Consider the following 137,803-nt stretch of genomic DNA (forward strand, 5'->3'; position numbering starts at 1 on the left):
CCCTCCCACTGATAGGCACCTTAGTGGATCAACTGCGGAAGGCTAAGATCTTTACAAAGATCGACCTCTGCGCAGGATACAACAATGTCAGGGTAGCCCAGGGACACGAGTGGAAGACTGCCTTCCGAACTCAGTATGGGTCATTCAAGTACCTGGTAATGCCATTTGGGCTCACAAATGCTCCGTCCGCATTTCAATTCTTCATGAACGAGATCTTTCACGATATGGTGGACGTTTGTGTGGTGATTTATCTGGACAACATACTGATTTACTCAGACGATGAGGAGTCCCATGTGGAGCAAGTCAGGAAGGTCCTGGAACGATTATGGGCCAACCATCTCCATGCAAAGCCGGAAAAATGTGCATTCCATGTCAACACCGTTGAGTACTTGGGGGTGATTATATCACCACGGGGGGTATCTATGGACCCAGAAAAGGTGAAAGCGGTGATGGACTGGCCAAGACCTAGAACGGTGAAGGAACTCCAGGCATTCCTGGGATTCGCGAACTTCTATAGGAGGTTCATAGACAACTACTCGGGAATTACCAAGGTGTTCACGAAGCTCCTACGGAAAGATCCATGTGGAACTGGACCACACAGTGTAGCAGTGCTTTTGATCTGCTGAAATCAGCATTCTCGGAGGCTCCAGTCTTAGGACACTACAACCCGGACCTACTGGTGGTCCTCAAATGCGACGCTTCCGACTTGGCGATAGCAGGGATCCTATCACAGTTGGACCCAGAAACAGGGGAGATACACCCTATCGCCTTTCATGCACGCTCCATGATTGCCGCAGAGTTAAACTACGACATATATGATAAAGAGCTCCTAGCCATCATGGACTGCTTCAAACAATGGAGAGCATATTGCAAAGGATCTCGACACCAGATTCAGGTATACTCGGACCACAACAATCTCCAATACTTCTCCACGACGAAGCAATTGACAGCACGACAAGCCCGGTGGGCAGAGCTCCTTTCAGGTTACAATTTTGTCATCAACTATCGGCCAGGGAGCTTTGCAGGGTACTAGGTATTGAATCCTGCCTATCTACTGCATATCATCCCCAAACAGATGGACAGACAGAGCGAGTAAACCAATCTGTGTGTCATAAAGTATGCAGCCCCTATCATTTTCCCTTTCTCACCGTCTCGACGCCTTTACTTGTACGATACATCATCCCATCGCTGTCAACCCCCATCGATTACTGATCTATCGATTACTGATCCACCTGACCCACCTTCTCTTTCTATCGGCTTCCGCCACCTTCCTTGCCCCTGAACTGTACAGTATTACATCGTTGTTTCTTGCAGATCGGATTATGTATATATAGCCAACCCTCCACAGCCTGGTCCCTTATCTTGACCTCTCTGTCATTATCTGGGACCAGGTATGTGTTTACTTACTATTACCTATGACTACGATACTCAATATATCTCTGTCATTATCTGGGACCAGTTTGCCTCCGCTCCGCTTAGTCGCTCCGCCTTGCTGACCTGCTTAGTTGCTCCGCCTCATTGCCTTGCTTAGTCACTCCACTTTCCTGCTCCGCTAGTCACTCCGCCTCTGCCGCTTCGTGACACGCACCTCCATCTCATACAACTCATTGTGGTCGCCAGTAAGGTCTATGGATAAAGGGGCGACAGACCCAAAAGGGGAGGCAGAACTGGAGAAGGGGGAGGAGGAGAAGGAGAGGTAGGAGACTCCTGCTCAGGCAGGAACAGTGGAACTTGAAGAGAGGAAGGAGGCCCACTTTCTCCCAGTGGTTGCTCCACAACCATGTCCGACAACTCGACACCTGGATCCACTGACATGGGGGCTGGCTCGTCCGGGCCCAACAGCGGAGTATCAGTGATGTGGTGGATATACTCCAGCATCAACTGCTCCCATGTGATAGTCAGCTTGTTAAGACTAGGAATGGCGGGGACAACATCGTCCCACCTTCCAGCGCCATCACGATGAGGAAAGGCGGTGGATAGTGCCAACATCCAACGATGGAGGGGCGGCTCCAACAATCCCTTGGGAGGGGCTGCAAAACTGGCGTGCTGAGCCGCGGTCAGGAAAGGACCATCGTTGTCAAATCAGGAGTGCTCCAACACCACGACCTTCATCCTCATCCACCGCGTTGTTAAAAAACCACTGAATGCTGCTGATGGACCGCATATAGAGATCCCCATGAATACCTTGGGCTGTTTGCATGTAGTCCAAAGCGAGCCAGAAGTTATGGGCAACAATGTTGGGGTCGTCAGAGTCCAAACCACGTCGAAGAAAGGCAACAACTGCCTCGATAATGGCACCAATATAATGACTGTGATGATGGAGGACCATGGCAGGATCAGAACGATAGAGACAATGAGCAAAGGTGGCAATATGTCGAGTGTCCTTGTTGGCCCTTTTGAGATCTCCCTCCAGTTGCGAAAGGGAGGTAAAACCACCTCATAGAAACCCTCGTCCGGGTACTCCTTGATCATCTGTTCTATGAAGGTGGCACGATCACGAGTACGATGGACCTCCTCCCGTAACTCCTCCAAATGATGATGCTGACGGGTCGCCAAAGCATTGGTCTCGTCTACCAGACCCTGTTGCTACATTAGAGCTGTCTCCAACTCGGAACTCTTGCGGGAGGCAGTGGAAAGCTTCCCCATGGCGACGTCGTGATCCCTTTTCACAACACGAAGCTCCTCCTCCAATGCTTGGAAACACTGAAAAACAGTCTACCAGGAGGAAGTCAAATCAAAAAGGAAGTGAATACCAGTTAGGCATGACTTACCTGACCAGGAAGCCCCGATAAAGCCCTGTCCAGTGCACTGAACTGGTCCAAAACATTACGATACTTGACTTCGTGCTGAAGGACCTCGTGGCTGGAGGTCCGAAGTTGTTCGACCTCCCGCTGACAAAAGCATCAAGGGCGTGGGAAGTGTCCCGAAGAGCAGTGGTTAGGGAAGAATTCTCCTGCTGAGAATCAGCAAGCTGGGACTCTAGTGACTGGACCCAAGCAAGCAGACTCTGATTCTCAGCGCGATAGGGAGGGGCGGTGAGGGTGCGGGGTACCAATAACGAACGCGAAGTGGGCAGCATGTTGGAAGGAAGGGGGTCTGAGCCAGTACCATTTATAGGCGACGTAACCGGGAGAGGGGAAACAAACCGCTGAACCTCACTGGACTGGGCCTCGGCAGCAGCTGCCAACTGAACCAAACCACTGGAACCCTGCACAGGTTCATCCCTGACACATACCTCCATGGAGGAGGGAAGGGCGCGAAGGGGAGCAGGAGTGGAAGTGGAAGCTGCTGTTGACCGACCTGGAGGAACCACCAGTCGAACACAACGGGGAGACTCCTGAGCTGCCTCCTCCACAGGGGACCTACGACAGGAACACTTTTTGGAACTGTCCAACTGAACCCTTTTGCTGGAAGGACCAGCCACTGTTAAAGTCATGACTGAAAACAAAGTGACCAGACTGGGGATTGAACCCAGGACCTTCTGGTTATATTCCAGATGCTCTAACCAACTGAGCTATCCGACCTTGGTTCAACTAATGAGGCTTATGCATATAGTGACACTGACAGTCCAATCAACACTTTTAGGTCTTACACTGTCTTCTGCCTTGGATGATATGGATATGTATAATCAGCATTTGCCCCTCATCAGGGTGTCAGGATTGGAATTAGTCATCAATCCTAACAGCCACAGGCAAAGGGGAATGGTCGCGCTTACGTCTAGCCGCAACGACTGCCTCACCCTGTTGCAAAGCGAGGAACTTCCACAGCTCTTGCTGGTCAGCATCAGCAGTATCCTGCTCATCAAGCATGTCCAATTCTAGAAGGGTGGAGGTCGAAGAGGTGTGAGCATAAAGGGCAGCATCGTATTGACGCCAGGTGCTCAAAGGAATACCCCACGTTGATTGATGTGCAGGAGGTCCATGGAGCTCCAAAAACCTATGGTTGTATGCAATATCTTGACTGCAGCGACGAGCGAAATACTGATACCAAAGGATCTTCCCCTTTCACAGAGCAACTGGTACATCGAGGGGAGTTCGGCAGAACCTTACATTTACCCGGAAATTTTACACAGTTTGAGCAAGGGGAAGCTACCTCTGCCAAAAGAGGCCACAAAGGGTCGTCCTGACAATAACCCGATAGCGGCTTGCCAGTATTAAAGACCATCTCGAACAACTGGAGTTGTGGACGAGACAGTGACTCCAGGATGAAGGCTAGTTGATCCGTTTCGACCTCCCCATTGTATTCAGGATCCAGGGAAGGTACCTCCCCCAAAGCGGTAAGGGTAGGTAACAGAGGATAAGTGGTGCGAGAAATAGGACGAGCAGGTGTAGAGGACATTGCAGTTAGAACAGTTTTGACTCGTAAAACTGAGGTGGTGGAAGAGAGGGAAAAGCAAGTATCTGACGGACTTCGACAAGAAAATTTTCAGGTACCACGTGAATGTCAGGTGACTTCCCAGAAAACGCGCCTACCCATTGCGAGGGCACAAAGGGGTTAAAGGGGGGGTAATGTCATGCCCTGGCGACCACCAGGACAGTCCCAGTACTAGCCACATGCTCTCACACCTCCGCACTTCTGATTCACCTCGGCACCTCCCCAAGACAGTACCATCATTCCCCCACTTCCACTAAACCTTCCTTGACACGCGTAACTCCTAAACCTTCCCCAACACGTGTAAGAAGCCCTCCTACCACCAACCCCATTAAGTACTAATCTCGATTACCTGCCTCATGGCCCCTGATGTCCCCTTGTTCACTTCCTGTACCTATTTCAGTAGCTCCGCCACGCCCCCAAGCCCCAGCTTGGTATATTTTGAACACACACCCTTTTGCATAGGTCCAGTCCCTGTCCGTTTGTACCTGCTAACCATACGGATTTCTCTTTACTCTCTGTTTCTTTATCTCAGTTTCTCTCTACTCTCGTCTGTTGTCTCTACTCTCATCTATACGATCCAATACACGCTTTTACTTCAAGTCTAAGCAATCCGAGTGAGTCTCCAAGCTCCCTCGAACAATCCTAAAGCTCCCCAATGCCTAAACGTCTTGGTAATGTCAAAGCTACCCCTTATGTCAAACTACATACTGCTTCTCCGTTACCACCTCCAACACTCGAGGACATCCACCTCTAAGCCCCAGTTCCCGGGACCTCCCCTCCCAGGCATATATCTTCTCAAGAGCTTACACACCCGGGACCCACTTCCACTACGACCTATTCGATATTACGCTGACATTCTAGCGAGTACAACTCCTACTATGCAACACTACTAGGTTCCGTACTTCTACCTCCCCTCCCTACACTTTAGGGACCTTCCTGGACCTTATAGGAACCCCTTCAAGGGTCACATCTCTCTATTCAAGCCACTACTAGGTCATTCCTGTCCTCGGTCGCGGTTCCTGTAGCTCCCTTCGAGCTCCAGCCTGCTCCTAGCATGCTACAACATAAATTCCTTATACCAAAACCTACCCTAAGACCTATTTTGACCCAGGTCTTACACAGACAAACCAACCCGAATCGAGGTAGATGCTTCAGGCTTTGCTACTGGCGGTGCCCTCATGCAGAAGCAACATGATGGCCAATGGCATCCTGTTGCCTTTAGATCAGCCTCAATGCAACCAGCAGAACAAAACTACGAGATCTACGACCGGGAAATGCTAGCCATCATAGAAGCGTTGAAGGACCAGAGGGACTACCCCAGCCATTTGACATTATGACTGATCACTCTAACCTTGAATTTTGGTGCACAGCTCAAGACCTTACCCACCGCCAAGCTCGCTGGGCTCTATACCCTTTATGGTTTGACTTCCATATGATCCACCACCCTGGTAGAATAAACACTCAGGCTGATGCTCTTTCCTGTATGGCAGCCCACCAAGTACTAGACAATGAGGATAATCGGCAGAAGACATTCCTTAAGCCCAACCATTTTACCAAAATTGCAGTCTTTATCCTATGGAACCTGTGAGGCCCCGGCACAGAAGGCCTGCTCTGGTCTTACCCAGACTGGGCCTCAGCGAACGCAGTAGCCACCTAGGCTGTACGAGGAGGTATGGTATAGTGCCGATACTGGTGAAGGGAGCCTAACCAGGGGTAGTTGTGGAGCTTGGGTAGACCTAATAGAGGGTCCTGGAGGTGTAGAACGTAACACGTAACCACCGCTTCGATGTGGAGGGGAGGTGTAGCCGATACAAGTGGGAAGCTGTGGGGAGCTTAGGGAGCAATGAAGTGGAATTGGGAACCTAATGGGAGGTTCCAAAGGATGAAGGACGAATTGTAGAGCCTCGACGTAGATGGTGAGTCGAAGGAGAGGCATAGACAATATGAGGATTGACAGAAAGAGGCCAGAGATGGGAAACAGAGAGGAGAAATAGAGTTGAGGTGAGACAGAGATAAAGGAAACAGATAATGAGGAAATATATGACAGTTGAGACGTGTCAGGCCCTGTTAGCAAGTACTAGTAGACTGTACTAAAGGGACCAAGCCAGGTGGGAAGAGTTTCCAGGTAAGATTTGACAATAACACACTGGGAGCTCCGAGGGGAGTCCCCAGCCTATATACTGTACATGAGGCTGTCAGGTACATATGTCATGTGGCTACTGGAGTGACAGGTAATATGTATCATGATGATCGTAAGGATGGTGCAAAGAATATCGGATACATGTATAAGTGATGAACCAGAGCTCTGGAAAGGAAAGGGAAAGGTACGGAGAAGCAAGGCATGACAGAACCCTTTAGAGGATCACATCTGGAAAGCCTTACAGCGGGAAGCACAGGTACTGGAAGGTCTCAAAACAGCCAAAGAGCACAGACTACAGTGCTTGGCCAATGGAATCACCAAATGGGCATGCAGCCCAAACTACTGGATTAACATGTGGCATCCTAGGCCCACTTTTTATACAACCTGAACTAAAATACATTGAATCTGCTTTGAATCCATCTGACCCAATTTTGTGCAGAATACTGGGACTGGAGGAGAAGAAATTACCTCTTTTATTTCAGCCCCCAGATGAGCTCAATAATATTATCACTTATGTTTAGCCCTTTCAATAGAATACCAATGCCAGCCAGACCCAGTGTGGGAACTGTTGCACTGTGTGCCTCAAGTTCCCAAACTGCATCCTTCTCATCTCTCATTGACCCTTTTGTTATGACCAAGACCATAACCACATTGTCAATTCAACATATGTATTCCATGCCCTCATTACTCCCATGATTACCAATTTCAAGTATAAAACACACCCCTAATAAATTATCTGTTCATAACCCCTTTTTGACCCATTCAAAATGAGCCCACCCCACTGCCCCAATGACTAGAGCACAAACTCACCACCTGGAAGCCAAAGAAAGGATGTGAAATTACTCCAAACCCACTATGACCAAATGTACAAGCCACAGATCATATTTATGCCTGGAACACCCCATACTCAATCCAGAAGAGACTAGACAAATCAACTTCCTTGCCAGCACAAGTCATTGAATTAGGTGACAAAATTATGGCAAAAGGCACCGTAAAGCCAATGAAGGAAGTTTGTGCTGCAGGCTTACTCCACTACAACCAATTCAGAGGTTTAATGGGCATCAGTGAGAATAATCGCATGCCAGCTTCAGATAGACTTATTATTATTGGGTTTATTGGACACTATGCAGGAAAAGTCTCAGGCAAATCCATCTCAAACTGGTTATCTGGTTTGAGACTATGGCATGAGATGATGGGAGCTCCTTGGCCAGCAGACTCGCGCAGAATCCGACAAGTTCAATGTGGAGTTAACATTGAAGGATCAATCCACAAACCACCTCCGTGGCACCCCATTACCATCAGAAAGCCTTGTTCAAAGCACTCGATTTTTCCACCCACTTTCACTGTGCTGTCTGGGCTCTTGCTTGCACCACATTCCTTGCATGTTGACAGCTGGGAGAACTAACCATCCCATCACAGAACACTTTTGATCCAAAATTCCATGTTACCTGAAATGCCAGCAATATCACTTTCAATTTCAAACCAACTTCAATCCACTTCCACATTCCATGTACAAAGACTACAAAAGAAAAAGGTGCCTCTGTAGTTGTCACCAGCCCCCTGGATGACAACATGGAGTTCATGTGCCCATACAAAACCCTCCAAAGACACCAAGTAAAGAATACAGATATACCAGGGGATTTCTCACTATTTGGCTATATTGATGAGAAGGGAAAACCACAACACATGGTGAAGAAAGTATTGTAAGACCTGGGTCAGATCGGGTCTTGTAGGTGTAGTAAGTATTGGTAGTTTATGTTGTAGTGTGCTAGGAGCAAGCTGGAGCTTGAAGGGAGCTATGGGAACTGCAACCAAGGACTGGAATGACCTAATAGAAGTACGAGGACATTAAGTATGACCCTTGAGGAGGTTCCTGAGAGGTTCAGGGAGGTCCCTAGGATAATAACTGGCATGAGAAGTTGAACTGAGACTAGGAACACATTATGACAAATGAGGGCTGGTGTGCTGTAAGATCTCGGGACGTTGATATGACCCATTTTTATTTGAGTCTATAATGCAGTAATCATGCATTTTCAACTGTAAAGTACTATCAGTAATGCTGAGACTGAACAGTACATTGTATTCAGAGAAAACACACAGAACTACACAGTGATTGCATCTGAATGACACTTAAGTGGGTCTTCATAGCATAATACAGTTGTATTTCCAAGTAATAAAGCTCTAATACTAAAACCCACACTTGTGTTTGACTTGGACTGTGACAATATCTGCAGGATTAAAGTGTTCCGAGCTTCATCTTTGTATGACATTGCAATAGAGCTGAATGATTAGATTGAAAGATAACAATACTCCGGACCTCTGGAGTTAATTCCGAGAATATCAGAATTGATTTAGCATATGTCCCTCATCCGGAAAGCCTTTCATCCTTATTGTTCTTTCGCACTACACATTCCCTTTCTGCTTAGGCTCTCTGTTATTGTCTTATCCTTTCCTCTATTGTCTTATTCCTTACCCTGCAGGTACTACACATATAGCTCCTAGTAGTTAGTCTGGCAATCCACACCGATACGCCAATCTGTAGATATAAATACTGCCTGTACGCTACCATGGTTCCTGTCATAAAGTACGCAGCCCCTATCATTTTCCTTTTCTCACCGTCTTGACGCCTTTACTTGTATGATACATCATCCCATCACTGTCAAACCCCCACCGATTACTGATTCACCTGACCCATCTTCTCTTTCTACCGGCCTCCGCCACCTTCCTTGCCCTGAACTGTACAGTATTACATTGTTGTTTCTCGCAGACCAGATTATGTATATATAGCCAACCCTCCACAGCCTGGTCCCTTATCTTGACCTCTCTTTCATTATCTGGAACCAGGTATGTGCTTACTTACTACTACCGATGACTACGATACTCAATATATCTCTGTCATTATCTGGGACCAGTTTGCCTCCGCTCTGCTTAGTCGCTCCGCCTCATTGACCTGCTTAGTCGCTCTGCCTCACCGCCTTGCTTAGTTACTCCGCTCTCCTGCTTTGCTAAGTTACTCCGCCTCTGCCGCTTCATGACATTAGGTCAAGATCCATTACTGCACTGACAGCCTACCGATAAGGTTGTTCTTGCAGGATCCGCATACATCACGTCTTCTACACCCGTAGATCTTTCTGATCATACCGCTACAACCAATTGCTCTGCTCTCCAACACACACTCGACCCCAGAGATCAGCATCACGTCCACCATATTGGTGATAGCTGGTACGACTGTGACTCTCAGCCTTGCCCCCACGCGCTCTCCAATTCAGTTCAGAACCCGATTACTGTAGAAGATACCACCTTCTTGCCAATTCCTCATCCCCGATCACCTACTCCTACTATGTCGACTCCGGTCCCGCCTGTCCCAAATACCTCTGCTGAGGATCTCATGGCTCAGCTCATCAGACAAGTAGCCAGCCTTACTACAGCCATGGAAGAACGTTCATCCTCCAAGTCAAGCATGAATAAACCTGAGGTTTTCAAGGGTAAAGATGGCGCTGAAGCTCATTGTTTCATGGCTCAGTTCCAAAATTGGGCATCAGAACAACCTGATCTCGCCAAAAGCCAAGTAAAACTTATCAAGTCTGCCTTGGGCTTCTTCACAGAAAGCGCTGGAGATTGGGCAACCCCCCATCTGCTACATTTCAGTGCAGAAAACCCCCCTTTCGGAGCAAATTGGGATACGTTCCTGAAGGAATTTGGCCAACAGTTTGAACCAATGGACCCAGGTATGGAAGCCCGTAGTGAGATCAAGAATCTCAGGCAAAGTAAAGGGCAGACAGTTGCAGAATTTGCCCAGAAGTTCAAGGATATCGGAGATCGGACTGAAATGTCTGATATTGATTTGCGGGAATGCTTCTTCACTGCCTTACTTCCAGAAATCCAACAACATCTTATCATTATAAACATCGCCCAAGGAATCGCTCCAACTTTGAAAGAGGCAATCAAACGGGCAATATCAGTGGACGTCTACCTGCATGATCCCACCATGACTGGCCGAAACACTGGACACGTCCCCGTACACACTGCTCACACCACTCCTGCTGACCCTCATGCCATGGACATTGACGCTACTCACACCAGCACCGGGAATAGCAGGGAGGCCTTCCTTGCCCGTATGCGCGGACGATGTTTTGGTTGCGGAGCTCAAGGTCATATTAAGCAGAACTGCCCACATAAGGAAACCACCTGCCGATACTGCAGATGTCGAGGTCATTTAGAATCCGTCTGTCAGGAAAAGTTCATGGGACTTGGATGGAACCGTGGCCGACGTCAGCAGATCTCAGCCACGATGGCAGCACCATTCACCTTATTCCCAAACGAATTGGTTCAGATTGCCGCCTCAGTCCCAGCAACTGTACCTGCTACATTAAACCCCACTAATCAAGACTTTTCCGCCCAGATTGGTCAAATAAGGGAATTGCTAGACCGTGCTAATGCCATGTCCCCTTCGTCCTCCGGTTCTCAGCAGGGTTTTTAAAGAGGGTACCCGCTTCGGCCGCACCGAGAGTACCCCGTAATCAGTTTACTATGTTTGCTACCTCTTCGTATGACTCACTCTCATCATGTACAATATCTTCGATCTGGGAATTAAACTCCAGCTCCCCACATTTCCGAATTCATGCGAGACTAAGAAGAAGGAACCATAGTATAACAACTGCAGCCATGGTAGACTGTGGAGCTACCGCCTTGTTTTTAAACCAAGACTTTGCCACCCGAAACCATGTAACATATGCACCCCTCCATAAACCAATTGATGTATTCAATATCGACGGTACACCTAATCAAGCAGGATGGATTACCCACTTCGCACGCCTAGCACTTACCGTAGATAACCAGGAGCGATGGATGGATTTCCTGATTACAAGCTTAGGAGGAGAGGATATTATCCTGGGACTCTCCTGGCTATGGAAGGTAAATCCAGAAATTGACTGGGAGAAAGGACGGCTTTCAGTGAAACCACCTTGGGTAGATATAGAGGAAGTCGAAGATGAGCAGACTTCACATCCTCACCTAGTAGCATCTACCATTAATAGCCTGACCCGGGAATTCTTAATCAAAGGACCCCAGTGCGAACCCACTCACACCGAGATGGGTCTGGAGGAGAACGAAGCCACAACCACAACAGGAGAATCCCCAATACACCGAATCCGAGCCAATCACAAAACACGTCGGGCATGGGTAAAAGCTGGTATTTTGGAGGAGCAGACAGAAGAAGTATGGTGCTCAGCAGGGTTTACCTATTCTCAACAACTAGCAGAAGAGGCTAACCGCGACAAACCCATTAGAACCTTTGAAGAGATGGTCCCTGAGCAGTACCGAGACTTCAAAAAGTCTTCTCCAAATCTGCCTCTGAACGCTTACCTGCTCATCAACCCCGGGATCACGCTATTGACTTGGTACCTGGGGCACCGGCGACCATGCGAACCAAGATCTACCCAATGTCCCTGAACGAGCAGGAGGAACTCGACCGCTTCCTAGAAGAAAACTTACGGAAAGGCTATATTGTCCCCTCAAAATCACCAATCTCATCACCGGTCTTCTTTGTAAAGAAGAAGGATGGGAAACTCCGTTTTGTACAAGACTACCGGAAACTGAATGAGTATACTGTGAAGAACCGATACCCTCTCCCATTAGTTGCTGACATCATTAGCCGACTTCAGGGAGCAAGATACTTCACAAAGTTTGACGTTCGCTGGGGCCACAATAACATACGAATTAAGAAGGGGCATGAATGGAAAGGCGCATTCGCAACAACCCGAGGCTTGTTTGAGCCTAAGGTTATGTTCTTTGGTCTGACGAATTCCCCTGCCACATTCCAAGCACTTATGAACGCTATATTTGCTGATCTCATTGCAGCTGGCAAGGTGGCAGTCTACCTACATGATATCCTTATCTTCAGTAACGATCTCGAGGAACACCGACAAATGGTATGGGAAGTATTAACTCGGTTAGAAAAGCACGACCTCTACCTACGACCCGAAAAATGCGAATTTGAACAACAACAGATTGAATACCTCGGACTCATCATCTCAGAAGGGGAGGTGAGGATGGATCTGGTAAAAGTAGCGGCTGTTCATGACTGGCCAGTCCCTACTAACCTTCAGGAACTACAAGGGTTCTTGGGATTTGCAAACTTCTACCAACGCTTTATCCGGAACTTTGCCAGAATAGCACAACCTCTGAATGATTTGACCAAGAAAGATACCAGCTTTACCTGGACCGACACTCAACAGAAAGCATTTGACACCCTTCGAGAAGCCTTCATCTCCGCACCAATCCTTGCTCTATGGACACCAGACAGGCCTACTCGAATCGAGGTAGATGCATCAGGCTTTGCCACAGGAGGCGCCCTAATGCAGAAGCAAGACAATGGCCAGTGGCATCCGGTAGCCTTCAGATCAGCATCTATGCAGCCAGCAGAACAAAACTATGAAATCTATGATCGAGAGATGCTTGCCATCATTGAAGCACTGAAGGATTGGAGGAACTTTCTAGAAGGACTCCCCCAACCATTCAACATCATTACGGACCATTCGAATTCTGGTGCACTGCACAAGACCTCACCCGCCGACAAGCCCGATGGGCCCTCTACTTATCACGGTTTGACTTTCATATGATCCACCGTCCTGGCAGAGTAAACACCCAAGCTGATGCTCTTTCCCGCATGGCAGTTCATCATGTATCGGACAGCAATGATAACCGACAACAGACAGTCCTTAAACCTGGCCACTTCGTAAAAATTGCAGCTTCAATCTTATGGAACATCTTAGAGTATTGTATCCAGAAAGCCTCAGAACGGGAAGCACAAGTACTGGAAGGCCTGGAAACAGTCAAGAAGCACAGATTACAATGCCTGGCCAATGGGATAGCTGAATGGGAAGAGGACAATGGGTTGGTCTACTACCGAGGTCAAGTATACGTACCAGCAGACGACGACCTATGCACTGAGGTACTCCGTCAATGCCATGACCATCCATACCATCCGGTCTATGGGAAGAGGTAGGGGTTGACCTGATAACACAACTACCTAACTCCCAAGGCTACGATGCTGTCTTGGTCTGCACAGACCTGTATGGAAAACAAATCCATGCTATTCCTTGCACCAGCTCCATCACAGCCGAAGGCATTGCTGATATTTACTATCAAGAGATCTTCCGCCTCCATGGTCTTCCTCTTCACTTTAAATCCGACCACGGACTGCAGTTTGCAACTAAACTCATGCGATCCCTTCTCGCTAGGCTAGGAATTAAATCAGATCTAACCTCCGGATACCGTCCTCAGTCCAATGGCCAAACCGAACGAGCAAATCAGGAAGTAGAGAAATACATCCGCCTCTACGTGGGACGGCAACAAGATGACTGGGTAGAGCACCTTGCCATGGCGGAGTTTGTGATTAACTCATGGACCCATTCTGCTCTAGGCATGTCCCCATTCGAGCTAACCTACAGCTATCTTCCCCTGTTCATTATCCCAGTTGGCCAATGCAGCGGTATTCCAGCTGTGGATGACCATATATGGATCCTCCGAGAAGCGCGATAAGATGCCGGGGCTGCTTTACACCTAAGAAAGAAACAACAGAAGGAGGGATACAAACGCGGGAAGTGGAAAGCTCATCAATTTAAAGTTGGAGACCTAGTCTGGCTCAGTGCAGAGGACATTAACCTTCAGTTTTCCAGTGAAAAGTTAGGAGATCAGCAGCTTGGCCCTTATCGCATTCTGGAGAAAATTGGCCCTTTAGACTACCGCCTTAACCTCCCCCTATCCCTAGATCGCCTTCACCCCATCTTCCATGTCGATAAGCTATATCCCTGGAAAAGTAACCCCATTAATGGCGAAATACCAACACCACCAGAGCTGGTATACTTAGAGGATGAAGATGAACTGGAATACAAAGTAGAGGAGATCTTAGACAGTCGGGTTTGATGGAAGAAGTTGGAATATTTGGTTAAGTGGAAAGGTTACGACGCAGGGCACAACTCTTGGGAACCCGCAGCCAACCTCAGTCAGGCACCAAAAATTGTTCAGGCCTTTCATAAAAAACACCCAACAGCAGCAAAACCTTGACCATCGAGGGCAATGGTTATAAGGAGGGGGGTAATGTCATAAAGTACGCAGCCGCTATCATTTTCCTTTTCTCACCATCTCGATGCCTTTACTTGTACAATACATCATCCCATCACTGTCAAACCCCCATCGATTACTGATCCATCGATTACTGATCCACCTGACCTATCTTCTCCTTCTACTGGCTTCCGCCACCTTCCTTGCCCCTGAACTGTACAGTATTACATCGTTGTTTCTCGCAGACCAGATTATGTATATATAGCCAACCCTCCACAGCCTGGTCCCTTATCTTGACCTCTTTGTCATTATCTGGGACCAGGTATGTGCTTACTTACTACTACCTATGACTACGATACTCAATATATCTCTGTCATTATCTGGGACCAGTTTGCCTCCACTCTGCTTAGTTGCTCCGCCTCATTGACCTGCTTAGTTGCTCTGCCTCACCGCCTTGCTTAGTCACTCCGCTCTCCTGCTTTGCTAAGTTACTCCACCTCTGCCGCTTCGTGACAGTTCCTCAGTTTAATTATCAACTTAGATCTCCTTTCTAACTTAGCTCCTCTCTAAGTCTTCAGGCTCATCGCCTCGAAGTACTCTCTACTCTAACCTTAGGACTTATAAGTTCTTTGGTTCGCTCCTCGTCGTTGGCGTTACCGCCGTTCCAACTTGGCTGCTCCTGGCTCCTCTCTTCTATACTCTCGATCTCCGGGGACTAGCAGCGTAACAGCCATTAGACCTTCCGCACTCAGACACCTTGTGGCCTCTGTGTAAGACCTGGGTCAGAATAGGTCTCAGGGTAGATTTTGGTATAAGGAGTTTATGTGGTAGCATGCTAGGAGCAGGCTGGAGCTCGAAGGGAGCTATGGAAACCGCGACAGAGGACAGGAATGACCTAGTAGTGGCTGGGATAGAGAGATGTGACCCTTGAAGGGGTTCCTGTAAGGTCCAGGGAGGTCCCTAAGGCGTAGGCAGGGGAGGTAGAGGTACGGAACCTAGTAGCGTTGCGTAGAAGGAGTTGTACTCGCTAGAACGTCAACGTAAGATTGAATAGGTCGTAGAGGGAATGGGTCTTGAGTGTATAAGCTCCTGAGAAGATATACGCCTGGGAGGGGAGGTCCCGGGAACTGGAGCTTAGAGGTGGATGTCCTCGAGTGTTGGGGGTGGTAACGGAGAAGCGGCACATAGTTCGATGTAGGGAGTAGCTTCGACGTTACCTAGATCGAGGTCCCAGAGCTTGTGGAGCAGTTGGGGAGCTCGAGGAGGTTTTGGGGAGGTTAGCTCACCAAGGCATTAGGCGTTGGGGAGCTTTAGTATTGTTTGAGGGAGCTCGGAGACTCACTCGGATTGCTTAGATGTGAAGTAAAAGTGTATATTGGATCGTATAGATGATCGTAGAGACAATAGACAAGAGTAGAGAGAAACTGAGATAGAGAAACAGAGAGTAAAGAGAAATCCGTATAGTTAGCAGGTACAAAGGGACAGGGACTGGACCTATGCAAAAGGGTGTGTGTTCAAAATATACCAAGCTGGGGCTTCGGGACATTGCGGCGCTACTTAAATAGGTACGGGAAGTGAACAAGAGAACATCTGGGGACATGAGCAAGAAGGTAATCGAGATTAGTACTAAAAGGGTTTGGCGGTTAGGAGGGTCTTGTATGCGTGTCGGGGTGAAGGATGTTTGGGTATCAGGAGAATGGTGACATTTGGAGAGGTGCCTGGTGGTGCTTGGGAAGGTGCAGAGGTGGTGCAGGAGGTGGATAGGGTGTATGACAACATGTAGCGGGTACTGGGACTGGTCTTGTTGTAGCCAGGGCATGACACTCTGGCACGGTTACACAGTGTACATGATCTTAACAGTGTGTGATCAAAATACACCAAGCTGGGGCTTTAAATGCTACAGAGCTGTTTAAATAGGTACAGGGAAGTTAACAAGGAAACATTGGGGGATCTGGTGAGCATAAGGTAGGTGGTTGAGATAGTGGTGCTGTACGTTGTTTTGGGAGGTCCCAAGCCCTCAATGCATGGGTCAGTGTCATGGGATCTGCTTGTGAACCTCGAGATTATGGAAATAACAAGAGGGAGGTATGAGGGGAGGTGTGAGGGGGTTCCTAAGGAAGAAAGGGAGGTTCTGAGAAGGTATGACGAGATGAGAAATTGGTCAGAGCATGATAAGTATTCCTCTGTTTTGACATTTGGAATCACGCCAAGCTCAAAATTGTCTTCGGTGACAGCTTCAGAATCGGAGGTGCAGTATGGCTCCTTCTAGCAGGGGTCCCACCAGAAATTGTAGCAGCTACTGGGGAATGGACCCTTGCTACTCTACTGGAGAAGACTGGAGAGCATAATTCCACAGCACATAACAAAAGCCTATGAAAAGTCACAGTGGAATACACTTCATGATAAAGTTGACTCATTCCGCAAAGTAAATAAGATATCAAATAGTTCATTGAAGCATGTATAGCAGGTACTGATACAGAAATAGAATTTTGATACACTACAAGCCTCTACTCTATTTGGGTGATTCAGCCCCTCCATAAATGTCTAGATCCAAGAAGGAACTATGGCTCTGTCTGGGATGTTCAGGCCTCTCCATCTATGGGTGGGAGTGCATGGCCAAGCCCCAGCCAAACCTCAACTTAGAATTCCTAGAACAGGTGACTTACTTCATTATCAGGAGTAAGTCCGACTTAGTACAGTCTCGTAGCTTCTTATCTTATTGTGTAATGAGCTTACAAAGAAGCTCATATTAGGATAAGATAAGGCCAGCAAATGAGGAACATCTAGCATGCATTAAGTGCTTAAGCTTTTCTGCTTCCATCTCTCATTGCCTCATATATAATAAGCTATACAGTGCTTTGTAAAAAGGTTTGCTTGTATGGATTTTTTACCAAGTGTTTATTGCTGTTTATGTCAAGTCCATGCCTCAGTGCCCCATTCCGCCGCTTGGTATTCTGAGATCTACCATTTATTGTAATCTCATATTTATTGTTCTTTCTCGCTACACATTCCCTTTCTGCTTAGACTCTTTCTTATTGTTTTATCCTTTCCTTTATTGTCTTATTCCCTATCCTGCAGGTACTACATGTATAGCTCCTAGTAGTTAGTCTGGCACTCTGCACTGATGCGCCAATCTGTAGATATAAATACTGCCTGTACGATACTGTAGTTCCTCAGTTTAATTATCAACTTAGATTATCCTCTTAACTTCCTCGACTTGAGACTTCCTCTGTGCTCCTGTCACTCTCTAGTCTTCAGGCTCGTCACCTCAAAGTACTTCTTACTCTGACCTTAGGACTTATAAGTTCTTCGGTTCACTCCTCGTTGTTGGCAATACCGCCACTCCGACTTGGCTGCTTCTGGCTCTCTTCTTCCCTACTCTCGAGCTCCAGGGACTAGCGGCGTAACAGCAGTGTTGTTCATAACTTCACTACTGTCCCATTCGACCTTCCACCCTTAGATACCTTGTGGCCTCTGGCACAGTTACACGGTGTACATGATCTTAACAGTTTATTTGTTCAATACATTTTTGGGCTGAGGCTCGATAGGGCTCTCTTCAAGGACTGCCGGGGCTGTTGGGCTTCGAAGAGCTATTGATTTTGGAGACCTACCATACCACATCACTTCTGTGATTTTGGGGCAAAATATATTGGACAAATAAATAAACACAAATAGATGGGAAAAAGTCGAGCAAGCTAGGTTCATTCCAAGCCCCTTCATCATGGTCCTGCAAACCGGGCACATGAAAACTGTTTGCACATGCATTTGTTTGGCTGAATTTACATGCCTTTCTGACGAAGGGGCTTGTGCCTAGGTGCTCCGATTTAGGGGAGTCAGCTATCTTCTGTGCTACTCCCTCCTCTACCTTTGAACTTATTGAATCTACTCTATATATACTAATACATATATTTATCCACTTTGAATTCTCTTGACTGCTCTCAAACTCAAGAAATGTGTCAAATTCAATGCTTCAAGGCAAAGGGAAAATCATCAATAGGAAGACTATTTGAGTAGATAGGTGCATGTCTTCTGCTGCCATGCTAACCTGATTGTTGCTAATTAGTTATTTAATAGCCTTGCAGGTCTTCTAGCTGCAATCTATGCGTGTCGACCCCCAACTCTGCCTGACTAGCATGTCTTTTCAGCCACAAACTCCTCTGCTTTCACAAAATCACAGCCCTGGCACCCCCAGATGTCGCAAAATCACACATTCATCTAGTAGAAGTACCCAGGGACTCAAAACCCGCCTTCCTCAGTGTATTTCTACCCCTGAATGTGTCCAGTCTTTGCGGTGACCCAATGTCATGCGTGGCGTGACAAAATCAAGAATTCAAAGTCGTTGCTTCTGACAGTGTATGTACTATTGCACACCTGGGAAATAATCATTCTAAGTATACTAGCAACTTATAAGGATGCTAATACATACTATACCCAGCCATGAAGGTCACTGGGGCATTATTCAATAGTCTTTTTAGACTTTTCTTTTGGTTTACAGTTTTTGAAAGTGACACAACTTGCACAGTGGATAAATGAGCAAAAATCTTGTTTTTTAATTTCTTGAACCTAGCAGTCAAATAGGTATGCTTCTGAACTGAAGTTTTACCTCTTACAGCAGGTGATTTCATTGAAAACTGAAAGAGATATCACCTTCGATTGACTCCCCAATTCTGAAACACTTTGTCCCAAGCCCCTTCTAAGGTAGAGCTCAAGCAAGTTCCGCACACGTCACCTGACTGGCGTGACATTACCTTCGAAAATTAATAGCAGCTGTTCATTGACATATACAGAAAATTGGGTCGCAAGGAAGGTTTTGCTAGTTGGATCCAAAACTTTCTACGCAAACCGATTTCGAGAAGGTGGATTTCTGAGACTGCTATTAATTTTTTCGTGGATCAAAATAGCAGTGGGTCACAGTCACCTGACATGTGTGGATCTTGCTTGAGCTCTACCTTAGCGAAAGCCGGCCCGCCAGCAACTCATTGTGAGAGTTATTTGCAGGGCTTGGAACGAACCTAGAGCAAGCAAAGAATTACGCAAAGCACTATATGATATTTGGCATTACTTGTACTTGGTAAGATACTCCCAGTTCAGTTTCGACGCACATCATGTGCTTTTCAGTGACTTTCAGAGTGACAATCCTTGAGCACTTTTTATCTCAACACCCAGCCCCAATACAGTCTATTGAGAACACAGGCCCTGTTGAGTACCCTCATAGGTAGACCTACCCAGAAAATCTAAGTCTTATATCCATAATTGAAAAAGCCTATAGCTTTATGGTGTGTGAAATCACAAAATTCACTATTTTTGATGAATCTCAACATTCTTGAAAAAACTCAAAAGTCAAGAACAACAGCACTTGAGGACTTTGTATTGTATCTTGTAGTAAGAGATGTGCATAGATGCCTGTAGAGCAAAATACTCATCATTTCAGCACAGTTTTGTGGCTTGTCCATGGTATGCATCTTGTTTCTTGTTGAAGTTATTCCACTCTCAGAATGGATGGATCACCCAGGTTATTCATAATAAAACATTGCTCATTCAATCATGATTTACAGCTGGGGATGATGAGAAAAGTGCAGTCAATGTACAAAAATATGAACCGAGGACCATTAAGGACTTGGCGCTTAGTTTAGACACTCTTGCCAGAATGCTATCTCATCTCTGAATTCTTCACTATCAAATCTCAGAAAATCTGATATTGTCTTTAAGCAGTAGGTTAACAGTGCCTGTGTTTTAATTTTTGCATAACTCAAATGAAAACTACTCGAAAGACCAATTCGTTGCACCTTGAGATTTTTGGCGGGGTCACAGCTGTGACCAGCACGTGATATGCGTCGAAACTGACATGGGACGCAAAAGCCATGGCAGTTCAAATGAACTGCCATTAAGGGATCACAGTTGGCATCCGGTCGTGACCGGTTATGTTGCAAGCGCAGCGGTCCGTTCGATCATGAACCTTGATAAATAACAGAAAACAACAATGTAAATTCCAAGCTGAATATATAAGCTATGTCCCAAAATTCTGCAAGTCATTTGTTTACTCCAACAATCCTCTTTATGTATGCAGTATAAGAAGACCATCATAAGGTTGAGGTTAGAATTGTTTTACAACTAAGCCACAAAACCAGTTTATACAGGCTGGTAGACATATCCCACATACATGAACATTATCTCACACTACATGCTTCAAATAATAGAGTTGATTATAAGATGAACCTATCAAATTTAATTCATGATTTTTTCTGTTAGCTGAAATATTTGTAGAAGTTGTTTGTAAGGCATAATTTATCTGTTCAGGTATGCATATTTTTCTGTTACTCAGAGGTGGTTTGCTGACAATGTGCAAATGTTACATAAGCTGAGCAACTGTATAAACAGTTTTACACTTATCAACTATTTCTGCAATATTTTGAAAGGTCTCAAAGCAATGGCAAAATGTACATTATCTGTAAGTAGAGGCTGCATCTGCAAAACATGGATGTTCGCCAGAGCAAGGATACTGGCTGGAGAGCGCTGTCCAGCACTGAAACTTTGAAAGCACTCCCAGCAGTATTGATCAACTGCTGGGAGTGCTTTCCCAGCTGGACAGCGCTGTCAGCTGCTCTCCAGCTATTAGCCGAAAATCCAGGTTTTACAGATGTGGTAAGCAACAATCTCATGCAATAAATGCACTTCTTGATGGACTATTTGAATACTTGCTCAGCTGGACAGCACTATCATTGACTCTAAAGTTATTATAGAGTCCTGGATTGGCAAAATTTCTAATCATTTGCAAAACATTTCTTTTTTTTCTGCATCTCCTTTTTTTAGTTTTGTTTGAAGCTAAAAACACCATTAATTTACTTAACTTACTAAGGCTGCTACAGTTAGACATCAATAAATAATGAAATTGCTGCACAACAAAATGTAATCATAGTATGTGACTCAATATATTCCATACAATGAATGAGTTTGGTGCAGCTGGAGTGTGCAGGTGAGTTTTTGTTCTTTTAGCACTCATGGATTCAATTCCTTATCTCATTATAATTAACAGTCCTTATTACTGATCCAAATGAAGCATGAACTGTTGTTATTACAACTGCATAATTATTAAGAGCACTTCTTATAACAAGTCATTTATATACTATCTATTACTTGTTATCAACAGTCTTCTTTGTACAATATCATTGACTGGGGCCCAACAATGCTCTCTAGCAGCCAAAGTAAGGAGAGTAAAAATATTAGGTGCTTCAAGCTGCACTAGCCAACAATACAGGTCTTGGAGATGAAAAGTTGAAGTTCTTTGAAATGAAGAGATAATATTTATGATTTGTAAGAATATTACTTTACTAAATCACATAGGGAATGTGTACTTACATGCAATATTGAGAAAGAGTCAACAAAAATAAAAATATGGTGAAACACCACATGTCATGCCGAAGTCATGGCTGACGCTGATCCCTGCCAGTCCGTGACAGTCACTGGTCACAACTAGATGCCACAGTGGATGCCTTAATGGCAGTTCAAATGAACTGCCATGGCTTTTGCGTCCCGTGTGAACTGGGAGTATCTAGGAGTATCTTACATAGTTTTCCCCGCTCTTGGCTCCGAAATGGTGGCCTGCGGCGGTTAAATCAACACTCACGCACTCTCTCTCAATCATTTTCAGTCAGTCAGTTCATTCACCCACAGATCATATCCTCCCACTGGAACTATTGCGGAGCTATCTGGAACTATTTCTCGTCATCAGGCTTATCCTTTAACTTTAATATTTAGTCACTTTGTATTGAACAGACGATTGATGCACTCTTTGGAATCATCATCTATCGTCCCTTCTAGAGTCGGACTCGGAGTCAGCAATATTCATTCGGTACCACTGTATTCGTCAACAGGCGCTGAAGGTGGTTTATAAGTCGTTGACTTTCTTCCAGTTCATCTCATTGCTCAAAATTGACCATGTCTCTTGCTCAGCCTCCTCTCTCCAAAAATGCCGACACTCGTAGCTCCAGGAAAAACGGAAATTCATTACGTAGAGGAAAGGCATGCATTAACTGTCGGTGTGTTCGTTCTTGGTTCGTGTATAAGATGTATCTTCTGACTCTTTCTCGATCATTCAGACACTTGAAGATCGTCAGTGAGAGAGCCAGTCCAAATTTCCAAAGCTCTCAGTTTGATAATACGCTGTCCAGAAATGTGATGGTATCAAGCCAAGTTGTGGTCCGTGCAGTGAAAGTGCCAAAGACGCCAATTGTCAATATACAGATCTACCATCTAGAGCGAGTCGCCTTCAAAGCGATATTGAAGAGCTTTTAGCGCGGATAGAAGTATTGGAGACTTCAAATGGCTCCTCTAGGAAGAACGTGCCAACTCAGAGCTCTTCTGCGACTTCCCCTTCTTTATCATTGTCACTCAGTCTCGACTCCCCTCAATCCCCTCATTCTAGTACGCCCGCTCTTTGATCTCTTCTTTTTCGGATTCTGAGCAAGTGATCTCTCATAGGCAACCTGACACAATCTGTCTTCTCATTGGATGTTGACTACTCCTCGTCAGATTCTGCACGTCGACCCTTCATTGTTCGTTGCATATTACCTCTGATTACGTATCATTTAGGAACCCCCGGTCCATGAGCGTGCAAATTTGTAATAATCATTTTCACTGCAAGACTGTCATTCTATCAAACTGATAATGGCTATTGCAGGATCGACAATTTCATCAGTCGATGTGCCACACTCGCATTCTTCCTCAATCTTGAAACGTTCCGCAGTTCAGCCCTCCTTCCGCTTCCGCTAGGTGATCCTCAAAGGCCGTCGCCTGCTTTGTTGGCTTGCGTTTATTTATGGGGTCTTCGTATCTCCTCGTCGCCTTGGAAATCGGCCAAAGGGACCGCATTTCTGCGACGAGCTCGTCGATTCATAGCTCTAGAAGGAGTTGGAGCCCAGAACCGAACACAGGTCATGCACCTTATCCAAGCCAAAATCCTTTTAATTATTTATCTAGTGCATGGGGGCCAGTTCCTCGAGGCAGAGTTCCATGGTAACGGCGCGATTTCTCTGGTGCTTTCGTATGGCCTTCATAAAATTATTCCTACGTCGGATGGAGTGTATGATGATCCTGAGGGACGATTACCACCCTGTACAGGCCCCGTGGATCAAGCAGAACGCATTAACGCGTTTTGGTCGGTGTTCTATATACAGCGCTTGCTTGCTGTCATAGTTGGTTCTCCTAGCAATTCCTTTGGATCTCTGGATTCCTATCTGGAAATTCGGACTCCATTGCCAATGAATACTCAGAACTACGGTCCTGTGAGTTCTAAATCTTCATTTCTGGTACGTTCTCATTGCTCATCTTCATATTTAGGAAGACACTGCAAGAACCTTGTATGATTTTTTGCATGACACTGCCCCACAACGACCCGAGACATCCTCTCTTGGGATATACAGCAAATCAGCTATATTATTGCATCGTGCTGTCTACTTACACAAACAAATAGACACTGGTTCGTCCCTCATTCGTGGGTTTACGCTTGAATTCCTAATGAGCCATATACCAGGGGATCGTCACAAGATTTCTGAAGAGTGTTCGCGGCTTGAGCAAATTGTACTCAATTTCTATTCCTCGCTTCCCGAGATCTCGTGCATCAAAGAGCTGGAAGCACGGTCATCCCCATTCCCTCCATTCATTTGTTCAGAGAAGCTTTCCCTCATGTACGCGGCGGTCGGTTGTGCTTGCGTGAACATCCAGTCAATATTCTCATCCTTTGATGTAGTACACGAGGCGAGGAAACGCCTTGTAGATGCGTCGAGAAATGTGTACGCGTCGTTGGAGCTTACTTACCCAGGTAGTCACCCTCTTGCCGGCACGCTCAGTCGTTTAACCTGCGAAGCGATCGTACGGGAATTGAATTCAATCAAGGCGGAGTCTAGAGGCGCTTCAAGTTGGACTGGCGATGTACCAGATATAGCCCGCAGTGTCGAGGAAGAGAGCCAGCTTGTGTCGACAATCATAGATGGCATGGGAACAATGTCGATACTCGTAACCTGCTGTCCGCTAGTCGGTGTGTACTAAGTCCCTTGAGAATTTCCGAGCAGAATTGAGGTTAATCTACCCTTTTAGGATACGAACTTCGGAAGGTTAAATATCTATATTCGCAGGTGGGAAAGTCGATGCAGCCAGGATGCAGCAGAACCCAACAATCTTCTCATAATGATGAGGAATCTTTCTTCATAAGTACGGACCCATATGCGCCGCAGAATTGAATATTGTGTAGTGACCCATGATTCATGAGGGAACGTGCACAAGGATCTTGTCGACATGGAGTGGTGGCTGGTGGAGGAGATTTCAGTGTCCATTGACTGCCAGAAATACAGCTGGTTTCGAAATTAGATGTACCATTTACGCGGTACGGTTTTCTGCGAGACTGCGATCTCTTCATCAGTGCTATAAAAGGCAGTGGCCAAAGCGTTATATATTCAACGTCGCCTGAGCAGTTCTTCATCAATATGGTAATACTCGAGTATAAATGTGTTGATGATACAATGCAAGTCCTTGTGTTACGAAAGTCCAATTGTTCGCTTATAGCAAAAGTAGTCCGAACATTACGAATCCTTTCTCTAAGCAGTAGAATTACTCTTGAATCGAAGTCGGGAACATGAATAGACCCTGGGGATCCAGTTGGTCTTTGAGGGACTGAAGCTTAGGGTAGTTTTCGTTGAAATAAAGAGTTTCCCCTGCATAAAGCATTACCAATTAGCAGGGCGTGATAGAACTGGTGAATTCGAATCATACAATTTTCCAGCTGATCGTCGATATAGTTTGTGTACGCCCCATAACTCCAAGTAGAGGGCATATTTGAAGTGATGCTCGTCGCCATGTTATCCAAAAAGGAGAATCCTTCTTCGGGATAAGGCGGCAAAGAATTTGATGAAGATGCGTAAAGTTGGAAAGTGAACAGTGTATCACGACCCGAAAACGCGGTAGCATTATTGGGGATCGAGCGAATTTTCGAGTTGGGACCACCGTAAAGCTCAATTTCGACAAACCAATTCTGCAACAACAATTATCGAAGGTAAATCTTTGAAAAGCTATGACTGTGACTCACCGTGTTCGAATGGAATCCTTGGGTTGCAAGATATTGCATGAATGCTGTGCAAGATTCCAAGTTCATAGGATCGTTCTCTGGAGTCATGATAGACTTCGCATAGAAAGTATCGGTGGAGTCAGCTGCTTGGGAAGTATTTAAACTCGTGCCAGATAATTGGGAGACTGTGTCAATATAGGAACCGTCTCCAATTAAGCTAGATTGAGTGGGCGTAGGCATCGTATCTAGCCATGGCTGGATAGTCGGGATAGCAGAGCCCTCTTCGCCATACCAAGCGCCAGTAAAACCAAATGTGACTTGGCCCTCCTCAGACCCTCTTGAAATGACAAGTTCTCCGGCGAAAGGGGAAGCTGGACCAGAAAGAGAGAAGTTCTGGAACGAATACATGGACTGTCCTGCTGTTTCGTAATCCATGTTCGACCAGGTGTATTCCATAACGATGGCATAAGATGGTGTAGCATATGTGTTGATTTCTATGGATGTAGTAATTGCAAAGGAAGGGGCAGCACCTTTCAGGGCCTGAATGGGAGTCAACGACTAACGATGCCTAACAAAATACAAGTACTTACCCAGAGGAGATCCGGATACGAGTCTTCTGTCGCTCTCACTATGGTGCCATTGGCTAGGACAGCATTTATGGCAAATATAGTATCGAGAGCAAGACCCCACTGCCTGGAAGTGAATCCGTAGCCGCCGAATGCTGCAAGAAATTTATTGACTCCGACGTCTGCATAGTCAAGAAACGGAATGAGGATTACCTGAATGGCCGCCTATCCCAACATAAGAACATGTTCCATGGGGCATTGCGCGTCCGGCAGCATTCAATGCCAGAGCCACGTCGCCTAGTCTATTTCCTGTTCCAATAACGGCTGTATTCGAAGAATGATCAATGGTAATATTCTTCATGCCACTCATATCGATAACGAGAGATCCATTCTTGCCGCCTAACCCGTTGGCCACATAACTGTGCTATTGGAATTGTGGTATTAAGACGACAAGCATAGTGGTTTAAGATATAATGCTCACCCCACCACCACGAGCCACTACCTGGAGATTGTTGTCAATCCCTGCCTGTATAATGGAAGATACATCCTCGGGTGTCGTTGGATAGGCCACAGCAGATGGCTCGAACACGAACCGGAGGTTATCTGGTGGATATGCCGTCAAATAAGTTAATCGTCTGACTACGAACCGGGAGACACTTACAGGCAGCACTGGCAGCTGCATAGTTGCTGTCTCCCGGGAAGACAGCACGAACTCCGGTACCGGTCAAGTCATTATTGAGATCTGCGAACACAGACCGCAAGCCAAAAACCGCAATCCAGAGGACGGTAGTACGACTGGGAAGATTGAACATGTCTTCTTGAGTGTGAGCAACTCGCTTCGAGGGACCAACCTTTTATACCTATGACACCATTCTGAAACGCTTTTGAGCCTATGCGGTGAAAGCCGGTGTATAGTTGCGGAGCCCGCTTCAGTTCGGGTTATAGGGAACTGTTCAATGAAGCCACTTGCGTCTCACATTGAGTATGAATCAGGGTTGAAAATTGGAGCGCACTCCCCCCACATCTCTCAGCATCTCTCCTAAAACTATGAGCTCTGCTTTCGGAATTGGTCTACATATGCGTCGGGACAGCCTGGAATCCTTCTCGAGTCACAATCTAGCCTTTGCGAGGAAACAACGAACCGAGCCGGGCTCATTTGACCGACTACTTTCAAGAGGGGTTACAATGTTTAGTCGAAGTCATCGGTGATTGGTAGTCGGGAATATTTGTAGATGAAAAGCTCCGTACACAGAGCGGAACACAGCGCAAGGCAGTAGCGTTCCAACTTCCGAGACTATCGCCTACTATCGCTTGGCATTCTTAACGAACGTACATAAAACAACGTCACTATTGTTGGATAAATAAATTGGGTGGTATTTATTATGTACATCTGAAATATGACTATGATACATATATGCAATACATCACTTATACTTACAATTCGAAACGTATACGAAAACGGTGCGGTTAATTCGTGAGGGTAGGTCGAGCACCAGAAATACAGGAGTGAAAAGCGCGAGGTCGAATAGTCACAGGTTGTATTCGGATATATGCCGCAATATCATCAAGGACGCCAATATTTCTTTACCAAAAAAAACTCAGATGGTTTGGAATTATGTATAGGTAGAAATATGACTTACCCGAGGCCAAATGTCCGAATGATTCATCGACTGTTAAGGAGCATCCCGAAGATCCTTCGTACTGAGGTTCTCCTGGGGTCTTCAGACTATAATACGCCGTGAGATATCCACTCGTATTCGTGCACTGTGAGTACAACGTCGAATGAATACTTGGAGTGGACACTGAGCAAAGATTAACAGACGGTCCACTCTTGATTTGCCTGCGATCGCCAACTCCAGAAGTACTCTTGCGAATCGGAAGCAAGGAATTTGTACGTTCTGGAGGGTCATGAAAAACTATGCTGGAAGGGATAGGACAAGCGGGCGTACCTTCCTTTACACGGCACTTTCGCGAGGTACTTCTTCATTGATACGCATAATTTCGATGAAAATGACACAGTTCCTAGAGAGTTCCCTGGTCCAAAATCCAAAGCCATAAGAGGTTGCGGATGAGAGACATGAGCGCTAGTGTTATAGATCATATAGGCGGTATGCGATGAATTTCTTTCGGTAGAGCGTCGGTAAGTGAGTCGTAAGCGATCATGGATGTCCACAAAATCCGATCCGGTTAGTCTTCCAGTCTTGTCTTCGAGGAAGTACGGAAGTCCGTAGGTGGTCATCGTGAATCGAGTGGACTACAGAGGGAAAGGGAAGGAATGAAGTTGAAGCACAATTGAGCAGTTTTGAAAGCTCAACTGACTTATGAGAAGAGATGAAGATCAACAGCAGTGGGCCTAACCTTATCAAGCTCTTCATCCCGAGTCAACTGGTGGCTTGTAAGTAAGAAGCCGCAGCAAAATAAGCTGGACAGGAGGGCGACATTTATCGATAGGCGAAACAGAGCTTTCGGATCTGTGTTCCAGCCTCGAGGAGCCTTGAGGCATTTGTATTTGAAGAGATTGTTGCAGATGTAATTGCGAGCATAATGCGTGTAGTGGATGCTAGATGCGAGTCATGGCTATGACCGAAGGTGACGCTCTCTTCTTGCGAAATGGGGAAAGAAAGTCCCAGCAATTCGTCGGGAACTGCCGTTACGGAGTCGGATGGATGGCGGACTGTGTGATATGAGAGCTTCGGTTCAAGCCACGCTTTAAAGTCGTGCTTTTTTTAAAGATCATTTGCATGAAGGAAATACAAAATAGACAATAGTCGATCAAGCTGAAATAGGCATTGTCAGATTTAAGAGGTAGAGAGCACCTGAACAATCTACTTGCCCAGAAGATCTACGCATCTTCTTCGGGTAGCTACGAGCCAGGTTGGAAGTTCATGAGAAGCTTTGACATACTTATTATGAGATCATGTAGGCACGTGGCGATCGCCCACGCGTCTTTTCTTTTCACACGCCTCATAGGGAATCATGCGCCTGTGCCCTCCAGTTCACGAATTTCTGCGGACTGTATACACTTACCCATATCTTCTGGTTTACAGCCTACATCCTGCCTTTACTACCACCAACTTCCGCGTCCTCCCGACTAGGAAGAGTGCACGTTGAACGCTGACTCGTAATAATCTTCTACATAAAAATATCGCAGTGGCGTAGAGTGGCGTCGATAGCGCGATAAGAGGTAGCTTCTCAAAGGTACAGTGAATACACGGTATCATTCGAATATTATCTTAGTGAAATTTGAATATGATAGACCGTGTGCCGCTTTATATTCTCGAATCCTCAACCTTCTTCCACCTTGCTTTAATTCCCCTTCAATCACCAAGTTTCGTGACTAATCCGGAACATGTGAAGTTGCGTACGGAAATCTTGGGTATGTTCTTTCATCGGTGAGGCGAAGGAGAGATGATAGCTTGATGATTATTGTTCGGACTCGTACGCATCTACGCAGCAACTCACAGTCCTTTTTCACAGGTATCTAACCAGTAATTGCCGACGCTGCTTGCTTTCTCTCTTCCTTCGTTGTATGAATGCGAGCCATGATGTGGCATATCAGATGGTCTTGGCTCCACATTGAATCGTTCAGTGTGCTTTCGTTATTAGCACGGAAGATTAGTACTTATCTCCTCATTTATTTGACTTAGGGAGAAACCATGGATCATATAAAAGTGTGTGTTATCCGGTATCTCTAGCCTGTTGGAAGTCACTTCGTCATCAATGGTTGATCGTGCTGAAAACCCCACCATGGACACCGACGTCCTTACTAAGGTTCTTGGGAAAGGTAGCGAGGCATTAGAATATTTAGGCAGCGAAAATAAAGCGTTGGATGACAATGAAAGCGATAGTAAGGAGGATATCGAGGAATACGGTGTGTTTAAAGATGTCTTTTACGGTGATATAGTTTTGACCGACTGTTTTTGCTCCTCAGATGAAAACAATGACCCTGCTGCTGCCATGATCCCGCAGATAGTTCGGGAGCTCGTCGACTTCGAAGACGATCCTACGATGCCAGTGATTACATGGAGGTATGAAACTATCGTAAAATATCGCGTATCCAGGTCCATTCACACCCTTGCTATGACATAACTCCAGATTTTTCTTTCTGTCTGGGACTTTGACTGCTCTTGGAGCGTGAGTGAATGAATCAATCATCATTTCCCCGTTGAACCTAACGTCGAGCTAATGTTAGATGGCTCACACAAATGGGCTTCTTCAGAGTACGCTTTTTCGCCTCTTTTTCAGCCAGTGCTAACGAGACTTTCATACTAGACGACCTATGTTCCGTATTCTAGTAAGTCTATACATAATTATGTCATTCTCAAACCCAGATTCTTCGTACAGTTTACTTCGTTCAAATTGCCGCCCTTTATTTTGGCCGTATGCTCGCGTCCACACTTCCCCAGAAGCAAATTGGTCTCGGCCAGTTTTCTTTCGAACTCAATCCAGGACCGTTCTCGATCAAGGAGCATGTTGCTATCGTTCTATCGTGCGTCTGGTCTGTCTCTAGAAAATAATGACCTTACTTATTTCGCGACTATAGTGCCAACACTGGAGCTATGAACAACCTCGGAGATTACGTGCTTGCTCCATTGCAGATATTCTATGATAAACGCAAGTCTCTGTAATTTTATAGTGTTAGGATTTCTCAAATTGACAACTTGCTCTCCTGTAGCAATGAACGGATGGGTAAGCTTATATTGCAATGTCCTAATCACTATCTCACATGCTAAAATCCCTGTTATAGCTCGCCATTTTATTTATGGTGCGTGCTGTATTGAGTCTTTGGTTCAATCGTCGATTTGACATTCTTGACCCTCAGCTGTCGTGTGTCTTCGTCGGCTTCTCGTTCGCCTCATTCGCACGAGTGTTTTTGGTGGAGAACCCTACCACTCCGTACGTTCGATTATGTCGGGCTTGGAATTTAGATGCTCACATTTACTCGGCCTTACTAAGGTTTCCTCTAGGTATTATATCTGACATCTGTCTTTACTGAAACTCGGCCACCACTTATCGTGAATAAATCTAGCGCTTCAACAAGTCGCGGTATTCAATGCGATGCGCCAATCGATAGAAGAAGATGCAGTCGGTGCTCAAAAACAAATGCGAGTCTTCTGGTGGTTCATCCTCGGTTTCTTTCTTTGGCAATTTCTCCCAGAGGTGAATAGAACATCTGATTTCGACGCGCAGCTAACACTGTGATTTTAGTACGCATTTCCTTTCGTATCATCTCTCGCGTTCCTTTGCTGGTTCTCCGAAAACCCCAAAGCGCAATTCCTGGGTGAGACCTCAGTATGTCATTCTTGAATGTTAGTTTAAGACGAGATGTAGGTTCAGGATTAGGCGGTGCAGGATTCCTGACGGTTACTCTCGATTGGTCTAATATTGGATCCCAATGCGTTTACTACCCTTACTGGGCGCAAGTGAACATTTTTGCATCCTCTGTCATAGCTGCTTGGATCCTTATTCCAGTCGCGTTCTTCACCAACGCCTGGGACTCTGCAATCTATCCGATCCAGTCCCAGGCACTGTATTTGAGGAACGGATCCGTTGTAGGTGTTTATACTTCGTACGCTGTGCGCTATGATTGATATCAAATCTAGTATCCTACAGCCGACCTTATAACCGCTAGCTACGGTCTCAACGAGACTTTATTCGAAGAAATCGGCCCCCCGTTGATGTCAGCACAACTGCGCTGGAACTGTAGGTCACTCACTCGCGAAATACTTCATTTGTATTAACGCAGATTCAGACTTCGCCGCCTATGTCGCATATTTAGGGTCCTTTGTATCCTGCGCTCTTTTCCAAGGCCCCAATCTTTGGAGGACTTTCAAGACCTATCGCCAAGCGAAGCCCACTTCCAACGATAGATTGACAGAAATCATCCGGCGGTATCCGGCGGTTCCGATATGGTGGAACTTTGTTCTTTTCATGTATGATGTCTCTTCAAGATCTTTTGACTATGGACGTTGACCATAGGATGAAGTGTACCTGTCATTATCTTGATCATCCTGGCCGCGAAGGGTGTTTGTAAGCTTTTCAGGCCTTCGCTCAGTAGCGACCAGTATTAACATCATATACAGTGTACATGCCGATCTACATGCTTTTCATTGGTCTTGCCATTGGCGCCGTTATAGTACTACCAATGGGTCCGGACTTCCATAATTATCCCGTCGTGACTCGCCGTCTAACGCTTCTACTGTTAGCTTTTATATATTCTGTCAGTGGCTATCAGATGCAAGTGGGCTACTTCAACGAGCTCTTTTACGGGTACGCGATAAATGCTGGTGGTTCGAGACATCCTGTGGGGGCTTTGAGTTACCGTGTAATCAGCGGACAATGTACGAATTGCAAACGCTACTAGCACTGCGCTATGGGACTGACTACCAATGGTTATAGGCTGGTACGAAGCACAAAGTATGCTCGCTGACATGAAACTGTGAGTGATCATCGATTTCGCAATAAATGCGTCGAACCTACCTTCTGTGCTTAGTGGTCACTATGTGGGTTTTAAGCTCATTGGACCTTGCTTCGAAACTGAAGGTCTACAACTCACAATAGTTCCATATTCCTCCTCGTAAAGTTTTATTGGCCCAGATATGGGGCATTTGCGTCGGCGTTCCGGTCAAGTAAGTGTATTGGTTCGCATTTCGAATTGTTCCCGATACATCTCTTCAGTTATGCTACTAGTGAGTCTCTCAACATATGAATGAAGTAGATGGCTCTTGATCACGTTGTCCAAGTCCTTTGGGTCTGCCAGACCAAGGGCGATATTCTCAAGGGTCTGGTTACTGATCCCAATCGACAATGGACAGTGCGTGTTGTCCCCTCTGCTATGGGACAAGTGCTTAAGAGACCCTCCAGGGTCAAACCGTCATCTCGCTAAATAATCAGAGTATTTCTTTTGCGCTTGTCGGGCCGAAGCGTCTTTTTGCCGACGCCATTTACACACCCATGGTAAACCAAGCTTAACATGCTTTCTTCCCAACTCACCACATTAACTACTCCAGCTTTATGGATTCTTGGTGGGCGCTGTCGCTCCATGTATCCTCTATCTTCTTCACCGTAAATGGCCTCGGGCTCGTTTTGATTTATGGAGCATACCAGTGTTCTTTGACAACTTTGAAAATTAGTATGTGATATTGAAGTTCCTTTTGAAGTGCATACTGACTCTCATCGGGAGCTACGGTAATATAAGTGTATATTTTTTCACTCTTTTCATGCTTGGCACGCTCAATCATCTCTGGGTCAAACGATGTAAGTGCATGCAGTGTGAAGTATTATACTGATTATCACTAATTATGCCCCCAGACTATTACGCATTCTGGAAGAAATACGCTTATTTGTGCAGCGCCGCTGCCGATACGGGCTACAACTTCAATCTACTCATAATTTTCGTCGCTTTCAGTGCTGCGAAGACAATTCCAATGGCAAATTGGGTGAGTCAGGTCTGTCCCCGCCCCATTCCAGGGCTACAAATTCATATTTGTGATCTAGTGGGGTAATAATGCTCAATCAGTTGAACGATGTCGGTCGGACCTCCTGTAGCTTTGTCCTCCAACTTTTACCCTTATTTTACAGGCTTCCACGTTCCGACGCAAGGCTAACGAGCCCGATCTGTATCTTTAGGAAGTGATTACATTTTTTTCGCCGGGTTGGAAGAATCTTTCGAATATTGAATCATGTTCCACTGGGGCTCAAGAATTATATGGATACAGAGTGGCTGTGCTTATACGAATCTATATATTATGTAAAGAAAAGTTTTTTACACGGGTTCTGTCCAAGAGTTGAACATGGCAGCCCAGAATATCATTGTTTGGACAACAGTAGATCAATAAGATACTCAGATTGACTGTATGTAGTGTGTACGAACTGAGCGGCGTGACGTGAAAACAACGATGAAACGAAAAGGCACAGATACAAAAAACATAGTGAAAATAACAGGTCTCAGACAACGCCAAGTAAGAGATTACTTCGACAGATAAAAAGGAAATCGAGAATGGAGACGGCAGTGGTGGGTCTCCTTGATCAACCATAGCGAGCCAGGCTGATCGTGTCAGGCTAACGTGGAAAGTCATATAAAGAACACGTTGTACATATCACTTAGCATAACACATAGAGAGAGAAGCAATACCAAGGACAAAAGCACATTAGATCAGCGCTACGCATGAAAGAATACCTTTTTGCAGCCTGAAAGGTCGTTCGAATCAGTCGCTAACTCCTGGGCCTAGAGACCTGATGGGTATCGAAAACTCACAGAATGTATACTAGGGCAACAGTTCACTCAACACCAATCTCAGACATGGTGATATCCGGAAGTAGGGAGACATCGCCGACAGCATCAGCGTTGGGCCCGATATGTGTATCAATTGACGCAGTTGACGCAGCTGGGACAAGTACGTCTAGAGGAAAATGATATCAGCAATGAAAAGGGCGACCAATAGAATCAATCCTTGAGAGTTTTTTAAAGGGGTGTCGTTACGAGTCAAGCCAACTCGCAAAAGATTGGAAAAACGAACTACCTCTTAGCACCGACTCCCATGTGTGCCTCGATTCAAGAAAGAAAGGAGACGAAATATAAGGAGTCCATGACGGTGGATACCCTTACCTCCATTGACATGACCATTACCATTCACCTTCGGCGAGGCTCCGTCATCGACTTCCATTGTACCTGTCGCAATGCTAGTATTGATCGCGTCCGCTATCCCGTTCATATTTTCGTCTATCCCATTGTTGGCAGCAGGGGATTGCGAACCTCCCGGTGAGTTTTTGGAACCAATTCCATTTGCTGCAGAATTTTTCGATCCAAAACCGGAATCCTTCCCGAGGGGTTTAGACGAGTCTTTACCGTCTACCCTACTGGCGTTAATGATATGTTGCCAACGCTCTACGAGGACTTTGGCACGGTCCCGAAATTTATATTGGGAGTCCAAAGGGACTTTATCATCGGAAAGCGCGGTGATGTGGCGCATTACTTTTCCGATTTTGGAGAACTGCGAATAGAATAATAATGTCATCAGGGCGAAAAATAAGAAAGAATCGATGGTAATTTTGGTACTTGGGATAGACTTACGGAGAGATATGCGATGTTGATTTTGTCGTATGTTTCGATCTGCGTGAATAAGTCGTTCATATCCGGCATATCATCTGCTTTGGGAGCTTGAACTTTGGAGCTCAAGAAGACTTTTTGTAGCTTATGTCGCCATTCGCGCACTTTTGTAGCTTCAGGATCCTTGGAAAGTTCGGCTGAACAACAGTTAGCAAAAGAGACGCAATAGAATGAGATGAAGTTGTGAATGGAAGACATAGATAACTGACCGTCATCCGGATTCTCTTCTTTTCCTGAGGTGGTCGTCTTGGTCCTCTTCAAAGGTGGTGGCGATGCGGTAGGAGCACTCTTGCTCGCCGCTTGAGCTTCTTGAGCACCTTCCTCGTCTTCTGATTCGATGGCAGCTTTCGACTTACGTCCCTTCCCTGCACCCTTCTTTGTCGTCGTCCCTGGCTCTGAGTTGCGTTTACGTTTCTTCGTTGCTGTTGAAGCAGATGCATTAGGGGCCTTCCTCTTCTTGCTCCCCGCAGGTCGTTCGCCGTCATCGACCAACTCATCTTCTTCGTCGATGTCACCCCTCGCTTCTTCCTCCTCTGCTTTAGCGGCAGCTTTTTCTGCAAGATCTTGTGCCCACTCTGTGGGGTCACGAGCAATCTTGTAACCCTGCAAAAGGTCTCCTGAACGTTTGCCCTCGGTGTGGTCGGCGATGTATGATTCTACTTCGTTGGGTTTAAGTTTGGATATATCTTTTGGATTTAGCCAGGAGCTACAGGCCAAGCAATAAGTGGAGTTCAGAGGATCCTTGTAAAATATTCGTACAAGTCTCCAGTAGGGAAAAATTGAACACAGTAAACTACACCCTTTTTGGAAGGCGGTCGTTCTTTGACGACGTCGCTGGGTATAGACGCGGGCTCCACGACCTAGAATGAGGAGCCGAGGAGTAAGCACGCGAAAAATTGATCGTGTTCGACTTACTCGTCCAGGCCAAGGTGGATATCCTCGTACTTTACCCAACACGATATCCCCGACTTCATACGAAGCAACTTCAGTTTTGGAACCCTTCGATCCTTTTCTGCTCATCGTATTAGACCTAAAAACACCGTGAAAGTTGACCGGGATGTGTTTTCAACCGTTCGGTTTATCGTCGTGGTCAAAGAGCAGATGCAAAAAGGTTGTTTGTCCGAAATACATACAATTCATATCACGCGAGAAATAATGGCGTCACTTCTCACGTGCTACGTCTCGACCTCGGATTTTTCGGACTTGACATATAACTTTCTGCACTCTCACCACCGCCAATCTTTGGGCCTTTTGCACTACTACAATAAGTTGATAAGAATCTATGGGAGACCTTTGGGAGACCTTCATTCAACTCTTTCATAGTTTTTTTGCCGTTACAGTTCTGTCTACTTCGAAGGTCAAGCCCAGGGACTATCAACAATTTTGCGTGAATCCGACTGGCTTGTAACTATTTGGAACTCATTTCTGCGAACGAGTCATTCACAGTCGACTTCTGAGTAAGCTACTAGTCTTTTGCAGCACCACGCTACTCGCAGGGGATGCGCATGCTCAACAACGTACTATAATTTACTATGCTATTAATTCACAGAGCCTACAACAAAGCAGTCATGGAACATACCGAAAATCAATATTCGTTGCTTTTGCATGATGAAAAGCTGATTGGTCAACCTTTCTTTACCTGCAAAGCTTGATACAGGCATGGTAGTAGCCCTGATAACATGCTAAGCGCTTCAGGCGCGGAGCAGGAGAGGAAATTTGTTGAACGCCCATCTTGTTCAACAGTTATGAACTCTATATCTTTATTGAACTGATCATGACTCCTAGACTCTACAGCTGTTTCGTATCCTCAAAACCTTCAGGATCCGACATAGCCGCTCGCCGATCTGGCCACTGCCTCGGTGTAATATTTGAGAGACCAGGTTACAATAAATCAAGACGCCTCTTTGGATATGCCCGTGAATTTCGATGCACATAATGAATCGTCCTTGCGTTTTTGCTACATCAATTACAATCCATCCGCTAGTTCCCATCCGCATGTGCTGCACCGCCTTGATCTTTCTGACACGCTCAACCTGCCAAGAACTCTGCATCGGTTTACTTCCATACCTCTGCACTGCACAGAAGCATAATGGTGTCGTATCTATCTATCTTCGCATATCTTTTCGTCTCAATCTGGAATTAGAACCAGTGTCCTTGATGTTTCTCCAACAAGAAAAGCTTCATGTGCGTGTACCGTTAGGTGGATCACTTGCCACACTTGCTTACATCTTTTCCTCATCTTTTCCTCATTGGTAATAACGCCACCATTGTATTGGAAACGAAAGCGCTCATAGGTGATATAAGAATTTGATATGCTTCTGTGTATTTCGATAGAGTCATCCCTGAATCTCCTCTTTCTCTCTTATCTCAACAATTCCTTTGGAATATGGTAAGTATCTCTATCGTAGCACCGGGCGCGGTGTTGCTCGTGGCCACTTTCACCTCATAGCCTGCTCAAGCAGATAACCCCCAGGATTCGGGTGAACGTTCTTTATTCTCGTCGCCTGTGCCATTGCCCGCGTGTAACACGCCAGAACTACGGGACGACAACATCATTAGAAGCCACGATTCCGACGAAGTGTATAACAAGCTGGAAGCTCAGATTATTACCATCGGGACGGTATCTCCTGGATTCCAGAATGGTGTCGACTTGCTACGTGACCACGTCGATAGTAGCTGTCCTCCTTATCCTTTTCATCACACATATATGGGTTCTTCCCATTTTGTTCTGCCAAGGTTGGGAACAGACATGGGTGCAGGCGCATGCGACACAGATACACTTGGAAACATGGATCTCAGAGGATCTCTCCCGTTTACCCCTTTTACGCCTTCATGGACCCCAGATCCATACGGAGGATATCCCCTCCAATTTGTGAACCCTTTCACACACACTCCCCCAGTTCCTTCTAACCCCTGTTCCCCTATTGGGTACTCGTACCCACTAGCTCCTCTCCCCACTTCAGCCCCCGTCTATGACATGTATCCTCCGCCTCAGGAGTTTGGCCCAATTGATGTATCTGAGCCTCTTTACCCATACCACTTAGGTACAACTGGGGCTGCAGTTGACTACAAGACTTACGGAGCACAGACGGTTCAGCATGATCCAGGATTCGCGCACAACTATGACTACTCTGACCAGGACCTTGCACCGGACCTTCACGCTCAAACAATGGACTCTGACCTTTCTTCAGGGATGAGCCTTGATTTTATCAAATGTGAGACGTTATTGAAGCAAACTCGGAGGAGTTGGTTGGAAGATCTCCTCGGGGCTGTTCTTGGCGTAAGTGTTTTTCGCCAAAGTGGATTCCTACCCCACTGACAAAACTCAATCGATCTCTAGTACGGCTTATTCTCCCTCGGAGTCATGATGCTCTTTCTTGGACTGTTGTATCTGTATGACGCAGATTTGCAATACAAGACGTTGCTGGTGAAGGAAACTTTTCATGCTGAACTGGGGTGATTTTTCTAGACAATGTTCGTTTTTGAAATAGCAAGCTGATTCCAAACCCTCAGTTGCGATTACACTTTGAGTTCGAGAAACTCCAAGGAAACAATGTCGTTCTGTCATCACAATAACACATCTGTTCCAGACCTACACGTATACAGAACGACTGCTCAGCCTTACCTGCAGATCCTCACCGCGCTCGTAGGCTACACCGTGCTCATCTTGGGTGTCAGTTCCTGGCGCACTTTCGAAAAGATTGTACGATGTGTGAATGCGGGATATACTTTCTTGCTACGGTGCTTACAGATCCGAAAGAAGAAGGAGGCTTCAAGGGTTAGGCCTTATTATTCTCCCACAAGTTCAAGTTGCGGGTGCACCAATTGCTCCTTGAGCACTGTGTTCAGATACAAACCATCACAATGTCAATGTCGCCACACCTGTGGGGATTGTTATGAAGCTCTCATCAAATCGTTCGAACTATTGGTGCGAATCGATCGTTGGAGCGACACTCTCTTGTGTCCCAGTGGTTTCCTCCGCGAAACGCTAAAACCATCTTCTTTTAAGAAATGGGTATACAAGGTGCTGTGGATGATCTTTGCACTCCACATCCCATTCGTTCTCCTCCTATCCATCTACCGACTTGTTCTCTTGCAGGGCCCTTCGCCTGGCTCGTATCTTAACTATGTCATTAGCGTGTTTGTTGCCCTGGCGTGCTTCATTTCCATCACGAGGTTTACTCGCCGTCTCGTTGTGCCCTCGGTAGAATCGGTAGTGAACCACTACATAGAAGGCACTGGAATCCAGTCTACCGATACTCGTGTCACTGTGCCGTGGGTCTGTGCGAAGATGTGGAAGACAATGGGTGCCGACTGGGAGGATATGGTTGAAACCTGGGAGGATTGTGTCGGGCGGGAACAGAAATGTCAAGAGACCAGGGAGAGAATGATACGAAAAATGGGAAGCGAAAGGTGGTTCGATGTAGATCAGAAGAATTCCTTGAGGTTGGTATAAGAACAAGTAGATACTTCATGATCAGTTCATGATTGGACTTGCTAAAATGTGTAGGATCGAACGCTGTACATTATCCTTGCCATGCATTATGAAGTCTTACCGTTCACACTATGTACATGATAAGCCTTGATAAGCTTTATGTAAGTGACTGCTCGCACGCTACATTTCCCGTCTTTAAACGGCCATCTAAAAGCTAAGGAAGGTCTTGTAAGCGACAATCCCACTCTGTCTAAATTTCGATAAGCCAATGATGACGTATGTAGCCCTTAGGATGGATGGTCTGATTTCCACTGCCTTTGAAACATTATCACAGTTCCGACTACGTTCGGTGTTTATGAAGGCTGTTTTATCCGGGCTTCGCATTACTTCCTTTGCTGGAATAACTGTCAAAACAAGCTCTGACTTCAATGCAATGTGTTCTTCCATCGTTCCTCAACTCGAATCTTCGATACCAAATACCACTGTATACTTCTCCGATCTCCTTTTCGCGGGAACTACTGTACAACTTTCCGACAACCATCCCAGCTGCGAGCGTCCATCGCAACTGGTATTTGAAGATACATGCCGCATTGCTATGTATGTATCTACTTCAAACAGGTCCGGCATCAACATGGAGATCTGGCTTCCTCGAAACTGGACTGGAAGATTTTTGAGTACAGGTAATGGCGGACTATCCGGGTGTGAGTTCAAATGTTTCTACTCATCTTTCGAGTCCCCGAAAAATTGCTTACAGATGAGCAGGCATTCAGTATGAGGATATGGCCTATGCTTCGGCACTCGGAATCGCCACTGTTGGGGCTAACAATGGTCACAACGGTACTAGCGGAAAAGCCTTCCTCCGAAATCCTGATGTCGTTGAGGATTATGCATCCCGCTCGTAAGTACTAGGGTGTTCTCTTCCTTGTCGTTTCGTTCGACGTTGATCTCTTGTAATAATGTCTTCAGGGTACATACTGGCGTTGTCATTGGGAAAGCGATTTCCAAGCAATTCTATGGAAAATCACATACGAAATCATACTATCTTGGTTGTTCTACTGGTGGTCGACAAGGTCTCAAGTCGGTACAAGACTTTCCAGAGGACTTCGATGGAGTTATCGCTGGTGCCCCGGCAAATGCCTTCTCTGGTCTCTTGTCCTGGAGCGGTCGTCACTACGGAATCACTGGTCCTCCAGGATCTGAATCGTTCATAACAGAGGAGCAGTGGAAGAATCTCGTTCACCCCGATATCATGCAACAATGCGATACTATCGATGGTGTCGCTGACGGTGTTATTGAGGATCCCAACTTGTGTGACTATAAACCGGAAAGACTAATCTGCTCGTCTAATGTAAGAGACAAGTCGAAGTGTCTTTCCGGGGGACAGGCAAGGGCAATTCGGAAGATATTCAGTCCATTATACAGCCCCGAGGGAGAGCTTTGGTTTCCGAGACAACAACCAGGAAGTGAGGACGCATCGATCATAGCCGCAATGTACAGCGGGAAGCCTTTCCCTTTCACCGTTGTGCGTATCAAACGTTCTAAGCCATCTCACAGGGGTTCCCGTTCTCATTATGCACGTAGGATTGGTTCCGTTATAGTCTTTACAATGATCCAGAATTCGACGTTACCAAGTTGAATATGACCGACTGGGCTTACTCGGAAGCGGTCAATCCATTCAACATCAATACTTGGGAAGGAGATTTATCGCGATTCAAATCGAGGAACGGGAAGCTCATCACTTGGCATGGTCAGGCCGATGGACTAATTTCTCCTGCAAATTCTGAACGATATTACAATCACGTTTCGCATACTATGAACCTTCCCCCCTCCGAAATTGATGACTTTTATCGCTTCTTTCGCATCAGTGGAACCGGCCATTGTCGGGGAGGCGACGGTGCTTGGGTTATCGGGCAAACTCTGAGGAGTCTCAAAAGAGTACAGCTGGATATGGAGTTTCTGAACCCTGATGGGAACGTGTTAACGGCGATGATTCGGTGGGTAGAAGAGGGCAAATCGCCAGATACCCTTCTGGGCACAAAATATCTCAACGATTCAATTTCCATGGGCGTCCAGAGCAGTCGAAGACATTGTAGATATCCTTTCCGCACTCAATACGACGGTACTGGGGATAGCTCCCAACCAACAAGTTGGTTATGTAAATGAAAAGGAAAAGATGTGGATTCATGGAATAAAAGAGCTTTACAGCAAGTATGGCATTCTGTGTACATCTAGTGGATTAAATGGTGGGAGAAGTTCCAACAAAGCTGCTAGGCGCTTTAACGCTTGGAGTAAAAGTCAAAAAGGTCGGCATACATACAGTACAACTAGCATTAAGGACAGGAACCTTGGCAGGCAAAGATGCTATATCAACATGGACGAAGGACACAAGGATCGACGCCCTAACATTCTGATTTCTACTGACGATGCTTGATACAATGCGGAAGCAATAACCCCTGGAGTCGTAGTTAGTATCATCGATGGAAGAGCATAGAAAAGTTCCAAATGGAGCCCTCCTCGTGTCGTCTCACAATCACCATACCACGGTAAGGACCGAACCTGGCTTGGATATACCCTCGACCTACATTTAGCACAAGACGTCTTATACATCGCTAGATCGCCCTACTCGCATACTCGTATCTCAGTGACTCCGGGGAGCGTTTATCGTCGAACAAAGTCCGCCTGGGTGATGAGAGATATCATGAATCGATGTAAATTCGTATGAAAGAGAGATAAGACGTGGAAGAAGAACTTAGAAATTTTCGACTTATATGATTCGTTGATTATTGCCGTGTATGTTTCAACACCTTATCTACAACTTGTACGCATAAGCTCTCTATTTATTCACGACCGTCAGCAACCTGTGAAACTCCCTACATAAAGTGAACCCGTAGAACCCAAGCACACGTTTGCTCAGGAAGTGCAAGTGGCCTCGTTGTCGGGGCAATGAGGAATTTCGGTCTCCCTGGGAGCACCTGGAGGGAGATTGACATGAGCGTCATCAAAGGCAAGCAAGGGCACTCACGATCAGTGGTGAGATTTGGGAAGGGCTCAGGGCAAGCTTGTTGCACATCAGCCTTCGTCTTTGTCGCTGGGAACCTGGAGTACACGACTGATTAGCAACCAACGTACATATCGGTATCCAATGATTTCGACTTACGTCGCGGGTTTGTTCAAAGCAGGAACAGGCTTCGGGACGACGGCGGAGCAGTCAATCAGGTCGTTCGCGTTGTGTCCAATAACAGCCATCTTTGCCATGGCAGCTTTGAACCTCGATGCCATCAAAGCTTCCTGGTCTATTGGGAAACAGGCAAGAGAGGAAGAGACATTAAAGCAATGGACTGTGAGCTCGTCGAATACTCCAAACGTACTGATCATTGATTGCCAGAAACAGGCAGTTCGGGAGTCACGAGCCAGCTCGAAGTCCGATTGGAGTCGGAGTTCTCCAACGTTGTCGCCAACAGTGAGGGGAAGAGGGGAGGAAACTTCACCAGTGTTGTCTAAGTACGCCAAGTTTGATCAATTTCAAGGTTTTATTGGATAGTCAACGAGCAGGTGCATACTGGTAGTTCCAGGGAATCCGACACCAGTCAAGAGGGTTTCGAGGAAGAACTGTGAGTCAAAGGTGAAAGGAGTCTAACGACATATATTAGCTAAATGTTTCGGTAATAGATTCGGAAAATGTGACTTACCGAGTCGAAAGGTGCAGCGTCCAAAGTGGGATCGACGTGATCAGCTCGGGCCACTGAGGAGACATTGAACTTGTAAGAAGCCCTGGAGAGATTATTAATCTGTATTGAATCATACCTGTGTGCTTTAGAGCGGATTGTTATGTCAGATGGTTCAAATGACCTCGAATAAAGTCTGAATAACCCACTGATACAAGCAGAGAAACAATGTCCTCAGCATTCATGTTTGCCTATTGCATGCCAAAGATAAGCCACGGTAAAATTTGCAGGAAAGTTATAGAAACGGACAGCATCCTGGAAACGTGCCAAAATTTCATCGACAGTATTTTGCGGTTCAGGGATCAGACCGTCAACAGCAGGAGCGGTAGCATTGGGTCGTCCGGCGCGGAACTCCAATTGAGGTGCACCCTTGATAAGTAGTTAAAACACGGATCATCGGCATGGCACTCAATCTCAGGCTTGAAATCAAGTGAAACGTACAGGACAAAGGCCGACAGCGACAGCGGCACCGAACTGGATCATATCTCCCGCAGTAATAGTCGGGAATTTTCCTGAAGCCAAGAATGGAGCGAGGTCGTTCACGCTGTCGGAGATTCCGAGGTTGGCGGCGAAGTTGGGCTCGACGTCCGGGAAGATCAACATAGAACCGTCAGCGCCTCCTCCACTATTTTCTTTGGAATTAGAGCATGTATTATGGTCAAATTGTATGAAGCCACTTACGCCGACGGACCGAGGGATTGAGAGATAGCAATAGCATCATCTGTGGACGTATATTCAGAACAAGGCGCAAGCAGAACAAATGGAGTGGTAGAAACATACGGAAGCTCAAACGAAGCACTTCATGGGCTAAAACCGATTGTAACGTTAGCCCTGCATCGCAGGTTGTGGCGAGCTTCAAACCAACTCACCCGTTTCACCACACTGGTTCTCGAATAGTGTCTCGGTAAGATCTTGGGCAAGCTTTGAATCATTCATCAGCACGGTTCTGATTAGTTATATATCTGAACCTATCCTTACCGGAATAAAATCACAACAAATACTGTTGGGAACGACAGTGCCGTCTGAGCAGCGCGCATTCTGGGCGGCGGGAGCAGCATTGACGGTGGACAATGCGAGGGCTACGAAAGGAAGGATCATAGTTGAAAATGCCATTGTGGATGTATCAGAGGTCGACGGTTAAAAAAAGCAGATCTGAGAGAAATGTGAAGAGGAAGCTAATGTGCTTGGAAAATTTCTGCTCGCTCTCTGCTCAGCATTTATACGCCTTTTGCAAATCAAACTGAGTAGATGGGAGAATGAGTCGGAAAGACTATGGATCCATCGAAAACGAGAATACCGAAGGCCAAGACACCCGGGACAATTACATGAGAGTATGCGTTCAAATCCGCCACTCATGCAGCTTGAGCCCTGTTCCACACCAACCGTTATTCCAAAAAGCTACCGGATAACCGGGATTAAAAGTTGAGCCCCATCCAGGGAGTGATTCCAACGAATAAGGCACGTATCTTGAGGGAAAAGTTGGTAGCCGTCTATCCAGTATGTTGGGGTAGGGTATCAAAGAGGACGATGAACACAGCACAGAAAACAAGACTGGCTGTAATAAGAATTCCGAGTTCCGGTGGCGCTTTTCGATGAGAATTCTGCTCATGTCCTCTGACGAATTTTGCGAGTGATTTATATTTTTGACAACAGATACTCCCAGTGAGCAGGTGAAAAGTCCAGCGATACCACGCCTAACGAAACGTTGGCCCGTAACTTCCTAAGAGGAGAACATTACATGAAGATGAGGTCAAATTTTGGAAAGATTCACCAGTCATAAAGATGAACGTTTGAACAGTAATACGAGGATCGCTATTGGATGCATGTCGGTACCGATTTCAAAAGTAAAACGATGATGCCAGACCACCTTTCTGATATTTGACATCCGGATCGTTCAAATATACTTCCACAGAAGCGCAGGAATTGGGAAAATTATTATCGGCTAGCCAAGGAACCGGGCGAAGACTTCAGCGGAGAACCATAAATGACCGGGCAAAACTTACCACGCCAGTTTTCAGGAGTGAGTGAGAGCGAGTGAAGCTTGGCAACGTTGTACAAAATTTGCAAGAAAACACTCGTTGATGCCGAAATTCAGGAAGGCCTCGAAGAAATTTGTTACCGCTAGCAAGGAAAGTTGCAGAAGTGTAAGTGTAGCAGGGGAAATAGCGAGGTGAAAGATAATGACAACACAGAATAATCATCCACCCAGTGACATTCAAGTCAAACAAAGATAATTTCATCCTCCACAAATAAAATTTCTTCCGATCCATTCCACACTTCTTTGTCTTCGTATCTGTGGAGCGTTCGCCCGCGAGTTCACACCGTTCATGCTCAGAGATAGAGCCATCCATTTTGCTGTAAGGTTCGGTCGTTAACAGTCAAAATTTGATCATGTTTCTGTTTTGAAATGGGACACTGGGTTCCCGGAGGACGAATAGTATATTGAATTGAAGATGTGGAATGTACGCATGAAGTCAAGGAGAAGGAGGCAGGATTTTCCCACGCAACTCCCTGGAATCATCTTCCGAAACGGTCATATCATTGTGTTTTCATATACAGTTATACGCATAAGCTATCTAATTATCGACGGCTCTGCTCTCGCAAGTACCCTCATCCTCATGTAAAGCCGAGGCAAAAAATTATCTAGGAAGTGCAAGTGGCCTCGTTGTCGGGACAGTGAGGAATCTCGGTTTCTCGGGGAGCACCTGAAGAGCAGATCTTACTGTCAAGGTCTGAATCACTAGTCAGGGAAAGAACACTTACGGTCAGTGGTGAGATTTGGGAAGGGCTCAGGGCAAGCTTGTTGAACGTCTGCCTTGGTCTTTGTCGCCGGGAAACTAAGTATATAAAACCGTTGGAATCTAACACGGATTGGTCTCCAATTATTTGGACTCACGTAGCAGGCTTGTTCAAAGCAGGAACAGGCTTCGGGACTACGGCAGAGCAGTCAACCAAATCATTCGCGTTGTGTCCAATGACTGCCATTTTTGCCATAGCAGCTTTGAACCTCGCTGCCATCAAAGCTTCCTGGTCTGCGGAGAATAAATGAATACCTCGGAATGTTGATTTTGAACTGCAGATTTTTCCAAACATACTGATCATGGATTGCCAGAAGCAGGCGGTTCGGGGGTCACGAGCGAGCTCAAAGTCGGATTGGAGTCGAAGTTCTCCAACGTTTTCGCCAACAGTGAGTGGAAGAGGGGAGGAAACTTCACCAGTATTGTCTAAGTACGCCAAGTTTGATCAATTCGAAGGTTTCATCAAATAGTTAATGAGCAAATACGCACTGGTAGTTCCGGGGAATCCGACACCGGTCAAGAGGGTTTCGAGGAAAAACTGCGAGTCGAAAGTGAAGGGAGTCTGAAAAGTGGACATAAATTCGAAAGCATCGGGGAAAATATCAAAAATTTGACTTGCTGAGTCAAAAGGGGCAGCATCCAGAGTGGGATCGACGTGGTCAGCGCGGGCCACTTGAGAACAAGTTATCGTGTAGTAAGACGACCATGCAAAATTCATAAAATCAAATCATACCTGTGTGCTAAGGATGGTATCATATTAGATACGAGCTTCACAGCGAGAGTCGTATGCCTCACCGATACAAGGAGAGAAACGATGTCCTCAGCGTTCAAGTTTGCCTGTTGCCAAGTAGCAATGAGCAAAGAGGAAAATTACGAGCGAAGGGGCAAAAGACGGACAGCATCCTGGAAACGCGCCAAGATTTCATCGACAGTGTTCTGCGGTTCAGGAATCAAACCGTCAACAGCAGGGGCAGTAGCATTCGGTCGTCCAGCACGGAACTCCAACTGAGGTGCACCCTTGAAAAGTAAAATGATTAGGTTGATGATTAGAATAGGATTTTGATAATCAGAACACGAGGACAGCGTACAGGACACAGGCCAACAGCAACGGTGGCACCAAACTGGATCATATCCCCCGCAGTGATAGTCGGGAATTTTCCTGAAGCTAAGAATGGAGCGAGGTCGTTCACGCTGTCGGAGATGCCGAGGTTGGCGGCGAAGTTGGGCTCGACATCAGGGAAGATCAACATGGAGCCGTCAGCGCCTCCTCCGCTATTTTATGGCAGAAATAAGTACATACATATATGTAACAAATGAACTGTAGAGGCCAACTTACGCGGAAGGACCAAGTGATTGAGAGATGGCGATTGCATCATCTATGGGCGCATGGTCAAGAAAATGGACGGGCAGAACGGTAGTCTGAGTATCGTACGGAAGCTCAGACGAAGCACCTCATGCGCTAAAATCAATGAGTGTGAGCACTTCATTACAGGCTGCGAGCTCCAACGTCACTGACCAGTTTCACCACACTGGTTCTCGAATAGGGTCTCGGTAAGATCTTGGGCAAGCTTGATTGATCATCAGCAAAATCTCAAATATTCCACTCCAACTACAAGCTTACTGGGATGAAATCGCAGCAAATACTGTCGGGCACGACTGTCCCATCGGAGCAACGGATGTTTTTGGAGGGAGCAGCGCTTACGGTGGTGGAGAGCGCGAGGGCGATGAATTGGAGAAGGGTGCTAGTTGAGAATGCCATGGTAGATGTACCTAGAGGTCAATGATTCGAGAACGAAGAAGTGAACTTGGGGCTAATCAGGAGAATGAGCCTTGAGCCTGTTGCCTTTCTGTTGGTCTACCTACTATTTATATGGTTGTAATCCTCCTTTGCGAACTTGAGTGGACAGTGTGAGAGGTATAGAGGAGGGAATCTTGTGGCCCGTAGATGCTTGGACAAGCCGGGTAGTTTTCGCAACCAAATAAGCGTGCCGCTTTAGAACGAAGAAGAGCGGCAAGGAAGATTGACACCGAGGCGGTTCCGCTGGGTAACTGCTCTCTTCAAATTCAAGGTCCAACGTATAGCGATATGCACGTCCAGCCATTTTTACATGAACACACTCAACCAGACAACCGGGAGAGAACGTTACTGTTGCCATATGCTCAAGAGTAGCAGTGGATATCCATGCGTATATATGCTTATTGGGGGGGGGAGAATCGAAAGGTACAGGCTTGTGAACCCATTGGCAGGATGCCAATGTTGGAAATAATTTTGTGCCGGATGTTGAATTAATATTGAAGCGCATCAATGAAACGAAAGACAGAACCAACCAGGACGTACTGTGAGAAGTGCTGATCCCCAGGCATTAGCTGGTAGCCAGACTCAGTGAGAATTTGTACTTGACGAGGAATGGTGAATGGTTTATGCGAGTTATTTCTGATTTTTGACAGTAGCATGCGTGCATTGTAATCGATAAGGCTTTCAACGCTGTTCCAAAGAGCAATTGAGATCCCTTGAGATACAGACCCCCTGGCAGCGGCGTACACGGCTCTGATCCAACATACGGATGGTCCATGGAGAAACTTTACAATACTGTATCCGAAATGCACCGAATGAGGCCTTTAAGTTATGAACCACAGGCGTCCCACAAAGAACACCAAAGAACCCTACGAAAAATCTGAGGTTGAACCGTCATTGCGGAGAGTTTCTGATTTTTATATTGTCCTAAAACCTAGATTGTGAACCGTAAACTAGAGTACAGCAGGAGAGTGCCGCCAGTAATCCTGAATGATCACGCCATACCGAGGCCATGGTAAGAGCATTCATCAGTACGTGGTGGGAGGGACGAAGATGAAGAGGATTTTGAAAAGTCATGTCGGCTCCGGAGCAAGGTAGATTTGACTTCCGGATCAATGAAGTAACTTTTACACAACGTACCAGAAATGTGAACATCAGGATCGGTCAACTGTTGTACCGGACGAGAGTCAATAAGGGCATCAGGTATCGAGTTCAAAATTTACCGGAATAGGAAAAATCCATTCGACGGATGGGTGAACGGCGAGAACTTGAGTTCAGAGTGGCAGGTGTAGTCCTCGAGCTTGACATGTTTCCACTGTGAATTGATTTCTCTGAAGTTGTCCTCGAGGCTCGAGCTGGCATTCCAGATTTAAAAAGCAGATCCAATCCGTCGCTACGTCGGACTGAAGGACGATACAAAATTACAGGGTATGACAGGACTATGGGAGTATTACTATTCAAAGAAAGAATAAGGAACAAAGTGATATAATGAAGTTATCGAGTCGAGGAAGATGCTGATTCCGGGAAATGTAGTGTATACTAAGAAAATAACCAGAGCCAGAAAAACTAATCAAGTCACTGAAGGGCCAGTACCGGAATTGAGAGGAATTCTGTGAACAAGAGGAATAAAGTGATGGTTAAAATGTACAGGTTGACAAAAGTGCGAACGACGAGAACAGTGAATATGTATGAACCATAAGGATATGAAACTAAGACAGGAAAGAGTATGTTTCGCTTATCCACGGCAGATCCAAGGCGACAGGAAAAGTGGAGCACACATCCTATAGCAACCCACACTCCCTCAAATGGAGCTGGAGTAGAATGTCTTGAATAGCGGAAAGAACGACTAGAAGAATGCAGGAAAAAGATAGTCAGCGAACTGAAAACATTTAACAAAAGTCGAACGATGAAAGGAGTGCAAGACGCGACGAACAACGTCGACAGCGAGTAGATCCGGGGCATGTAATCCCTCCGTCGATAGGTGATCCAGTCAGCGAGTCCAGCAAGTCGCGATGTTGAGGAAAAGCAGAGAGAAATTTGAGACTCACATTTGATTTGCTGCGTATCGGTGGCACAGGTGTAATGTGCGTATATTTGTTTCGTGGCGGCACTCTGATTCAAGCTCACAAACCTGTGAAGCAAGTATTCGCAGGCGGCGTCGTAATTATCTCCGCCCGTGTAATCCGGGAAGTAGTCACCTACGGGAGAAAAAAAAGATTAGTACGAGGGGAAGAAAATGGAAATATTGAATGGGCAAAGCGAACAATTAACTTTAAGCTGTGAAAGAAGCAAGAGTCAAAGTTTACGACAACTGACTTCATACTGAGTGAAATGGCAGAGATGAAGGTGAGGAGGGCACTCGTATACGAGAGTACGAGATCGGCTCGGCTCGACGCGCTGTTACTCGGAATGCACGAGCACAGTGTATATTCAAGATGGCTAGAAAGGGACAATCAAATAAACCAATGCACACCCACCTAATGGTGACCTTGGCAACTTTTCAGCGAACAAATCAATCTTGTTAAGGAAAAGGATCTATAAGAGTGATACGTCAGCAAAACTGTTTGACGCAGGCCAGCTAACAGGGAAGGTAGGGGTCAAAAAGTAAAAGAATGCAAGGCAAGAGAGGGCGGTTGAAAGGGACAACATGCATACTGCGCAAATCGCCGAAGACGGAGGGATTAGAATTGCGGAATGTTAAGTGAAGGGAACAGGAAAGGAAGCGGAAAATGGGCACTCACGATTGAAGTCTTGACAAACCATCTCGAGTTACATATCGAGTCGAAGAGGGTAAGGGCTTCTTGCATACGATTCTATGGGAACGTTGATAAGAATATGTAGCAACATACGGAAAAGACAAAGAACGGGAACGGAAGGAAGGAAACACTAGGACGAATTCCTACCCCTCTCTACACGGGCAAAAGCAGGAGGAAGAAAAGAATAGGGGAATGGCTTACCACGCTCTCATCCTCATATAACATTTGATCATACTCGCTCAACGAAACTAGGAAGACTAAAGCGGTAACGTTTTCAAAGCAATGTATCCACTTTTTACGTTCAGAACGTTGGCCGCCGACGTCAAACAGTTTGTACGTCAATTCGCCGACCTGGAAAAAGCAGTAGCATTAATTGCGAGTAGAGCTATAGCTGAAGTGGAGGATGAATGTGCTTGCCTTGAACGTTGTTTCCGTGATACCCGTCGTCTTCACTCGCGAGCGGAGGATATCCTGATCACTAGGCATGTATCCCTAAATACCCCAGAATACGAATCAATGCTTTAAATAGACCCGATAGCACGAGAACAAACCAGTCCACTCATTCTATCGATGCTGTTAAAGTAATACACCGCCGAATCATTCAGCTGAAATTCTCTACTCCTTCTCACCGCCTCCTTGACCGCTGGATCATTCCAGATACCTTTAATCGAGTCAGCTACATCCCGAGGCATAACGTCGACTTCCAGCTGCAGCGGAAGGGCAAGGATAGTAGCTCTCCGGGCATCATTAGATGGATTAAGCGACAGGTCGAGGGAGGGCAAAGCATCGAGAATCGCACGCATGGATTGGACAGTGTTGGAGAAAATGATTTCTTTATAGGATTCACGTTCATTGTCGTTGTAGCCACCATGATGTATAAGCTTCATTTGTTTCAGAACTGTGGACTAGAAGGAAACGTTAGCTACGACCAGGCGAAGCGTGGAAACAAAGTGGTAAACGGCAGGTGCTAAGGGACCGGGGACAGGTAACGCTAACGAGTCGTACTCGACCACAGACATGGAGAAGCCACAAGTCGATTGAGGGTGGAAACAGACAAAAAAAATGAAACAAAGGTCGCGTACTTTTCCAGATTCACCGGCCCCAAGCAACAACATCTTGATCTCATTCTTTGCCATCATTCGGTCCCGCTTGAGTTGATTTTCAATCTCGTCATTGCCTAATAGATTGACGAAGATTGGAACCGCATTTGGTCGAAATTGTCAGGGGTAAGGTCGCAAGGTCGTTGTCGTTCGATACGGTGAAGATCGTGAGGGCGTCGTAATAATAGGGCAGAGGAAGAAGATGAGAGGCGCTATTCGTCAGTAGTGAGCGAAAATGTTTGAAGGATGCCACTCACGGGCCTTAGCCTCTTCATCAACACCAGCTGATTGTACGCAGCCCATTATTTCTGCCCGTTAATGGTTGATTCTTCCGCGAGACGAACTTGTTTTGTTTGTTGGCCAACAGCCAAGGAAGTATTGCAGTAGGAAAGTAGTAGAAGGAAACGAATGTCGAGTGTTGGGCTTCTGAAATTTCGTTGCAGCGACAAGCGCAATGTCAAAAGGAAGAGAGAGAGAGAAAGAAGTCGGGTAAAGCGACGGGGGAGAATGAAAGGTCAAAAGTCTAGAAGGCGAAATGCCTGGACTGAGTGGGATAAGAGGATAAAAAACAAAGAACGGAAATGTATTGGATAGGAAGTTTGGGTTTATTTGTTCTGTCTTCCATCAGGTAACCGGTCCGTTGTCAGCTCCACTTTCGGTCTTTCAGGCCACGGATTGGGATGGCGTCTGCTGCTAATTCCAGTACAAATTCCAAAGGTCGACCAATGGCACGAAGAATACTAGTGCTCATAACAGCAAGATCTGCTCGACTAGCTCTGTTGAAGAACGCGAACGAATCAAAGAGTTTTGGTTTGGTCTAGGGGAAGAGGAACGACGAAACCTGGTCAAGAATGAGAAGGATACGGTATTGAGGAAGATGAAGGAACAACAAAAGTATTCTTGCAGTTGTGCTGTTTGTGGCAGGAAACGGTTGAGTCTTTTTTCTTTCTTTTTTCTGGTTTTACAAAGAAAGAGAGAAACTGATTATTGATTATTAGTAACGCCATCGAAGGAGAACTAGAAGCGCTATGCGATGCATACTATGAAGAATTACAGAGCAATACGCTAACTATCTATCAACCACGATATGTTTCTTCTGGTGGTACAATTCCTCCCCCGCCCGGACCAGGGCCTTTCCCTTGTTCCGTCGAGCTCGATATAAACGGGGCAGTTGTCGGGCATCCCGGATATCCACAACACGTAGCTCCTCATAATCATCGACCCAATAATGCCAACGCCAAAGTCGTCAGAGGTGGAAAAGGACAACTTCAAGCGCAGCGTACCAAGTTTCCTGTTAACGGTCGAGGGAATCCACCACCCGAATCTGAATTTGATGACGCGGACGATGGTCCAAACGTCGACCCAGACGCCGATCTCGGTGACGACGAGTATGAGGAAGAGGATGATGACGGTGAGGATTATGAGGAAGAGGACGAAGAGGACGAGGAAGAAGATCCTAATCCTGATCCTGACGATGAAGAACTCGGTCCAAATCCAAATTCACCTGTGCATCCTGGGGTGAATGATGTTGGAATTGGTCGTGGCCGCGGAACTCCCATACGGCCTGGAACGACGTCACAATTAGGTGTAAGGGGTGGTGCAGGGGGCGGGAGGGGGAGAGGTTGTGGTGCTGAGTCACCATTGAATGGAACTGAGAATAGGAAAAACTAAGGAAGAAACCGTCTATTCAATCTGGGCAAAAGTCTTACTGTTACAGATGTGTATCGATTGCCTGTCTTTCATTTATTCTACCCCCAAATCCTGCGTTTTCGTTTCTGATCAATAGCGTCGTCATTGTAGATGTTCTTTCCCACTTGCTCTGTATCTCGGCGGTTCTCCTGCTGTCGTTCCTGCTTCCTTTCCCCGTTCTTTCCCTGCATATTCATCACTCCGTTGTCGTCATGCCCATCTTCCACCGCCATCATCCACCTCCATTCGATTTGCTCAATTCGCTCATGTCACACAAACTCTCTTCACAGGTCCTGGCAACATCCTCACCGTCGCCGACGATCTTCTGAAAAACAATGGCCAAAAATTCCTTGAGATGATGGAACAGCTGGCTGAACGAAGGATGCAGCGTGAGGAGGAAGCCGTAGGTGACCTCGACTCGGAAGATGAGGAAGACAAGGATAAGGAGGATGGCAGTGAGGATGAGGAGGTTCTAGAATCGGAGGATGATGATGAGGATCTGGATAGAAGAAGGCAACGGAGGATGAAGGTAGCGATGATGAAGATGATGAGAAGGATGAGGAAGATGGACAACGAAGAAGGGGAGGTAAGTGCAGTTCCTTCTGTCGGTGGTGTCATTTACCATCGTTCCATTCACTCGCTCCTCTTGCAGGCTTTGAGGAAGCGATGTTAGAGTTTTGCGCTCCCGCGATGCCACCTATGTTATTACATCCATTTCTTCACTGATTGATTTCCAAATTTCCCTTTTTCGCTCACAGGTTATGACGGAAGAGCAGAAAATGGAGGAAGGCAAACAAATGTTCAGTATCTTCGCCCCATGTATGTTCGAGCAGAGGGTTTTCACACCCTATCGTGAAAAGGTCTCATCGTCCTCTTCCTTTCTAAAATTCCATCCTGATATTCTATGGCTCATTTAACAGGTCGCCCAAGATGCGGGAGCTCGAGGACGAAGACAAGATCGCTCAAGAAACGTGAGGTTAAGAAGCAGAATGTGAACCAGGAGACAAAAGATAAGAAAAAGTGTGTTCCCGTTCGCTACATATTTTTTCTTCAATGCTCATTATCCTCAATTCCACAGGCAACAGGAGCTCGCAAAAGAATCTGAAAAGGCTCGTCGGGACGCCGAGAAACCCGCCTCCACCAACGCCGCCAAAGCCCAACAAACTGCTCCCGAGGAGGAACAGCGTAAGAAGCGCGAAGAACGTGTGGAGCGTGAAGCCCTTCGCAAAGCTCAGGAATTCGAAAAGGCAAAGAAAGAGGAGGAGAAGCGGAAGACAAAGGAGGAGGAGAGGAAGAAACGGATCGAGGTAGAGAAGGAACAAGAGAAGGAACTGGGGAGAAAGTGGTTTAGACGTAGCTAGAAAGGTCGCGGTCCAAGTACGTGTTTTGGTTTTTTCGTTGGGTTGATATCAAAATTTTTGCTATCGAAGGGCTATCTATCTGTGGCGTCGTCAGAACCACGTGGGATAATTGACGTAAAACTTGAAGGGGAACTCTTTCTTAATCTTACAAGCTTTAGAACCCGTGCCTTCGCCACGGTGGCTCGCTTTGCTCGCACCGTGTGCTACAGCAGGGTTCACAGCTTGTTGGGGGCAAGCCCCCAAACCCCCCTTAGTCGGCGCCTTGCGCCTCCATACTTTCAGATTTATCATGCAGTATTCTGAGCTATTTTCATTGTAAACATACTTTTCCTATCTAGAAGAACTTCCAGGTACACCATATTTGTAGTAAGGCAATGTATATCTTCTAAAATGGAAAGTTAGAGACTTGCTATTAATTAAAGTACAAAACTTACCTTTACCAGATAGAACTTTCACTATAGCCTTTATTGTACTCCACATCTGTAAAACCTGTATATTTGCCAGTGCAAAAGGTGCTGGATGGAGAGAACTCTCCAACACCCAAAGCACTGGGAGTGAAAATTTTGACTGGTTCTAGATTATTTGGCTGCTGGGAAGCTCTTTCAGTTGCTCTCAGACAATGAGCCAAAAATACAGGTTTTGCAGATAAAAGAGAGAGCTAGAATTATCTATAGGCTCTAAGACTTCAGTCCACTGATCTGCAAAACCTGTATTTTGGGTTCATTATCTGAGAACAACTAAAAGAGCTTCCCAGCCAAGAGCAAGTTGAAAATCTTGCTCTTGGTGTGCTTTGCATGCTAGAGGCCAGTACCCTTTATCAGTAAACCTGTTTTCTTGGCTCATTCTCAGAGAGCAGATGAGAGAGTGCTCTCCAGCCAGTACCATCACTCTGGCAAACATATAGGATTTGAACATGCAATATGTTTTACAGATTGTCCCTGTGATTTATTTATTATCGTTGTAAATATAAACCATTCTGGAATCTGGTGCCTTTTCAAAACTTGATGGACTGAGTATGGTATTGATTTTCCAGATTTATCACAACCCAATATTTTTGCTTCCAGAACTCTGATAGTATATTATTTCTTTAGAATGATTCAGGTTCCATTGCAGATACCTGGAAGATTGGTCAAGATTTCAAAGTATCATAATAGGTGCACCAATCTTGAGCTCAAGACTTGCAAGTGGAAGACCTAATTCATTCATCTGCAAAACCTGTATTTTTGGCTGAATAGCTGAAAGCAGCTCAAAGCACTTCAGAGCACTTCCCAGCAGTGAAAGCACCCAGAGCAGGCTTTGATTTTTGCTCTGGGTGCTTTCATTGCTGGAGAGCGCTCTCCAGCCAGTATCCTTGCTTTTGCGAGTATACAGGTTTTGCAGATGTTGATACTAATTAAATACATAACAGGATAGTGAAATTCATTTTTGTTTTCTGCTTCTTTATTTGCACCAATACTATCAGCTCTAGGTGAATGCATTTCCTGCTAAAGCATCCAAGTCTATTATATTGAGCTAATACAACATTTCTGGGGCAAAGAATAGTGCATTTATCCATGGATCATTGTTTACTGCAGGATGGATCAAGTTGAGACTTGGATAGATGGCAGAAATCAAAGACTATATGACATCTCCACATCACATTCATGGATCAAGTTTCATTTGATGTTTAGGTGTGTTAATTGAACCATAACCAACTTGCAGTAGCCAGTTAGCATTGTCACATCTGTTCCACTGCTGAGCCAATTATTTTCTGTTAAACACACTATGTCATGACACAGCTTTGAATACTGGTTGCACTGACCCACAATCTATCCTCAATAACCTTTGCACAGGCAATCAATATTTGCTGAAACACCACAGTCACACATCTGGCAAATGTGATTGTTTTGATTTCTTATTTTGCATAGTCAGCTCTTGGAAGTAACAGCTTTTCATTGGTGCTTCATCTCAGATAATCAAGGATACCTTCTCAGCAATGTTGCTCAGTCAGAATTCTCCTTCATAAGGCAAAGTTTGAAGTGACTTCTTAAATCTGTAGTGGTTCTTATATCAATATTGTAAAATGAGGCAGCAGCCACAATATGCAGAATACTCAATGCACATGTATAAATGTATAATGTCCAGAGTTCAACTGTTAAAGTGCTTGTAGTATTGACCCTCACATGCACACGCACTTGAAGTCGCACTAAAAAGCGCCGGAGAACACGGCATTGATTCCGGCGGCTCTGCAGCACCATTTCGTGGTAAAAGTTCAGCGTCTAGCTTGCTGACCAATTATTGGTAATCATGTTAAGCGCCCAGTTAGTCTTTTATAATATAGGATTCTACCACGTCCTAGCACATCCTCATCCTCAACGTTCGCGCTATGTCCGAACAACTGCAGACAACTGGGTACACAATCCCTTTTCAGTATCTACTTGAAGTAATTCAATTTTGGATAGGAAATGCAAACACACCAAATTTCTTCCGCTCAACGAGCCTCCATTGAGACGAGGAGTCGTTGACAGAACCTGCTTTCACGTCACACCTGTTTACTATCTGGGATGGTATATTCCTGGAGACGATATTCCCGACTACTATCCGGAAGCTGGAGGTGAAATGCCGACCTTTTGGACGAAAGAGGTCATGATACCTTGGGTCAGAGATTACGATGCCAAGTATCAGAGTAATGAACGGTGCGCTTTGACATTGCCTGAATTCATCTTTGATTCGCTCAGTGTCCTATCCAGTCATTGCTATTTTCGACCAGAATTGGCATATGTGACTGGAACAAAGGAACCACATCTTTTGGTCTTTATATCTAGCAACCGTACCCAGGAGTTCATTGATATGAGTCGGAATGAACACTTCATTCAAGATGCTGCTCGCATTGCTCATGTCAAAGATTTCTTTGGTGAAGTGAGGTGGATTCGCCGGTGAGGCCTAGTGATGACTCGAAGCGGTGAATGCGTTGTCGCGCTTAATGGATAATGCTATCAACTGTATCTCCCATGTCTTCACTACCAATTCTTCCCAATTTTCATGTTTGGTCTTACACATCCCATCTCACAAATTGCAAGGACCAGCCTGCCCCCAATCTGTCGCGGTAACATCCCAAATTTGGTCGTCGTCTGCCAAATTATTAACTAGCGCCAATGGGGTTTTGGCCGGGGGGGGGTCGAAATCTTTGCAACCAGGGGGGCGATCCCTTCGGGAGTTTTTTTCTTTCAAAGTGAGATGCAATGCAGAGTCTAAAAAATTTCACAAACTCACTTTCTTGCCTGTTCTCTTCTTGCTATGAGCTGCCAAATGTCTGCAAATGCCAGGATCTTTACAACCATTGATTGCCTCCTCCTGGGACCTATCCCATTGGATTCAGACACCTTGAAAACCCCCCCCCCCCTATATCTACTTTCTCCCTTGCCTCATTTTAGGGAAAGGAGAAGGGGAAAGGGGGACGGGGAGTAAGGTTAGGAGAAATTCCCACGGGCGATCACTTAGGGTTACACAAAAAATCCCACACTCACATCCATCTTGCACACATTTATGGAATGAACGGTGGGTGACATGCAAAGTTTGTCTCTGACATTCAATCATCACCAGAGCCTCTGTAGACTGTGCAATACATATTCACAGCTTCAGCGCCTCACATATGGCATGGGAAACAGCATAGAGGCTGTCAGCAATGATGAGCATTGCGCCAAAAAGTTAATCAATTCCCACACTCAACTTCAACTTTTACTTTGACTTTCCATTTTTTCTGTATCAACTACAATCTATACAACTTCAACTTGCATAGCCTCAATAGCTCAGTGGTAGAGCGTTTGGTGAATATCGGAATGTGCAGTTATAGTCACTAATAGGCTAGGGTTCGAATCCCTATTGAGGCTTTAGCAGTTGGTTTATTGTTGGTGAAATGTTTTGGCACTCATTGTCATTTTTGACACTCAACATAGTCAAGTAGGTTCACTATTATGCCTCAATAGCTTAATGGTAGAGTATTTGATAAATATTGCCTCTTGAAGTACCTTACTTATAATCAAAAGGCCAGGGTTTGAATCCCAGTCAAACCCCGCAATGGGAATATCCGGTCAAAACGGCTGAAATCCGTGAGAGTATGACCACGTCTGGTGATGACGCAAAGTTCATCTTCTACTGGTCACCACGAACGTAAATTTATTGAATTTGATACCAAAAAGTTTTACAGCAGGTCCACACCGTTCTTGAGGAGCTCAAAAGGTTTTAACATACAATTTATCGCCGTGGCCAGGGTGAATAAGAGGATGGTTGCAAGGATATATGGCTTCCCAGGGTGTAAACTTCTGCCAAAAGATGTGGACGCTGAGACCAAAGAGCAATATGTAAACACCTATAGAATATTATCTCGAATTAATTCTCGGGATCTTCAGTACACGTTAGAATGGCAAGCACCATATTATAGTAAATCAAACTTTTTGATTGAAGTCGATACAAGAGGAAAAAAATGGGTCAGTGTCAATACATGGAATTTGAAGTTCATGTACCGCAATCGGAATAATAATCTTACTACTCAACTTTTGCTGGAAATGTGTAAGGAATCAAAACCTATACATGTTGTTGTGATAGTCAATTACGGGACTTATAATTAAAGCTTGAACTTCTTTGGTGGATGGTGGAACTTTCGAACATTATGATCTATGCTCATACCGCATACACGTCGGACGGCTTGTACAGGCTTAGAGATCTACTGTAAGTGTCTAAAATTGCTTTTCCTAGCAGAATTTTTTGAAATCTGAATGGAAGGTGGACCTTGAGCTTGCATGTCCTCTTGCCATATTCCGATCTCTCCTGTTTGCGTATTCCGAAATATCGCTAGTGTTTATTCCTATTTGTTTGTTCAATATATTTTAGGGCCTAAACGCTAAGCTCTTCCGGGACGGCTGAGGCTGGCTCTTGCGGGACAAAATGCACTGTATGTTTGAACATACAAGCCTACGTCAGATCGATTGGTAAATGATATGAGATAGATAGATAGATAGATTGTTACATGGCTTTACCATACGGTGTGTGTCCTGGAACAGGAGAAGGTAGACTAAGGTAGACTATTGCACATTCCCAGAATGCTAGCTTACAAACACTGGCACGAGCTTGAGCTTACAATATATTGCACTCAGGCTTGTGGCTTGATTACACAGTATTTTCTCTTTTACGAGCCTAATCCGCGCACCAATGGGACAGTACTGGAGAATAATGAACATTGATAACGAGGAATCCACTGGGAGCCTGGGAAAACTAGGGGAATTTTTCTGGTACTCAAGCCGGATTATCAGCCAGGGGTTGGTCAGACTCAATCACCAAGTGCTGAACGAGTGGCATCATGATGAATTTGCTATGCTGTGGGATTTCTTGCAGAATATCTCTGCAGTCCAGGAAGAAATCAGGGGAAAGAGTGATGCTGGAGAAATCGAGGTCCAAGATGACGAGTCTTACATCAACCTCATAACGTCCTATCTGATCATGGAGAAAGTATTCATTGATTTATTCCCCAAAAAGAGCCCGAAAATAGTGTACTAACAGGAGTCCCATTGTCCGTAAATGCAAAGAGGGGTTGTGGAATGATACAGTAGGATACGGTTCATCTATGTACTTCCATGTATGTAGATGATCATCTGTAAAGAATCAATTGGAATAGATACTACGTTCATACCTTTGTCGACGAAAATCAAGTCATGGATATGGAAAGAGGAATAAAGAGAGCGGCGGCACGCTATTTCAACAGGATGTAAAGAAAGGCTCTGGAGAGGTAGAGGAAGGATTGAAGCTCCGTAAGATGATTTGAGGCTTAGCAAAAAGAGGTAAGGACGTTGGTGCATTCGGGTTGATATTACAATTCCCGGCAATTATATACACTGTACACTATCTCCGCCGATATAGTCCATAGGCACTTTGAACAGGCCGGATATGATGTTGAGCTATGGCTTCGAGCTGTTAGGCGGTGAAGGATTGTCGTTCTTGTTGTAATTAGTCTTGACTCTTTAAGAGTCAAGTCTTTGGGCATACTGTACGCCCATTCTCTTTTACCATCTTCTTCCAAATGTGACCAATACGTTTGTACACGTATCCAGGAGCAATATCTTGCTATCAAAGATTACGAACCCGTCGACCTCTCTGGGCATTCTCTCCACACCATTCCCGTCGCCTTGCATCAACATGCTGATCAGATCACCTCGTTATCGCACTCTTGCAATCCTATGCTTGACCTCCCTCTTGATTTCATTCAAGCTACCTCTCACTCTCTCACCGAACTTCGTCTATCGCATATGGTGCTTAAAAAAGTACCACCCAACATCCGGTTTTCTGTCTCCTTCACATGGTTGGATCTGAGTTCCAATAGGAGACCTTGACGATGCATATCTGGAGGGAATACCTGGATTGAAGGTGCTCAAAGTGCAAAACAACTGCATGGAGAAGCTGCCCTGGCATTTCCCTCGATTACGGAGCTTGACAATGCTCTGCTCCTACGATGTAAGCTCGTTTTGCGGTGCATACAAAGTGAAAACCAAAGCTCTATAACACTCACTGTAGCACCACATATTGGAGTAATATAATCACCTTTTGAAATCCGCAAGAAAACTGCCTCTCACCTGAAGCTTCAACCCATATCTCTTTCACTTTGAGTAAGCTAATTCGAAGAGCAGGGGGTCAAGTGTATTACCTACAGTCAAATCAACAGTACCTCATCTTTGTTTGAACGGAGGAACAGGAAAGGTGGAAGATATAACGTATCGCGGTTATGAAGAGAAAATTGCAGATGGTTGAAGGAGTTTTTAGCATGGGAGGTAAGATTCCTCTTTTTTTCCTACACGCGTAACAATAGACTAATTATATGTGCCATTCATCTCATGGAATATTCAGATTTGTAAAAGGATATGCTCTTTTTGAACGAAGATAGAGTTATGGTCAATACTCGATGAAACATGAGGATTGAAAAAAAACCACCTCGTCCTTGCTCTTTCAAATATAACATGGGTCTCCCATTCCTCTCCTAACAGTAATTTGGTGTTCAACTTGGGTGTCAGCTGGGCAACAGTGATGTTGAACCCACACGGGACGACGTGATAAGTATTGTTCGCCCTGTGGATTTGAATTTTGAATCGAGAGGGAGATTCAGAAAACTCAGCAAATTCGAATCCACAGGGAGGTTCAGAAAACTCAGCAAATTCGAATCCACAGGGAGATTCAGAAAACTCAGCTTGGGAAGGTTGGCTTTGAACACTCTGAAATTCTTGTGACTTAAGTATAGGGGTGAAGTTGTTGCTGGGTTGAACAGACGTAAGGAGGATGGGATGGTCGTCGTTGGGTAGACAGACGAGTTCAAAGAGCCAAGGCTGAGGTTGATATTCACGTTTTGATCCCAACCAAGTGGTGTCCAGGTTATCACTGTAGATGTAGTGAGTCTCACTACGAGCGTTGCCTTTACTATCCTTCCGAGGATGAGGTATAAGTTTTAGCCACCTTCCCATGACTACATGACTATAGTTTGATTCCTTCCTGCCACCACCATTTATATTGGGATAGGAGCTTAAAGAGGTGATGGAACTAGTCATAGACGGAGAATATTGTTGGAAATTGTAAGTGGAAGTAGTGCCAGAACTATAATGAGAAATATTCGTAGAGAACGATCGAATCGACGCAACACTACCAGCGTTCAATGCGTCGCCCATGCTCATCGATGCCACTCAAACCTCCGACACCCATATGGACCATTGGTAAGTTGACCTCGTCATCATCTTCGTCAAGCTTGCCCTTACTTGGCCTAGCAAATTCTAATGGTCTTCCACCGCCCACGGTTCCTTTACCTCCAGGCCCCGCATTCCTGCTTCCTAAAGAAGAGTAGTACTCATCCTCGGCTTCATGCTTGCCTTTGTCCAAAAACTGAACATCCCATGATTGAGGAGGAACCCAGGAGCCAGGTGGAGGAGCCTCGTTATCCTGTGGATGCGAGCTAGATGTTAGAGGTTGACCCCTGCCCGACCCCTACCGCCATTTCCGAAACTTGTATATAACCCCTGAACCAAAGAATGCGGTGTAATTTTCCACCGTGATCAAGGAGGTCGAAGTGTCAGCCCAATGCCCATGCAGTCCCGTACTGGTCACAGAAACTAGACGAAGTCAGATCCAAGGCTGGTCGGTCAATCAATTCCTCATATTCTTATTCGTTGGCGAACGGAGAAACGGTATGACGGATGAGTATCGATATGGGAAACAGGGTGATCGAGAGGTGCGTTTAAAGCTCAACTACTTCATTCTCCTAATTAATCTGTCGATTTGCAGCTTTTGAGTGGGGCTCTCTTTTCTCTTTTCTTTTACTGCCCCCCTTCCCAACGTAATCCTCAATTCAACTCATACTGCGCAATACTCATAAGTAGCGAGTGCCAACCAGTCGTTTAGAACAATACCATTTATCTCAAGCAAAACTCGAGTTATCTGTATCGGGGTCACATTGGCGAATGAGGGGTTTCAGTTGAGGCTGAGGCGCTGGCGCGAAAGTGTTTTGATTAAGCTCGACGTGACGCGGCCTGAGGTACACCCAAAGCTTATTTGAATGACCTTTGCCTTTTGACCTTGTCATTTACCTTCTAGATGTGTCTAAATCTTATGAAACTCGTCGCGGGTATGTTTCCATATGGGATTAAGATTTGGTGCGACCTCCTTCCATGTTTGTTTTCAGTTGTGACTAACCACATTGAATGCTCATAGCACCCTCGCTAGACGAGCATGCAGTCCAACTCTTGTGTTCTCAGTTCATTCCCTACGTTCCACACACATGAACTCCCTGCCCAACCCATACCCCATGAGCATCTGTGTCCGACTCTGCACTACACATTTCCATAACTTTGCGGTGCACACATCACAAAGGCGATGATGAGAGGTCAACGGATGGACTCGTCTGGGCTCTGGATGCTGAAGCATCGTAGTTTGGGACAACTGGACATGTCGAAAGGACTGTGATTTGGGAAATATAGGTGAATTATTTCTCTTTGTAGTCAGCCTCGCTTCGTTAACTTTGCTTGCCCTTTTGACAGTGCGTTTCTCATATATCTGCAGTATACTTGATATCGTCGCTTCGAAGGGATATAGCGGTCAAATGACCTTTGTTCATTTTGTGAACCTCTCATTTCGCCGTATCATGCTCGTAATCATAGGAATAAAGAGGAAACGGGTTCATACTTGTCTGACACAATCTGAGAAGGATGAACAGACAACGCAGGAAGATTGGATATGGGCTGGGACGAAAATGTCCGTGGCTCTCTTACAGCCAGATAGACCTACAACATCCTCGAGGTTCAAGGTGAGTTTCAGTATATATGACGTCCATTTTTGTTACTCACCCTTTGTTGGTGTCCAGTCCCCTTCTTTTTGTCCATTGGGACCCACTGGCTCTTCATCGCAGCTTGTTCAACCCGTCGACCACGCTCAATGAACGAAATATCCTCTTGGAATTCACGTACAGTCATGAGCATCTGCTCAAGTCGTCACACCTTCACCTCTTATGAAGCACCCGCATCGCAACACCATAATCTTGCTCACCACGCCTGCAACGATCAATTAGTCACCTTCTCTGAACGCTGATTCCGAATCCAGCACTGGACACGTTTGGAACTGTATATGGTGGATGTTGAGTTCTATGAGCAGAGGACAGAGAGATGGTGATCGTGTTCAATTCTAGTAAGCAACAAATCTACCTCTGGCAATATATTCATTTCGCTTCCCTGTTTACGCAGTTCCACCTATTGACAATCGACGGAGTTCAGTCTCGATACTCCAGACCCGTTCGATGTATTTCATATACCCCACGTTCCTCTCTTCTAGGCCGGCTCCGCTGCATGAATTTTTCACACGTAAGGGAGAAATCCCACTGCGCTCGCCTCAATCATATCACCTTCCCTGAAGTCCGCCACCCTACAGATCTTTTGTTGGAAGAAAGGTGTTACCACGAGAAAGTTCATTGGAGCCGTTTCAATTTCGCTGTTTTGTGTCACGTTCGTATCCTCTAAATTATGTGATTTTTTTAATGAAATTTTCCATTGCAGATTCCCATGCACAATGTGAAGCCTCACTTTCATTCACCTCTTCTCTCTATGTGTACCATGCTTTACGCTCGCCATACGTTGCTTGATACCACCAGATGCGTACAAAGCAGTGGAACGCTGGACGGCGTCTGAGAAACTGCCATATCCAAACCAAATTGTTGCGCGCGAAGTAGCAATGCTTGATATCGATTTGATCTGTTATCCAGTGCCTTTGGTATGCAATCAGGTGTCGCGAGGCCTTGAGCTGGATGAGAGGGGATAGGTTATTTGTTGGATCCAATGGTATTTTCATTGCTTCGTCTTCTCAAGGTACAATAATGAATTTTCTCAACCCCAGCATCCCTTCATCTTTTGCCTGCCATCACCTATCCTCGCCGCAATCCCCTCTATTCCATGCCCTTCAGAACGCTCTACTTTGGATATCTCAACCGTTCGGGAGACGAGGTTTTTGCTGTCTTCTACTACTACTACTACGACAACTGCCATGAGTATCAGTAAATTGCGCAGCTGTTTCCCAACTCACTCATCTTGGTGTTAACCAACTTCTCAATTCTGGACTATCTTCCACTGCCTCCGCATCCTCTCTCTTTTATTTCTTTTACTTCTCTCCAAGTAATTTTGACCAGGCGGTGTGATGATCCAACGTATCTATACCCCTTTTACTGGGATAACAAAGGCAAGCCACAAGGCAGAGTATCACTCCAGATGGCATGAATATTTTTTACCAAGGTGCGTCTCGAAACTTCGAATAATTTCCCTCCTCATCTCATTTTGTGCTTTAAGGTTCTCTAGTTCAAGTACATCATCGAACCACCGCCAAGCTTCCCTGTCTCTGCAGCCGCGAAGATCACGCAAGACATAGTTTCAAGACCTTACCATCATCAACAGACTGAACCTCCGTCCCATCTTAGATGCCTTCAAATGGGCTAATTACTTGCCCGACGTGAAACCCAGCTGCACACCCTCCTCCACCTAACTATATTACACCCGGAAAGGGCATGCCCTTTCCCTTAGCGTTTTGGGCCTTTCATGCCCTTTTTCTCATGGAAAGGCAAACCAGCCGGAAACCCAGTCTTCCTAAATCACTCCAAAACCTCTGTTTATGTCTTAGGGGTTATTAGAGACTTCTAGGGGACAAACTAGGGGGCAAATTATAGGGGACAGCTAGGGTACAGCTAGGGTACAGCTAGGGAGAACTGGGGGACAACTAGGGTATAGCTAGGGAGAACTGGGGGACAGCTAGGGTACAGCTAGGGAGAGCTGGGGTGTAGCTAGAGAGAACTGGAGAGCAGCTGTGGACTACTAACTACAATAATTCCAGTGGATACTTGGTCCGTGAATTGAGCGCCTATTTACTTCTTTTGGAAATTAGGCGCCCATTGCAACTCAGATAAAGAAATTCCCATCAGTGAACGAGGTGAGAATCATACCTTCCATGAAGGTGCCTATTGGTGGCAGTTCCCGTGGGCACGCATTGCAGCTCAAATAGAGTAATTCCCATCAGTGAACAAGGTGAGAAACATACCTTCCACGAAGGTGCCCATTGGTGGCAATTCCCATGAGCAAACAAGGATGTTTATGAAGGTGTTTATCAATACTTGCCTTGAGTGTACTTTGTGCTAATGAAGTCCCAGTGGCTCAGTGGTAGAGCATTTGATAAATATCATAAACTCTGTGCGGAATGTAAATATTGTCAAAAGCACAGGGTTCGAATCCCTGCTGGGACTATACTGATTTTCGTTGAGTACTTTTTAATTCCCATGACTGAACAGGAGTATCATACCGTCGATGAAGGTCATAATTCCCATGAACAGAATGAGTGTCATACCGTCGTCGACGGACGGGATTCATGTACAAATGGCGCATTAGCTCAGAGTTACTGCCTGCCTCCCTTGGCTCCATGATGCCCAACTGTTGTAGTCGTTCAGTTCACATAGAGTCTACATCGACAATTGTTTTCTGACTTCCCGCATCTACTGCTTCCTTCGATGAAACTCTCGGTGGTCGAAAAACAGATATGGAACAAGTTAATAAACAAAAAACGTATGTAATGCAGATATAATGTATGCTGGTGCTCCGAAAAGACTACAAAGTATATGCATATATACTTTGGGATCTGTTCCCCCCCCCTTCCGAACATTCCAGACATCGTTTCTTGCATCTTCGTTCAAGACTTCGGGTGTTTAAGTCAACCAAGTGCCTGTGATTGTCATGTATTGCAACAATTGAACCCCGTCTACGTTGCCACAGAAGTGTTTAAGTACATAGAATTTTCAGGCCAGATAACTCCTGTACTGACTCGCAGGGAGGAGTGAGTGGGACTCTGCATTCGTGAATAAGCGGAGAGGTGTACGGCCTTTGAGATGTCTTGCTCTCTGATGCGTGTAGATGGACAGGTGTTGCACATTCCATGCAAGTGACAAGAGGATAGACTAATTCAACGAGAGTGTTGAACCGAGCCGTAGAATAATGAGCTTGTTGAGGAGGAAGGGAAGAGGTTGAAGGCCATCAACATCTTCATAGACCTCAGGTGCAACACCAGTACGGGCCTCCTTTCCTCAAAGGTTTTCTGCAAGCTCCCCAGACCGACCATGACTGAGTCGTTTAGTTCATATTGAGATAGATTCGGTGCCTGTGACAGCGCGTTTTGCCCAGTTGAAGTGTAACAGGTCAAAGATTCTTCGTGTTCTGGATGGAGTAGTCAAAATGGGAGGGGAAGAGGGTTGAACGGTTGGTCAGCCTATTCAGACATTTCGTGTCCAGGAAGTGGTATTTCTTTGTTGAGCCGTACCTTGCACGCGATTATAGTCTTCTCATAACTGAATAATTACTGTACACTGTTGATATGAATATATCAACCCGAACGACGAGGAGTCAGCATGATGAAGGCCTTTGCTTCGACGGAACGCACGAACAGGAAATCTTTCCATCGCTTCGGCGATGTACTCGGTCCAATGTAGCTGAGGAAGTTAATACCCATTGAAAGGACGAGACAAAAAGAGCCCCGTCTCACGTAGGCAGACCGTCCTCGAAGGATGCAGAGCAAAGAGAATTCTTTCCCACGAGCAAACGCGAGATCATACCGTCGACGAAGGACGTATTATCCAAACGATTTCATGTAGCTCACTGAACCACCCAAGAATGGCACCTATCAAACTTCTGAGCAAACTCGGGTTCAGGGTTCATGAAGATACTAACCGATCTTGGGAACGGCATGTTCCCCAACAATGGTAAGGAATTTTGGGTCTCGAGATAGACGATCCGAAGGACGGGGGCTGAAAATCTTTGAACCCGTTCTCAGCCTCTTCAAAAAATAAACAAACATTGAACGTCGCTCTTCCCAGGTCGATCTCTGAACCAGTTCGGTTGACCGGTCTGATAAAGTACCATTGCGTTGTCAATGTGCAGAAGAATGTCGGGATGAGAGCAGCCACGGAAGAGTTGTTAGTGGCTGCATCGACGTCTTTGAAGTTACGATAAACGCCGTCTATGAAGGAAGATACCACGATGGAAAATCCGTCAATAGAGATGACAGACCGCCCGATATTCCAGTTGAAAGCAAGTCCTTGTTGACGTCTCGCGATAGCCTTGAATATGTTCATGTTTTTTCTAAAGGTGGTGAACAGAACGGATTGAGCATCAATAATGAACCTTTGAACCCGGCAGGTATAGACTCTAGTGAAACAGACGCTGTCAGTAAGATCATCTATAAGTATGGGATCCACTCACTGCATTGAATCCCCATTAAATTCGTCCTGAATCCGTAAAATCTGCTCAGCAGATGTAGCTCTGAAGCGCCACTGAGGCTGAGCATTGAAAAAACGAGTCAAATTAGTGCAGAGCAAAGAGAGAATTCTTTCTCACGAGCAAACGCGAGGATCATGCCGTCGACGAAGGACGTAGGTGATTCATCTGACGATCCGGCGATCCGGGATCACGCGCTGACTTATTAGCGCTGGATGAATCACCGTCGTCCTTCGTCGACGGTATGATCATCACATTTGCTCGTGGGAATCATTTTGTTCCGTCGAAGTCAACGTTCATCATGGTAAGTCCTCGTCGTTTAGGTCAATATTGTACAGTAATTATTCAGTCATGTATTAGTACTAATGAGCATCTGTAGAGATGCTTCCAAGCAGACTAAAGACAGCGATGCATAATGTCAAAAAGTAAACGAGAGCGTCTGGAATTTGAAAAAGTTAGTATTGTACTCCTTCAAACGTTTCGATGTTCCGCGGCTCATTGAATACATAAGGCAACAACTCGAAGACGCCAAGTCTCCCGATTCTTGGACGTATCCGCCCAAGAAGGTAACGATTCAGAAGACGAGGATGAATACGAGGATGAGGAATTCTACAACGAAGACGACAATGAAAACATAATCGAGAAGCGGGAATGGCCAGCGGAGTGGGTTTCCCATTATCAAGAGGGGGTTCATGGTGCCGACACACCTCTTCGAGCCGTCACTCCTTTGAATGATGAACGCGCAAACTACCTCCATACACCTACATTGAGTTCTGTATATGACAGCGTACAGACTCCTCTTCGTTCAGAAACTCCTCTTCGTGCAGAGACCCCTCTTCGTGTAAACACTCCTCCTCTCCATGTAATAACCTCAACTTCACTCGTCGATAACACCACGGCTCCGAAGATCACCACGGAGGAGAGCGCAGAGCCACCTAGCCGGTCGCACACCCCAGAGAGGATGACGGAACAAGGACCTCGGGTGTTTCAAAACATAATTGAAATGATCGAGGCGCGTTGTATCAGTTCAAGTCGAGATTCTCCTCCAACCGACATGCCTGTATTATCATCATCTCCCTCATCAACTTCTCTTGTGAAAATGGATGATGAAACGGAAGCACCCATGATCCATGGTTTTCCCTTGGACACTCTGATTAAATTCCTCAATCAACCCGCTGCCTCATCTCTGTTCTCAAGTTATCCGTTGTTTCTGGTTCGCGTCCAGGTAAGCACTCTGTATTCGCAGGAAAGTTGTATTCACCTTCACAACCGTGTACACAGCGCGGTAAGGAGATATCAATATATAGAAGAATCGCGGCCGACCTCTTGCAAGATATTCCCTCACCAAATCTCTTGTTCCCTCCTACCCGCACCTTAATAGCAGGTGTCTATCGCTCCAGGCTTCCCGGGTGGTTATATCTGCAAGTCCCCAACATGTCATCTGCGAATACCCCTTTGGCAACCTATCTCCACCACGTCGAGGGTTTCTTATACAATCGTAGGCCCAGTAATCCTTCTGCGCAGAAAGATCGTACGATCTGGCGTGATGCGAAACTTCCTGTATTTTGGCAAACAAGTAATTTAGGCATGCCAATTCATCATCTTATTCCGCGCGGCGACTCTTTACTGGAACTGAACCATGTGTCTCTCAAATTCCCCCCCGGTTCATGGGTCGAGATTCGGAATCATCTTTACAAAGGTGACGTGGGGTGCGTCATATCCTCGGATAACGACGATCGTATGAAAGATGCAGGCGAAACGATGCGTCTGGTACTTTTGATACCGCGGCTTCCAACGAACGCCCGCATACTTGACGATTTTTTGAAGGAACAGAAGAAGCTTCAGAAGAGGCTCCGTCGCAGTGGCCGTGGTCGCACCTCCCTTTTTCCGATCAGACCAGAACCCGCGCTTTTTGATATCGAGTTTACACAAACCTTCGCCGCGTCTGTCAAAATCCAAAGGCCTCAGCACGTTGGTTGTTTCGATTGCAATGATCCCCAAAGTTGCTTTCCGTTCCATCGAAGTTTATACTGGTACCTTGAACATTTGTTAGAAGCCCGACTTACGACCGTCGTGTTGGATGAGTCTGACATGAAAAAGGCGCCCCCGTTTATGGACCCAAAATTATTTGACATGTTTGCAGATTCGCGGCACCCTCTATTAAATTCTATCGCTACTTCTGCTATGCCTCCTCCCTCAAATTGGATCTTCGAACAACATGACCGAGTCCGGGTTGCTCATTTCGACGGTAATAAGCTCCCTTTGCATAGTAATTTTATGCGCTTGCAAGACCTTGATGGTGTTCTTGAAGAGGTTTTGGAGTTGGAATGTGTAGTCGCTTTTGGAGAATTCGATCGAGAGCGTATTCCGAAAGTCTTGCTACGCAAGTCTTTCTCAGTCGGTGATTGCGTGCAAACACCCGATCAAGACTTTGTTGGACTTGTCATCGGCGATGGCGAAAAACCCTGGAGCAAGGTGGTTTTTTCTCACAGTCTGAGCTTGTCATTTCACGTCAACGTTCTACGACAAGTGTCTGAAGGCAAAGCTCTACCTATTCATCAGGATACAGGTGCTGAACATGGGCCGAATTTACCTTCTGGATCTGTCAACAACTTCGCGGAGGTTAGCCCGGAGGCACCGTACATATCGAAACATGAACAAAATTCTCTGAACCGTAAACCTCTGTCAATTGAAAAAAATGCAAACACTCCGACCCCTCCCTGGCTGGGATTTCGCTGTATATGCATTAGACATTCTGCACGAAAGGGATTTCATGCTGTCGTGAAAGATGTTGGGAGAGATTTGAGTTTGAAGAGCGGTCTCAAGGTCCTGATAAGTTACGACAACCCGAACTTTCCAGAGGACTGGGTCGATTATGATGACCTACGTTGTCAAGAGTAAGTGCTTTGATGTGTTCAATGATATTTTTCTCACTTTGCTTTTAAACTACAACAGAACTTTCAGATTCCTGGACGATGATTCTATTCAGAAGGAGGAGAAACGCGATTCATATTATCATTTCAAAAGCGGATATCAACCCCGTTACACCAAGTATGAAACGGATGTACTTCAGGAGGCTCGACTTGCCAATGAAAAAGCAGATATGGAGGCACAGTTCAAACATTCGGCTCATGCTGAATTGAGCCGTGCAGTGAGCCACCCAATTCCAACATCTGCTGATAATTGGCTGTTAGATCCACGTTTCAAGCTTTCCCTCGGATTCTTGGAATTTCATGTCATCATTCGTCGAGGGCCTTATGCATCAGATCCCCCAGAAGACATTCCTGTCTACCTTGCGTACAACATTGACAACGAATTGCAAGTCTACCTCAGAACAGGCCGAAAACAATCTGACGTTGTAACGGTGTCAATGACAGACATCTATGAGCCCGGCGCGCCAAAAACTCAAATCATACCTCGCACCATTGCTAGATTGCGTGGGCTATACATGATTGCTGACGGGGAGGAAGAGAGCCCTATTCTCAATGAGAACATAGGAAAGTTAGTTCGTCGAATCACACACGTCGCTGACGATAGTCCGGAGGGGAATGACTTGGTTGTTTGCAAGGTTGTGCGAGTTTATAGGCTTCCTGGGAGAGGAATGAATTACACAGAGGAGCTTACGACGGAACCCCTTCTCACAGTCCCTCGCCGTTATCTGGTAGAGGTAGAGGAGTCAGAATATATGAGACAAAAGGGGAATTCCCTGGTCGCACAAATAAGGCTTAAGGCACAACCTCCAGGACAAGTGATGCAATTAGATTTAGACTTCTCAGGTAGACGAACGAAGAAGAGAAAGCATAAAGACAGGTCCTAGGATCAATTGAATTCCTAATTAGCGCTTGTATTTCTTAGTGGATGTATCTTAGTGATATGATTGAGTGCACTATATTTATTTGAAATGTTCTTTTACTGTTATACGTTCACTTATAATTATCAACTAACTGCATAACTAACTATTCAATTATTACTACCCATAAAAAATTACCATTTGAATTACAGGATTCAGGAGCAAAGAGCGAAGAACGGCTGGGTAAGTATCAGAAACTTTCAATAGTTTCCTGGTTGTTCCATCGCACGGAAACAGCATTCCTTCTGTGTATGGAACATATCAGCAATTTGACCCATGATAGCCATTTCGGATTGAGCTTTCGGTTCGGCCGATGAATTTAGTGGGAAGGAATGGATTCGGAGAGAGGAAGGTAGATTTCCTGGTTCTCCTGCGAGTTCACTGTGTTTCCTACTGTTGATCGAGCTTAGACGATAGTCTACGCAAGACTAATAGCAGGTGAGTTTAGCCTTGCAGGTATGATACACACACCTCGCTAAGGCCATCCCCACCTACAGGTTCACATGGGTCCGCCCTCCTGAGGTCTACAAGTGAGATGGCCGCTTAGCAGTGTCGCAGCGGGCTGCATTTCAAACATTACGCTGCATGTTGTCTTCGCCTACATACTTGACATATATACGCCGTTGAACTTCGCATGATATAAGTACTCACATCGTAGTCTTCTCCCCTCGCTTCCTCTCTTTTTTCTCCCTTCACCGATCCTACTAGGTATGCTCAATATCTGCCTCTCGTATTACTGTACATATCTCTCATCCCTATATTCATCTCCCCATTTCCCTTCACTGATTCTACTAGTTACGGTACACTATCTACGCTGTTTATCGTTGCTACTGCGCAAGCGCTATCTGTCGAATCAAGTAACAAGTTAAACCTATGTCCGATGGTCAACAACAACAGAGGGAGGGACTTTCGTTCCCCCCCGCACTCCCTCCAGCAGGATCAACTACCGAAGAGGCAGCCCGACTTGCTCATGGCACCCTACAAGCCATCACCAATAGAGTCACCGAGAGACGCATCTCACCAGATGCCGGTCGTAGCTCCATGCGAACATACCTGGAAACGGTGTTCCGTACTTTCCAACTCGGGGCAGAATATAGTCTCGGCGACAGCCTCAAGCCCTGGCTCGAAATCATTGATAACCATGAGCAGCGTATTGCCCATGCAGAAAGAGAAGGCCGTCGTCGGGAACCTCGACAAAATGAGGGGGAAGTACGACTACCAGGCATTGAGGCCCTCCTTGCTTGACAGACTCACGGTGCAACCCAGGAAGGGTCCCAGGGAAGAGGTGGTCCAGGTCAGCAACCTCGTTCAGGGAGCGTTACCCCTCTACCACCGCCTAGGGAACCTAGAGGCGAGGGCGACATCAGACAAACAAGACCCGAAGGGTTGCTCAACAGTAGAGCGAGACTTGAAGAGGAAGTCCCTCGAAGAGAGGCTCGAGCCCAGTCAACGAGGAGAAATTATCAATACTCCTCCGATGAAGAGGACGAGAGTGACGACGAAAGACGGGGGGAGAAACCAGCAAAGCGCGCCAAGCAGGACAAGACCCTTTTCAACTGGACTGCTGATGCGTTTATCAAGCAATCCGTTCTCTCCCCGAAACACCGGAAGATCATCCAGGAGATCGAGAACTTCAAACTTGACCTTGATGAAACCATCGAGAGTATTGAGCAAAGTGGTGTCAACCCCATTTTCCCCAAAAGGCTCTGGAAGTCAGTCCTCCGGGACGAGTATATCGAACCTGCCGAAGTACACGCGCTGGTTGCAACCTACCACCACCCAGAGGCACCGCGACCAGCCTCCAACAAGTTCGCAGATGCCCTTGAGTTATCCACCTTGGCCAAACCGGCACCCACGAAAGCCATCATTGACCAGACTACATGGCGCCGAGCGTGGAGAGCTACAGCAGATGCGATCTCTTTCGCATTCACCAACCGGCGTACCGAGCTCATTGCTTACGAAGAGCACATTGGGCGACTCTTCGATGTCGATGACAACCTTACCAGTTTCCACCGGAACATCATTAACTACGATAAAGCCGTGCGTCAGCTCATTGGGTCCCGACGCGATATCCTATTCAACGAGTTTGAACATGCCGAGGTCGCCAGATTCAGAACAATGTACCTCCTCCCTACTGGGACGCATTTCTCAATCTCAACTCTCTCCGCACCTAGACCAGACCAAGGGAGTTCACGCCCTCGCAATAGGACCAAGGAAATTTGCAGGAAGTTCAATCGGGGAAACTGCGATGGCGGCGAACGAAGGCACCTCTGCTCCACGTGTGGAGAGTCAGGGCACGGAGCACAAGATTGCAGAAAAACGGCCAGGAAGTGACCAGGAATTGGTTGAGCCCTCGGCTAGCCTTCCTCCCCTAGCCCACTTCTGGAAAGCTGCGGTGGACTTCTTCCCAAGCTTTGACGACGTATATGAAGGAGTCGAGGAGAGGAGTGAGATAGGGAAGCAAAGGGTGGGGGCAGGTGATGAGGCCGAGGGGAGAAGAAATGCAGTGAGCGAGGGAGACAGCTCTTTTCTCCCCCGGTTCATGAGAGGTTTTGGGTTCAGGGACAATGCTGAGCCACTACACAGTCGTACAGCAAGCTTCACTGAATTTGATGACCCACTCCCGAACCCGCGTTAGCAGAGTTCGAGGGTCTAGCATGGGACACAATCCAGAAAAACCCGCACCTGTTTCGGGTGCAGACTCCCGTCAATGTAGACCGCCTGGAAACGATGTTGCATGCTCACCCTAACCAACCCTTCGTGAAGTCAATACTAATTGGGCTAAAGGAAGGTTTCTGGCCTTGGGCAACAACTCGTCTTCGAGACGAGTTTCCAATAACATGGGACAACTCGTTTCGACTTTGAAAGAGCCCGACAACTGCAACCGAATATATCAATATTACCACTGAAAACCCCCCTAAGACGCTGGGGGAAATGAAAAAATGACCCTTGAACTCTCATCGGCCAGGCAACCTACCCGGAAACCCTGGTCCATAGCAGAGCTAGTGCGAGGCCGTAACGTTGCGCTCGGACTCGCTACCGATGTCTCTTCTCAGCGCTCATACAATTCCCATCTTAACTCCTACATCGCGTGCTGTACCATGCACTCCTTCCCACTTGACCCCACCCCCGACACCCTCTCCTTCTTCATCGTCTACATGTCACACCACATCGAGCCACGTTCAGTTGGAACCTACCTCTCAGGTATTTGTGACAGGCTCGAGATCTACTGAAGAAGCTTCGTAGTAAACCTGTCCGACGGAAATAACAATACCTTCGACTTCGTGACAAACGTTTCCCTTTCCACCCCCATCTGTGGGTCTCCTCAGCAGGCTCCGTCCCCACCAGGTCTTGGTTTATGCACCGGCTCCGCGCCCTCAAACCTGACACCCGCTGGGCTGGCCAGTCAATGCGAGCAGGAGGCGCCACTGCAATGGCAGAAGACGGCGCCCCTCCTCAAGCTATTCAAGCTGCTGGGCGGTGGGCATCTGACACATTCCAGCTTTACATCAGAAAGAACCCGTTTGTACTCAACGCCATGCTTGCCACTCATCGAGCATAACCGAAACCAACATCTACTGAATCATCTATAGCCCTATAGCCCCAGTTTCGGTATTTTCTTGAACTTTTTGACACCTTACTTCGCACCGCTATCACCCTAATATAAAAACGGCCCTCTGGGTCGGTTTTTCCACCGGCTAAACAACTGTCCGCGGGTCGAACCAAAGCAATTGGCAGAAGCTATAAGGTCTTGACGTGTGATCGCTGAGGATCGTCGGATGACTGTAGGTGCGCGAGAAGCACGTTTCAAGTCGAACAGAGTGAGCTTGCGACCAAACGAGGAAAACGGCGTTGTTGTTCGGTCATTCTTGGAATTTGTGGGTGCGATATGTGTATCTTCTGAAATGCCGGGTGGAAGGCGAGGTGGAACGACCGGCTGCTTTTTTGTCTGTGGCTGCCAAACTTCGCTTGCTTGTCTTGTTCACTCGGTAGTTCTCCCGTACTGGCAGTACTACGTTTCGTATGCATCCCATCTGGATTAAGCCCAACAACGGTGCCGTAGATGGACCCTCTCCGCCGTGCGTAGTCCCAATATTGCGGCCAATCTTCCTTGCTGGCGCGACCAGACTTACGAACATCTCTTCGAAATAGGCACGGGACAAGTTTTCATGTTGTTGCACGTCCAGTCAGAAATCAAGAATATCCTCTGTTCCTTCTCGGTGTAAGAAGAGACTGGACACCTGTAAGTTGTTAATCAACAGAAAAAGAACGTTCAAAACGGACTAAAACATAAAACGATCCACTGGCGGTCGGGTTCTTTGCTAAAGGACTTCTGTGAAGGGTTAGAGGCGGTTACTACGATCGCTTGCCCAGTCCTCTTGTTGTCGCTGGTCGTCCTTCGTCCTCCATCGTCGTCTTCGTTTCCAACTCCATTGCTCTCTGAAGAACACCTTAGAACCTCTACAGCTACCGGGTTGTGTTTTCTTCTTCAAGCGCGACTTTGAGATTGCAAGAATCTCAAAACAAGGTAGCAAGGGGTGAAAATATAAGGAGCTTAAATGGATGGAATCATTAGGCAGAAACAAGTTGAAACCTTTGTCGAGCCAAATACTTTTTCTGAAGTTCAATGCGCAGAAAGTCGAGAAGGATTCAAAAAATCTCGCCATATTTCTGACCTGTGGAGATCTCCTACAGCGCGTCCCTCTAAAAGAGACTAAGTCTAAATGTGCCTGTAAAAATTTACACGCTCGTGTTCGAATCGTCTTGAGGCACAGGGAAACAGCGGACAAACAAGACGAAGAGTAAGAGACATCGAAGTCTGCGGCGCATTCATCGAGGTGTTGTTTATTCAACTACGAGAAGTGATCTAACTCAACGTGGCGTATGTACGATAGAACAAATGAAGCATGACGTCGACGGCGGAAGTGTACAAAGCGAAGAGAGAATTTTTTCCCACGAAACGAACCAGAGGTCATACCGTCGACGAAGGACGGTGGTGAATCACCACCGTCCTTCGTCGACGGTATGACCTCTGGTTCGTTTCGTGGGAAAAAATTCTCTCTTCGCTTTGTACTTTCTAGTTGCTTTTCTCTGTCGGCTCCTTCTATGAAACCCCATCCCCCTTTCGTTCTATTCTCGAATATCAATCAACTGTCCGCAACGTCTGCGTTTCACTCTGCGATCCAAGAGGCAGAGACCGACACCAAGAGGAAACCAAAATATCTATCCAACTAACCAATTCATGCCCGTGTAAGTTAGACGGAGATCTCATTCTCTCGTTATATCGTTCGGTATTAATACCCTCCCTTATCGGTCCATATAGTGAGAAGTACCTTGAATATGTTACTGAGAGTGTAATTGGCTCAACTAAGAACGATAACCCAGGTGAGTATTAAGCTGATTCCTTCTTTCACGCGTTGACGTTTCTTTCAGTTTCGACAAAATGGAACTCAAGCCCGAACGGGGCAATTTTACTCACAAGAAAGGTTCGGATCAGCATTAGGTTCAACCTTGACCTGACCCACGTTAAAGTCCTCGTCCCCATGAGATTGCTGAACGAAGTTTATATGCAATCATGCGTGTCCTCCTAGCCGAAAGCGCAGACGACGGACAGTATTCTCTGTCTTCGAAGACGGTGAATGTGAAAATGGGCGAAAACTAACACCTCCAGTGGTGTGAGGTTTGGATGCGGTAATGAAAGTCGTCGCAGAACTGACGAACATCACAAAGGAAAAACCAGGACTTTGTTATGTATAGAAATATAATCGAGTGGATTTCAGTTGCGGTTTCATTCTGTATTGTATTTCAGGCCTGTATTCCGTCATCGTAGCTGTGGAGATGGCTGTTGATTCAAATTTAGTGCTTAGGCGCTATTGCTGCTGCCTTGGGCGTATAAATGTCAAAGACTTGAGCAATCACCTTCATCTTTTGTCGATGGTATGATTCCCAGTGTTGCTTGTGGGAAATATTTTTCTCATTCCAATGTACTAGATCAACTGCGGCGTTGATGTTGCGTGCAACTTCAGGTTATTCATTCACTCTTATAATCGTCATGTCCTTTTGCTAATTGTGATTTTCATTCAAGATATCATGCCTCGTTTATACATCAAGAGTCGTTCTCCCTAAAATCACCATGTGGGCTTCCGTCTACACAGTATACGTGGTGCTGGGCCCTCAGAATCAGGCGGGAACCTCACTGAGGCATCTTGCCTTTTGGGCTGCTGCGTATTCCACATCTTATCAGACGCTGCCTGAGGAATCCACTGAAGGCGAAGAACTTTGCGCCAGAGCTCCTGTCGAGCTGCCGTGATAGTTTTTGCATCCCCCGATGCGCAAATTGTCTTCCATTCCATGTAGTACCTGCACTGCGTGTAGTTTTGTACTTTGGGTTGGGTTTCGTGATCTTTTTCCGGGAAGAGATTACCAAAGGCTGTTTGAAACTCTGATGGTGTGCCTAGTTTCCATCGAACGGCTGTCCATACATCTGACAATTTGAGATTCATGTATAGTTCTTCGCCAGCGTGTTGCCTCTGCGCACTGGTCAACTTCAAATAAGATGCAGACGAAGACCTTTTGGGCGCCGGAGATCTATCCGCCATGTCGAGCAGAAATTGGAACCATATTGATGTCAATTTTGCGTCGAGGTTACCTTCTTCCTCACTTCCGCATTCTTTGTCCGATCCATCATCTGCAGGAGGCGGTGGAAGGGCGTAGCCTCTCGACCCAAGATTGAATTGGGAGTCCGGAAGTCTCTCATCGACTGGGATGAACCTCTTGGTTCTCCTGGTTTTGTTGGTGACGATTCTGCGTTGCGCTTCAACATGCCGCGGCACAACACCTATGGAGTGGTACTTGTATCTAATCTCCTCTTGTGTTGCGTTGAAGAGGTATTGGAAGGAATTCGGCAAGAGAAAGACCTCCGGGTTGTGCCTCATCCTCGGCACAGGAACCTTCAGTGATATGCAGCGAAGGAAGATGACACCGAAGGGATTATATGGTAATTCTGAGAAGTCTTCTTCTTGTGAAAGAAAGAGCACAGTGTTTGGGTCAGGATCCAGGGAATCCGTTAGGGGCAAGACTGTCGTCATAAGATTGCGAGCTGCGGACCCGTCATCAGGCCGAGAATGAAGGCCGTTCAGAAGCCACACGCATGCCGCTGTAAGCTGAAGAGCAGCCGGTTTAATTCGAAGCTGGGGGTCACCTTCTTGTTGTCGCATTAGAACTCGGCTGATAGCCTCGACACGTTGAGCTCGAAATTTCCTAAAGTCCTTCAATAATCACCATTCTGTTCTGATGATCCAACAATTCAATTCACGTACCACCAAGTGGACCTAGGGAATGCTAGCAAATTTCGTCGAACAAGATCAACGTCTATTGTCACTAGGACTCTTGTAGCATGGCGTATCGGTACTCGAACTTCGATACGAGCGTTTGATGAGTTTCTTGTCATCGCATTCGTAAAAAGCTCGAACAACCCCGAAATAAAAGTCGGCGGTTGTGTAGGACCCATCGCTAAATTAGTGGAGATGGCTTTACCGTGATGCCTGCCCTCTGGGTTGTAGGTGATAGCTTTGTCCGTCGTGTATAGCTGAAAGTAAACTGCTTCATATTCGCCTTGTGCTCGGGACCCAGGTTCAATCCTACATCCAGCGACGTCCATGATGTGGCTCACAATGTCCTTCTGGTACTTCGAGCTACCCAAAGAAGTAATTCGGCTTGCATTTGCTTCGGATATCTTCAACACCTCCTTCACCATGTGATAATGCGATGTTGTCGCCCACTGAAGGCAGCTCTGAATGTCGCTACAAAGTTCGAGCCCCACATCAATCCACCATTCCCCCCTCTCAGTTGCGTCCCTCGATAAATTTGCGTGATTCAACAAGATGTCAAGGGCCAGTTGTGCTTCATCTTCGTTCATTTCATGCTGAGTCCCGTGCTTAAAACCGCGCACAGTGTGTGTGAAGAAGAAACTTTCGGCCCAATCGACGTTTGCATCCTCGAGGTTTCTTCGAATACGACCTACTAAGTTGGGCACCTCAAGTTCTGGAATAATTTTCGTCTGATAAGACATATGGCCACTCTGCTTCCGGGCACGAAACAGTTCTCCGTCATAAGTCGGTGGCCAATCTGATATATCTTCGGGTAACAAAGCTGCGATTGCAGGACGGAGGCCAATTTCGTAGAAGGTTGTTTTTTCTTCTTTCGACAATTGTCGAGCCAAGTCTTCCGGACCTCGAGACGCTATGCCGGGAAAGAATATGTGTATTTGGCAGCGGTTTCCCCAGACAGCAAATTGGAAATTCGGAATGCGGTGGATGGGAACTAATTTATGGTTCTGAGAACAAAAGGTGAACTGGGAAATATACTGAAAGCATTCGTACTCACATCTCCAGAAGGCAATCGAATTTTGAGGTGAATACTAGAAGACAAAACCTCTGCAGGATTGGGCGCCGGATAAACCGATATTGCAGCGTTCACCAGAATATTATCCGCAATTCCAATCAGAGAATCGTAGTCTCTAGATGCCCCGACGGAATGGTCGTCATTAAGGGTATTTCTTCTAGCGTCAATAACGGCTTGATGCTCTTCCAGGACATGTTGTCCGGTCAGCAGAAATAGCAAGTATGCATCTCCATCGATGTCTGGACTATCAAGAGCACTTCCTGTACGAACAAAATTTCGCAAGCTGTAGGCCTTTGGCGGCAATGAAGAATACAGGCCATCCATTTGCGGACTGTGTCTCCAACTTGAAGAAGGGAGGGGCAGTAAACTTAATGTAAAAAGTCGCATAAGCCTGTCTAGCTGACCCTTTGATAACATCGTGCCGTCCAGCTCCGATTTACGAGGCTTTCTATGAGTATCCACTATACTGGAGTACCCTTTTTCGGCGAACCGTCCCAGGTCTATCTAGAGCATTTATATTTGTGATTCATTACTTAGCGCCCAATACGTTCCTATAGACTACCTGCTGGATTCCAGAAGATGATGAACTTGCATACATAGCCCCTGGCCTCCAGTAGATTCTCCCATCATCAAACTTCTCTGAGCTTAGTTGGTACACAATGGCCCCATCCCTCCATCGAACACGGTGTAATCCTTTCCGTGATATCCAGAAGAAAATCGTTTCCTGGCTTTCAACATGGACCAACGACGATAGGTCAGTATCCTTTTTCCGCTCGTGGACACGCAATGGATGCCATGAAATACTGAAAACTCGCACCCTTCCATTCGCATTCAGATTGTTGTTAAAACCTCGGGGTCTGCCTTATTGCGTCACACACATGTTTCCCAAACAGTCTACAAGTTTATTTGTCGCTTCATTCTTACTTAGAGCTGACTTCGAAATCCATCTTCCTACCTGGGCGATCGCAAGCGGCGGTGTTCGCACATTTAACCAACGAACGTTTCAACTGTCCCCAAAGTTTCAAATTTTTTTTTCTAACATCCATCATCTACATCCTTGCATCTGCGACAAAGTTAGGCTGTCTCTTCAAAATCGTTCGTTTCTCACCAGTGATCTTCAGATATGCCTAGCCATACCGTAGCTAGTGCCTTAATCAAACTCTTCTTCCAAAACGGCTCTCCGTGGCAATGGTCGACTTGGCAGGACCGTACAGGGATCAAATACGGACTTTTTCCTGAAGAGGACGAACATCTTCCCGAAGGTTGGACGAGAGACACAGCGGATGCGATTTATTCTTATTTCAAAGCTTACGATGCTCTTGACACGGAAGATCGCAAGATCAAATTCGCTCGAAGCACGAAAGGTGCTACTGCACACCCTGGTCGTAAACTGTGGGCAGACTGGGTGACTAAAAGCTGGAGAAAGTGGGACATACACCGTGCCATCACAGAAGGTCTACACAAGTCGTCTGTTCACCCCATCACCGTTCTCCTGAACGAAGGCAGCATAAATGCGACCTGGCCAAATGCAGACTTCTACGTATCCTGCGCCTTGGACAATGTGGGATTCGCTCTTTTTGGCACGGAGGTGTTCCCGACAGAAGCCTTCGTCCTTCCGATCGATTTGAGAAGGCCGGTGACCATATTTATACAGCATTCTTGGGATATCATCCGTCGCCACGTTGTAAGAGATCGCATTCGGCTTCCAAAACTCGAAGAGGCTGCAGTGAACTCTTTTGAAGGTAGGGTGGACTCTTTCTCTTTGTCATAACATTGCGCTTACGACTTCGATGAGCAGCGCTCAATAAGGGTAAACCCACAAAAGCAAAAATAACGCACACCATTCGAACTGTGGCCAAATGGAAGGAGGTCGCTGATGTTTATGGGACCGCAGAGAATACGACAAAGGCCATAGAGCTACTGGACCGCCTAAATGAAATTCTGTCCGCAATGGGAGCTCAAGTGGCACCACGGAAAGAGGGGACGAAGGCTCGTATGTGCTTTCTGTTGACTAAAGCTGTAAACACTCACTGGCTTCCGTGTTAGGGCTCTCCAAAGGCAAAGAAAAATCGTTCAAGGAACTCGCCACAGCAGGGGATCTCAGAGATCTCATGGACGTATATCAACAGTACTTTCAGTCACCAGAAGACGATGATGATCGACGTCCTCTGATCGACCAGACTGTTCAACTATCTTTCAAGTTTCGAGACGTCGAGGGCGGTGACCTAGGCATGGAAATGGAGAGCGACATGAGACCAGAATTGTTGGCTGCAAGTCTTGGTTTCTTACGACAACGTTTACCGCATCAGTTCAACACTCTACGATCCATGAATGGGGTTACTCCGTGGGATAAACCAACGCAATTTGAGACAGAGGCTGATAACCGTCGAAATCTTCACCCACTATCTCTGCATTGGCACCAACTAGCAGGAATTCACTCCATCGTCCGCAGCGTCTTTACCAAAACTGCTGTAGCAGACCATTGTACTGGCGTTCTAGTGGCTGACGAAGTTGGGCTAGGAAAAACTGCCCAATGTCTTAGTTTAATCGCTTTCTTGAACCAGGCTGTCATGATCCAGAAGCACAAACAACCATACGAAATGCCGCCGATCTTAAGTGAGTCCTTTGAATAGCTGTCTATCGGGTTGCGATTCACATTCCACAGAAACATTCAAGTTCCTTAAAGGCCAAGAACAAATCGAACCTTTACCGCATCTCATAATTACTCCCGGTACTCTGCGGTCGCAATGGCGTAATGAGATCCAGACCCTGTTCAGGCCAAGGAGCCTCGATATCTTTTTCTACGATTGCCCAAAAACTGGCAATGCTGCATTTTGGAGCCCGACTGGAGCATTCCATAGTTCAAAGCAAGAGCCCCAGAATAAAATTATTCTTACAACGCACTCGGTAAATCAATATCGTCACATATATTCGTATACTGATGGCCATTTTAGTCGCTACAAAACGACTACTCAAGAATTAGCAGACAAAGTCTAGAAAGAGGTGTACTGACCTCACGGCCTTGGCAGCTCCCCGAACAGACTCATGACGGCTCAGGAACTCTTTTCAACCAAAAGTTCCTAACGGTCACTATAGATGAAGCCCACGAAATGCGAAATGTGGGCATCAAGTACTTCGCAGGAATGCGAGCGCTCCAACTTGGCGCTGTCAAGCTTGTCCTAACCGCGACTCCTCTATTGACCTCTTCGAAGGTACTCTCGTTCACTCTCCTCTCCTTTGTCATTGGCTGTATCTCACGATATACCTTATAGGATTTGTCCAGCTTAGCGCGTCTGATTGGAATTCCCCATTTCATGACCAAGGACTCTGCGGAAGAGGCTAAAGAAGATGCGGCTGCTATACGGAAGGCAAAGAAAGTAGAGGACGACGGATTGACTTTACAGCAGGTTCAAATTCGGGCAGTACGGAGAATACAGGCCCAGTTCTTGGGCCATGTCCTTAGACGAACAATCGACTCCCGAGACTGGTCTGGAAAAAGACTGCTGGACCTTCCCCCATTCAAAACTATAGTGGGAGTCCTCACTCTTAGTGATCGCGAAATGGAAATCCTAGTTCAACGTCAACAAGATGCCCAGGCTAGGTGATTAATAGCTAATATGTGTAAGAACGTTACTCATTAACCAAATCAAGTGCGTCCACAGGAAACGAAGCCGGAAAATTCACAACACGCGTACGTGCACTCAGAGTTTCGATCTAACATCTACTCGCTGATCCTTGAATAGAAATTTTACATGGAATATCGTCTCACTCTCTGCTTCCCGAAAACTGACCCCGGCAGTCCAAATCCTGATTTCGAGTCTATAGACCAGTGGAATAGGATTAAGTCCACGAAAATGGACGTTTGTGCACAGATTTGTCAACACTACCTCCTTGATGATGATGTCCCAGATGTGGAATTTATCGACGGAAAGCCAGTTTTTCCCAAATTGAAACCGTCGGATGGCCCGAAAGGTCGTTCGAAAACCCGGAAAATTCTCATATACTCTGAGTTTCCTTCTATGACCTCGTTGCTTGTCAAAGTGCGCAACTTCATCTGTCATTAAGTTCGTTGTCATTCATTTGTCCTCTTTAGGTCTTGGATATTTATGACGTTCAATGCTTCACCATTGATGGAAATGACTCGTTTGATAAACGGGCCAACGTTGTTGCTGCATTCCAGCAAGATGGTGGGCCTCGAGTGCTTATCTTTTCTAGCGTTGGGACGGTTGGTCTCAACCTGTCCATTGCCGATGTTGTTATATTCTTTGTAAGTTATGTTCTCCCCTCAGAAGAACTGGCTTATATCTACTTATATTGATATGCAGGATCAACCTTGGTCTGCCCAGGATGAACGTCAAATTCGTGGCCGTGCGCACCGACAGCCGCAATCAAAAGTCGTCAGAGTTATCCATCTTCTTGCGAACGATTCATCAGATATAATAATCTATAACATTTCACGAGGAAAGGAGCATCTGTTTGATGCATTCCTCAACAAGCAATTAGGCCAGGGTAGGTTGTATAAATGACGTTGCGAATTACCTTTAACTCGGTGTAATGTTTAGATCTCACTGACTCTCTCAGTGGGAAGTTAATCGTTGAAGATGAGTTAGAAGACTCGGCGATCGATGCAGAAGAAGAAGTAGAGGGTAGCAAAAACAGAAGGCGAGTCAAAGGATCCAAGGCCAAAGCCAAGCATGCTCCTCAAGTCGAGCAAAATGAGCGAAGTAAGACAAGGGGAACGAATGAAGTGAGCAACCCTTTCTTTACAGGAGTAATGCTAAAAGTATTCCTTCCTACAAGGTCCTTGCAACGAATGAAGGCAACTCGGAAGTAGCTGAAGAAAGGGTGACTCGGAATACAAATGATGACAAGAAGGCTGATCGTGATGATGTAGGTAGATAAACTATTTTGTCTAAACAAATGCTGATATATTTCAGACTCCCATCTACTCAGACGGGAATCAGAAGCGGAATCGGGTTGGGACTACTGAACAGGACGAAGAAGTTCGCTCTTCCGGGGCCCAGGTTAACGACACCGATGCCAGCGGGGCTCAAAGTTTCATTGACGAGACGGATAGTGGATGGACAAGTCGCGTTGAAACAGATGACACCGACGGAAATGGTTTCAGAGACGGTGAGCTGAATCAATGCTCAACATCAGCCAATCGTTTGTAGAGGCTAGTCTCATTTATCTTTTAGCCACTTCCGAAGCAGAGAATGCAACAGATCCTGCAGAGGCTGAAGATAGTGAGCACTGTGCTGGACAACTATCATGCTACTAGCTAAAACATTATATAGATCTGGAAGACCAAGACGATACTGAAGATTTCTTTGCCGCCGCAGTTACCACCAACTCTTCGGGGTTCGATTTGCTTGCATCCAATCGAAAAAAATCAACAAAAAGGAACCGAGGTACCGCGGCTGCTTCCAGCTCGGTGGAAGAAAACCTCCCAATCACTGCCGTATCACCTATACCTTCAACGAATTATGCTAACACAACCCCGCTGCATGGAATCGCAGTCCGAAAGGGCTCCATACCTAGCACGCCTCCTTTGAAACGAAAGAAAGCGGAATCTCGCTCTGATCTTGACGGTATAGAGATATCTGAAGTATCCCCCGCCTTGAGCAAACGACACCGCCGGGCGGACACAGAAAGCCCTTCAAGAATCCCGACGAAGGCAAAGCACAGGTTTATAGATTTGAACACGTTGAACCCTTCCACTCACGATTCTCAGTCTCACTCAAGCAGGAGGAGCAAACCAGTCGTCGAGGCCGTACCATTGCCACACCCTAGTAAGGTTGAACTCCGAATTCCGGACTGAAGCGCTGATTTGTCCTATAGAAATATCGAAGTCGAAAAGAAACACTTCCCAAACGTCTATGCCTGCCCCTGCTTCTGCACGGCCGCAGCAGAAGACATTTGAAGTGACTTCGAAGCCCGAAAGGAACAGTTATTTTACTCCTGCCCCTATTCGTCCACAGCAGAATAATACATTTGCTCGTCCTCGTCGAGCTGAAGATGGAAACAACGGCCATGAGAAAGTGAATGTCAATAAAGGTAAACTGAAAATTTCTCTAATCATTGTTTGACATTGAGCACTCTCAAAAGTCACTCGCGGAATTCAGGAAGAGAATAGTCGTGGCTCACAGGGATCTTCGAGTAGTATTGTCATTCATGAATCCGTTGCGGAAGCGTCCTCCAACAAATCTCCGGCACCGTCTCCTGCCCGCACTACTGTTCCACAATCTAGCAGAAGTCACTCTGTCGCATCTTCTTCACGTAGAATTGACACGGATGAATCCAATGCGAAGGCGTCTTCCAGCAGAATTGCGGCCTCATCTTCTGTTCGTACTGCTGTTGCTACGTCTAGCCGAAGCCACTCTTTTGCACCTTCTTCAATCAGAACTCCTATGCATGAATCCGATGCCGAAGTGTCCTCCAACAAAACTCCGCCCTTATCTCCTGCCCGCACTGCTGTTCCAACGTATAGCAGAAGTCACTCTTTCGTACCTTCTTCACGGAGAATTGACACGCGTGAATCCAATGCGAAAGCGTCTTCCAGTAAAATTGCGGCCTCATCTTCAGTTCGCACCGCCGTTGCTACATCTAGCCGAAACAACTCTTTCGCGGCTTTGAACCGCAATATCTTTGCAACTCCCCCGAACAGTCGGGCCACAAGTAAGTTACAATGCGGCCCTCATTGGAAAATGGCTATCGTTGACGTCGCCTTTTCACGCAGAACACCCGCGGATTGAGGATGAATCTGACGAAGATGATCAGAGCCCTCCCAGACACATCACAAAAACTACAAAGTCTTCGACCAGGAAATAACTTGTTACTATCATCTTGTTAGGTGTGGTGTATCTTTGAACTCCAATAACTGTATATAACATGTAGAGCGCATGAAATATAGCGAAAATTCCATAGTTTCTACAGAGGGCGCTTATGTCTTTGTCCTTCCTTGACGGTAAAATCCTTCTCCCTCTTATCCTGCTGGTAAGTATGGTTGCAAGACATGACTGATGTTTATTTTTTCTACTCTAGAGGGGAATCGAGCGACTTTCAGTTCAAAATTTCGTTTGTTTTTTTTTACATTCTTACTTGACGAGATATGTACATAATGGAAGCTCACTGAATCGCTATAAACTTTGCTACCCACAGAACCAAACATGTAAATATGCATCCTTATTAACCTCGTTTTTCAAACCCCTACATTGGGTCTGGGGTGCTATATAAACAGTCCCTGTATGTCGCAAGGCCTTCTTATCCTCTCCCATCCACCATGCCTTTTGCTGAAGTCACTTCTAGCACGGGGAAAACCCGATTCAAATACACAATATCCACACCCAACTTTGAAGAGGCCGAGCAAATCGACGCTAGCCTCCCTACAATCGTATTCTTTCACCCGGCCTTTCTTGCAGAACACATTTTTCAAGGTGAATTCACATATCAACAACATGATGATATATTGACCGTGACGGCGGTAGCACAATTTAGCGACCAGAGATTAAGGCAGTACAATCTTCTTTCTTTCGATTGTAGAGGTCACGGAAAAACCACCGGAGATCCAGCGCCAAATTGGTATGGCCATGTTGAGGCGGCTGAAGATGCAATCCAGTTAATGGCACGTTGACGGTAGTAGTCATTGCTCTGATTAACCCCCTTTACAGAATTCGTTGGACTTGCCTCCTTGTCACCTGGTTGGGGTGTCCTCAGCAACCAACACCGTCCTTGAGATAGCAGTAATGGAACCTGACCGTGTTCTGTCAATGTTCCTCGTCTCGCCGCTTTGTCTCGAAGTGGTGAGATTTGGGTGTTTAATGAATGACTTTCGTCTCTAATGGTCAATCAAAATAGCCAACAGAAGTGGCAGAAGGACACCACGAAATTGAGAACCTTTGGACTTCTGCCTTTCCGAACAATAAAACCATCCTGAAAGAATTGATTTATGACGCTGAGTTCGGGGAGAAACAATTTCTTTTCTCTGAACCTCAACTATCTTCTCTATGCAACGCGTAAGTGCCTTTTGAGGCCCATCCTGTACGTTGATGATCAATATTACATGCAGTATATGGTCCATATCATCAAAGACGGCGGAGAGGAGATGGTGTTACCCTTTCCTTGACCAGTACCGAATTTTGGCCCATGGCCTTAAAGTTCATTGTTCTTCTCAGGATGAGAAATCTTTAGCCCGAATAACATTCCCCATCAAATTGATTCACGGAACAAAAGATGTAGCATTCAGCAAAAGATATCACGAAATATTTCTTCTGCAGCTATTGGACGCTGGGGTCGACGCCTCGTTAGCGATAATCGACGATGCGCCACACTGCATGGTGGCCAGTCATTCTAAAGAGTACGTTTTACTGCTCATTACTAATTTTTACTCCAACATCTGAAATTATCATAGTGTCAACCCCCAGCTGTACGACTTTGTGAGAGATGCGGAATATAACCCTGCTGTAGCACTGGCTTCATGTAGTCTACAGGCAGTGAATCGTGTTTCTCCATGGGACGGACTGTTAAAGGAGGCGGGATGGGAGGAGGAAGATGATACCTGGGATGAAAGTCTTATTATCTATAAGTATGGAAGGTCTCCGCATAACGGATCTCTGCATAATGGGCATCCGTATGACGGAGACGCTATCCTCCAAAGCTTCCTCGATATGACGGACTTATTGTGAGCTTGTTGGCGTCTTTCTGTGCATGGACATTGCGTATACTACTACCAAGGGTTGAGTGTTGAGGTTTGAGACGGCCCAGTATATAAACAGCATACAAATAATTTTGATGAATAAACTACACTTATCTTGTTAAGGACGATGAAGATTTGCATATCTTTGATAGAGTTTGATAGTTTCGTCGGTTTCATTAGTTTCATCGGTTTCATTAGTTTCATCGGTTTCATTAGTTTCATCGGTTTCATTAGTTTCATCGGTTTCATTAGTTTCATCGGTTTCATTAGTTTCGCTCGATTTAGCGCTATTTGAGAGAATTATGCCGTCGGCGGTTTGATTGAGCGCTGCATGAGTCATATCCGTCCTTCGTCGAAGGCGTGGTCCACGCTTTTGCCCGTGTGAACTTTTTACTCCTTCTCCAGAACTATTCGATGAAAAGTTTGTAAGCCTCGAACTGTGTCTTCCAGGACGGAGGTAGTACAGTCGAGACGGCTATTGGCCTCCAAAATGACCACCCGAACAGAGCTTTGATGAAAGTTATGAAAGTACGTTTCGAATACCGTCAAGGAAGGCTGTTATTATTCATACAAATTTTTTGGTGGTACTGGACAGGACGATACCAAATTGGCCTGGTCCTTGTCCGCTGCTGACTGCTCCAAGCTTATACATATTCGATGTGTTTATACGAGTCGACAGGCATGAAGTCAATAAGGAAAAATCTCTGCGGCGATACCGATCCCAGAGGGCAATTGTGCTGCGTTTCTACTCAATCTACAAGGCGTCTTGGAAGGGCTTATCAAAGACATGATCTCATATGTAACACCCGAGGCAACGGTAAGCTGGCCTGCATTCGATTAACGTTGAAGTGTGAAGGCTTCGAGGGACTATATTTCTGGACGCCCCCAATCTTCTATCATATTGAACCATACTTCTCATTCTATCCTGTGGCCAATTCAACCCTGACTGTTCCTTTTTATCTACAGGAAAAGGCGTCTAGACATATGAGTCACAGGAAACACTTTCCCCTCGACCATGTTTAATAGCTTGTCATACTTCCGTGTTGTACCCTAGGGTAATATCACGAATTAATCCGTTCTATGTCGTATTCGCGAAATGAGAATGTCTCGCTGAAAGTTTGCGGTCTGTTTGATAGAATCTACAGTCAAAGTTGTGTTATTTCCTGACCCTCGAGCAGCCGCTGCTCAAAATACCCCTAAGCAGACGCAGTGAGCCCTCCACCAACATTTACCACACCCCGAACATCACTCTTGAAGCCCATGCTCGTTTCAACTTTAAAAGGTTAAGTACTGCCCTCGCTCGTCTCTACTCCAACACCCTGCAACCCCGCGAATCACCCCATCCTGGCCATGGGTCAGACATCTCGATTTCCGCCAAGCCCGCGTCCTCATCCTCACCTACCATTCCTTCTATGTCGGTCTCTTCCTTGCCCCTGGACTCCATTTCGCCTTCATCTGCATCATGTTCGAATCACGTCACAGACTCAAAGTTCTGTCAAGATTCGAGCGTTCCCCAAGATGATGGTAAACCTTTAGCAACGGATGCCAAGGCTGTTGAAGAGATCCCACTGGAGCCAACCCATGGTCAGACAAGCGGCGTGAACTGGGAAGTATACGTTGTCAGAGACGGTCGAAAATTTGATTGGGGTTTGGTTGAAAGCGGCGGAAATGGGAACAATGGACAAACAGCGTGGAGCAATAATGAGGGTTTCCTTTCCTCCCCCCTCACCACCTCTTCGTCGTCGACAGCGCTCTCATTGCTCTAACTCAAAATTTCGAACGGCGGATGCTCGAAACGGGTATAAACGGGGAAATATGCGTGAAGATTCCTACGAGGAGCACCCGGCTCAACTCATCCTGGTTTCTGCTCACAAGGCTGGGTCTGATGAACTCCTCCACTGGATTACCTGTGATCTGGTTCGTCAGCGTCTCAAAGGTGTTTTCATTGATGAAGCCCATAATAAGATTGTTACCGACTCTGACTTTCGATCCTGCTTCAAACGTTCCCCTAATCTCGCCCGTTCCTCTGTTCCTATCACCTTCCTATCCGATTCCTTAATGCCTCGTTACGTGCCAGTCATTCTTGAGGCTGTGGAGATCAACGACGCTGCGGTTGTGGATGAAATCTGTCAGTATAGTGGGAGACGAAACCTCAAGTACGCTGTGGAGCGAACTGTGCAGGAGGGTTACTTTGAGAACATTATGCAGCTTGTCCAGAGAGAAAATGAGAGGACGGGTGAACAGGACTGGGGCATTATATTCTTGTCGACGTTGAAGGAACGAAGGGTCCGGATTTCCTATCTATACGAGAGTTGAACAATACAACTCAGGGCAAGGCGTTGACTACTCTTCCGTCCGCACCGTCATTCACAAAGATTCCCGGGAGCTCATTAAATGGTACCAAGAAGCGGGTCGAGCTGGGCGTGACGGATTACCGGCTCTCTGTCCTCAGCTTCCTTTCCCTTCGGAAGATCCCTTGGATATTGATCACGTCGTTCGACTCGGCGTGGTTCTCTTCGAAGTCTGGTCTGTTTACGAATGGTGTTGGTTGCGTTCGATAGAGAGGCACATTCTTACATCGCTCTGAACGGGGAGTTTTGAATTCATCCGTTGTGTGTCTTCATTCTGTCCGCCTTAGCTCTACCCGCTTACCCTGTAATAGACGCCATATTCTCTTTCCGACGCCGACGTCTCTCGATTCAGCAAGAAACTCGCTGCTGAAATTCCTCATAACCGCGCTAAAGCCATCTCAAATTCAGTAACTGCAAACGTTCCAGTCCTCAATTCGAACTAACAGGTGGTGGAGCAATAAATTAGGGAACTCAATAATATACTGGAATCGGTTGTCCTTAATGGGTGTCCTGACTGTTGGGTGAAAGGCGGGTTTCATGCGGATGTTGCGGTGTGTAACCGTTTCTGGGCCTTTACAAGCATTGTTGTTGCTTCTCTCAAGGGAATACGAACGAGGTCCTCCGCGTCCTGGCCCTTCTGCTACGACTGTTGGGTTCCCTTTCGATGGGCTCGCAACTGTCCGCCTTCCATTCCCGATAAACCTCTTGATCCAGGACGGTATGTTTATAGGGTTCCAGCCAAGACCTCTGGCGAATTTGCACCACTCGTCCTGATAGCCCTTATTTTTACTTACAAAGACTCATTACAGAGGAGCGTATCTTCTTACAGGGAATCGCGCTCAAATTAGGGCTTCGTTAGAGTGAGATTCGGCAATTAGGTGAATGCCTTCGTATGCCAGCCAAGAATCCATCCCAGGTACCCCGTCCGGTTCTGTTCTTAATTACCTTTTACAGATTATTTAGACGAATCGAGTGGATTTAATTATGATATCATCCTTTCTTAAGATCTTAGACTTAGATGTCACTATAAAAGAACGCGTTGGGTTTCAAATCAATTCAATCCCTTCGTTCCCTCGTACCGTCATCTGCACTCTAGTTTTCTCAACCTCGGCGCGTTTTTCTTCTCGAAACCATCATGTTCGTAATGGTGATATGCGAATAGTGAGTGATCCGAGTCTCTGACGCGGTTTGTGCAAGCCGAAGCGCACGTATGCTATGTGCCGTCCTTTTTGTGACCGTTCTCCTAGATGCGAGGCTGCTATATACACCCACACGTCCGGCCACAACGACCACGACGGCGTGCCGGTTGTAGTCATTTATGGTAACTTTTAGGCCCATTTCTTAGATTCTACTACTTACCTTCCTCATAGGAGCTCATTACAGTCTCAAGAGGGCTTGCGAAGGCGCTGTAATGTATCTGTGCCCATTATGTGAGTTTGAAGGTTTGAAGGCCAAGTATGGGCCCACTTTCTACAGGTTCACGGTTCTAAGGTGCGTAGGTCATCTCTTGTATGTTATGGGGCTCTTTTGTTGTATGTAGGTCGTTTAAGTCCTACAGCGGTCACCCCGCCTCCTGCAATCCTCTCACTCGTTTTCGACGCCGAACGTGTTTTCTTGGACCACCCGGCCACCGCCTTGCTTTTCAAAACCCTACATATGAGCATGCGTCGGCCGTGGTAGGTGTTTGTCCATTTGAACAAGTCATGCTCGGGGGTGTTGAGCCAGAGCATCGGCGCCTATGGAACTGGTCCGCCATCTTGCTCTCGAGTATATTAACTTCAACAAGAAAGTTACTCACTTCATAGCTGTCGTCTACGTCTACTTCGAACCAATCGTACTCAAAGAGGTTGCTCCTCCGGGAAAGGGTCTTACCTTGGGTTGTGGGTTTGAATTATAATCCTCGCCTTTTTCTCACATTTCTACACTTCAAGCGGTCTATCATCGCGTAACCGTTCGCACCTGTCCCTCATTAGTAAGTTACCTTGTCTTACATTTGAAAGCATCGTTAACTCGTCGTTAGATTACTTACGATTTCTTCTCGCAGATTGCTACATGGACAATAATTGCTGGTGCAGAATCGCGTTTTTATTTTGCTTAGTGTTAGTGTAGATTCTTTCTAGTGTACCGGTATTATCTACTCTACTGCATCTAATCCTAGAGTACTTATGCGATTAAAATTTGGTTTTCGTGCCGTTTATACGCGTCTAAACTCAAATATTAGCCGGGCGCTAAGATTCACTCAGGCATGTGACTTCGTTTAATGCTTTCAAGTTACTGACGTTAAACTTAAAAGTGTTGCTTACCTTCTTCTCCTTTCAGCTACCTGTTCGTCAAGATTGCCTGGAAATGGGCAAGGGAAGTTTCTCAGGTACGCTTTTGTTATTTGCTACTCACAGGGGGGGTTCTTAGTAGGGAGACTCACCTCCCTAAGCCTCTCCAAAGGCTAGGTGTTCCGCGGAAGTTTCTCGCCAAGAATCCCCACTTTCTTTCGCGTTGGTCTTGTTCCTGGGGAGTACGCTCTCGCCGTCAAGCCCCTCCACAGGCCAGACGCGTGAACGGACTTCACTTGACTTGATAAACGCGTCAAGTTCCTGGGGAGTACGCTCTCGCCGTCAAGCCCCTCCACAGGCCAGGCGCGTGAACGGGCTCCATTTGACTTGACCAATGCGTCGATTTCAGTTATATTTCTTCGTACTACTCAGGTGCTAACGTCCTTTAGAACCTTCTTTAGCTTCTATTACCCAGTACCTCAAATTCGACGGATTCGATCTCAAGAGCGCTTTGAAGGATGACAACACAGCTAGATTAGAGGTGGAAGATTTGGGTCTTAGTTTGGAGGACGAGGATGTTGAATTTGAGGACGAAGAAGATTGCTTATTGCCTTGTGCCGCCTCGTCATCGCCTGTTACGTCTCTCGAAGCCAGCTCCTTCCCTTCTAACGTTCCTTCCGCCTCTCATTGTTGCCTGCCCTCGAAACGTCACTCTTCAAAAAAGGCAAAGAAGGCTGCCGCTGCTCGTAGGAAACGCGCGGCCGCTGCTCAGGAGAGACAGGCAAGCGGAGAGCTCAAGGGGCATGCGATTCGGACTGCGCAGGATGCTAGGCCCATTGAACTCAAGTCGTTCGATACCTCTTCGCTCCCCGCAGCCTCAAACGGCTGGACTGCATATTCTCGAACTAAACTCAGCCCCGGGCTACAGCGACTATGGCGTAACCTCGACGCGTTGACCGAGTCGAACCTTAGACTGTTGGATTGGGATGGAGAGTGCGTAGCGGTCTGAGATTTCAACGTAACGTTATCTCACAGGCTGGAAATTGTTATATAGGTCTCGAGTTGTTCTTCTCGACGCCTCTGATCGGGTCATAGCAGTTCTAGGGGGGGTTCCTCCAGGTTCCGTTGGTGAAGAATGGCGGACTGTGGTGGAGGAGGCTAGTAAGGCTGTGGAAACCTTCCGGGAGAGCAGCTCGTTCACCAAGGCACAACAACACGGGCGTCGAGGAGATTTTGCATTTCGAACTGTTGGATTTGGGTACGGGAATGGGCGCAAACAGCCGTTGAATTATCGTGTCAACGGTGAGGCTAACAAGAGGGCGGTGGAGGATCTTCTTAGAAACCCTGCAATACAGCGGATAGCAGGGTTTCAACAATGTGCGTTTTGGCTTTTCTCATGCAATGATCTAGCTTAATTCCTTATCAGCGGTGTTTAACTCTTATTCACACAAGACTTTTATGGAATACCAGAAGACCAACGAGCAACTCCTTCGGCAACATCCTCATCTCCGGGCGAACTTTCCTAACACAGCCTATGCCGCGTTAACCGTTAATGCTGGCCCCCAATCGTTCTCGCCCCCTCATCAAGACCCTGACAACACCGTTCATGGGTGGTGCGCCGATACTCCCCTTGCAAAGTACAACCCTGACCTTGGGGGTCATCTCGTGCTTTGGGAGCTCCGCCTCGCCATTCGTTTCCCGCCAGGGTCCACTATCCTTTTCCCTTCTGCTCTCATCACCCACTCGACTGTGCCGATCCAACAGGGGGAGACCCGGTTTGCTTTGCTTCAATATTCTTCTGGCGGGCTTTTTCGTTGGGTTGCAAACGGATTTCAATCCGACAAGTCGTTCATGTCTAAGGCTAGCAAGGAAGAGGTTAAGGAACGAGAAGTGAGCCGTCTACGTCGATGGAAGGTATCATTGAGTAGATTTACTAGATGGGGGGACTTGCTCCGAGGAGATTGGAAAGGTATCCGTAGGACAGAGGCAGGGCTGGATGATTTAAGTGATCTTAGCAGTTGTGAAACAGTATCTGTATCTTCAGCTAAACATAGACGTATTTAATGAAAATGATGAGTGGATTTTTATACTTGGGAAGTCTTAAGTTTGTTATTTTATGGATTTCTTGAGATTGGGGAACAGTAATTCATCACAGTGTCATTAGAAGTTACTGTTATGTGCGAATCATGTTGCATGGTAAAGGGTTGTCTAATAAAGTTTCATTCTCATTCAGCAAGACTGGAAGACGAGCTTTCCATTGGAGATACAAGTAACATGCAGGCTAGGGGGACTAATTTAGCTCAGAGAACCTTATCTTTTCATTGTCTTATTGTGCCAAAAACACTGCCATCTTGGGTAAAGCACTATACGGAAATCCTGTTTTGATAAATGTAACAAAGGTGGTCTGGTAAGAGAAATCTTTCCATCTCTGGCCCTTTAATCGGGGTGTGGGGATGATGAGGATGTATAATCACTTTACTGATGTTAAAATATTTCACAATGTTGTGCATTATATACTGAGGATTACCTAAAGACTGTTCTTCAATAAGTGTGAACTGTTGAGTATCAACAGTCTCCAAGTCTGGTTTAACTCAGAACTTGTGACTTATTATTGCGTTAAGTCTTAAGCTATATTACTTAACAACCAGTAAGCCAAAGAGCTTGGCTAGTTATTGAATTTCAACGGGTTTGGTTGGTGGGCCTTGGGTGTTGGATAAGATACAACAAAGATCTAGCAAGGGGGTGTTGTTTGGGGGGATAATGTGATCTGTCTTGGTGCCAATAGGGGTGTATGGAGGGGGAACCCCACTGTCTTTGCAATAAGCAAGCATTTCGTATTCATTTCAGGACCCAGGCCTGGATCTTAGCCAAAAGAATGAGGACTACAGGTAACAAAGAGGTGTTGTTCATGAATATCCTGCATGGAATAAATGTTCAGAACCTCCTGAATGTACTAAGTTTGCCTGGAACATACTGAATCAATAGGTGCTGTCTCAATTAGGTGTAATTATTGGATTTGAAATGTGGACAAGTGTTGTTGGCATGTTATGAGGATTAATTAATCAATCCAGTAACCCCGAATTCATTAAAACAATGCAAGTGGTGTATAAAAGTGTCACCCAAATGCCAGCCATTTGAAGACGGGTATTAACCAAGAGATGGTGGCCCCCCATTGGACAACCCCCATGGATACGGACCGCAATGAAGCGCAGAGGAAAGAGCAGCAGTTCCAACCGGAATCGCAGAGGAGCAGAAACCAAGGGGAGGCTTGGAATAAGACAGGAACCCCGAATTATTTTAATAATTTCAAAATTTTAAATTTAAAATCTAACTATCTATTTCCCAGATCCAGGCCTGAGTCCCTGCCAAAAAACCATCCAATGAGCACCAGAAGCAACAAATCTGCCCCCAAAATTCCCTGGATTGGATATAATTTCAAAAATCCCTGGATTCAGGAATTTTGCCCTGAATCTGTCCAATTAGCAGACATCCCTCTTAATTGAGTGCCTCAATTAACAGGCAATTCTCTTAATTGGGCGCCCAATTAACAGACATTCCTCTTAATTGAGTGCCTCAATTAGCAGGCAATCCTCTTAATTGAGTGCTTCAATTAACAGGCAATCCTCTTAATTGAGTGCCTAACTATCTATTTCCCAGATCCAGGCCTGAGTCCCTGCCAAAAAACCATCCAATGAGCACCAGAAGCAACAAATCTGCCCCCAAAATTCCCTGGATTGGATATAATTTCAAAAATCCCTGGATTCAGGAATTTTGCCCTGAATTTGTCCAATTAACAGACAATCCTCTTAATTGAGTGCCTCAATTAGCAGACAATCCTCTTAATTGAGTGCCTCAATTAGCAGACAATCCTCTTAATTGGGCGCCCAATTAGCAGACATCCCTCTTAATTGAGTGCCTCAATTAGCAGACAATCCTCTTAATTGGGCGCCCAATTAGCAGACATCCCTCTTAATTGAGTGCTTCAATTAACAGGCAATCCTCTTAATTGGGCGCCCAATTAACAGGCAATCCTCTTAATTGGGCGCCCAATTAACAGACATTACTTGATAGATTGCTCAATCTGTAAGGGGATTAGGATTGGGGATCAAGTGAGCTGTCAGATTGTGTCAAGAGATTGGTGATGATTGTTGTGCATTCTCCATTTCTGCTTCATCAATCTGGTATTGCTGGGACAAGACTGGTGTTACTGGCTGTGTCTGTGAGTTGACTCTGGGAAGGCATTGGGTTATGCAAAAGGACATGTATAGTTAGGGTGGTCCCCAAAAGTTACCTGAATTGCTGATTCCAGGATGCTCATTATTTTTGGGCAATGAATGTTCCTGCACAAGGAAATGTCTCTTGGAATTGAGGAGCTTCCTATTCAGGTCTAGTTTCCCAGACAACACTCTTGGCTGCCCCTTCTGGTTCACAGTGAACTAAGTACAAGGTTCCTTGGTTAGGGGGGTTCCTTGGTTATCCAAAACCAGTCTGCAATAAAATTAATAGTTCTTTCCAGATTGGATCTGGAAAGTTCCTCTAACAGTGTTAGAGTGTCTCATTCTACTAGCAAGGTCCAGTGCTGGGTTTTTTCAGAATTTTGCTTTGCTTTGGATTCCTCGCTCCTCACCAGAAGGGGGTGCATTTGCCTTAGGGGAGTATACATATATACTGTTTGTCTGTTGTGGATCCTGACCAGACTATTTTGATCTGGCATTGATTCCACTGGAGCCAGAAGGTATGCAGTTGCGGAACTCATATGCCTACAATTTTTTGCAGCGATTATGAATTCTGACAACTCTTTGAAATACTGCAAGCGTCATCTACAATTACCTTGGCAATATGTGCATAAGTTACATAAGTCTTGACCAAGTTTGCATTCAGCTGCCTGAAAATTAAGAGTAGCAGCAATGAACTTAGTGCTTTGCAACTCAAGAGGGGAGGGTGGAGCACCGAGGCTGGAAGAAATGATCTAAGCAAGAGCGTGTTTGATGTGCTTGCTCCCATAGACCCAAGGGTACGTCCAGTGGTTGAGTTACAGCTTGTGGGTGCTTTAGATCTTTTTGCGTGCGCACGTCTCACATCCCTCTACGTACTTTTCCACGAAGGAGCACAGTGTTGGCCACCAGAAATAGATGCTAACTAGATCGAGTGTACCATGAAACCCAGGGTGTCCAGCAGTGGGATGGTCATGACATTGACGTAGTACTTCAGTGCGCAGATCACTGTCTGCTGGCACGTACACTTGTTTTCAGTAGTGGACCAGACTGTTGTCCTCCTCCCATTCAGCGATTACATTGGCCAAGTGTTGTAGTCCATGCTCTTTGACTGTTTTGAGACCTTCCAGTACCTGTGCTTCCCGCTGTGAGGCTTTCCAGATATGATCCTCTTAGGGGTTCCATAGAATAGAAGCTGCAATTTTGGTGAAGTGATTGGGCTTAAGGACCTTAGGGGTTAGGGTTGGGCTTAAGGACCGTCTGCTGTCAATTATCCTCATTGTCTAGTACCTGGTGGGCTGCCATATGGGAGAGAGCATCAGCCTGAGTGTTTATTCTACCAGGGCGGGGGATCATGTGGAAGTCAAACCGTGAAAGGTATAGAGCCCAGCGAGCTTGGCGGCGGGTGAGGTCTTGAGCTGTGCGCCAGAATTCGAGGTTAGAGTGATCAGTGATGATGTTGAATGGCTGGGGTAGTCCCTCTAGGAAGTTCCTCCAGTCCTTCAGTGCTTCTATGATGGCTAGCATTTCCTGGTCATAGATCTCATAGTTTCGTTCTGCTGGTTGCATAGAGGCTGATCTAAAGGTGACAGGATGCCATTGGCCATCGTCTTGCTTCTGCATGAGGGCACTGCCAGTAGCAAAGCCTGAAGCATCTACTTCGATAGGGGTTGGTCTGTCCAGTGTCCATAGGGCTAAGATGGGTGCAGAGATGAAGGCCTCTTGAAGGGTATCAAATGCTTGTTGCTGGGTGTCCATCCAGGTGAAGGATACATCTTTCCAAGTGAGGTCGTTCAGGGGCCTGGCTATCCTTGCAAAGTTCCGGATAAAGTGTCAGTAGAAGTTAGCAAATCCAAGGAACCCTCATAGCTCTCGAAGGTTAGTGGGGGCTGGCCAGTCGCGAACTGCAGCTACCTTTACAGGGTCCATTCTCACCTCCCCTTCCAATATAATAAGGCCTAGATATTCAATCTGTTGTTGTTCAAATTCACACTTCTCCGGTCGTAGGTACAGATCGTGCTTCTCCAACCGGGTTAGTACTTCCCGTACCACTTGTTGGTGTTCCTGAAGATCACTGCTAAAGATGAGGATATTGTCTAGGTAAACTGCTACCTTTCCAGCTGCAATGAGGTCTGCAAATATAGCATTCATAAGTGCTTGAAACATTGCGGGGGAGTTGGTGAGACCAAAGAACATAACCTTGGGCTCGAACAGCCCTCATGTGGTTGCAAAGGCTCCTTTCTATTCGTGACCTTCCTTGATTCTGACGTTGTTATAGCCCCAGCGTACGTCAAACTTGGTGAAGTATCGAGCCCCTTGAAGCCGACTAATTATATCAGCCACCAATGGGAGGGGGTAGTGGTTCTTCACAGTATACTCATTTAGTTTCCGGTAATCCTGTACAAAACAAAGTTTCCCGTCCTTCTTACAAAGAAGACTGGGGACGAGATTTTGGAGGGAACAATGTAGCCTTTCCGCAGATTTTCTTCTAGGAAGCGATCCAACTCCTCCTGCTCGTTTAGGGACATGGGGTAAATCTTGGTGTACATGGTTGCCGGTGCTCCAGGTATGAGATCAATTGCATGGTCCCACGGTTGGTGGGCAGGTAATCGTTCTTGACATGACCTTGGGCATCACAGCCGAAGCATCGTCCTCGCATGCGAGCTAGGAATGCCTCCCTAGTATTCCCATTACTAGTGTGGGTGGCATCAATGTCCATAGCATGGGGGTCAGCGGGGGCAGTGTGAGCAGTGTGTGTGGGAGCGTGTCCAGAATTTTGGCCGGTCATGGTGGGATCATGCAGGTAGACATCCACCGATATGGCCCATTTGATTGCCTCCTTCAGAGTCGGAGCAATTCTTTGGGCAATGTTTACGATGATGAGATGTTGTTGGATCTCTGGAAGTAAGGCAGTGAAGAAACATTCCTGCAAATCAATATCAGACATTTCAGTCCAATCTCCAATATCCTTGAACTTCTGTGCCCTTTACTTTGCCTGAGATTCTTGATCTCGCTATGGGCTTCCATACCTGGGTCCATTGGTTCGAACCGTTGGCCAAATTCCTTCAGGAACGTATCCCAATTTTGTCAGCGACTGGTGATAGTAACGGGTGTCACCAGGCATCACACTCAAGAAAACCTCAAGCAACAAAGTGACAAAGGAAGTAAGCAAAGTTCTGGACTAAACCAGGTAGAATAGACGAGATCAAAGCTAAGGAAATACAGCAAGTAACTACAGCCTATATACGAGTAAACAACCCTCTGCCCTAGTAATGCCCAACGCCCTGGGATAGTGGTAAACATGAGTAGAGCATAAGTAAAGCAATGTGTAAGTAATGAAAGCTCGATTGTCATGCTGTATACATGTTGTAAGATTGCTGTGTTTAATATAAGTAAATGAAAAGTGCATGTTGTATCAGTAAGCATGAATAATAGGTCAGGTGACAAGATAAGACAAGATATAGGATAAGGAAGATAGAAGATAAGACAAAAGATAAAAGATAAAACAAGGGATAAGGAAAAAGATAAGATGAAAAAGAAGTGATCATAACAAATTTCCTCCGAAAGGGGGATTTTTGATTTTCTGCACTGAAGTGTAGCAGATGGGGAGTTGCCCAATCTCCGGCGCTTTCTGTGAAGAAGCCCAGGGCAGACTTGATAAGTTTCACCTGGCTTTTGGCGAGATCAGGTTGTTCTGATCCCCAATTTTGGAACTGAGCCATGAAGTGATGAGCTTCAGAGCCATATTTACCCTTGAAAACCTCGGGTTTATTCATGCTTGACTTGGAAGATGAGCATTCCTCCATGGCTGTAGCAAGGCTAGCTACTTGTCTGATGAGCTGAGCCATGAGATCCTCAGCAGAGGTATTTGGGGCAGGCGGGACAGGAGTCGACATGGTAGGAGTAGGCGATCGGGAGCGAAGAAGCACAGATGAGAGGAATAATGATCTCGAACAATCAGTGGGATAGCGTCAGAGGCCAATCACACCAGTAATCAAAAGGGAATCTAGTTGCCCAATGACCAAGAGGTCGAGATGGGGAACTAGGGCCTGTCTACTGTCCTTTATATACTACTCTTGTCTACTGAGTAAGCGATTGTAAATAACGATGCAATATAGAACAAGAGTGAGGAATCAATATATACAAGTAATAATGAGTCGATAATGAACCATAATGAACTAATCGATGAATAAGGATGAGTTGTATGGAAGCATACGGAAACAAATGGAACTAATGGGATGATCGTGTGATGAAGTACAATAAACATGTGAAAACAGATTGATGGGAACACACCGCGCTGATGGCACATCAAAGGGCGCATCATGAGACTTCATGACATTCTGCATCTTCCCGAGCGTGGCGGAGTGCATCTAGCCGATCTGTGATCGAAGGGTATTCCTTCCAGGATCCTATGGGGATGGAGAATTCTGGGGTATATCCGTAGAGCACTTCAAATGGTGCTTTGTCGTGGGCAAAATGTACTCGAGAGTTAATAACAAATTCGGCGGTAGGAAGAAGACGGTCCCAGTCATCCTGACGTCGGCTAACATACATCCGGATGTATCTTTCGATTTCTTGGTTAGCTCGTTCAGTCTGGCCATTTGTTTCAGGGTGGTATGACGTTGTCAGGGCAGATTCAATACCCAACCGTTCTAGCAAGGCCTTCATGATGTTGGCAGCAAATTGTGGTCCTCGATCAGAGATAAATCGTCTGGGCAGTCCATGAAGTTGGAAGATTTCTTTATAATAGAAGTCGGCAACTCCTTCGGCAGTAAGTTCGGTTGTAGTGGGGAAGCAGTGAATCATTTTGGAATAGTGGTCTGTGAAGGTGATTGCCGCATTGTGTCCATCTTGTGTCATCGGTAGTTCTCCAATGAGGTCCACGCCGATGTCCTGCCATGGTCCTCCTGGTACAGGCAGAGGCTCTAGAGATGATTGTGGCTGCGGCCTTACATGTCTTTGTTGACAGTTGTCACATCCTTCTACATACTTATCAACAGATGATCGAACTGTAGGCCACCAGAACTGTCGGCTGACTAACTCTAGGGTGCGGTGCTTTCCTGGGTGACCAGCTGTGAGTGCGTCATGACACTGTGCCACGACATCCCAGCGTAGTTGAGGATCAGGTGGGACATACACCCGGCCTTTGTAATAGACAATTCCTTCCTTCTCTTCCCATTCGGCTAGACCATTCACAAGTTTGTGGGGTCCATGTGTCTTCAATTTACGTAGTCCTTCAAGAACCTCCAATTCTCGCTCGCTTGCCTTCCGAATGCGCTCCTCGAGGGGGTTTTGGAACAGGATGGCTGTAGCAGCTCGGAGGAAGTGTTCTGGCCGCAAAACTATTTGTTGTTGGTTGTCATCAGCATCCATAACCTCGAGTTGAGAGACTCGGGAGAGAGCGTCAGCTTGTGCATTTGCTTTACCAGCCCTATGTGTAAGGGTAAAGTCAAACTGCGAGAGCCACAGGGCCCATCTTGCTTGTCGCCGGCTTAGATCCTGTGCTGTTTGCCAGTATTCCAGGTTTCGATGGTCGGTCACAATTTCAAAGGGGTTTGGGAGTCCTTCTAGGAAGTGTCGCCAGTCTTTCAAGGCTTCGATGATGGCTAACATCTCTCGGTCGTAGATTTCATAGTTCTGCTCTGCAGGGTCCATGGAAGCAGATCGGAATGCCACGGGATGCCAAAGTCCATCTCCTTGCTGTTGTAATAGCACCCCTCCAGTTGCGAACCCAGAAGCATCCACTTCGATACGTGTCGGTTTGTCAGGATCCCAGAGGACTAGAATGGGTGCTGTGGTAAAAGCTTCTTTTAACGCCTCAAATGCTACCTGTTCATTGGTACCCCAAGACCATCCCACCCCCTTCTTGGTGAGGTCATTCAGTGCTCACGCCTTTTTAGCGAATCTATCAATGAAGCGTCTGTAGAAGTTAGCAAAGCCTAGGAATCCTCGGACATCTCAGAGGCAGGTTGGGGCTGGCCAGTTGTTAACTGCCTCAACTTTGACAGGATCCATATGAACCTCTCCCTCGCTGATGATTAGGCCCAGGTATTCAATAGAGGTTTGTTCAAATTCGCACTTCTCAGGGCGGAGGTAGAGGTCATTCTTGGCTAATCGTTCCAAAACTTCATGAACTATTTTCCGGTGTTCCTGTAGGGATGCGGAAAAGATGAGGATATCATCCAGATACATAGCTACTTTTCCTGCCGTGATAAGGTCAGCAAAAATAGAGTTCATAAGGGCCTGGAACGTAGCTGGCGAGTTGGTGAGGCTGAAGAACATGACCAGTGGTTCAAAGAGTCCCCGGTTAGTGGAGAAAGCTGCTTTCCACTCATGGCCTTCCTTGATCCGGATGTTATTGTAACCCCATCGTACGTCAAACTTGGTGAAGTATTTGGCTTGTCGTAGACAATTGATGATGTCAGCAACCAGAGGGAGAGGATAACGATTCTTGACAGTGTATTCATTCAGACGTCGATAGTCCTGTATGAATCGTAGTTTGCCATCCTTTTTCTTTACAAAGAAGACAGGTGAGGAAAGTGGTGATTTGGATGGTCGGATATATCCTTTCCGGAGATTGTCTTCCAGGAATCGATCTAGTTCTTTCTGCTCATTTACTGACATGGGGTAGATTTTGGTGCGTAGAGTTTCGGGGGCGTCAGGTTTCAGGTCAATAGTGTGATCCCAGGGTTTGTGTTCAGGTAGTCATTCGGATTCTTTCTCGGAAAATACTTTCGCATGACGCCGATATGGCTCAGGCACCATCTCTTCGAATGTTTTCTGGGGCTTATCTTTATTTGCTGCTTCGGCAAGCTGTTGGGAATAGGTGTACCCGGCAGCGCACCATAGCTCTTCTGTTACTTCTTGGATAAACCCAGCACGGAGCCAAGCACGACGTCGTTTGCGATTTCCAGTCAGGTGATACAGTGGACTTCCGGATTCCTCAAAGACTAGCTCATCTTCCAAGGACGTGCTAGTTTCAGCTGTCTCCGGACCCAGCTCAGTTCTTGGAACAGTGTGAGGAAGGCCATTTGATTCTGCTCTGTTAGGTTCTAGGATTTGTTCTGTATTTCCTCCCACATTGGGTTCTTTGGGCTCTGGGATCTCCTCGATAGCTACATGATGCTGAACCTTTGGCTTTGCAGGAATCTGGATCTGCCCATCACGCCAGTTGATGTCAGGGTTGACCTTACGTAACCAAGGGAGCCCTAAAATTACGTCTTCAGATCCAATGTTTGTAACTAGGAATTCTAAGATCTGGGGTTGATTTTGGTCCACCCTGGCCAGAAGTCGAGCAGAATGAGTGATCCGCCCTGCTAAATTAGTGGTTCCATCAATATTGTAGAGTTCAATGGGGCGGGGTAGGGATTGAATGTAGATATGATGCTTGTTAACAAATTTTTGGTGTAGAAAGAGACCAGTGGCACCAGAATCAATCATAGCTGCACTTGTTGTACTCCGGAATTGTCCTTTAAGCTCTATGGGCACACGGAAATGGGATATATCATTGAATTCTAGTGCGCTAATAGTACAGGAGGTGATAGAGGCATATACAGACAATGGAGATCTTGAGTACGACTTGGGGAACAATGCTGCAGCGGTGGCGGGTTCCCAATTTAAAAATTCTTGTGTAATTCAGCAATTTGCCCAGCAAGAACTTGCTGGTTGGCTGCAAGTTCCTTTAGTAGCGCGGCAAGATCTGGTGTAGCAGCAATGATGGTACCTGGAGCGGCAGACTGAGTTGTATCCGGAATGCTGGTAGCACTAATGGTAGTAGCCTTCCTTCCAGGGAGTCCTAAGAACTTACGACGGCATACAGCCTCTACATGGCCATTGAGACCACAGTGTCGACAGATGTCCCGCTCATGGTGGCCATCGGCCTTGCGATGTTCCTTAGATCCACATCCATAGCATCGTCCTATCATGAAGCGACGAAAGGCATCAGGAGATCGAGTGGTGGTGGCATCAATGTCCATAGCATTTGGGTCTCGAGTAGGCGCAGTGAATGGGGTCGCAACAGTGGTGGGTCTAAAGTTGGTCAGGATTCCATCATCGACCAGTTTCTTTCCTTGCTCCCACGCTCGAGTAATTTGTCGGTTGTCTACGTCAATGGCTGCTTCAATCAGTTCCTGAAGGGAGCCAGTGGGGCGGGTTGTGAATACAAGACCATCTTTTACTCTATCTGCAAGATGATCGTAGAACCGGTCTCGCAAGTCTTTGTCTGAATAGCCAGTGCAGTCTGCGTACTGTTGGAAGGTAGAGGCATAGGTTCCCACTGTGGTCCTATTCTGGTAGAGCCGTTTAAGGAGCTGCTTGGCATCAGCCGAGGCATCTGTGGTCTCAAAACGTGTTTTGAAAGCTGTAACAAATTCTTCCCATGTATCGTATGGGAAAGGTACTCCTGAGCCAGTTATACTTGATCTATTAATTGTTTCGGAGATAGGAGTGGCCCAGATAGCTGCATCCCCCTCAAGGTATGTAATGGCAGATGTGATTTTCTTTTTACGATCCATGGAGAGAGCAGGGATAGAGTTGGCCCACAGCTCAAAGGCAGCTAGGAAGCGCCGGGCATCTTCTCCTCACTTTCCATTGTAGTTCTGTGGCTTGCCAACACTTTTGGTAGTGCTGAGGCCACTTACTAGCTCAGAGACCACGTCTTGGAGCTTAGCCTGGTTTTTTGTAAGCTCTGTAATAGCGTCTCAAACGTCCTGTGCTGAGGACATGTCTTCTTCAGGGATTGATTGTATTTCGATATCGGGGTCGGCTGTGGTCTCAGTGACAGCAGGAGCTAATGGTTCCGCAGATGCTAGCGGAGGTGCAGGAGTGGAAGTAGTAGGAGTACTGATTCGTCCTACCCTGGCAGGTGGTGCTGGTCTGTGGATGGGTTGGTAACGGTCGGTCGGACTTGCGTCAAATGTGTTCTCGTATCGATTAGGGCACGGTTGTCTGGAGCAGGGTTCCCACTCTTCTTCTTCAGCGTCCCAGTAGCAAGTGGTGTTAGTTGCAGTATCAAGCACGTGAAAGTGGTTGGAGCAATCAACGTTGACTCCGAAGGTAGACGTGGTGGGTGCCTTGTAAGATCAGCTCACCAAGCTGATGGTACAAGTAGAAGATCTCGACCTAATGTCGCGACGAGGCAGGAAGCGGGAGGCGGGAGGTCCGTATACGCCTAGGAGCGACCGTAGCAGAGCGAAGAAGCACAGAAACAAGCACAAAGCACAGATGAGAGGAATAATGATCTCGAACAATCAGTGGGATAGCGTCAGAGGCCAATCACACCAGTAATCAAAAGGGAATCTAGTTGCCCAATGACCAAGAGGTCGAGATGGGGAACTAGGGCCTGTCTACTGTCCTTTATATACTACTCTTGTCTACTGAGTAAGCGATTGTAAATAACGATGCAATATAGAACAAGAGTGAGGAATCAATATATACAAGTAATAATGAGTCGATAATGAACCATAATGAACTAATCGATGAATAAGGATGAGTTGTATGGAAGCATACGGAAACAAATGGAACTAATGGGATGATCGTGTGATGAAGTACAATAAACATGTGAAAACAGATTGATGGGAACACACCGCGCTGATGGCACATCAAAGGGCACATCATGAGACTTCATGACACTGATGAGCTGAGCCATGAGATCCTCAGCAGAGGTATTTGGGGCAGGCGGGACAGGAGTCGACATGGTAGGAGTAGGCGATCGGGGATGGGGAATAGGCAAGAAGGTGATATCTTCTATGGTAATTGGGTTCTGGACTGAATTGGAGAGCGTGTGGGGGCAAGGCTGAGAGTCACAGTCATACCAGCTATCACCAATATGATGGACGTGATGTTGATCTCTGGGGTCAAGTGCGTGTTGGAGAGCGGAGCAATTGGTTGTAGCGGTATGATCAGAAAGATCTACGGTTGTAGAAGACGTGATGTATGCAGATCCTGCAAGGACAACGTTATCGGTAGGCTGTCAGTGCAGTAGTGGATCTTGACCTAATGTCACAAAGCGGCAGAGGCGGAGTGTCTAACGGAGCAGGAAAGCGGAGTGACTAAGCCAGGCAGTGAGGCGGAGCGACTAAGCAGGTCAGTGAGGCGGAGCAACTAAGCGGAGCAGAGGCACGCTGGTCCCAGATAATGACAGAGATATATTGAGTATCGTAGTCATAGGTAATAATAAGTAAGCACATACCTGGTCCCAGATAATGACAGAGAGGTCAAGATGAGGGACCAGGCTGTGAGGGACTGGTTTTATATACATAATCCGATCTGCAAGAAATGACAATGTAATACTGTACAGTTTAGGAATGAGGAAGGTGGCGGAAGCCTGTAAAAGGAGAAGGGTAACAGGTGGATCAGTAACCGATGGTGGGGGTTAGGTGGATCAGTAATCGATGGGATTTGACAGTGATGTAATTGTACAAGTAAGGGTGACAAGACGGTGAGAAAAGGAAAATGATAGGGGCTACATACTTCAGGACACCTCCAGTGATGTAAGGACCCCTGAAGGACGTCAACCTGTGGCTTGGGAGCCTCTTCCAGTGGATGTTGGGATAGGACCACCACAATGGAGGTATACCTCCATGGGATATGCTCAACCTGCCAGTAGTCCAATGGGAGGCTTTGCCTATTCCCCAACCTGGGGAATGAGGAGACTTCCCCCCTGGACCAGTCCCGCAGCTAGACATGGAATCAGCTTTGAATGCAGGAGGAAGAGTCAGCAGTCAAGTAGCCATTATAGAGAGTACAAGGGGAGAATGCAGATCCTCTTACAGTACAACAAAAGGAGAAACTTCCTGAGAGGGGGGTATCACCCACAGCATCCAAACAGTCTCTGGCATCATCCAGGAGGTTACTGACTCCTTCCATACAGTCCCTTAATCCTCCCCCTCTGAGACGAGGAAGTTCCCTCTCCAGCTTCCTTAGGAGTCCAGCTGTGAATATGCCCAACTGGGAGCATACTCACATGGTACATCATAGTAGGACCAACTTCCCTGTGCAACCATTGTTGGAGATGACATTGCGACTGGAAGACTTCATTAGGATCCAGGAGTGCACCCCGGAGGACATAGCCTCGGTATTACAGGAGGTCTTAGAGCTGATGGTAATCAAAGTTCTAGGGAACAGTATCAAATTTGCAGACTTACAGGTACAATTCCTAACAGTGGGAACTCAACTAGAGATAGATCTCCCAGGGAAAGCTCAACAATGGTTGATGACCCTGACGGACCAATCAGACTTCCTCTGGCTGTACAATTTTCTATTGGACCCCAAGCGGATGCTAGAACTACTGGAAGTAGAGGCTTGTTATGGACAATCGTCCAGAAATCCAAGAGGGATACTCCCCTCCATCCTCAGACCCACGGAAGAGAAAGGGAGGTCTGCACTGAGGCCGGGTTACATATACTGTACCGAGCAATGAACTACAGGTTGGGAGCTGTACAATTTGAGCCTCCCCCATTGAAGGTCAACATCCTGAACTACCATGCCATCCAAACACTTCGAAATGCAGACTTAGTGGTGGCAGCAGCTAAAATCAATGAAGAAGGCAATGGGGATGTAAATTTACTTGCTGCAAAAAATTGCAGATGCAGAAGATACACCACCACGCATCTCCTTGCACCAGTGGACTCAATGTCCAATCAGGACAGTCCTGTCCAAATTCATAGCGGGCAGACAACATACACGTACATGCCCATAAGGCATATGCACCAACTTCTGATGAGGAGCGAGGAGTCTGAAGTGATGTTATGTTCTCAGAAGACCCTGGTGGAATCAGACACTCTGATGCTGTCAAAGGAACTTTTTGGATCAAATCTAGAAAGGGCCTTGGAATTTTGTCATAGACTGGTCACAGATAATTGAGGAACCTTGTATATAGTTCAATGCGAATCAGAAAGTACAGGGGAGGTCCTTCTGGAGCAATTTGACCAAAGAAGGCAGCTCCATAGTTCTGATGGTCATTTCATAGCACCGAAACATTCATTGCCCAGGAATAACAAGGTTCTTGAATTCAATAACTTGGGTAATACAACCACGAGGAACCCTCAGTTACACTCGGGGACCTCCCCCACTGTGCATGCCCTGGCTGATAATCTGACTCCTCCCCCCAGAGTTAACCTGCAAACAAAGCCGGTAACACCAGTCTCAATGCAACAATATCAGTTCAGTGAAGTAAGGGTAGATGGCACACAACATTCATTATGGATCTCCAGGCATGATGTGTCAGCTTGGCTGGTCCCCAACCCTGTACATGTTCCTCCAAGATTGAGCAATCCATTAGTCATACCCTATCAAGAGTTGGAATCAATGCAGTCTCAAGCAGTGGGGGCAGAAAATCAAAGGGGTTCAAACCAACAAGGAATGTTGGCAGCTTATGGGGGAGTGGTACCTGTGCAGGGAGCTCCTTTTGGAACTCCCTTTGTGACTAGAGCACGGGTAAACTGACCTGGCACAGTTGTTGACTTGGCACACTCTCAGGAGTCAGCAATAATGAAACAGCAGCAGGTCCAAGTCATTGAGACACTCCAGGAGCAGCTCCAAGAGGCAAGGAGAGAGTCCGCAGCAGAGGGGATACCAACTGCACCCCTAGTAAGGGTAGGTGGTACCAGGGGAGGTCCATCTCCTATAGTTTCATGGCCAAGGAGCTGGCAAGCTACAGAACCAATCTCCTTTACTAGACATACTCCTGTGGAAGTTCTGGGAGGGGACCCTCACAAATAACAAGCAGCCCCAATCCCTGCCACCCTGAGTATGGACAGGCAATGGATTCAGGAATGGGGGGCTCGCGTCCAAAGAGCAAAACAAGGAGAGTACATGAGACTGGAGGGAGGAATGTACACAATGTACATGTTGAAAGACAGTGGACTACCTGCAAGGGGAAGAGGAAAGGGAGGTCCAAACTTTCCTGATAGAGCACCTCCCCCACACCATTCAAATCACCCGAGAGATTGGGAAAGACCTCTGAGCCAGGAAGGATGGAATCAATGGGGACAGATAAGAAGGAGCAGAGGAGGAGCTCCTCCTCCACTGCCACCCTCAGGAGGACCAGACAATAATGATTCCACTGGTTCCAACAAAGGGGAACACACCCAGTCAAACAGGAACGGTAGCAGGTTCATCGAGGACAGGGGGGAGCTTCCCACCGGGGCTCCTGAAGTACCTCCAACCAGCTGTCATAAAGTACGCAGCCCCTATCATTTTCCTTTTCTCACCGTCTCGACGCCTTTACTTGTACGATACATCATCCCATCACTGTCAAACCCCCATCGATTACTGATCCATCAATTACTGATCCACCTGACCCATCTTCTCCTTCTACTGGCTTCCGCCACCTTCTTTGTTCCTAAACTGTACAGTATTACATCGTTGTTTCTCGCAGACCGGATTATGTATATATCGCCAACCCTCCACAGCCTGGTCCCTTATCTTGACCTCTCTGTCATTATCTGGGACCAGGTATGTGCTTACTTATTATTACCTATGACTACGATACTCAATATATCTCTGTCATTATCTGGGACCAGCCTGCCGCCGTTCTGCTTAGTCGCTCCGCCTTGTTGCCCTGTTCAGTTGCTCCGCCTTGCCGTTCTGCTTAGTCGCTCCGCTTTCCCGCTCCGTCAGTCACTCCGCCTCTGCCGCTTCGTGACATTAGGTCAAGATCCATTACTGCACTGACAGCCTACCAATAAGGTTGTCCTTGCAGGGTCTATAGACACCACGTCTTCCCCAGTTCCGCCCGACTCTGAAACACCTGTTGCCAGTATAGACTGCTCCGCACTCCCGCACGCACTTGACCCCAGAGACCAAGCTCACGCCCATAACAATGACGATACTTGGCGCGATTGCCAGTCTCAACCTTGCCCCAACGCCCTTTCGAACTCAATCCGGGAGCCACTCACTGTGAGCAATATAACCTTCCTGCCGATTCCCCAGCCCCGATTGCCTACTCCCATCATGTCGACTCCTATCCCGCCTGCCCCAAACACCTCTGCGGAGGATCTCATGGCTCAGCTCATCAGACAAGTAGCTAACCTTGCTACAGCTATGGAGGAATGCTCATCCTCTAAGTCAAGCATGAACAAACCCGAGGTTTTCAAGGGTAAAGATGGCGCTGAAGCCCGTCGCTTCATGGCTCAGTTCCAGAATTGGGCGTCAGAACAACCGGATCTCACCAAAAGCCAAGTAAAACTCATCAAGTCCGCCTTGGGCTTCTTCACAGAAAGTGCCGGAGATTGGGCAACTCCCCATCTGCTACATTTCAATGCGGAAAATCCCCCTTTTGGAGGAAATTGGGAGGCGTTTCTGAAGGAATTTAGCCAACGGTTTGAACCAATGGACCCAGGTATGGAAGCCCGTAGCGAGATCAAGAATCTCAGGCAAAGTAAAGGACAGACAGTTGCGGAATTCGCTCAGAAGTTCAAGGATATCGGAGATCGGACTGAAATGTCTGATATTGACTTGCGGGAATGTTTCTTCACTGCATTACTCCCAGAGATCCGGCAACACCTCATCACCGTAAACATTGCCCAAGGAATTGCTCCGACTCTGAAGGAGGCAATCAAACGGGCCATATCGGTGGATGTCTACCTGCACGATCCCACCATGACTGGCCGGAACTCTGGATACCCTCCCACGCATACCGCTCATACTACCCCTGCTGACCCCCACGCTATGGACATTGATGCAACCCACACCAGTAATGGGAATACTAGGGAGGCATTCCTAGCTCGCATGCGAGGACGATGCTTCGGCTGCGGTGCCCAAGGTCATGTCAAGCAAAATTGCCCACACCGAGAAACCACCTGCCGCTACTGTGGACGCCGAGGACATCTGGAAGCAGTCTGCCAAGACAAATTCATGGGACTCGGACGAGACCGAGGCCGACGCCAGCAACCTCGACGCCAACAGATATCCGCTACGGACCCGCGCCATTCTCCCTATTCCCAAACGAATCCGTCCAAATCGCGTCCTCGACCCCAACATCTGCTCCTGCACCTGTAGCTGCTACTCCGAGCCCTCCTAACCAGGACTTTTCCAATCAGATTGGTCAAATAAGGGAATTACTTGATCGTGCTAATGCTATGTCCTCCTCGTCTTCTGGCTTTCAACAGGGTTTTTAAAGAGGGTACCCGCTTCGGCTGCACCGAGAGTACCCCGTAATCAGTTTGTTATGTTCGCTACTTCTTCGTATGACTCGCACCCATCATGTACAATATCATCGATCCGGGAATTAAACTCCACGTCCCCACATTTCCGAATTCATGCGAGACTAAGAGGAAGGAATCACAGTATAACAACTGCAGCCATGGTAGACTGTGGAGCTACCACCCTGTTTTTAAACCAAGACTTTGCCACCCGGAACCACGTAAGATGTGCACCCCTCCATAAACCAATCGACGTTTTTAATATCGATGGAACACCTAACCGAGCTGGACGGATAACCCATTTTGCACGTCTAGCACTCACAGTGGATAATCAAGAGCAATGGATGGACTTTTTGATCACCAACCTAGGGGGTGAAGACATCATCCTTGGACTCCCCTGGCTACGGAAGGTAAATCCGGAGATTGATTGGGAGAAAGGACGACTCTCAGTAAAGCCTCCTCGAGTAACGATAGAAGAAGTCCCAGACGAGGAGATCTTGCACTCTCATCTAGCCGCCACTCACACAGAAAGCCCGATCCTCGAACTCCCGGAACCGGAATCTCCCGCAGAAAACCCCCACATTGAGGTGCCACCAGAAGCGACCCTTGAACAGAGCGAATCAATAGCAGTTGAAGGACTACCAATACACCGAATTCGAGCCAATCATAAAACTCGCCGCGCATGGGTAAAAGCAGGAATTCTAGAGGAACAGACGGAGGAAGTCTGGTGCGCCGCGGGATTCACTTACTCCCCGCAGCTAGCAGAGGAAGCCAACCGAGACAAACCCGTTAAAATCTTCGAAGAAATGGTCCCTGAGCAGTATTGTGATTTCAAGAAGGTTTTCTCAGAATCCACCTCTGAACGATTACCTGCCCACCAACCTTGGGACCATGCAATTGATCTCGTACCTGGAGCACCGGCAACCATGCGTACCAAGATTTATCCCATGTCCCTAAACGAGCAGGAGGAGTCGGATCGTTTCCTAGAAGAAAACCTACGAAAAGGCTATATCATCCCCTCAAAATCACCAATCTCATCACCGGTCTTCTTCGTAAAGAAGAAGGATGGGAAACTCCGTTTTGTACAAGATTACCGGAAACTGAACAAGTACACTGTGAAGAATCGATACCCTCTCCCATTAGTTGCTGACATCATTAGCCGACTTCAGGGAGCAAGATACTTCATGAAGTTTGATGTCCGCTGGGGTTATAATAACATACGGATTAAGAAGGGGCATGAATGGAAAGGCGCGTTCGCAACAACCCGAGGCTTGTTCGAGCCTAAGGTCATGTTCTTTGGTCTCACAAATTCCCCTGCCACGTTCCAAGCACTTATGAATGCTATATTTGCTGATCTCATTGCAGCCGGCAAGGTGGCAGTCTACCTAGATGACATCCTTATCTTCAGTAACGATCTCGAGGAACACCGACGAATGGTACGGGAAGTATTAACTCGGTTAGAAAAGCACGACCTCTACCTACGACCCGAAAAATGCGAATTTGAACAGCAACAGATTGAATACCTCGGACTCATCATCTCAGAAGGGGAGGTGAGAATGGATCCGGTAAAAGTAGCGGCTGTTCGCGACTGGCCAGTCCCTACTAATCTTCGGGAACTACGAGGGTTCTTGGGATTTGCAAACTTCTACCGACACTTTATCCGGAACTTCGCCAAAATAGCACGACCTTTGAACGACCTGATGAAGAAAGACACCAGCTTTACCTGGACCGACACTCGACAGAATGCATTTGACACCCTCCGAGAAGCCTTCATCTCCGCACCGATCCTTGCTCTATGGACACCAGACAGGCCTACTCGAATCGAGGTAGACGCATCAGGCTTTGCCACGGGAGGCACCCTTATGCAGAAGCAAAACGACGGCCAATGGCATCCAGTAGCCTTCAGATCGGCATCCATGCAGCCAGCGGAACGGAACTACGAAATTTATGATCGAGAGATGCTTGCTATCATTGAAGCACTGAAGGATTGGAGGAACTTTCTAGAAGGACTCCCTCAACCATTCGACATCATTACGGACCATTCGAACCTCGAATTCTGGCGCACTGCACAAGACCTCACCCGCCGACAAGCCCGATGGGCCCTCTATCTGTCACGGTTTGACTTTCATATGATCCACCGCCCTGGCAGAGTAAACACCCAAGCTGATGCTCTCTCCCGCATGGCAGTTCATCATGTATCAGACAGCGATGATAACCGGCAACAGACAGTCCTTAAACCCGGCCACTTCGTAAAAATTGCAGCTTCGATCCTACAGAACCCCTTAGAGGATCGTATCCGGAAAGCCTCAGAACGGGAAGCACAGGTATTGGAGGGTCTCAAAACAGTCAAAGAGCACGGACTACAGCGCTTGGCCAATGGGATAGCCGAATGGGAAGAGGATGGGTTGGTCTACTACCGAGGTCGAGTATACGTACCAGCAAACGACGACCTACGCACTGAGGTACTCCGTCAATGCCACGACCATCCAACTGCAGGACACCCCGGACTACACGGGACACTTGACTTGGTCAGTACCCATTTCTGGTGGCCCACGTTGCGCTCTTTTGTGGAAAAATACGTTGAGGGATGCGAGGTTTGTGCCCGTAAGAAGATCCAGCGACACCCACGGGCCGTAACTCAACCATTAGATGTACCATCCGGTCTATGGGAAGAGGTAGGGGTTGACCTGATAACACAGCTACCTAACTCCCAAGGCTACAATGCTGTCTTGGTTTGCACAGACCTATATGGAAAACAAATTCACGCTATTCCTTGCACCAGCTCCATCACAGCCGAAGGCGTTGCCGATATTTACTACCAAGAAATCTTCCGTCTCCATGGTCTTCCTCTTCACTTTAAATCTGACCGCGGACCCCAGTTTGCAGCTAAACTCATGCGATCCCTTCTCGCTAGGCTAGGAATTAAATCAGATCTAACCTCCGGATACCGTCCTCAGTCCAATGGCCAAACCGAACGAGCAAATCAGGAAGTAGAGAAATACATCTGCCTCTATGTGGGACGACGACAAGATGACTGGGCAGAGCACCTTCCCATGGCGGAGTTTGTGATTAACTCACGGACTCATTCTGCTCTAGGCATGTCCCCGTTCGAGCTAACCTACGGCTATCTTCCCTTGTTCAATATCCCAGTGGGCCAACGCAGCGGTATTCCAGCTGTAGATGACCGTATACAGATTCTCCGAGAAGCGCGACAAGATGCCGGGGCTGCCTTACACCTAGGAAAGAAACAACAGAAGGAGGGATACGAACGCGGGAAGCGGAAAGCTCATCAATTTAAAGTCGGAGACCTAGTCTGGCTCAGTGCAGAGGACATTAACCTTCAGCTTTCCAGTGAAAAGTTAGGAGATCGACAGCTTGGCCCTTATCGCATTCTGGAGAAAATTGGCCCTCTAGACTACCGCCTTGACCTTCCCCTATCCCTAGATCGCCTCCATCCCGTCTTCCATGTTGATAAACTATACCCCTGGAAAGGTAACTCGATTAATGGCGAAATACCAACACCACCAGAGCCGGTATACTTAGAGGATGAAGACGAACCGGAATACGAAGTAGAGGAGATCTTAGACAGCCGGGTTCGTTGGAAGAAGTTGGAATATTTGGTTAAGTGGAAAGGTTACGACGCAGGGCACAACTCTTGGGAACCCGCAGCCAACCTCAGTCGAGCACCAAAAATTGTTCGGGCCTTTCATAAAAAACACCCAACGGCAGCAAAACCTTGACCATCGAGGACAATGGTCATAAGGAAGGGGGTAATGTCATAAAGTACGCAGCCCCTATCATTTTCCTTTTCTCACCGTCTCGACGCCTTTACTTGTACGAGTGCAAAACTTCCAAGAAAGTATAAGACTGTGCCATTATTTGATATAACTGATCCAAGTCAAATGATACCATGGTTTGAAGCTACTGAAAGCATATTTGAACATGGAGGAATTACATCTGACAAGACTAAAGTGAGATTAGCTTTAGAATGGACGTCTTATAAAATGAGACAAGCATTAAGAGTTTTTGATTTGGTAAAGACACCGAATTGGGATCAATTTAAAAAGGATCTGAAGAATATGTTTCCGCAATCTGTAGGAGACAAAAGAGGATCTAGATTATTGCTTGAACAATTGGTCCATCAATTTAATCCAATTGATGCAGGTGAACAGGAGAAGATGAGAATCTTCAGACTCCTCTTCAACACTGAAATGAAAAAGTTGATGGACGAACCAAAAATGATCATGAATAGTGACGCAGTGAGATTGTTCTTGGCACCTATGACTCCCGAAGTAAGGAGAAGCGTGCTAGAAACAGTTGTGAAAGATGTATCAGTCACTTCTATGTCAGATAGACGAAAGGAAGACCCTTTCAAGATTGACGAAGTAATGAATGCGGCTGAGAAGTATATGATTGGAAGTTCATTTGATAACTACTATCAAACACTTTCCATTGCTTCTTCAAGCCCACCAACTGATAACCCTAATTCATTTAGTAGGGGACGCATTAATTTGCCATTTGCTGCAGATGTTCCCAAGTGCCAACAACAGTATGTAAGACCTGGGTCAGAATAGGTCTTAGGGTAGGTTTTAGTATAAGGGATTTATGTTGTAGCATGCTAGGAGCAAGCTGGAGCTCAAAGGGAGGTACAGTAACTGCGACCAAGGACGGGAATGACCTACAAGTAGTTCAGATTGAAAGGATTGACCTTTGAAGAGGCTCCTAGGAGGTCCTAGGAGGTCCCTAGGACATTAACGGGGCTAGAGGTTACCAGGAGCTAGGGAACATCGGACGGCTACGTAGTTCCAGTTGTAGTAAATAGGATTGACAGTACAGGATCGTAATAGATTGTAGAGGTAGGGAGTTCCGGACTTAAGAGCTCCCGATGGAATGGAAGCTCAGGAGGGAGGTCCCGGGAAGTGGAGGTAGAGGCAGACATCCTCAAGCGTTGGAGGCAGTAACAGAGAAGCAATACATAGTTCAACATAGGGGGTAGCTTCGACATTAGCTAGATCGAGGTTCCTGAGCTTGTGGAGCACTTGGGGAACTTGAGGGGGTTTGGGGGAGGTTGGCTCACCAAAACGATAGACGTTTGGGGAGCTTTAGTATTGCTTGAGGGAGCTCAAAGACTCACTCGGATTGCTTAGACGTAAGGTAAAAGCGTGTATTGGATCGTTTAGACAACCTTAGAGACGAGATAGTAATAGAGAAACAGAGATAAAGAAACAGAGAAACAGAGATAAAGAAACAGAGAAAAAGAGATAAAGAAACAGAGAGTAAAGAGAAATCCGTATGGTTAGCAGGTACAAAGGGACAGGGACTGGACCTATGCAAAAGGGTGTGTGTTCAAAATATACCAAGCTGGGGATATTTGTGCTACGAGGTTACTTATATAGCTACAGGAAGTGAACAAGAGAACATTAGGAACCTTGACTGTCGAATTGGCTGTGATCTAGAGTTGCGTGTCTACCAGGTGGGGGCATGTTGATGGAGGTCTCAGTAACAAGCTTGCCTTGTTTTTGTGTGAAAGAGACAGGAAGGAATCAAATGGGCACTCCAACCAACCAATCTAATACACAATATGCGAGTTCACTGCTATCAGATTTATTCAATAGCAAGGGGTAGCATTGGCAAAGGTTCCACAAAGCTTTGAGAGCTAAGTAAGAAGCTTCAATCAATCAATTTGAATTGTTCTAAGGATTCGGTATATTCCTTTGATTAAGGTAGATTCAGCACGATTTGTACTTTGATTGTATTGATATGGGTATATCAAGAATTGGGGGTTTGAATCAAAGTAAATTAAAACCAAAACACACAGACCCCTACAGAGGGCTAGAACTATGTGCCGGCACAACCACACAGCGTGATTTGCCCTTAAGACCAACAACTGATCCTAAGTTTGAAGAATACCCAACATACTTCTCGCAGTCACAAGGAGCAAAACACAATGTTCCTATACTCACAAGTGCTAGGCCCGAATGGCTGCTAGCAAAGAGGCTTCAGTCTGGCGGGAGTGTGTCTTTCCTTTTTACGGATTAGCACTGCAACATCGTCCCAAACTCACTTGTATTCCAGATACATCAGATCGCTATTTATACATACAGAATATAGAGCCGCACAGTACAATTAATTTAATACAATAAACGTTCAGAACCGCAAGGAAACTTCTACAATTGGTCAGATACCATTTAATTTGAATCTACATGTCCTTATTTGGTCCATAATGATTCCAAGATTCTAGTATACCTCCAAACATAGGTAGGTACTTCAATATTCATTTAATTTAATTGCTTTGGAGAATGACTCGAATAGGCGAAGATCGCCGTGATTAGGAACATAAATACGGTCATCAAGGCGTAATAACCCATCACTACCTAAGCTCCAACATTCATTGGAAGGATCTTTGGCAAGTTCCAAACCAACGACGGAGCCCGGGTCCTTCGGAAGAGCGAGAATGATAGCTTGATGCAGAGCTTCGATATCCATAACGATAGAGGCTTGGAGTATCGGGCCTTCTAAGAAGGTAGCTCAAAGAGAAGTAGTGAGTTGCTCATTAGTGAAGATAGGTCTTAAAGAGTGAGGGTTGACTTGCGCGTAGCCAATATCCCCCTCTTTGGGATAGACGTCCCAGCGTCTAGTTATTGAATCTGGTTTTTCACCGAGCTTCCCCGGTCGGGAGCAAATTACCATGTTGAATTGGTGGAGATACTCTGACCAATGGACCTGTCGACGGGTGAGAATCTTGGTAGTAGAAAAATACAAGATTTTTGTGATCAGTGACGACGTCCACCGGATCGCCAGATCCTTCCAGATAATGATGCCAAGCTTTGAAGGCTTCGAAGATGGCAAGGAGCTCTTTGTCATGAGTGTTGTAGTTGAGCTCCGCAGCGTGAAGAGTTCTGGAAAGGAAAGCTAAAGGATGAATTTTACCGTCAACAGTCTGTATGGAGAGAATCGCCGCAATGGCGTAGTCGGAAGCGTCGGTTTCCACGATAATAGGACGATTGGGTTCCCAGTGAGCAAGAATAGGCGCAGAAGTGAAAGCAATTTTGAGGTTTTCGAAGGCCTCTTGACAGTTGTTGTCCCAGATCCAGGGAGCGCCCTTCCGGGTAAGCCGAGTCATCGGCACAACAATATCACTATAATTATAAATAAAACGACGATAGAAGTTTGCAAAACCCAAAAAGGACTGAATGTCCTTAACCTTCCTAGGAACAGGCCATTCCAGAATGGTCTGTACTTTCTTTTTGGACATGGTCAATCCGTCAGGGGAAAGAATGTAACCCAAGTACTCAACGGTATCCATATTGAACTCGCATTTGTCAGGATTGGTGTAAAGCCAATGTTTCCATAACCACCAAAGAACTTCCTTGACATGTTCTCAGTGTTCCTCTGGCGTGTCGGAGTAAATCAGAATGTTGTCAAGATAGACGATGACACAGACATCTAGCATGTCAGGAAAGATGTCATTAACAAAATGTTGGAAAGCAGCAGGTGCGTTCGTAAGGCCGAACGGCATAACCTTCCATTCGTAGGAGCCGTAACGGGTCCGAAAGGTGGTTTTCCATTCGTCACCTTCTGCTATTCTGACTAGATGATAAGCGTGAGCGAGGTCCAATTTGGTATAGATGTCAGCCTGTTTTGGAGCATCGAGGAGGTCCGAGATTAGCAGCAGGGGATAGCGGTCCTTCTTGGTGATACGGTTGAGACCGCGGAAGTCCACGCAAAGCCGAAGTTTCCCGTCCTTCTTGGGAACGAAGAGTACCGGAGCGCCGTGAGGCGAGGAAGATGGGGTGATGGCACCAGTGGCCAGTTGTTTGTCAATAAAGTCTTTAAGGGCGACTAACTCCTTTTCAGACAAAGGATAAATTCGACCGAGAGGCGGCGAAGCGCCTTCTTCCAAGTCAATCTTCAGGTCGTAGGGTCTGTGTTCAGGCAATGAATCTGCAGCAATCTTGTCGAAGCCGTCTGCAAACTCGGCGTACTCTTCTGGAATAGAGTAATGAAGTGGAGGGACAGTAGAAGCAGTGGAGGAGCGGTCGGTGGCGCGGGCCGCGACCTCAGAGTGGATAGCACAAAGAAGAATAGGTTCCATACCAGCATCCTTGCAAGCCCTATTAAAGACTGCAGCACTGACAAGTGCAATGTCGACCTCGGGAGTTTCCAGTTGAGCAGCGAATTGGGAGACCATAGGATAGGAATAGATGGGTTCAAAGGGGAATTTAGACGAGAGGGGCTTGGCCCGTAACGTCCGAGAGCAGGAGCGAGAGCGAGAGCGAAGTGTGTCCCCGGGAGGGGTCTCCAAAATTGTCGGTGAAACCGACAGCAAAGGTTCCGGTAGCGGAACAGCAACCTTTGCATCAACAGTGTTGGTGGCAGAAGGCACAGATGTCTGTGGAGAATCAAAGTGTGAAGTGTTACGGAACGTAATGTTTTGAGATGCCCAGTCAATCAACAGATTGTAGCGGGATAAGAAACTGTAACCTAATACTGCTTTACAAGATGAATCTAAATGTGTAACATAAAAGGGCAATAGGAGCAGCTTGCCAGAAGGGAACCAAATGGCGATGTTCGCCATATCGGTAATTGGTTTAGAAGATAATGAACCATCAAAAAGACGAAGATCAACAGGAGAAATTTTGGTCGTAGGAATAGAATTTTGAGAAACGTAACGAGTATCAATAAAGGAGTCAGTAGAACCAGAGTTAACAAGAGTAGGAAATTTGAGAAGAGCAGAAACAGGTTCGGCCGGCACGGCCGAATCGGATAACGGAAATTCAGTAGTTAAAGATATTACAAGAGATCGTTCAATGGAAGAAAGAGCGGAGGCATTGAGATATAACTCCCCAGGTGAGGTACGAACCTGATCAACGCAGCTCCTGTTTCGTACCGGGGAACAAGAGCTGTGGACTAGTTTTCTGATTCCTCTTCAACAACCTCAATGGTTGCTTCGGGAGTTTCTTCAACTTCGGCAGCACGGCCCTTCGATTCTCGGGCCTTTCGCTTATTGCAGTCAGTAATCTGATGCTTACCACTGCAGAAGAGACAAAGGTTGTTCTTCATCCTTCTTTCTTTCTCAGAGGGAAGGACTTTCCCATCTGCACCAAGATGGTTGAACGCGGGGCGCTGACCACCGGATTGGCCGGAATTCGAAGAGTCCTGGGGCTTACCATTGTTGTTAGGCTTACCACCAGAGAAGGGTTTAGGCTTTGGTGTGAATGGTGCCGAAGAGCCAGATGGCTGAGAGTTGTTTTGCTGGTTAGTAGAACCAGTCTTAAAGTCCGAGGAACCCTTCTTCGGGTTCCGAGCAATAAAAGGCTTACTAGCCTCACGCTTCTTGGTTTCTTCGCGCTTCCAATAACGGTTGTCAATATGAAGAACCTCTTGACGGTAATCAGCGAGTGTCGCCGGATCGGGCAAACACGCCATTTCATCCTTGATGTGTTCAGCTAGGCCTCGTCCATAAGCCCATTTCAGGGCAGCAGAATCCCAGTTGGTACTAGCAGCCAGGGTGTTGAACCGGATGTTGTATTTCCAGATGTTCTTGGTTTCCTTCATCTTCAGATTACCGAGAGAATCTTCGGCCTCGCCTTGGGCGTCGTAAATGCTGAAATTGTCCTGGAGCTCCTTGACCAGAGCTTTGAAGGAGGACGTCCACGCCGGCGGCGAGTTGAGATCCGGGTCGGGGATATTCACCTTCCGTTGGTCGGTGAAATACTTGGGATGGTCATTGAAGACCAGGGCGAGATTGACAAAGAACGTCTTGAGTTTTTGGGGGTCTGAACCGTCGAATACTTCTGGCTCCTTGACCTTGCTCTTAGATTCAGAGCTGTCAGAGGGATGGCTGAGAGCGGCAAGAATGGTACCAAGGGTCTCAATGGAGCCCTTGAATCCCGAGAGGAGTTCCAACATAGCACGTTGCTCGTTGGGGATGTCAGGAGAAATTCGGGAACGGGGTCCACCAGGTCCACCGGGACCGCTGGGACCGCCAGGACCACCAGGCTCACCACGCGGTAAACCGCCGGAGTTGTCATCCAGATTGTCGTTGTCGTTGTCAGCACCCAGATTGTTGGGGTCAACAGGAGGGTCTTGATCATCGTGATCACCAGCGTCCAGATCGAAGTGAGGAGGCGGGTCACAAGGAGATTCTGAAGCAGCACGACGTTGAGGTTGTTTCCCAGTACAACGAGCTATGGCTTGGAGGATGGGAGAATCAATTCGAGTAGTAGACTGGCCCTGAGCCGGAGCGACCACGGGGGGTTGTCCGTCACTGGTATACAGAGTACTGTATTCAAATTGTTGTTCTTCTTCCATGGCCTCAGGAAGAGTCGATGTAGTAGGCACAGTGGCTGGACCGAAACCGCGATTACGGCAACGTGGTTGACCAATGGCAGAAATAGAGTCGGAGAAAGGGGCAAATGATTGGGCTGTGGTGAAGAAAGTATTTTCTTGGGAGTTAGCTCTAGATTGAGCTCGGGTTTTCGGAGGCATAAAAAATGATATGTCAGTACGACGTTAACGGATTGAGTTTAATTATACTGTTAAGATCATGTACACCGTGTAACCGTGCCAGGGCCACAAGGTGTCTAAGGGCGGAGGTCGAATGGGACAGTAGTGAAGTTATTAACAACACCGCTGTTACACCATTAGTCCCCGGAGATCGAGAGTATAGAAGAGAGGAGCTAAGTAGCAGCCAAGTCAGAGCGGCGGTATCGCCGACGACGAGAAGCGAACCAAAGAACGTTTAAGTCCTAAGGTCGAGTAGAACGTACTTCAAGGCATTGAGCCTGCAGACTTAAGAACAATAAGAGTAAGATTACAATAAACAGTGGATCTTCGGAATACCAAGCAGCGGTATGGAGGCCCGAGGCATGGACTTGACACATCCTTGATGCCGAGACTACTGCCATGGCCTTGTCTGTCAGTGTTCGTATGTACTGTATGAATGTCAGTTCTCGGTCAAGGTATACTCCCAGTATGCGGATCGCATCTTGAGCAGATATTTTAGTTACCATGCCATCAACATCTACCACAAATACTGGTGGCAAGTATCCTCCGTCGTGTCTCCATGAGTGGTGTGAAAGCTCAAGTTTGTCTGGTGCAATGGGCAGTCCAATTTCATAAAGCCATCCAATAATGAGTCATATGAGTAGTGCGATTATAGTGGTATTGTTGTCAAGTGAGGTTGAGGAGACTTGTGTGTTCCTATCATCCATATAGACACTGAGAGTCAGTTTGGTAGTTCTGTGGGTGTCGTTTTGAAGTAGAACTTCACTCTGTTCTTCTGAATAGGTGATGCATAGATGATCAATAGGATAGGTGAGACATTCAAGCCCTGTGGGATTCTGTTGTTTGGTTTCATGCCTCATATACCATCTAGGCAGATTGCTGCCTGCCTTTCTGATAGAAATGTGGCTGTCCATTTAACTACTGGCAGTGGGAGGCCTAGTTCTCTCATTGTCTTCAGTAGGATACTATGATTTACGTTGTCAAAAAAACCTGAAATATCAAATGTCAGCATGCTAGTAACAAGACCGTGATTATGAGCAGCTTGAACGTCTTCAACATATTCAAGTATTGGATCTACAGATGAGCTCCCTTCTTGACCTCCAAACTGAGTTTTGGGAACCAGACCAAGTTTTCCAACCATGTATCCCAGCTGTCTTGCAATGATCTTTTCTAGTACTTTACCCATACACTCTAGCAGTTGAATGAGCTAATATGCTCTAGGCTTGCTGTAGTCTGGTTTTTTGAGCTTTTGTAGGGCAACTGCTATAGCTTGGTGCCATAATCGTAGGTGGTAGCCTGTTTTGATGCAGTAGTGCATGATTGAAAATATCAGGTCAGCTTCTACTTCCCAAGCCTAGCAAATTGCTCTGAAAGTGATCTAGCTGTCCCCTAGAGCTTTAGATGGGCTCTGGTCTTCTTTTACTTCTGTTTGTGTTAGTCGTTCATGTGGGATGTCACCTGAGAGGTTCTCTGTGAAGTTTGGTGGGTCTTGTGTGGGTACTGTGAAACCTGGCTGAAATAGGACGTTCCATAGGGCATCCTGTTTTTCTTCCATTTTGACAGCTGGCTCTTGTCCAGATTGCTTGATAGCTGGTGATGGATATGTCCTTGAGCCCTGTGTCCATTTCTGAATGTCAAATATTTCATCTGGTGATTTCCTACAGGGTCTTGTTGATCCACCCATGTTTGTGATGACAAAGGAGTTTCTGAAAGTAGTTGCTGGCAGTCAGGATCTGGGATTGTAGGGCCAGATTGTTGTAGCCCCATTGTCTTTGGTAATCCAGCTGGTGTCTACAGAGGTTGGCTCTTGCTGCATTTGCTTTGTCAAGTTTTTTGGATCAATATGGGACTGCGCATGCATTTGATTGCCATTGCAGTTTTGAGTGTGTCAGTTATGAGCTTGACATCTTTGTTGTGTAGCTGATCTCGGTTGGTTGAGTTTTTCACATTGGTCCATTGTTCTTTGTGAGCCTGTATCTCGTTAGAGAATGCCATCTTCCATTCTGTTCAGTCAGTTTTCTCAAAGTTGTATTTTAACCCAAGGACATTCTCAACTTCCACCTCCAAAGTCTATAACCCATCACAGGGCATGGTGGTCGGAACCACAGCTGCTCTTGGCATCTACTGTCCACTCTTGAGCTGCATCAAGTGCATGCACTACTGGGTTTACAAAAGTGAGATTGATTGTAGATGATGCACCTTGTGAGTTGTGTTCAAAGTATGTGGGTACACCTTTCTCATACATCAGCATGAATCCTCCATCCATAAGCCAGTTGATGAATTGTTGAGTTTTGAGAGTTGGAGTGACTCGGATCAGACTCCAGTCATTGTGGTGTTGGTTGGTGTCACCTGAGATGATGACAGGTGTAGTCACTGGGAGTTATATCTTTTGTAGTTGCTCCGAGGCATCTGGTCTCTGTCACCCATGGCTGGATTTTGCTCATGGTTGTGAGTAGAGGTTAATAATGGTGGTGACTGGGTGGGTCCCTTGTGAAATGTCAATGATTTGGATGTCAAGGTCATGTGCAAGGTCTAATCTGAGGGTTATCTTGTAGTCAGGGTGTCATTTAGTGTATGCCATTACCTGTGGTCAAGTTCCCGCTTGTACCATTCCTACTGGTAAGATTGGTGTCCAAGCACAGTGTCATGCCCTGTCAGTAGAGCTCCCTTTCCTACACTACAGAACTACCCAGATCAGCCCATCCAATTGTCTTAACAAACCTCCCATCCTCCCACGGACCTCCCATAACTCTTCCTCCCACTCCCATGGACCTCCCACAACTCTTAACGAACCTCCCATAGACCTCTCATAACCGGGATGGCCCCCCATATACACTGTCAACAATTTATCAACCCAGCCTCATGAATTCCATGCTGCACACCATCCCCTTTGGATGCTTGCTTCCTATAATGTCTCCTTGCTCATTCCTCTTGCATATATAAGTACCCTCGTAGCATAAATGTCCCTAGCTTGGTATATTTTGAACACACACCCTTTTGCATAGGTCCAGTCCCTGTCCCTTTGTACCTGCTAACTATAAGGATTTCTTTTACCTCACGCCTAAGCAGTCCGAGTGAGTCTTCAAGCTCCCTCAAGCAATACTAAAGCTCCCCAAACATCTATTGTTTTGGTGAGCCAACCTCCCTCAAACCTCCTCAAGCTCCCCAAGTGCTCCACAAGCTCAGGAACCTTGATCTAGCTAACATTGAAGCTATCCCCTATGTCGAACTACGTATCACTTCTCTGTTACTGCCTCCAATGCTTGAGGATGTCCGCCTCTACCTCCACTTTTCGAGATTCCATTCCATCGGGAGCTCTTACGTCCGGAACTCCCTACCTCTACAATCTATCATGATCCTGTACTGTCAATCCTATTTACTACAACTGGAACTACGTAGCCGTCCGACGTTCCCTAGCTCCTAGTAACCTCTAGCCCCGTTGATGTCCTAGGGACCTCCCAGGACCTCCTAGAAACCTCTTCAAAGGTCAATCCTTTCAATCTGAACTACTTGTAGGTCATTCCCAGTCCTTGGTTGCGGTTACTGTAGCTCCCTTCAAGCTCCAGCTTGCTCCTAGCATGCTACAACATAAATCCCTTATACTAAAACCTACCCTAAGACCTATTCTGACCCAGGTCTTACATACTGTTGTTCCCAATTGAGCCCAACCATGGTTCAGTGATTAAAACAATATTGTATCTGTCAATAAAAGTGTTGAGTGCTGTGTGACAAACCTGGTTACTTCAGTTAGTGTTTAAGTGGAAGATTCTGATAGGTTGGGAATTTCATTGAGATGAGCACATACTAGTGTCTTTCATAGTCAGATCTGGTTGAGTATCCATCTGCGACCCATCTGGTAATCTATATCGTCCTTCATTTGGACGTGGATGTGTTGGTGGGATGACAATGGTACCATGTCCCCTGGCATACTGTACTCCACCCATCTGGTGCCGGTGCTGTGGTCTTCTTGCTGCCACCAGCAGTGTTCTTCGTCTTCGCTGCTCCCTTTCCATTGTTGTCCTGAGCAACTTTCAAGAAGTGGGCTTGTTGAGGACACAGCCTTACATTGGCTGCATGTTCTCCTTCACAGTTTGCACATTCAAGTGCTTCAGAATTGTTGGTGTGGGATGTCTTGGGGTGGGGGCCGCTGCATTTGCAGCATCGGATATTCTCTTTGCAGATTGAGATATGATGCCCAAATTTCCAGCAACATGTACATTGCAGTGTTGGCAGTAGTGGGGCGTGAGGTTTCAGTGTGCAGCCCCGTCCTGCAATAATCAGTTTTCCCTTTGCATATACCTTTTTGGCATCCTCTTGGTTGTGGAAGGAGAGAACAAATGACAAGTAATCAATTTCCTTAAAGTTCTCTGAAGCTCTCATCCAGTAAGGTGGGTCTGCCAGTTGGACTGTTTTGAACACCGGGTTGTCCGCTAGTAGAAACACTTGCAGATCTGCTGGGGTGAATGTCTCTCCTTTGTCTCAGCCAGTAGGCACTCCATTAACTTGGGTTTTCATGCAAGGTTCATCAGTTTGGATTTTTATTTCTGAGAGTGGTTCGTTGGTTAGGATGTCTAGGAAGAGGTGTACCAGTGGCTCAAGCTGGTTTCCTCATTGGTGTTTGAGCGTGGTGAGGACAATGCTGCCTTTATAGTTATTTGTAGCTGACGTTACCTGGATTTTCTCTTTTTCTGATTGAGAACCAACAGCATTGCTCAAGCGCTTGTTGATCTTGGCTACCGCTGCTCGAGTAATGAAATTCTTTCGAGGTGTGTCACATCTTAGGGAGATTACAAGTCAGGCTAGGTGGTTGCAGTCAAGAGGTGATTCGGGCTCACAGGCATGGCTCTGGGATAATGTAGGCAAGGATTTCCTAAGTTTGGGGGCATAAACTGGGCCGGAGGCTTGGACAGACACTATCCCTGGTGAATCTTTTGGTGTTCTTGTACTAGCGAGTCCCGGGATTGGATTGGTTGAGTTGGTTTGCTACCTTTCCATGGAATCAAGTCACTTAGATGGTTGTCAGAGCTCCTGAATTATTGTTGTGCTATTGTCCTGGTATATAACTGTAGAGTGGTCCTTCCGGGCATATTGCTGGTGTGCATGACAGGAGTATTTCAGTCATCCATATAGCTTTATGGCTTAGTCTGTCTGACCATTCTATTAAGTGTTCTGCTCCCATGATGAAATTAATGAGGTTGAGGGCGTATTCGAAGGTATCTGTGTGAGATGCTGATTTGGAGAGGGGTAAAGGTTTGGATTCAATGTTTGTGGTGGTACGTCTTCTATTGCTCCTTCCTCCGCATCTGTGAAGTCTTCACCTGTGCCGCTTTAGTGGGGATTTTGGTTGGCATATTTCATTTCTGTCTTTTTTTTGGCATGTTTGATGGCTCCATTCTTTTCCCCAGCAGCGAGGAAGGCCTTTCTGGGGTCTTAGGGCATCCATTCATGTGATGTATATTTGGTTCATGAAGAGAAGGTGGTTCCCCACCTCCAATAGTATTTTTAGTACTCATATTCTACGTGAATTCCGCTTTTCTATTGTGAGAAAATTCGAGGATGATGATGGATTTGAACAAAGAGAGTTTTGTCAACACTTTGAGGCCCCCGGAAGCTCCACCAGAACCCTGTCCGGGCAAATGCTGTAATCTACACAATGTTTTGGGCCTAAAATACGCTATTACGGACAAGGCTAATCACATGAAAGTCAAAAAATTGCAATTTTTTCTCCAATGAGCTCCTACAAGTTCTTACACCTTCCTACACCCTGATACGGTCATACGAGGCTTTAAATAGTGGTTCCCAACTTATTCCTAGCAGGTATTCTAATTTTGAGAGGCGGAAGAGTCTTGAGTGTCTCCCTAGCCTCACAATTCTGAAATGCACTCCATTTTTGCCCTGCCCACTTGTTCAACTTCATGGCAGCGGAAGGACCAGACAGTGTATTTGTGCCTAAATGATAGAGGACATTGGCAGCCGATGCATGCGTATGTAGATGATACTTGTGACCAGAAACTGAGCATGAAAATCGTTGCTCCGACAGTCCTGATTCACTGTTACTCTCTGATTCGGAATCAGATTCATTTTTGTGCTTCTTGAATTGTCAGCAATAGCAAGACTAAGTAAACAGTCAAGAAAAACTGACCACTGGTACTCCTAAAGGAAGGTACACCTGAAGCAAAAGATAGGACAAACCCAAGAGGTCAGTTGCCTTTGGGAGTGAACCGTAGCGAGAGCTTTGAGCTTTTTGTAGATGTCCAAAACTTGCCCAATGTACATCCGTTTCGTCGTTCATATGATAACAAAATTGTTTGGCATGAGTGGACACAGACTGGTGACATTTTTTGACCCAATATTTCGTAATACTTAATGATAAGAATTTAATCAGAACAAAACAATGAATTATGAATGGCACCCTCTTACCTTCAGAAGAGGCAAATACTTTCTCGATATTCTTTGCAACATCTAACCATCGCTTTTGTCACCGAGTCTTCTTCTGTTGACTTTGCAAATCTGCATTCAAGTCTTGAGCAATGCGTAATCTATGGGAGGCCTCCTTTGGTGAGATCTGTTTGATTTGTTCATGTGTCAAAGCCAAGACTTTCCCTAGAGCATACTTGTTACTTAGTTTGACTGTATGCTCAGACTTAGCGGCTGTTGCAGACTGCCACAACTGACGCTCCTTCACACAGGCAGCAATGGAGATTTTTGATGTGTTGCGGTCTAAGAGTTTGCTGAATTCAATCACAGGTAAGGAAACCAGCTGCGAGAGAACCAAGTCTGACTGAATAGGAATAAGTGAGGCAGCACATGGTAACAGGATACCAATATCAGTGTTATGAAACTCATTTTCGGAAATAATGTCTTGAAGATCAGTACACAGTGCGGAATATTTTGCAGTGTCTTTGGCAGTGATCCCAGCAATACAGTTGAATCTCTCGTGCGTATCAGCAGCATCTTCATCGTCATCAATTGCAAGCAACTCATTGGCTTCATCATCTGAGTCAATATTATGACCACCACCCTCATCCTTGTCTTCGACAACTTCATTGTCCAACTCAAAGTCGGAAGACTCATCTTCGTCCAGTGAGCTATCCAAGACTCCGGGTATTACTTCTGATGCAATGTGCAACAAAGGTTGCTTAGCGAAAGAGGGTTTTCGGTGTGCGGGATTCATAAGAATATCACGGCACAGATGGACAGCCTTGTTATAAGCCATGCTGACAAGGATATTCAGGCACGAGCAAGAGAAATATGCAAGTGTGACCAGCACTAGAGTGTTGCAGAGGCGATTGAATATACGCAAGCTAGGGGGAGAGATGAATGATCGTTTTATTGAATATAAATCCGGAAATTTCTTTGAAAGGTCCAAGATATGATGGTTTACAAGGTTCAACCAGAATCGCGCACGAAGAGCTGCCAGAACACGGTCTTTGGTAGACATTGTTGGATTCATCCATGCCTCGAAAAGGGTGCCTAAACAGCTGAGTTGAGATAAATACATATACAAAGAAATGAAGTATCTTGCCTAGGACAAATATATAAACAAATGGACCCTCAAATCCTGCCTTGATTTTTGTTTGAACATCTTCAGTCTCCGTCATCAATTGAAGAACATTGAAATGAAAAACCCGGCGGGCAGCACCATCATCTTGCTTGTCCACATTGTCGACATCTCGAAGCTGAAGACCGGCTCCGTTGAGTGAGTAAATATCAATGAGCGACTGATTGACAAGATAACCAGTTCCCAGACTTGTGGTATGTGTACCATGCTGAGGTTGGTAATGAGCAGTCTTTTGTGCATGAGGTGCGTCAGTCACAGAAATGAGAGGACCAGATTTAAAGACAGGCACAGACAGTCAGATGCCATATGGCAGGTTCTCGTAGACCAATGGGGGCAGTTCTGTTTGTTCTTGGTCCATGAGACTTTGCACGGTAAGCTCGGTAGCAGCACCATCTGCAGCCATTGCAAGAATAAGCAGGTTGAGCTGACCAGCCATTGTGATGAGACATATATGTAGGGTATGAATATCACTGGCATCCTCTTTACCTGCAGTAGGTAATAGGGCGACTACGATTGGAGGACTTTGAGGGATTGGCACCTGTGATAGGGCTTGTAAAATTGATGCATGCATAAACCAGTATGATGACTGACCTTGATTATCACAGCGCGAACCTGAGTGAATCAACCTCAACTTCCTGAAGAGACATTGTTGTAAACATACAGTTTACTACGGAGACGCATATAGTCACAAACGTGACACATCACAGTATATATACAGCACTAGCCTCTTAGACGTATCTCATCCGCTTACCTCCATCTATTTCACATAGAGTACCCACTTGTATCCCATATCTCTCTCGACTTTCCCTTGCTCTTCTCAATCATAGCCGATTCCTAGTATCTGGTCCTCTTGTGAGTCCCGATTAGTGTTACCTGCGAGCATCGCAGGTTTCCACTTTTTTTTTACTATGTTTCAAGCTTGATTGTAGGGTTGGGAGGTTCAAAAGACCACCACGCCCAAAAACATAACCTCCATTAATACCTCATTAACAAACACAATTGTGATTTTTCATATAAGGAGTAATCCTTCGGAAACGTAACGCTTCATTCGTCTTTGTCTTGTATTTTGTCTATTGTATCTCGCCCATTGTTCTCACCCACCATTCTTGTCTGGCTCTTGCCTATCGTTCTCATCTGGCTCTTGCCTGATCATCGCCTATTGTCTTTCGTCTTTCGTCAATCGTATTTCGCCCTCTACGTATCATTCATAAGAACATCTGGACTAACTCGTTGTCTGACAGTTTTGTTACACTGGCTGAATTACAACCCCGTCATGAAGGTTTACGTAGCGCTGTCAGAACCTCGAGTCCCGACACAAACACATTGCCAAATCCTTGTCCGACCTCGGAAGAATCTCTGTCTTCATCTTTTCCAACGCTTAATCCTCCCGTACCTACTACATGTGCTGTATCGCCAACTTCACCAGAGGAAGACAATATGACCTCTCGTGTGAACGAATCCGGAAATATCGAATTATGCAATGGCAAATACGGGCCTTGTGTGAAGCCAGAATATGGCAAACAAACTGAACTGAGAAATTCAATCGCTTCTTGACCTTTGTACAGTCTGAGGCTGCTATGACTGGCCCCGAGTACTTAAGGGAGTCATAGTATCATTTTACGCGAGCCATGTTTTCGAAGACTAAATAAGGATTTTGTAGGAACATCTACTGATCTTGACCATAGTGTTCTACCAGTAATCAACCAGTCACTTCGAAATAATTGAAATACAAAAGGTGCACTCACTGAAGCTGGCAAGAGCTTGGACCCCCAAATGTTGATGTGAAGATAGTGTATTGCTGATGAGAGTTGTGACCATACCCCCGCATCAGCATCATGTAGTTGATCACATTTTGCACATATTGAATTCCATATTTTAATTTCGGATTATCTGAAGACTCTCGCCTCACTCTGTCCTCCAAAGAGGCACAAATCTCAACAACATGTTCGTGTTTGCCAAGATTCCCTTCTTTCGCATGAGACCAGAGGCGCAAAAAACAGTCGTGAGGATCATCTGTTTTGAGCGAGTCATTGATATCAAAAAGAATCTTGTCATCAAGAAGATCTTTCATATGGTGTTGCTCAATTTTCTGGAGGCAATCAGTAGTAAGACTAGAGTGTATTTCACGGAGCCGGGATTTTTTGAGTCGTTCTTCCAGTGATAAGCCTGCTTCATGGTTTTTCTATGAATTCGAAATGACATAAGTATCACAATCAATCAAGGCTTGAATCCACATACCCTCTGTACTGAACGCTTGAATGATTCGTCCTTGCTGATAGCCCTACACAAATTGCAGACAGCATCACTGTTGTGTGTCTGAAGCTCGCAAACTGTTGACTCGATAAAACCTCCTGAAATATCAACCTCCCATCGAGCGAATGCAGATATGGTGAGTACTGCCTTTTTCCATTCCGTCTCTGTCCATTTATTGACATCGCTATCTAGACATTTGTCAATAGGGACCGGGATCACCTCATCATCGGGGTTCATGATGCTGACTTTAGTTTGAGGGAAAACTTTATAGGGAAATAGACGGCCAGCCATCTTACATAGCGAAAGCTTGAGAGGATATACCTCCGAACGTTTGAGTCCTTGTCAGCTCGAGATAGGCAGTATACTGAGGACTTCTGAGATGTACACAGACTTTTTTCTTTATAGGACTTGATGTTACATTTTCAGCTGGGTTCAATGGAGAAAGCATAGACCGAATCGATGGCTCCTGTATGATGATAAGCAACAAACTCAATGAGAGTTCACTGAATAACTACTGAATACTCACAGCTTTGACAGTCTTCATCGTGAACTTCTTTGCTGAGATGGTAGGTCCTTCCAATTTCCCTGACAATTCTTGAGAAACAGAAGCGTGAGTGGGTTTGCGCGCAATCTTGAAGAATGAAGTAATAGTGTCACTGTTATTGAGCTTCACAAAGCATTTCAATTCATTGTAGGGGCGTAGGTATGCTTGACCTTATGTAAAGGGGCAGAGGTTCTGACTATACTTCAGACCCGTTTCTGTTGAGTGATGCGAGGGTACAATTCACGATGAGCGGTCCAATTCTTGAGCTCATATGACCTTCCGAGCTTAATTGGTTTGAGACATCCACCACATTTAACCTCACGGTCATTCACAACTTTCGAGACCCATTGATCATCCTCCAGAATCGATTTGCGTTCCTCGACTGACTTTTTCTTCGCACGAGCTCTCTTGGCGGGGGGCTTTTCTTGATCAGTCTCATCATCGGAATGGACGTGTGATTTCATCAGACATCTGTGCAAGACTGCGCTTTCCTGATCCAGAGAATGTCGAATTCGAATCATCAGCTGTACATGGTAAGTTTGAAGATCTATTTAAGGAGAATATATTAACATCGGAGCATAGTACACAATGTCATCAATGGAAAACTGTCACTGCATGCAATGACTAATAAGTTTGCGCAGCTTAGCTAAAACTTATAAGATACTGTCGAAAAATGAAAGCCTGATAAGATTGCGGACTTATGAAAGGACTTATTGAAGATAAATGTGACAACCCTGTCACATATGTTTTACATAATAAAGAATAACAAATGTGGAACTTATGGGATACAAATGGAATTTTCGGAAACTATAAGTATTAAATAAGGTCACATACTTTAAAAACAATAGTACAAGACTTATAGGAAAAATTATCCAACAAAGTACTAAATAAGTACCTGATAGGTAGGGTTTTATATCCGAAATTTGCAGGATACTGATGTAGTACAGAAGAGAAACTTATGGAATACATATTGGGAACTTGTGTGACAGGGGAACAAATAAGGCAGGCAAAATAAAATGAAATAGTCAAAAACTTATACAATAATTATATGACAGGACATGTTGGAGAATGTCCAAAGGGGTGTGAAGCATGTTCAAGTGTGTTGAAGCTTAGTCTGGATGTGATGAAGTATGTTGGAAGGGTGTGAAGCATGTTCAAGTGTGTTGAAGCTTAGTCTGGATGTGATGAAGTATGTCGGAAGTGTGTGACAAATGCGGACATTTGTTATTCTTTATTATATAAAACATATGTGACAGGGTTGTCACATTTATCTTCAATAAGTCCTTTCATAAGTCCGCAATCTTATTGGGCTTTCATTTTTCGACAGTATCTTATAAGTTTTAGCTAAGCTGTGCAAACTTATTAGTCATTGCATGCAGTGTTTTGTTCTATCATTATCTAACTGGTTACTGCAGTGGGTAAAAACCCGTGCATCTGGTGGACTTCTGCTCGTTTCTCGGGACACCATTTCTCCAACGTTGCTATCATAAAAAGTACACCCCTTTTCATCTCAGATTGTCCTTGTTTCATGTCATTGTCAGATCTATGTGGATTACGATCACTGTCAAGTCCATGCCTCGGGCTTCCATTCCGCCGCTCGGTACTCCGAAGATCCACCTCTTATTGTAATCTTACTCTTATTGTTCTTTCTCACTACACATACCCTTTCGTTCTAGTCCCTCCTTATTGTCTTTTACTTTACCCTGCAGGTACTACTCATATAGCTCCTAGTAGTTAGTCTGGCACTCTGCACCGATGCGCCGATCCGTAGATATAAATACTGCCTGTACGCTACTGTAGTTCCTCAGTTTAATTATCGACTTAGATTTCCTCCTTAACTCTGTGCTCCTCTAAGTCTTCAGGCTCATCGCCTTGAAGTACTTTCTACTATAACCTTAGGACTTAGACATTCTCTGGTTCGCTCCTTGTCACCGGCGTTACCGCCGCTCCGACTTCTCTCTATACTCTCGATCTCCGGGGACTAACGGCGTAACGGCAGTGTTGTTAATAACTTCACTACTGTCCCACTTGTCTTCCGCACTTAGACACCTTGTGGCTTTGGCACGGTTACACGGTGTACATGATCTTAACAATCACCCAATTTAAATGCAGAGTCGCTGATGCCTCCCCATACTTCATCTACCCACAATCCAAGCCCTTGTCTAGAAACCCATGTATCTACCAGCTTGCTGTCAATGTTGGAAGAAGAGATCTTTGCAAGATCCCATGCCGCCTCACAGTCCTCCTCGAAACTAGTGTTCATCTCACCACCAAATAAAGATACCTCTTTTGTACTCCCCGACCCGGAGTCTCTTACTTCAGCTAACTGTGGTCAGTTTGCTCTGAAAACTACCGCACCAGCAAATTGAGAGTTTCTTGAACACGAAGCCTGGTTTTGTGGTGCAGTCATCCAGCTGCGTTTGATGCCCCGTGGAGATGGAGACGAAGCTAGCATACTTGAAGATTACGCACTTGATGCTTTGACTTCCTTGAATCAGCATAAGAAGAGCCAATGGATCCAGCAGTCTGATCCAATTGGTGCACATATCATCGATAATCGTGGGTCTGCTGCTTTATACTGATTCCCGAATTGTCTTGACTTAAACCTCCCTCCTTTAGGCTCTTACTTTCGGACTTTTTCCCGCCTCAGCCCCCTTCTGGAGACATTGTATATTGCTGCTGCAATTATTCATCTGCTGCTGCAAACACCAATCCGTCGCATGCGGGTGGTATTGGCATTACATCGGGGTATACTCCGGGCAACCGAAAGTCCAAATGCTATTGATGCTGCCTCCAACCTACCAAAGGACGTCCACACCATAATTGATCATTACGACTTGGATCCTCATTGCCATGCCCGTCTTGCCTGCCCAAAATGCTTCAAATTACACGGATTTTCACCACAATCCATTCAGCGCAATGAGGAATCTTACCGAGCTGATAAGAAGTTAGATAAATGTGTCGCATGCAGTACCACTTTGTGGCGAATACAGAGGATCGGAAATCGTTTTTTGTTGTCCCTATCCATAAACGAGAAATCCCACATCAGTTCCACTGCAATATATATGGTGAATCTTTGCCTACCAGAACATCTCAGATATAAGAAAGGGTACATGGCACTTGTGACCGTCTTCAATGGTGATCCCAATGTGAATGATATCAATCACATTCTGGATTGGATTGTGGATTTGCTTCTGCCATTTTGGGATGGGATCTATTTCACACAAACATGCTCTCATCCATTGG

General features: G+C 46.2%; 29 protein-coding genes, 3 non-coding genes and 1 pseudogene across 33 annotated transcripts in view; 21 read left to right on the forward strand and 12 right to left on the reverse strand.

Moving 5' to 3' along the window:
- Window positions 1-3,450: 3,450 nt before the first annotated feature.
- On the reverse strand, window positions 3,451-3,524 carry C8R40DRAFT_t272. The gene has a single exon. It is a non-coding gene; the product is annotated as a tRNA-Ile (tRNA).
- Window positions 3,525-7,373: 3,849 nt separating this feature from the next.
- Window positions 7,374-7,811, forward strand: C8R40DRAFT_1001947 (uncharacterized protein; the record flags this gene model as incomplete). Its single annotated transcript, XM_046222766.1, has 1 exon — window positions 7,374-7,811. A coding segment is annotated over one exon (438 nt), but the record flags the coding sequence as incomplete, so codon positions are not given.
- A 14,702-nt stretch (window positions 7,812-22,513) lies between these two features.
- C8R40DRAFT_1176889 (uncharacterized protein) lies at window positions 22,514-24,622 on the forward strand (the record flags this gene model as incomplete). Its single annotated transcript, XM_046232585.1, has 7 exons — window positions 22,514-22,614; window positions 22,675-22,687; window positions 22,747-22,999; window positions 23,057-23,130; window positions 23,168-23,196; window positions 23,256-23,859; window positions 23,915-24,622. The coding sequence occupies 7 exons, from the start codon at window positions 22,514-22,516 to the stop codon at window positions 24,620-24,622; spliced, it is 1,782 nt and encodes a 593-aa protein (XP_046080317.1).
- Window positions 24,623-25,180: 558 nt separating this feature from the next.
- Window positions 25,181-26,882, reverse strand: C8R40DRAFT_1163644 (glucooligosaccharide oxidase; the record flags this gene model as incomplete). Its single annotated transcript, XM_046230389.1, has 6 exons — window positions 25,181-25,284; window positions 25,343-25,601; window positions 25,656-26,174; window positions 26,225-26,355; window positions 26,414-26,624; window positions 26,682-26,882. The coding sequence occupies 6 exons, from the start codon at window positions 26,880-26,882 to the stop codon at window positions 25,181-25,183; spliced, it is 1,425 nt and encodes a 474-aa protein (XP_046080318.1).
- Window positions 26,883-27,729: 847 nt separating this feature from the next.
- On the reverse strand, window positions 27,730-28,439 carry C8R40DRAFT_1059956 (uncharacterized protein; the record flags this gene model as incomplete). Its single annotated transcript, XM_046225318.1, has 4 exons — window positions 27,730-27,782; window positions 27,841-27,964; window positions 28,023-28,098; window positions 28,138-28,439. 4 exons carry the CDS (start codon window positions 28,437-28,439, stop codon window positions 27,730-27,732), a joined length of 555 nt encoding a protein of 184 aa, XP_046080319.1.
- Window positions 28,440-29,947: 1,508 nt separating this feature from the next.
- Window positions 29,948-33,748, forward strand: C8R40DRAFT_1059820 (OPT oligopeptide transporter protein-domain-containing protein; the record flags this gene model as incomplete). The annotated part of the gene is made up of 25 exons (XM_046225305.1): window positions 29,948-30,228; window positions 30,296-30,334; window positions 30,393-30,420; window positions 30,473-30,494; window positions 30,545-30,689; window positions 30,744-30,818; window positions 30,983-31,110; window positions 31,230-31,360; window positions 31,409-31,481; window positions 31,532-31,752; window positions 31,804-31,903; window positions 31,953-32,133; window positions 32,187-32,230; window positions 32,284-32,349; window positions 32,407-32,541; window positions 32,600-32,639; window positions 32,694-32,703; window positions 32,762-32,829; window positions 32,879-32,889; window positions 32,944-33,014; window positions 33,065-33,157; window positions 33,211-33,332; window positions 33,384-33,457; window positions 33,512-33,639; window positions 33,698-33,748. 25 exons carry the CDS (start codon window positions 29,948-29,950, stop codon window positions 33,746-33,748), a joined length of 2,337 nt encoding a protein of 778 aa, XP_046080320.1.
- A 977-nt stretch (window positions 33,749-34,725) lies between these two features.
- Window positions 34,726-36,329, reverse strand: C8R40DRAFT_1059884 (uncharacterized protein; the record flags this gene model as incomplete). Its single annotated transcript, XM_046225308.1, has 5 exons — window positions 34,726-35,193; window positions 35,274-35,446; window positions 35,519-36,015; window positions 36,069-36,169; window positions 36,225-36,329. 5 exons carry the CDS (start codon window positions 36,327-36,329, stop codon window positions 34,726-34,728), a joined length of 1,344 nt encoding a protein of 447 aa, XP_046080321.1.
- A 1,435-nt stretch (window positions 36,330-37,764) lies between these two features.
- C8R40DRAFT_749130 (uncharacterized protein) lies at window positions 37,765-39,876 on the forward strand. The gene is made up of 3 exons (XM_046236097.1): window positions 37,765-38,589; window positions 38,650-38,765; window positions 38,823-39,876. Exons 1-3 carry the CDS (start codon window positions 38,017-38,019, stop codon window positions 39,763-39,765), a joined length of 1,632 nt encoding a protein of 543 aa, XP_046080322.1. The 5' UTR covers window positions 37,765-38,016; the 3' UTR covers window positions 39,766-39,876.
- A 301-nt stretch (window positions 39,877-40,177) lies between these two features.
- Window positions 40,178-41,907, forward strand: C8R40DRAFT_1163648 (putative feruloyl esterase; the record flags this gene model as incomplete). Its single annotated transcript, XM_046230390.1, has 4 exons — window positions 40,178-40,445; window positions 40,507-40,642; window positions 40,711-41,266; window positions 41,326-41,907. 4 exons carry the CDS (start codon window positions 40,178-40,180, stop codon window positions 41,905-41,907), a joined length of 1,542 nt encoding a protein of 513 aa, XP_046080323.1.
- Window positions 41,908-42,654: 747 nt separating this feature from the next.
- C8R40DRAFT_1176894 (manganese peroxidase) lies at window positions 42,655-44,582 on the reverse strand (the record flags this gene model as incomplete). Its single annotated transcript, XM_046232586.1, has 14 exons — window positions 42,655-42,716; window positions 42,767-42,840; window positions 42,902-43,037; window positions 43,113-43,241; window positions 43,305-43,377; window positions 43,434-43,486; window positions 43,549-43,555; window positions 43,619-43,660; window positions 43,719-43,838; window positions 43,911-44,094; window positions 44,151-44,190; window positions 44,250-44,276; window positions 44,339-44,390; window positions 44,448-44,582. The coding sequence occupies 14 exons, from the start codon at window positions 44,580-44,582 to the stop codon at window positions 42,655-42,657; spliced, it is 1,134 nt and encodes a 377-aa protein (XP_046080324.1).
- Window positions 44,583-46,112: 1,530 nt separating this feature from the next.
- C8R40DRAFT_1176895 (manganese peroxidase) lies at window positions 46,113-48,026 on the reverse strand (the record flags this gene model as incomplete). The annotated part of the gene is made up of 13 exons (XM_046232587.1): window positions 46,113-46,174; window positions 46,233-46,306; window positions 46,366-46,501; window positions 46,565-46,693; window positions 46,757-46,939; window positions 47,001-47,007; window positions 47,063-47,104; window positions 47,165-47,284; window positions 47,356-47,539; window positions 47,604-47,643; window positions 47,700-47,726; window positions 47,784-47,835; window positions 47,889-48,026. 13 exons carry the CDS (start codon window positions 48,024-48,026, stop codon window positions 46,113-46,115), a joined length of 1,194 nt encoding a protein of 397 aa, XP_046080325.1.
- Window positions 48,027-49,843: 1,817 nt separating this feature from the next.
- On the reverse strand, window positions 49,844-52,221 carry C8R40DRAFT_1163650 (guanine nucleotide binding protein alpha subunit; the record flags this gene model as incomplete). Its single annotated transcript, XM_046230391.1, has 9 exons — window positions 49,844-49,908; window positions 50,111-50,260; window positions 50,540-50,597; window positions 50,804-50,875; window positions 51,020-51,169; window positions 51,236-51,310; window positions 51,370-51,723; window positions 51,901-51,995; window positions 52,176-52,221. The coding sequence occupies 9 exons, from the start codon at window positions 52,219-52,221 to the stop codon at window positions 49,844-49,846; spliced, it is 1,065 nt and encodes a 354-aa protein (XP_046080326.1).
- A 433-nt stretch (window positions 52,222-52,654) lies between these two features.
- Window positions 52,655-54,043, forward strand: C8R40DRAFT_749460 (salt tolerance down-regulator-domain-containing protein). The gene is made up of 3 exons (XM_046236099.1): window positions 52,655-52,848; window positions 52,917-53,635; window positions 53,887-54,043. Exons 1-2 carry the CDS (start codon window positions 52,796-52,798, stop codon window positions 53,587-53,589), a joined length of 726 nt encoding a protein of 241 aa, XP_046080327.1. The 5' UTR covers window positions 52,655-52,795; the 3' UTR covers window positions 53,590-53,635; window positions 53,887-54,043.
- On the forward strand, window positions 53,519-54,859 carry C8R40DRAFT_749601 (uncharacterized protein). Its single transcript, XM_046236100.1, has 5 exons — window positions 53,519-53,635; window positions 53,883-54,193; window positions 54,366-54,467; window positions 54,528-54,627; window positions 54,686-54,859. The coding sequence occupies exons 2-4, from the start codon at window positions 53,963-53,965 to the stop codon at window positions 54,600-54,602; spliced, it is 408 nt and encodes a 135-aa protein (XP_046080328.1). The 5' UTR covers window positions 53,519-53,635; window positions 53,883-53,962; the 3' UTR covers window positions 54,603-54,627; window positions 54,686-54,859.
- A 2,474-nt stretch (window positions 54,860-57,333) lies between these two features.
- Window positions 57,334-60,500, forward strand: C8R40DRAFT_1074192 (uncharacterized protein; the record flags this gene model as incomplete). Its single annotated transcript, XM_046226675.1, has 10 exons — window positions 57,334-57,377; window positions 57,410-57,643; window positions 57,698-57,883; window positions 58,098-58,179; window positions 58,382-58,505; window positions 58,994-59,117; window positions 59,155-59,308; window positions 59,357-59,434; window positions 59,578-59,675; window positions 60,122-60,500. The coding sequence occupies 10 exons, from the start codon at window positions 57,334-57,336 to the stop codon at window positions 60,498-60,500; spliced, it is 1,503 nt and encodes a 500-aa protein (XP_046080329.1).
- On the forward strand, window positions 58,746-58,837 carry C8R40DRAFT_t269. Its single transcript has one exon. It is a non-coding gene; the product is annotated as a tRNA-Ile (tRNA).
- Window positions 58,924-59,020, forward strand: C8R40DRAFT_t270 (annotated as a pseudogene). The gene has a single exon. The product of its transcript is annotated as a tRNA-OTHER (tRNA).
- Window positions 60,501-61,837: 1,337 nt separating the features above from the next.
- C8R40DRAFT_1176899 (uncharacterized protein) lies at window positions 61,838-62,973 on the reverse strand (the record flags this gene model as incomplete). The annotated part of the gene is made up of 3 exons (XM_046232588.1): window positions 61,838-62,579; window positions 62,629-62,918; window positions 62,968-62,973. 3 exons carry the CDS (start codon window positions 62,971-62,973, stop codon window positions 61,838-61,840), a joined length of 1,038 nt encoding a protein of 345 aa, XP_046080330.1.
- Window positions 62,974-63,165: 192 nt separating this feature from the next.
- Window positions 63,166-64,410, forward strand: C8R40DRAFT_1074193 (uncharacterized protein; the record flags this gene model as incomplete). Its single annotated transcript, XM_046226676.1, has 7 exons — window positions 63,166-63,207; window positions 63,261-63,312; window positions 63,356-63,510; window positions 63,570-63,600; window positions 63,974-64,011; window positions 64,060-64,278; window positions 64,336-64,410. The coding sequence occupies 7 exons, from the start codon at window positions 63,166-63,168 to the stop codon at window positions 64,408-64,410; spliced, it is 612 nt and encodes a 203-aa protein (XP_046080331.1).
- Window positions 64,411-66,647: 2,237 nt separating this feature from the next.
- C8R40DRAFT_t271 lies at window positions 66,648-66,747 on the forward strand. Its single transcript has one exon. It is a non-coding gene; the product is annotated as a tRNA-Ile (tRNA).
- A 2,432-nt stretch (window positions 66,748-69,179) lies between these two features.
- C8R40DRAFT_1176901 (uncharacterized protein) lies at window positions 69,180-72,581 on the forward strand (the record flags this gene model as incomplete). Its single annotated transcript, XM_046232589.1, has 4 exons — window positions 69,180-69,218; window positions 69,276-69,989; window positions 70,046-71,661; window positions 71,720-72,581. 4 exons carry the CDS (start codon window positions 69,180-69,182, stop codon window positions 72,579-72,581), a joined length of 3,231 nt encoding a protein of 1,076 aa, XP_046080332.1.
- Window positions 72,582-74,120: 1,539 nt separating this feature from the next.
- Window positions 74,121-74,948, forward strand: C8R40DRAFT_1059897 (uncharacterized protein; the record flags this gene model as incomplete). The annotated part of the gene is made up of 1 exon (XM_046225310.1): window positions 74,121-74,948. A coding segment is annotated over one exon (828 nt), but the record flags the coding sequence as incomplete, so codon positions are not given.
- Window positions 74,949-75,230: 282 nt separating this feature from the next.
- On the forward strand, window positions 75,231-75,479 carry C8R40DRAFT_1059904 (uncharacterized protein; the record flags this gene model as incomplete). Its single annotated transcript, XM_046225311.1, has 1 exon — window positions 75,231-75,479. A coding segment is annotated over one exon (249 nt), but the record flags the coding sequence as incomplete, so codon positions are not given.
- A 77-nt stretch (window positions 75,480-75,556) lies between these two features.
- Window positions 75,557-76,176, forward strand: C8R40DRAFT_1176903 (uncharacterized protein; the record flags this gene model as incomplete). The annotated part of the gene is made up of 2 exons (XM_046232590.1): window positions 75,557-75,818; window positions 75,944-76,176. The coding sequence occupies 2 exons, from the start codon at window positions 75,557-75,559 to the stop codon at window positions 76,174-76,176; spliced, it is 495 nt and encodes a 164-aa protein (XP_046080335.1).
- A 2,566-nt stretch (window positions 76,177-78,742) lies between these two features.
- C8R40DRAFT_1059896 (uncharacterized protein) lies at window positions 78,743-81,341 on the reverse strand (the record flags this gene model as incomplete). The annotated part of the gene is made up of 3 exons (XM_046225309.1): window positions 78,743-79,874; window positions 79,934-80,936; window positions 80,981-81,341. The coding sequence occupies 3 exons, from the start codon at window positions 81,339-81,341 to the stop codon at window positions 78,743-78,745; spliced, it is 2,496 nt and encodes an 831-aa protein (XP_046080336.1).
- A 799-nt stretch (window positions 81,342-82,140) lies between these two features.
- On the forward strand, window positions 82,141-87,848 carry C8R40DRAFT_1176905 (P-loop containing nucleoside triphosphate hydrolase protein; the record flags this gene model as incomplete). The annotated part of the gene is made up of 18 exons (XM_046232591.1): window positions 82,141-82,759; window positions 82,816-83,010; window positions 83,064-83,633; window positions 83,683-83,924; window positions 83,972-84,229; window positions 84,290-84,618; window positions 84,669-84,708; window positions 84,761-85,057; window positions 85,111-85,284; window positions 85,343-85,526; window positions 85,580-85,764; window positions 85,818-85,907; window positions 85,955-86,150; window positions 86,216-86,263; window positions 86,315-86,809; window positions 86,859-87,074; window positions 87,126-87,695; window positions 87,757-87,848. 18 exons carry the CDS (start codon window positions 82,141-82,143, stop codon window positions 87,846-87,848), a joined length of 4,800 nt encoding a protein of 1,599 aa, XP_046080337.1.
- A 451-nt stretch (window positions 87,849-88,299) lies between these two features.
- C8R40DRAFT_1059816 (alpha/beta-hydrolase) lies at window positions 88,300-89,416 on the forward strand (the record flags this gene model as incomplete). The annotated part of the gene is given in 6 exon segments (XM_046225304.1): window positions 88,300-88,453; window positions 88,505-88,645; window positions 88,657-88,658; window positions 88,688-88,819; window positions 88,875-89,032; window positions 89,086-89,416. The coding sequence occupies 6 exon segments, from the start codon at window positions 88,300-88,302 to the stop codon at window positions 89,414-89,416; spliced, it is 918 nt and encodes a 305-aa protein (XP_046080338.1).
- A 1,708-nt stretch (window positions 89,417-91,124) lies between these two features.
- Window positions 91,125-92,273, forward strand: C8R40DRAFT_1074198 (uncharacterized protein; the record flags this gene model as incomplete). Its single annotated transcript, XM_046226677.1, has 3 exons — window positions 91,125-91,322; window positions 91,462-91,998; window positions 92,043-92,273. 3 exons carry the CDS (start codon window positions 91,125-91,127, stop codon window positions 92,271-92,273), a joined length of 966 nt encoding a protein of 321 aa, XP_046080339.1.
- Window positions 92,274-95,400: 3,127 nt separating this feature from the next.
- C8R40DRAFT_1059915 (uncharacterized protein) lies at window positions 95,401-96,397 on the forward strand (the record flags this gene model as incomplete). The annotated part of the gene is made up of 2 exons (XM_046225313.1): window positions 95,401-95,710; window positions 95,760-96,397. Coding segments are annotated over 2 exons (948 nt in total), but the record flags the coding sequence as incomplete, so codon positions are not given.
- A 31,308-nt stretch (window positions 96,398-127,705) lies between these two features.
- On the reverse strand, window positions 127,706-128,212 carry C8R40DRAFT_1074200 (uncharacterized protein; the record flags this gene model as incomplete). The annotated part of the gene is made up of 3 exons (XM_046226678.1): window positions 127,706-127,780; window positions 127,813-127,844; window positions 128,005-128,212. The coding sequence occupies 3 exons, from the start codon at window positions 128,210-128,212 to the stop codon at window positions 127,706-127,708; spliced, it is 315 nt and encodes a 104-aa protein (XP_046080341.1).
- Window positions 128,213-131,568: 3,356 nt separating this feature from the next.
- On the reverse strand, window positions 131,569-132,016 carry C8R40DRAFT_1024270 (uncharacterized protein; the record flags this gene model as incomplete). Its single annotated transcript, XM_046223054.1, has 2 exons — window positions 131,569-131,724; window positions 131,783-132,016. Coding segments are annotated over 2 exons (390 nt in total), but the record flags the coding sequence as incomplete, so codon positions are not given.
- A 1,485-nt stretch (window positions 132,017-133,501) lies between these two features.
- Window positions 133,502-135,021, reverse strand: C8R40DRAFT_1176919 (uncharacterized protein; the record flags this gene model as incomplete). The annotated part of the gene is made up of 5 exons (XM_046232592.1): window positions 133,502-133,942; window positions 133,999-134,254; window positions 134,310-134,479; window positions 134,540-134,727; window positions 134,802-135,021. The coding sequence occupies 5 exons, from the start codon at window positions 135,019-135,021 to the stop codon at window positions 133,502-133,504; spliced, it is 1,275 nt and encodes a 424-aa protein (XP_046080343.1).
- Window positions 135,022-137,670: 2,649 nt separating this feature from the next.
- Window positions 137,671-137,803, forward strand: part of C8R40DRAFT_1059828 (uncharacterized protein) — a gene marked incomplete at both ends in the record, with an annotated part of 2,475 nt that continues 2,342 nt past the window's right edge. The window contains one exon of the mRNA XM_046225306.1: window positions 137,671-137,803. This exon is cut by the window's right edge and continues 512 nt beyond it. Coding sequence (XP_046080344.1) covers window positions 137,671-137,803 — 133 coding nt within the window.

This window comes from Lentinula edodes (genome assembly GCF_021015755.1).
Source record: "Lentinula edodes strain Le(Bin) 0899 ss11 chromosome Unknown C8R40scaffold_57, whole genome shotgun sequence".
Lineage (NCBI taxonomy): Eukaryota > Fungi > Basidiomycota > Agaricomycetes > Agaricales > Omphalotaceae > Lentinula > Lentinula edodes.

Bases quoted from the DNA above. Each gene is read 5' to 3' on its own strand.
- C8R40DRAFT_749130 (XM_046236097.1), top strand. From the start codon at position 38,017: ATGGGTTCTTCCCATTTTGTTCTGCCAAGGTTGGGAACAGACATGGGT. The intron at 38,590-38,649 runs GTAAGTGTTTTT...ATCGATCTCTAG, and splicing joins TCCTCGGGGCTGTTCTTGGC to TACGGCTTATTCTCCCTCGG. The intron at 38,766-38,822 runs GTGATTTTTCTA...CCAAACCCTCAG, and splicing joins ACTTTTCATGCTGAACTGGG to TTGCGATTACACTTTGAGTT.
- C8R40DRAFT_749460 (XM_046236099.1), top strand. From the start codon at position 52,796: ATGAAGGAACAACAAAAGTATTCTTGCAGTTGTGCTGTTTGTGGCAGG. The intron at 52,849-52,916 runs GTTGAGTCTTTT...ATTGATTATTAG, and splicing joins GCTGTTTGTGGCAGGAAACG to TAACGCCATCGAAGGAGAAC.
- C8R40DRAFT_749601 (XM_046236100.1), top strand. From the start codon at position 53,963: ATGATGGAACAGCTGGCTGAACGAAGGATGCAGCGTGAGGAGGAAGCC. The intron at 54,194-54,365 runs GTAAGTGCAGTT...TTTCGCTCACAG, and splicing joins TGGACAACGAAGAAGGGGAG to GTTATGACGGAAGAGCAGAA. The intron at 54,468-54,527 runs GTCTCATCGTCC...CTCATTTAACAG, and splicing joins TCACACCCTATCGTGAAAAG to GTCGCCCAAGATGCGGGAGC.